At 42.6% G+C, this 114,894-nt stretch overlaps 3 protein-coding genes across 12 annotated transcripts; 1 reads left to right on the forward strand and 2 right to left on the reverse strand.

Moving 5' to 3' along the window:
• Positions 1-15,847: 15,847 nt before the first annotated feature.
• On the forward strand, positions 15,848-33,864 carry mapk10 (mitogen-activated protein kinase 10). 6 transcript variants are annotated; one of them, XM_053411078.1, is made up of 13 exons: positions 15,848-15,916; positions 17,489-17,658; positions 21,336-21,465; positions 21,844-21,902; positions 22,426-22,564; positions 23,282-23,447; positions 23,981-24,052; positions 27,010-27,192; positions 29,306-29,430; positions 30,041-30,067; positions 30,917-30,980; positions 31,412-31,489; positions 33,722-33,864. In XM_053411078.1, exons 1-13 carry the CDS (start codon positions 15,851-15,853, stop codon positions 33,862-33,864), a joined length of 1,422 nt encoding a protein of 473 aa, XP_053267053.1. In that variant the 5' UTR covers positions 15,848-15,850. The 6 variants fall into 6 exon arrangements, with proteins under 6 accessions (XP_053267053.1, XP_053267048.1, XP_053267049.1 ...); XM_053411073.1 differs by lacking the exon at positions 30,041-30,067 and having other exon boundaries at positions 15,851-15,916; XM_053411074.1 differs by lacking the exons at positions 23,981-24,052; positions 30,041-30,067 and adding an exon at positions 26,118-26,189 and having other exon boundaries at positions 15,851-15,916.
• A 6,096-nt stretch (positions 33,865-39,960) lies between these two features.
• arhgap24 (Rho GTPase activating protein 24) lies at positions 39,961-102,326 on the reverse strand. 5 transcript variants are annotated; one of them, XM_053411080.1, is made up of 11 exons: positions 101,756-102,326; positions 100,820-100,902; positions 92,823-93,047; positions 78,995-79,082; positions 50,605-50,727; positions 45,801-46,008; positions 44,235-44,367; positions 43,185-43,258; positions 42,983-43,104; positions 41,712-42,891; positions 39,961-41,089 (listed from the first exon to the last, which is right to left on the reverse strand). In XM_053411080.1, exons 2-11 carry the CDS (start codon positions 100,820-100,822, stop codon positions 40,819-40,821), a joined length of 2,427 nt encoding a protein of 808 aa, XP_053267055.1. In that variant the 5' UTR covers positions 100,823-100,902; positions 101,756-102,326; the 3' UTR covers positions 39,961-40,818. The 5 variants fall into 5 exon arrangements, with proteins under 5 accessions (XP_053267055.1, XP_053267056.1, XP_053267059.1 ...); XM_053411081.1 differs by lacking the exon at positions 100,820-100,902; XM_053411084.1 differs by lacking the exons at positions 78,995-79,082; positions 92,823-93,047; positions 100,820-100,902; positions 101,756-102,326 and adding an exon at positions 66,809-67,313.
• A 9,081-nt stretch (positions 102,327-111,407) lies between these two features.
• Positions 111,408-113,229, reverse strand: esm1 (endothelial cell-specific molecule 1). The gene is made up of 3 exons (XM_053411374.1): positions 112,624-113,229; positions 112,082-112,225; positions 111,408-111,916 (listed from the first exon to the last, which is right to left on the reverse strand). The coding sequence occupies exons 1-3, from the start codon at positions 112,931-112,933 to the stop codon at positions 111,822-111,824; spliced, it is 549 nt and encodes a 182-aa protein (XP_053267349.1). The 5' UTR covers positions 112,934-113,229; the 3' UTR covers positions 111,408-111,821.
• Positions 113,230-114,894: the final 1,665 nt, after the last annotated feature.

Raw genomic sequence — 114,894 nt, forward strand, 5'->3', positions numbered from 1 at the left:
CTCGTCTGAGCCCCAGAGGCCATTTGCAGTCAAGACTTGAAAGAGTTGATCTGCCTGTTCTGACGCTGTTAGAAATGTGGGGCGCCAGGTATTGTGAGGATGGAGGCATGTGGTTAGCTGACTGGTTAGTTTAGCCTTCGGGTCCAGCTGCAAAGAATTAAAAAACTTTGCTTGAGCTCCTTTCTTTGCAACGCCTTTGAAATTCGTTCTGCCAAAAAAAAACTCGCCACTTGTCAAGGAGCCCTCAGAAATGAGTGTGCACTTATGATAAAGCTCATGTGGGCAACTTCGGTGGGTGTCTATTTAAATCCTCAGGATTTTCTCAGGCCTTTGAGTGACCTGTGCTTTAAACATTCAAAATGGATCTTATTAATAAAAACTGGATAGAATCTGTGCATAGAGTCTTGTCCAAGCAGGCCCAGAGACGTCCTTCCACTCTGATGAATTCAATCTATATTTGTTGGGTGATATGGGTCATGTGTTGGATAGGTCTGATATCTGTGCATGTCAGGTACATCATCCATTTGAGCCTGTGCCTGCAAAGCAAAGAAGTATTGGAGAAAATAACAGAACAGGAACTGTCCCTTTCACATAATGGTTTCTTTATTACATCGATAGATAATATATTCATGTTACCAGTGATATAGGGGAGAGCGGGGTGATGTGGGACATCGGTTAATGTGAGACACCCCCTGTATCTAAGCAACAGAACACATTTGTGGTCATTTGACCATTATGTTTTCAAGCCCCTCCCATTCCCCCCTTGCCATGAAGGAGAAGTTGTTGCTGGGGCTGTGGAAAATATGTTTTTTCACAAAAATGCATGTCAAGTAAATTTTCTTGCTTTGAACTTAATCAACTGTTGTGTCAAAACAAATTGATTCAGCTAGAAAAACTTATATCATACATGTTGGTGAACTTCCAACATATAAAACCATGTGATTGATGCTAGCTAAAGATTAGCCTGAAATGCTAAGAGATGATGTTTTTTCTAAAATGGTGGCTGTGGGGTAAAGTGGGACAAATGCGGTGAAGCACAAGTTAAGTTTAGTCTTAAACATATTCTAGTGTTATATTACATTATATATGTTTTATTTTGAATGTCATTAACATTGTAGAAAAGCCATCATGCCAAGAAACTATACACCAGGAAGAAAACCTGGGGCCTAACACCCCTCGCAGAGATGGAGAGCGCAGCCGCTGAGGTCATGCAAGGAAAGAAGTCCTTAAGAAAACCTGGAAGGGATAGAAATATTGATAAGACAACCCTTAAAGGATTCATAAAGAAAAAAGAGAAAGGGAAAGTAAAATCAGTAGCCTGGGGTGCAGTAGCTGAGGTAAAGAGAATATTCACTGATGAGATGGAGGAGGAGCTTGCCAACAACTAGCTGACCAGTTCCATAGCCTTGCTCCAGTTAAGTGCCGTGAACTGGCATTTGAATACGCAGAGAAAAACAATATCCCTGTCCCTGCCAACTGGACAGAGAAACAATGAGGTTAGCTAGGGTGTGCAATAGATCACATGAATCATAATAATCATATATGTGCTTAATTGACCAATCCCCATGATTCTGTTACTAGTCCGATATTAGTTTTGGAATGTGTGTGGTTGTCAATCTAGCTGTCGGGATTTTTAACTATTACAACATGTGTTGTTATGGTAGTTTTAAGTGGAAAAAGTAAGTGGACCACTTTACCGCGTAGCTGGGGTAAAGTGGGACACATAACCACTTTTTTTAAAAACAATCATATTTTCACTGCCCTTTGTCCTGAAGACATTCTGATCATTTCCATTTCTAGAAAACATCCTGAATTAATGGGAAATCATTTTAGCTCACCCTAGAGGGGATAAAATGTAAAAAATGTCCCACATTACCCCACTCTCCCCTATTGGTATTTGTAACATTGCTATTTTGTTTTGAATAATTGTAAATAAAATTTCACTAAACACAGTCAATATCAGCTCAACACCAAACATCAGACAAAATATTGCAACTGTAGCTGGTTGAGTCAGGCAGGCCTGTGCAGCTGATACTTTTCTCAGGTGTTATATTTGTTTTTGCTATTTTATGATACTTGTTTCTGGTTCTGTAGTGTTGCTGTAGTAGCTTGTACTTCATAAATTATGAATAGCCTTGATTTCACCATCATATTCAAAGAAAGAGCAGAGATACTTTCAGTTCCTTTGTTATTATTCTCATTATTATTATTAATAAAGATAATAATATTATACTGTTTGCTGGTTGCATCAATACAGACTAACATATGTGTGGAATGAGCTTTAAGATCACAGGGTGGGTGGTGGTGGCAGGGAACAGGATGGAAACACACACACACACACACACCCACACACACACACACAGAGAGAGAGAGAGAGAGAAGCGAGAGAGGAGACGTTCCAAAACACCCCTCCCATCCGGAGAGAGCGTCACATGAGATCTCCACCCTCTTTCACCATCCTCCCTCCCTCCCTCCCTCTCTCTCTCTTTCTTTCTCTCTCTCTCTCTCCCTGCTTGACGTCAGACGTGCTCCTGTTGGGTTGCCATGGGAACATGATTCCCTGTACCCCCTCCTCCTCCGCCCTCTTCCCTCTCTCTCTCTCTCTCTCTCTCTCTCTCTCTTCTCTCTCTCCCTCTCTCTCTCCCTCTCTTCCATCTCTCCCTCCCTCCCTCCCTCCCTCCCTCCCTCTCTCCCTCTCTCTAAGCCTCCCTCTCTCTCTCTCTCTCTCTCTCTCTCTCTCTCTCTCTCTCTCTCTCTCTCTCTCTCTCTCTATTCCCTCCCTCTCTCTCTCTCTCTGCTCTGGTAGGTCCACGATGGTACAGCCAGCATCTTGCAGCACAATGGTTTCAAGGTGGTGATCTGTGGGAAGAGAGAGAGAGCAACAGAGAGCGTGATTCAGCATCAGCCAACCTGCGTCCACCTCTGCTCCTTTTTTCCTTAAGACACATCTTTTTTTATGTATTAATTCTCCATCTCTCTGATCGTCTGAATCAAGCCGTTGACACAGCTATGGTCGCCGCCGCAACACTGTCTCCCGTCGGGATGTTTTGAGAGAGACAAGGACCGTCACCGGACTGGGGATCGTCATCAGCTGGCACGGAATGGTAAGGGCCGGTTGCGGGGGTTTCGGTTGTGTGATGCGCGGGCGGTGGATGCGGCGCGATGCTCCGCGGACAACCAGCTGCTGCCCGGAGGAGGGTGGAGTGATGAATATTGATTGGTAGGGAAGGTTAATGAAGTCCAATGTAGTGATGGAGGAAAGGGACAGCCATGATTGGAATAAACAAATAAACAACTTAATAAATAAATATATAAATAAATAACAGTATCTTGATAGATGTTGTTTCTATAACTGTACTTAATGGCGCTATACTTTTGTCCGTCAGTGCTCTCCATCTCCACCCTATAGGCTTAAAAACATCCCACCGCTTATTTAGAATAACATCACGTAACAGGGTTGTCATGTGCAGGATGCTTCGCTTTGTTATTTTGCATCTGAGCACCTGATTATCTCTCATCCACCCGCTCCGACTGTGTGGTGGAGTGCTGCAAATGGATGATGCAGGAACGATGCTTCCTCTTCAAAACACAAGCCTTGCCCATGCAGGCTTGGTACTGTTAGGCCTCACATGCAGAGTTTGTCTCTCCTCCTCCTCCTCCTCCTCCTCCCCCCTCTCCCACAGAAGTCAGCTGCGCACCTTGTGCATTATGCAGACCGTCAGTGCTTCAACCAGGGACATGGCACCAGCCTCAGATCCATCACGTAAGAGCTGGGAGAGGTAGATGGCCCCATGATCCCAGACAAACAGTCGGAATTGATGCTGATTTATTGTATTGATGAGGAGTTCTGGTTGGTGGCTCTGATGCTGATGTGTACAGGGTATTAAGGGGAAGTTTAAGGGCCTGGTTATTAAAACTGAACTCAAAGCTGCATGCAGAGGGGGCGGGATGCTACAGTAGAATACATTCTGTTCTGGATTAAAAGGGATGAAGCTACAGAGGATGGTCATTTTCTCAAATCTGCTTTGATTTTCTGTTGTGGATTACTGGAAACACACTCCATTAGCCCAAAACCCACACTGCCCATTATAGTGATTGGGATGCATCACATCACCTCCAGTTTATGAGAAAAAACTGCTGGGGTTACTGTTGTGTTTATGCTTCTTTTCCCTTTCAGATTTTGCTTTCCCATGCACGTACCTAAGTGTGGGTGTGTGTGTGTGTGTGTGTGTGGTCCACGCCTGCAGTCCAGGACTAATTATTGGTGCTGTGGAGTTCGGTGAAGGTTTTTAAAAGGTGTCACAACAAACTCTCCACGTTCGGGACAGGAAAAGAGAAAACGCTTCAGCGCTGTGACCTTGGCTGCTGAATAATTCACGAGGCGGGCTTCCATGCTTGTGAAAGTGCTGCAGGGAACACGCTTAACAATTAAACAAAGCTTTTTATGGGTGTTTCTGCAGTGGGCGAAGAGAGTGACAGCTCTCTTTTAATAGGAGAATCAAAGGTTGCAGGATCCTCTTCATCCTCTTCTTCATCGGCAGCTTGTGACAAAAAAGAGCAACGTGTGTGAATCTTTCCTAAATATTTATGGTGAATTACACAAAAAAGAGGCTTCAGCATTATACAGTCGGTTTCAGTTGAGGTAGTACAGCCACTGCAGGTTTACAGACACACACACACACACGCACACACACACACACACACACACACACACACACACACACACACGCACACAGATAATCACTGATATTGATTGGGAAGGTAGCTGGTTTAAGCAACGGGAGCCCATCAATTGGAAAGAGCAACCACAGCAGGCTGATGTTGCGTCGCAGACTGGGATGGCTGCACTGTAATTCCATTTTGTTTTGCAGACTTTGGATCACCAGTACTCTAATCCTGTGTTATGTAATAAAGTACGGCAATGTAATAAACTGAGATAATGGTGGAATTACAGGCATGATTGATCAGCAAATTGGAACTGATGCTTATGTTTCACTATTGATTTATCTGCTGAATATATTTCCAAATTATTTGATTATTTGAGTCCATGGCGACAGATTTAAATGTATTGTTCTGTCCATCCAACAACCCAAAAGCCAAAAATATTTAATTTATGAGAAAATCTTAAAAGCCTCACAATTAAGAAACTATAGTCAATAATGACAATTGTTTTGCTTACTTATTAGAATAGTTGCAGATTAACACAGGGCTGTGCTTATGATTATTTTCATTATTGATTAATGCGCTGAGTCATTTCCCAATTATTGATTTTAAAAGTCTTTGGTGACAATCTTTAAATGCCTTGTTGCCAGATGAAGAATCTGAAATCATAGGGATTATTTTTTCTTATTTATTAGAATAGTTGCAGTTGAAAGTTTTAATGATTGATTAATTGACTGAATGTTTCAGGTGTAAAAGGATCATAAAGATATGGATTTATTTTTAAATTTGATATAAATTACATTTACCATTAAATTTCAATCAATCTAATTTTATTTGTCTATCCCATATTCACAGTAGGGGGATTTAATGCATTCTTGTGTTGTGAAGACAAATAAACAAGCCAGCATCTCAAACCATGTATGAATGAAGAATTAATTGCCACCAGATTTCAGGGGAGCCGAGTTTAAGGGAGCAAACGTTGGTGATTAAATACCAGTTCAGTGAAGCATGGTGTGAGGGTTTATGGAGGTTGAGAAGTTCATGAAAAGACCTTTTCCAAAAACCATCGCTGCTGATCATTTATCGCTGAAATATTCTCGTCTCTTTGTGGTGGTTTGTGGTTTGAATAATTATAAGGGAGGTCAATGACTTTGTTAGAAATGAAATGATCACTGAGGAACACTTTCTGTGACCTCGGCTGAGTATTACTCTTTACTGCGGTTTTAATAATCCATACTCCTTATGCCGTTACAGCAGCTCAAATATGATCCAGGAAATAGACAAATAATGTGGGTAAGAAAGAGGATTTATGTGATAAGTAAATGTATTTAAGGTTTAGGGTTAGATGATAAATGAAGTTATGCTGTTAGTTTGTTTATAGTAGAATAAGTGTCACTTTTGGGTGATGTGTTTGCAGGAGTGTGTTTCTCTGTATGTGATGTTTGGTTCACATTGCCAAAGAAACATTAATCCAAAGATGAAAGGTTTCACAGTATGTATGTTTCATCATAAACTGTTCAGTAAATATCAAAAGAGAAGCGAAAGCGTCTCAATCTCCCTCTGGTGCAGTATCTGGGATGTTTCAACTTCATTTCTGGATAGCGGGAGGAAGCGGAGACATATGCTCATTTTTATATACGGCCTTGGTTGTCTATCAACTTAACTTAACCAACTGGTAGCATTAAATTAGACGTAATTATTACTGGTCAACAATGAATGTTTTAATATATTCCCCTATTTTCTTATGAATAAAGTTTAATTGTTGCTGCATGAAAGTTTATCCACTCGCGCTACATCAAACACAGAGAGATGGGCCTGAAGAGTGAAAACACAGTTATATAATTGGAACAGCCTTCATTGGTTTTGCGTTGCAGATATCGCAGAATGTGAGACTCTTAATCTCCTCTAGATTTGGCGCCAATCTCCTCGCAGCACATCTGTAAAGAGAATTAAGAGCCACCAAAGGTCAGACACAACTGTGAGGCCATCAAGGGATTTTAAAGAGGGACATTTGTTCCAGACTAATGACATTACATAAAATCCTGCTGCATATCATCAAATCTCTTTATGCACTCTCATTAAAGACTTTAAATTAAATGCTGCGGAAGCTAAAGGCATGTGCCATGTTATCATGTAGGCAGATATTGAAAAAATTCAATAACAAATATACTTATCAGTATGCACATTTATTTGGGGTATATGGATGATACAAGCAAGTAGAAGATGTGATAAAAGTACAAGAAAATATAAAAGAGGAGTTTTGCAAGATGGGCAATGAAGTATCACACCCAAAGGCTTATATTATTATATTTTGAGAAAAATGATTATACACCAGTAATATCTCAGAAAACAATAATATATAAACAATATTTTGTATAAAACACATTTAGCAGAAGAATGCCTACATATTTTGCCTTGTGAAAGAAACATGGTTCGATCTGAATTGCTGCCTGTGTATTCTACATCCTTTGCCAGTGTGCCATGGGCAATAGTTATCGTTTATCTGGTGACCCCCCCCCCCCCCCCCCCCATACCTTCGCCGCAGTGTTTTATAAAACATGACTGTAATCTTGGCATTAGAAAAGCTCTTTGGTCTCGTCGGATTAAACTTTTTTTTATCATTTTAGGTGTTAGGAGTATCCAGGGGGTTGTTTTACACAAGGCACAGTAGTTTCACTAGCGCTCCCCTCTTGCCCTCTTCCTCCAAATGTGCTCCAGGTTCTGGGAGAAAGGCTGTAAATCACACCAATGTGCTCACGCACCTGCCAAAGCCGTGCATGCTGTTACCATGCAGCTGATCAGAAAGCTGCAGTGCCAGCAGATTCTCAGCTTACATGCCTCTGGTTTGGGTCAAGTGCATCAAGGGATGTTAGCGAGAGACGAGGATCTGTGTGTTTCAGCTCTACAGCAACCAACCGGATGTCAGTGATCATTTGGATTCTCACAACCTGTAGATGAGCCCAGCAGTCGGCATAGTGTTGTTGTTTTTTTCCCCTCTTGGCCGGGCCTGCAGTTTGAAGTGCTTCTCGTCCCCCTCCCCTGAGCCCAGGATGGGAGGCTGCTCTGCATTTGGCTCAGGCAGGCTGCACAGTGAAAAGGCAAGGCTGCGTACTGCAGGAGAGGCTGAGGCTGCTGAACCAAGCACTCACAATGGAGCTCCGAGGGAGGGGGAGGGGAGACGGCTGCAGCGGGGCTGGGAGCCGGAATGGAGGGAGTGAGGGAGGGAGGGAGGGAGGGACAAAAGGGAGAGCAGGGAAGAGGGAGACTGCAGGCTCTCGTTCAGTGTTGTGGGGTAGATGGAGGAACGGAGACGTTGTGTTGTTGTGTTATGTTGTGGCATGCAGTCATGACGCACGCTAAATGTGAGGCTGACAGAGGGAGGAAGAGAGATGAGAGGGGAGAAGGCAAAGTAGGAAACGACCAGGAAAACAACCAGACTGGTGTGTGTAGTAGACATCTGGACGGGCACATTGTGCTCAATCATTCCTCCTCCCTTGCTATGGCAGTCAACCTGCTGACATATAACATTTCCTATAGAACTCAACCTAAAGTATTTGATCCTCCACAGAAGAAGGATTACAGTAGCTCAGCAACTGTGGAGAGGTATTACGCTCAGGCAAACAAAAAACAGGTGAAAGACTTTATTTGGTTTTACATTTGGAGAATTTAGTCTTAATGTCAAGAATAAAGAAGAAATATTGAAAACAAAACCAAAGGATGGAAAATAATCCAACTAAGGGCTCTTTCCCACCTGCCTGGTTTGGTTTGGTTGTCTATTCAGTCTAGTTCAAACCAAAAGAACAGGTGTGAAAGGTGCCTCGGACCAATGGACTAAATTCAGTTTGACCAAAGGCTTGGTCTGGATCACACTGAACCATGGTGCTGTTCGTTTCCAGAGTGAAACACTTTGTTGGATAGTTCAGACTTTTGGATCAATTGCGGGAAGTTGAGACAGAATTCTACAGTAGAAGAAGAAGAAGAAGAAGAAGAAGAAGAAGCAGTTTGCAGGATTTCAGCGGTCTTCACCTCTAAAGACTTTGTTGGATAGACGCGGGCATTCATTCGGTTCATTTAAACTAATGTTGAGTACAATGCCTGAAGTTGCTGGTAGGAATAGCATATGATTTCTGACTGATTCATTAAAGTTATCCTTTCAAACAGAAAGACTATGTCATTGTGAACTAACAACACATCATCAAACTAACACCCGTCTACAAACCAATCTTGAAAATTCTAGTTTAATTCTCGATATTTTATTGTTTAGATGCAACATCAAGACTTTTCAGATTTAGTTGAACTTAATTCTCAACCTTTCAAATTTATTTTTCAAAAAGCAAAATGGACTTCTACTTCTTAGTTTTGTCTTATGCCTGGACCCAGTATTCTTCTGTAGAGGAATAGATGACAGTGACGTGTTTGGTTTAACTGCACTGTGCTCTAGGCTCATAAAATGCATATCAGTATTGTACTATTATATAACCATTATCAATTATTTCACTGCTTCCGTAACATTATTGCAACATGTTGACTTATTATTATATTTTCAAGTGAAACCAAATATTAACTTTTCCCTCTGACGTATTACATCACTGTGTCTTCTGGTAAAACCACTTTTGCGATCACACCCACTTCCAGCAGATCAGATATTGGCCTGACGTGTCACCTGGCGGCTCTTCCACTCGTAATGAAAAGGACTCTCTCAAGACACATGGGAAATATCCTGTCCTTTATTAATAGTGGGTCGTTTTTTAACCTCGACACGAGGAAAAGCCTGATGAATGAGATCACACTCATGTTGCTCTCCAGCTGAAAAAGCTCTCTGCTTGGCCCCTCAGCCTTTCACGGCAGATACTACAAATAGATTGCATAATAAACATCATCGTAGAATGACTGTTTGCTACATTTACCTGCACCAAATGTTTTCCCTTTTTCGACGTCACGGTGTTTCTGCCGTTCACACTCACAGAGTCAGGACTTTGTTAGGGAGCACCTGGCATACTAAAATATTTACGTGGGTGGTTTGCATTTTATTGAGGGTCTGTCGCTTCGGTTGTCGACAGGTACGTCCTGGGGGATCTTCGGTTATCAGGCACAGAGATGGTGGACAATGTCTGTCACAAGGGGGATTCTGGATGTACTTACTGACCCATGCTTTGTGTTAAACTGTGGGATTTGATATTTGGGTTTACATTTACAGACAAGTTCATGCTCAAAAAAGGTTCCTGGTGTAACCAATAGTCCTAGTTCAAGTACAATCGATTTTTTTTACCTCTGTGAGGAGGTTACGTTTTCATCGTCAATGTCGGCAGGATTACAAAAAACGACACAACTTATTTCCATTAAATTCTGTGGAGGGGTGGGGCATGACCCGAGAAGAAGTTTGGAGTGGGTCTGAATAAATAGGCAGATTTTTTTCCTCACTTCTTTTGACTTAAGGAGATAAGGTGCAGCCTTGGTGGATATTTTTTCACATGTCGGAGCCGAAGAACCACACTGTAAGATTCTCTGCTATTGTGCATTAGAGTGTGGAAACCCAATCCAAGCTCTTTGCGACCCGGATCAGGCCTGCTTGAAGCCAACACTTTGAAAGGATATTTGGGTCTGGTTGCGTTTGGCCTCCTTGGCTGGCCTATCTATTCGATCTTTTATGATGCACGTGCCTGTAATCGGGGAAAAACATTGGACCCGGTCCCAAAACTGAAATGCCTGTCGAGTTGTGGTCTGGCCGAGCTAATTCTCTGTTTTTTAACCCGAGCTGATGTCTGTTGTGCACGCTCCCACAGTATCTTCACTGTTACACTCCAAAGAAATTAATGTAGGTCAAGGAGGTCATTGTTTTCAAACGTGTCTGATTTTTTATTTAATTTAATCTGCTGGATTACACAAGAATGACCTAACTAAGGGAAGTGGATGAGCTGGTGAAGAATCCAGGTTTCTCAAGCATTAACAACCAATAACTCAATAATACATTTTTTTCAAGATATAATATCTTCATCATTATGTAAACAGACATTTGAATGTTGCATGAGTTTGTACAATTGGGTGCAGTTTACCAGACCCCCTCTGCCTTTTATTCTTTTATTATAGGAGTAAGACGGACGTGTGGGGCTGCTTGGCCTTAGTGGAGGTGTGCGCTCTACTGAGTGCCACTCAAATTATATTACCTGCTATGAAAGTTCAAAATTCTGCTGTGGAAAAGCACCGTCGCTGACACATGCACTTAAACTGAACGCAGGCATTATAAATGTTATAAGGAAAATGTCCTCCTGTAAAAAAAACATAAAAAGACCCCAAAGGTCGTCGGTGCCAGAGAACTATTACAACCCATTGTTACCTTTTATTGCTGGACGACCTCTAGCAGGAGCAGGGGGGGGGCCGGGGTTGATGGTTGGGTCTCGATCAAAACAGAGAACTTGAAAAATAAAATTGTTCTTCTCCTGTGTGAAACCAGTTATCAACATTTCTTCTATCCTCGATTAAAAAACACAATCCGTGATCATTTCCTAAACCTAACCAAGAAGGTTTTGTGACTGTTTGACGACCGAAATCTCATGTTTGTCATTTTTAACACAATTATGGATGTAATTGTGGTAATTGTGGTTTGGATATGTTGGCCGTAGCTGCTGTTGATCACAACAAATCTCCAGAATCTAAGTACAAGCATTTACTCATTTGAATAATAATTTTGGGGCCTCTTTGCTATAAATCCACAGTCACATCATATTCATTCCCTAGTTACGTGCAGCTATAGGCAGAGACATCTTTAACGTCAGCCTCTGAGCCCATGGTTTGCACCTCGGCTTCCAGGCGAGAGTAGAAAACTGGTAAAACAGGTGCAAGTGGTAGAACAACTAAAGTATTTTGGAGACTGAGTGCCAGGATAGAGAGTTCCTGCTGCATGATGGGAGCCTGGCTACCCAGTATGTAGAGTGATCATTGCTCTGCCTGAGGCGCTGTTGTGCTCATGGGGGTGGATGTAACAGAAAGCCCAGGATCCAGATAACAAGTACCAGCTAAAACTGCAGAACACAGACCCACACACCCACACACACACACACACCCACACACACACACACACACACACACACAGACACACACAGACACACGGACACACACAGACAGTTGCATAATTCAGCATCAGTATGGTCAGCACTGGACATTAATGGTCGGCTAATCAGAAATATGCATTAGCCCATTCTAGATAATTAAAACATCCTCTCAGTGTTTTCTTCTCTCTCCATTTCATTCTTGTAGTTTCTTTTGTTTTCTTAATTACATTTGTTCTATCAGCGCAAATGATCACTTCTTTTGTAATTGTGCTGCAGATTTGTGTCTGTGAATGTGTTTGTGCGCGTATGACAGAAAGGTGCTGAGACGCAGTGTTGTGCGCTTTCAGATTTCATCTAAAATCACTTAGTTTCACTTGTCAAATTTCACAGCTGATTCTGTTATCTTTCAATCTGGACCCTATGTTTATAAATGCGGGGGCGTAAGTGACACAAAATGTCCAAAAAAATTACGTCATTTTGGCAATAAAAGGCTCAAATTGTTATTCTGGTGTCTGGCAAAAATTGCACGTGTCTCGCTCAATGAGAAGTTTGCCTTATTTCAACAGTAATTATATGTTGCTGTGGTGTGGGCTTGATTGAACCGTGATTACTCGTCTCTAACTGGTCTGCCATGAAATTGTTTCTTCACAGGCTCTAAATTGTCCCTTAAACTGGTTTGAATTTGCGATCACTCTCTTTTAAATGCAAAATACAAACGTCAGCAGTCGATTCCAGAAGAGGGATATACTCTTAAATCCTCCTGAGCAGTTTTACAGAACCTATCGCCCGGTGCAAAGAGTCCAGAACCCCTGCAGGTCCTGCATAACAGCTGCCGCTTCCTAAACTCTGATGCAACAGCTTGAAATACTCCTGAGCAAAGCTTCACGAGCAGCAAACAGGAGGGAGAACTGTTTTCAATATCGTGGTTTATGTTCTTATCTAGCAAAAGTTGCGAAATATTAACTTCCCTAATTATCTTTCTTTCACCAGATCAAGCAGCACTGTTGTTAGTAAAGGTAAAGTCACACAGTGTCGGGATCAGTTCACCACAACTGTCCTGGCACAGTTTCTTTTCTAATGTATTTTCACTTTTGAGTTGGGATGGAAATTCTCAGTTTCCGAGTCCCAATCAAAGTGCTTCTGTAACTGAATCTCAGTGCAGAGATTCCATCTCTGTGAGATTTGCCTGCTTTTATTAAATAAAAAACTTTTTGCATAAACATTTGTCAGTACTAGAAGTAAGGTTTAAAAAATGTACTGTTTTAGTATTGGTATTCAGGCACTGTTGCACTGGCGTCAAAGGAAGTGGAGTCAGTTGATCAACAGTTTTAATGTGATGCTGTATTAAGAGCATTCACCACAGTCACTTTAGTTTGTATAGTTTATAACAGCTAAAGGATCCTCACCACTACACACTCACACTAACTTTGAGTCCACGATAGTTTGTATTGCAGAGCGAAGGACATGTTCACAGCAGGAATGTGGTTAGATCATGTCCATATCTGTTATATGTGGTTCCTTTACACTGTCTTTATCACTAATTAATATGGATTATGATTTATTGTGGTGGACAATAGCATCCAATGGGATTGAAAATCTCTATTATCCCATCCTGGCCCTACACTTCAAGCTTCCTGCTTTTTTTCTTTTGCTTGTCAGAATGATCTATGGGCGTTTTAAGGACTGGTGCTGAGTGTAGAGTCTCAGCTATAAGCGATACAGCATTTCAACCACGACAACTATCAGCACAATCTGGTCAGAGGGTTGAACAAACAAACACAGAATCGCTGTCGCAGAATTAGACTCGTCAGCCATATCTACTTTTTATTTATTTGTCATCATTTTTACTCTGTGAATTTGACCAAATATTGGTTTAAATCCATATTTAGGACTTCCCACATTTCTTATTTTGATGCTTATCTGTTGATCCTGCCGTGAAAAGGCTCATTCCATCAGAAAACATGGATCAGTTACAATTCAACAGGATATCCGTGCAGTAGTTTTGGTTGATTCTGCTGAGAACTATAGAGAAAAAACAGTTTTAACCACTGTTACCAAATGTAGCACTGAATGGAAGCTACTGCTCCCCCTCACAGCCTGGTATCAGATCCACGGAGGATCCAGGTGGTGTTTGAATTATTACAGCGTACATGCTGCTGCAAGACAAACATCTCGGCCTTTCGAGAGGTTTTAATATCTAATGTACACAGATGGCTAAAGATTAGAGCATCGCACACACGGCCAGCCAGAGGTGGTCCGCTCGATTCGGTGTTGACTTGTTGGATTAACCGCAAATATTCTGCAGGTTAATGTGGTGCCGGTGGTGTGAGTCATGGGACACATACAGAAACGACTATCCCTACAGGGAATACGGCTGATGCATAGATCACGTGTAGAAATCCCGTCTGAAAACACTGTCTCCTTGTTACCGTCCACTTTCCTGCTCATTTGATCTGATTCTTAATTCATCAGGCAGTCCTCCTCTCAGCCGTCCCTCTTTTTACTACTACAATGTTATGGTTCATGCAAACGCAGCCCACTCACAGTACGACTGTCCACCATCACTTTGTGCTGTCACTCTGCATGGGTCTAAAGTAAAAAGGTCGGGCCTAAAATAGGTCAATCCGGAAATCTTTTACCTTTGTGTCCTTCATCTCTTATTTAAAGCCGCCCTGCTTCCTTTGGGCATGGCAGGGACACTGAAGCTTTAACCGTGGCATCATTAAATCATTGCTGGAGCTAAAGGCTGGTGTCCAGGAAGTCCTACATGTTCACCCTGAGAGCACTCCACATCCTTCGTGTCAGGGACATCGTTACCACAGTCCCATTCAATCTGAGCCCCAAAAAAGAAAGAATAAGTCCTGCTATTTTAATGCCACGTGTTATTTTATTCAGAAGACATGATCATTAGCACATCGGGGGCTACAGTACCTGGAAAAGCACTGGAGTCAGAGGCACTGTGGGCGAGAGCTGCAGCTTGGCTTTCAGCTTGATGCGGGAAGCCTCTGTCGTTCTCTCCTTCTTCTTCCTCCCTCGCACAGTTTTGAACTGATCAACACAAAAAAAGCTCCAGAAAATGGGCAAATTGAAATTAAACTAAGTTAATCTATTTGCTGCTCCCTCACAGCGAAAGCAGTCATTTACCCAAAAATGGCTACACCGTTTTTTTATGCAAATGGCATCTCTAATGACACGGACTATTTGAAAGCTTGTTTTTATGTATGACAGCGGTAGTAAAATATAAGCTGTTAAAATTGAGTTAATTATCTCTGCAGTCCCGAAATAAACTCATATGTCCCTTGAAGGTCAGAGAGGTTAGGAATTCATTGTCAAAGTAATAAAGAGGGAGTGCAGTTTAGTGAAATGTTTATCATGTTGGTTTATTGCTGTTTAATTTTTATACGGATTTGTGCTGCTAAGATTGAATAATTCATAAATGTGCAAATTCAAAAACTCATATTTCTTTGATTACCATGAATAGACAATAAACACTTAAAAAGTAAATATACACTGGTTTAAAAGCTTGCAGGTTTTTAAAAGCTTGATTGAGATATATTGTCAGTAGCTGCAGACAGCGGCTGGTTAGCTTAGCATACGTTTGGACCCAGATTCACTTGCACCTCTAAAGCCCACAAGTTAATTAGATAAACTGTAACATGTAGGAATGTATAGAAAAGATGGACGACATAACCAAAAGTGTCTCGATTGGCACCTGGTCATAAACCACACCTCCTCCATGTAAGTGGACGGGACATGGACCAAATACAAATTTTAGGTAGTTCTTATCACACTGATTTGTGCTCAAGTGTTCCTTTTCCACTAAGTTTGGTTTTAATTAATTATTTGATGCTGTAAGAACAAACATTAACAGACAGACTTTATCAAAGAAGAAAAAAGTCCCAAGCTAAAAAAATATAAAAGTACTTGCATATACAATGGAGTATAAAGACAAGAGATGTTCATCTTGCACATTTTATATTTCACTCCTAATGATTTGTGTGGTCACTTCAGTTCCCATCACACACAATGAAAAAAGTTGCAGCTCATCTACTGTTACTTCCTGTTACTGAAGCCGACGCCACACACACACACACTCCCTCTCTGATTCCCACTCTCCTCTGTTTGTCTTCCAGGTATTTATGAGCAGACATTTCTTATATAACTGCAGCGAACCAATCCTGGATGTGAAGATAGCCTTTTGTCAGGTGTGTGTTCCTTACAGGTAAAAAAGGTACAGTATACATTCCCTTACGTTTCCCCTTCATTGCTCTGTATTCTGTGTTGTAATATACACTGTTGTGCACGCCTTATTTTAAACATCAGCAAAATGTGCTTAAGACAAAAAGGAACATAATCCTGTTAAATGTTTTATTGCAAAAAGATTTCCACTGGGGAGGAGACGCTGGGGTGTAAATATCTCAGACTATAGCAAAGCTACAAATATTTCAGTTAGACCTTGTTTTCCATATAGCTGTAGCTGAGATCCCTGCACAGGACAAAAAGGCAAAGTGTCTTCCTTTAATCGCCTGTCTCCTCTCGAGATGTGGCGGCGTAAGTCATTTCATAAACTCTGCAGTCTGCATCACAGGCCTGGGTGGGACGACTGTGTGTTTTGCTGCAGGCTAACGCTACAGGCTATTTCCACGTACCCAGAACTTATTAAGTCGCTTTGCAGGAGTTGTGTGTGCCAGACATGCACGTGGAGCTGGACATTTCACAGCCACTGCTGCTACCGCTGGCTGCACAGTAGAAGCAACTTCACTGCCATGCTGTACATATAACATATATTCAATTTGTGGGAGCCCGTGGCCTTCAGTCACACACAGTGATATTACTCTGTTTGTTCGGTCTGTGAGCTGTGTTGTAATCACCCAGTCTGTAATTAAGTGATATTTTTGTTGTGTCATCATTTGTGCCACTCCTCCCTTCTCTGCCCTTTAATGTATGAATATCTAGTTAAGAGAGTAAAGACCTTAGTGGCATGAATGACACTACATGGCTTTAAAATACTTAATATTTCTGCATGCAAAGAACTGTGTAAACTCAACAGCACTACTCGCATTTAAAGTGTGTCCAGTCAGTAGAGTGACACCTCCACCAAGGCCCCAGAGTTCACTTCTCAAACCACATTTAAATCAGCTAAATTTAAACTTTGTTTGTTTTTTGGTTATCCTGCCGAAAAACAAACAGATAAAGTAGAAAACGTGAAATCCTTGGTGGAGGTAAATAAGATAACATTTACTTTATGAATGTTACACTTAACCTGTTACAGATATGCACTCTGGAAAATTTGGTGTGGACATTTTCCTAACTTTTAGCTATGACGAAGGCAGCAGGAGATTATCCAGGTTAGACGCCTGTTTACAGCACACTGACACTGGCATCGGCCCTTATCCGCATCTTGACTGGTGTCTTCAACATATGTGGAACCTCATTTTTAAAGAAATTTAGATTTGTCTTTTTTCAGTTTTTTGTTTGTGGCTGTTTAGAAAAGTCATCAACCCTCTCACTCGCTCCGAATGTCCAGAGGTTCCCCTGATGTATTCCCATATGGGCTCACTCGAAAATGTTACGGATAATTTCCAGAGCGACTGTCTCGGACACTTACGATCTTACTTTACATTCCATTTGGAAGGTTTCAGGAAAATGTCCAGGCCTCAGCCACTTTATTTTAAGAGTTGTTGATGTTCTCACAGATGCTTTCTCACTTTTCCAGGTCAGCAAACACATAAATAACCCCCATCGTGTTTATTTCCTCTGTTGTTTGCCTTCTGCAGGGTTTTGGAAAACAAGTGGATGTGTCATATATTGCCAAGCATTACAACATGAGCAAAAGCAAAGTGGATAACCAGTTCTACAGTGTGGAAGTGGGAGACTCCACCTTCACAGTTTTAAAACGTTACCAGAATTTAAAGCCCATCGGCTCCGGGGCTCAGGGAATTGTCTGGTAAGTACTCCAACCCTGCATTTCCTTTATGTCCTGTTTAATATCATATTAGGCTATTTGAATTGTTTTTTTATGTTGTCTTTAATGCATGATTATCTCATTTAGCTGTTAGTCGTTTCTCTAATTGCTTGTAGTTTATTGCTGTGGGGGATAATTACTGGAGGTGAAACGCGGCTCGTTGTTTTTCAGCATGGAGCGAAGGAGTGTTAAATAGATTGACTTAATTACAGAAAACCATGTGACGTTTCCATGATTAATGCTGTTGATTCGGCAGTGGGGAAATCAAGTCTTCTGTTCTCTGGTGTGGTTTCATCATAACATTTGAGAGCACAGCGGGGAAGCCATGTGACTCATCTCCACAGAAACCGTGAGCTGAGCAAAGTGGCAAACGGATAGATCGGCTCAACATTGAAGATTGAAAAGGTTGTGGATGTAGAAACAATTCATTGGGCTTTAATCTTGTAAAGTTATACAAGTGCAGGTTCCCCCAGAAGGTCTTTTAAAAACCGCCAATCAATGTAAATCAATGGAATTATCTTTCAATCTTAGACGTGAGACTTGATTTATTATAAGTCATGTGTTAATGGGAATATAGGCATAATTAACATGCTTAGGTTCTAGCTGTATCACAAAGTCATTAAATAATAATATATTCGTTATACCAAAACTAAATAAGGAAAACGTCAGCACACGTTTGGAAATGAAAGATAAGTGTTGCTACTTCTGTATGAAAGATATATACATTTTTATTAATTTCCCTGGGGGACAATTATGTATTATAGCTCAAGAATAAACACAGGTAAAATAGAATCAAAATAGAATAAACATGAATAAAATAGACCTTTACAAGTATATATATATATATATATATATATATATATATATATTACAGTAGGAGCAGGACATCCCCAAGTGATGGGCTTGAGCTAGTGGTGTAAATCAATCTCAAAGGGTCATAGAAGTAAGTCACAAGTAGCGTATGTTAAAAAAACGTACAGGAAACAAAGATTAATAATAATAAAGAATGGATTACTATAGTGTCACTGTTTTCAGTATTCACACAAATAATTAAAAGTTATATCAAAGTATCAGTAGTACAGAGGCTGGAAGTAACTATCAAAAATGACATTAGTCCTTTCTGTGATACTGCTTGCTGTATATGTAAAGTGTCTGGCCTTTCATAATATTTGAATTGATTGGGTTGATATCCTCTCGGGCACGACGAGCTGATGACACATCTGTTGTTCAGGATGTGGACGTGTCGGCCATAGCGGCCCAACAGGATGGGGACTTAAGTGAATACTTAATCCCGATTGCAGGGAGTTGGTATTCGTTGTGATTCATCTCACGCCTGCCCTGTCAGAACGCAGTGGAACCGCTGCCAAGGCTCCTCTCGAAGGAATGTGTCCTCCACTCTTTGTCAAACAGATCTATAAGTTATATTCATGTTAATGCCGTGTCACTGGGGCGATATACGCTTCCCCGGAGACCCTCCCCGGGATGAGGCAAGTTAATTGCAAGTGTCTCTTATATAGTGTTTGAAGATTCACTGGCTCTCCCCGCCGCAGACCCCCCCCCCCCCCCTTCTGCCCTTCACTTGTCCCGTTTCGTTGTCCTTCCTTGGCGTCCCGTGCCCCCGGCGCTTCTCCCCTTCCGCGGCGAAGCGATTTTGTGCACGTGCAAAGGAGCTTGGGTGCTGCTGTAACTGCTAATGCTGGGGCCGTGCCCATTTGAAGGATACTGTCGAGATGGATAGCAGAGAGACGGTGCAGATCCAATTTAACCTGCACTGGTGTGTGTCGCTTGGCACAGCTGTCATCTGGTGTGTCACGTGGTCACGGTATTACCACAACCAGACCACATGAAAACTGGTATAATGTCTCTCTGACTATAGACATAAAGAAACAAATAACAAACAATATGGTGGAAAAAATTATTTATGATGATAGAACTATTATGATTAGTGACTTGCTTAAAATTCATGATCTGCAGCATAATTCCTGGATGACTAAATCCCATGTATTGAAACATGTATTAATTATACAACAAGCATACATGCAGGGTTTGATACAGAACAGTATCTATACCAATCTAAGCTCTGCTGTTCCTAAGCGATCAACCCTGCCTCTGTGAAGCCTGACAACATGGTAGCGAGGGGAAAACCTGCAACACTGCTGCAGCTGAATCTCTGCGTCGCCCACAGACGTCCCAATCTGTGCACAGCTCTGCCCTCTGACCCGCGCTCAGTCGGGATGAGCGTATACATGCATCTTAGGCGGGGATGAGGGCTTTAAGTAGTTTAGCTGGTCATGACATCATCTTTCACTCAGCTAGAGAAGTGATGACTGACTCAAATCCCCGTTGGATCAATGCTTTCCTGAAGGCCCCGCTGTTTCCATGGTCACACATCATCCCCGGCCTGCAGTCTCCACAGAGACACGACGAGCCGCTGCACATCCCACTCAGCCGTCCACGAACCCACGCACGGCAGCGTCTTGATTACGGTTGCAATGAGGCGGCACACAGATGCCCCCCGAAACTCGATTTGCGGGCACCGTGCATCTGGAGAATCTGTCAGAGAACGCACAGGCTGAGCTGAAGCTGAGAATGTGAAGCGCGTGGCACTTTTATTTTGCGGGTCTTTCTCGTCTGTGTACTGCTCTTTGTTGAAAAGCAACTCAAATCTACACAAAGAGCCCGAGTCCCAGAGGTTCTCAGGGGTTTCTGTCGAGCCAGCAGAGAACTCACTCTGCTGTAACGACCTCTACGATAGGTGGAGCCACTTTGTGGGAACAGAAAACATCAGCGTAAAACTTTTGTTTCACTGTATCGCACTTTTTTTGTTTATAACCGGGCAACTATTTGTGATTAAGGTTTGTGTTGTAGCATCGTTATCATCACTGTGATTAGCAGCAGGGTAATTAAAGTTCAGTTTTGGGAAATATGATGATTCGAATTCCTCGACCTCCCGTTATTCCAACTTTCTTCCACCATTATAAGTAATATTAAAGTTCCCATTTAAATACCCAAAAGTAGCCATTTTTGACATTTTGATGGTCACGTTTTAATCAAGACACTAAGGAGAAATACTACACTACCCACAATCCTCAGGTTTAACTAATGACGTCTCTATGTGGTGGAGCTGGCCGTTACCATGGAAATGCTGACCACAACTGTGAAAATCCCGTTGGCTAAAATCAGATCATTCAGTGTTTTGCGTTTACCACTAAATCGTGTTTTATTTGTCACGGTTCATCTCGTAGCTGGTCGTTCCAGGCTTAAAACTCTTTTAAGGATTTTCTGAAAATCTCAATGTAGAAAATGAACTGGAAATTTACCGGCAGAAACAGAGCGACTCTAAAAGTGGGCGCTCACTGATCCGCTCTATTCCTTTAAATGCACATCCCTTTTTTCCTCTTGACAGCCACAACGAAAAGAGCGTTACTCGTACGACCGAGGGAAACAAAGCGTTTTACGGATAAAATTGAGCTCAAAACAAAGTCATCTGTTCGCCGGTGATGTGAGAAATCATCTTCTTGTCTTTGTGACCAATGGCATTCACCGTGGATTGTCAGAGTGACAGGCAATCACACAGAGTGACTCATCCAGCCATGAATACCGGGGGAAGAATTGCTCAACTGTTCTGTGTGTTTTTCTTTTGTCCTCTTCTCCTGCAGTGCGGGTTACGACGCTGTTCTGGACAGAAATGTAGCCATCAAGAAGCTGAGCCGACCCTTCCAGAACCAGACCCACGCCAAGAGGGCATACCGGGAGTTGGTGCTCATGAAATGCGTCAATCACAAAAATGTAAGTCCCCCTGGAAGCAGGGAAGGAGGGGGATGCATCTATTGTTGGACAGAAAACCACTTTTTATCTGCAACCCAGCCGGCGTCTATTTCGGGTCCCTGATAAATCCCTGCGCTACAAAATGGAGATGAGCGACTGCAAATGTTGTGACTAAATTCCAGTGCCTCCAGAAATGGAGTCTGCGCCCTTTCCTTCCGTCTCCACACTTATCCCCTTCTCTTTTGTTCCAACTCACTTCCCCGCTTCTCTCCGTCTCTGGCTCAGCAGCGTCCTTCATCGAGGTCGTCACCAACTTCCACCCACAGTCCCTCGCTTTAACTCTCATCGCTTGCGAGCACTGTGTGTTGATCCTCTCCATCTTCTCCCCCTCTCTTGCAGATCATCAGTTTACTAAATGTCTCCACGCCACAGAAATCATTAGAGGACTTCCAGGATGTGTGAGTATGATCAACATTTCTTCGCATGATTGCGTTTGCAAGAAAAAGATCTGATCGCAAGACAGAGACAAAAAAAGGGAAATTATTTGGCATGATGTGATCATTACTCCTTCGCACCTGACATAACCGCTGGAGTGTGTTGAGTGAGAGTGACTGTACGTGTAATCTGAAGCTGCCTGAGATATCCTGTACCCAGACTGAATGATGAATGAGAGTGTGTTCACTTTCAGAACAAGCTATAGAGGGATTCATGCCCAAAAAAATTCTGGATTCTTCCTGTGGATTTTTGCGTAGATGCAATAAAATTACGTCGGTAAACTATAATCAAAAGCCAGGTTAAAGAGATAGGGTTTGTGGTGAAAGATGTCATCACTTCTTGCTGCACTCAGGACCTTAGGTACTTGTTCAGCTGGGAGCCTAAAATCAAAAAGCTGCCTTGCCAATCTTGTCTGTCAAACTAGCTTAGCACACAAATCACCACACAGCTCGCCAGTCACTCAACCTGCCGAACCCCTTTCCTCAGGTACCTTGCAATGGAGCTGATGGATGCCAACCTGTGCCAGGTGATACAGATGGAGCTTGACCATGAGCGAATGTCCTACCTGCTCTACCAGATGCTCTGTGGTATCAAACATCTGCACGCAGCTGGCATTATTCACAGGGTAAGAACCTCCGTTTTCCGTGTTTAACTCCAGATTGATCGGTCTGACACATGTGTGATACATGAATAAGAATCGCATTAAGGCAGGGGGAGGGCGCCCCTGGTGGTGCAGAGGACAACTGGCACCAGGTGGGTAGCCAGGGAAGTCCTGGACACGATGCATCAAAATTGACTGTAGAATGTGTTACAAGAAAAGAAATCCCTATTTACAGTTTCATGGAATCCCTATATTTATATATAGCTAACACACTATTTCATGACAGGATAGTCACAGTCTGCAGTTTGTTAATTTACTTCAGCATAAAGATCTTAATCTGGGGGAAACCGCTATCCTGACTCTTTCAAAAGGTACAGCAACAAATAGTTCCACACACAACACCCCAATAGAACCGAACTGTTGTATTGACAAATCAAATTACATACTGCACATCAATTAAGCCTGAGAGGAGCTGGAGAGTTTTATTACATTCAGTTAAAGTCAGGCGAATGGGGTCCCCTTGTTTGCAGTCCCTGTGCTATATGGACTGACTTCTGCTGATGTTTACATATTACTTATAGCCCAAAATCTATTTATCTAGACCATTGCTATCTTCCAGTTTCACCCTTTCAGTGTTGGTGAATATTAAAGTGACGTTACATACCTGTCATGTCTCTACTTCCTCAGACAATCGCAAAAATGACATGATAAACTTCATGTCCGTGTTTCTCATCTCTCCAGGATCTCAAACCAAGCAATATAGTGGTGAAGTCAGACTGCACTTTGAAGATCCTGGACTTCGGTCTGGCGAGGACCGCGGGCACGAGCTTCATGATGACCCCCTATGTGGTGACTAGATACTACAGAGCCCCAGAGGTTATCCTGGGCATGGGATACAAAGAGAATGGTGAGAGTCTGTACGAGCTTGCATGAAACAAATTCCCGGTCATAGAAACTAAACAGTGTTGTAATCTAGCTCTATCACTAAATTACTGCAGTTTATTAGAGCTCTACTTCCCTTAGACTGCACTCTCATATGGCAATGAACCAACATCTTGTAGTTGTACTTCTGAAGCAACTGCTTTGTCTTAATGGGACTTTTGCCTATTGCATTGATTATAAAATCTTAAAAACCATTCTGGTCAAGTCAAACTTTGCAAGGGCTCATTAGCCATATTTCTTCCCTTAATGGGAACCAGTCGACTCCAGGGGTTTGTATTTTTCAGCCACTGGTTGGATCTTCTCAGACTACTTTCGGTATTTTCTGCTTGTCCTCTACTTAAAGTCATATTGACGTTTATGTTACAGACTTCATTAATTATTTCCCTCTCACCAAATAACAGCTTCTTTCTAATCACTGGTTTCTCAGAGAGCTAGATGTGTCACTAACCTTCTCTTTCCTCTCTCTTTTCTTTTGCTCCCTCACCTCTGTGCGTGCAGTGGATATATGGTCGGTGGGGTGCATTATGGGAGAAATGGTTCGCCACAAAATCCTTTTCCCTGGCCGGGACTGTATCCTTGTTGACACAGAGCAACGTTAATAGATGGTAACACTATTTATTTTATAAAAAGTATTTTAAAGTCGTCTTTAAAGTTCCTGGGTACAGATTTAAGTAGTAACAGCTGGAAAGATGCAATGCCAAGTGCAACACGGTATTTGATGGTCACTTCCTGCCGGGCCCGGTGTTCCCTGTATGTTACTGAGGTGAACTAAACCACACTCACATCTGTCTGGCTTCATCACACATCTGTCTGTAACCGTTCCAACAGATCCCCTTTTAACACTTTCAATACGACTGGCAATAACATCATAAAAGAAGCATAATACATTTCCTCTCTCCTGTCTGTGTGTCTGAATCTAAAGCTTCCTTCAGTCTCACATTTTAACGAGATGAAGTCTCTCTCCCTCTCTCTGTCTGTGTGTCTGAATATTTTAGTGCGTTCTATTCGCGGTGTTTGTGCAGAGCTACCTGGTGTGTTCTCCTGCAGTGAGGGAGCTGCAGTCGCAACCCCCATGACGACTTTCTTTCAGTAGGACAAACAGGCCCCCACGCTGGGTTCGTGCACATTTCGTGCACACGTGAAGCACATCCTGTTATCCCAGGGTGTCCCCATGTGTGAGTCAGACACAGTTCTGAATCTCTCAATGAATAAATAACGAGTAGCTGGTCTATTCATGTTGAGCATCTGCATAGTCAAGCTCATTTGGCAAAGTGAGGAAAGCTCTCAAATGTTAGACACTAACATGCAACAGCAGGTTAGTGCTAAAACTATCATGATTGGGAAGTATCAAAACGAGGATAGACAGATAGACAGATAGATAGATAGATAGATAGATAGATAGATAGATAGATAGATAGAATATGATCCAATTCCTCATTAAAATGTGTAAAAACATCTACACCTATGTTATACATTTTGTAGACTTGTGAACTTGCTGTGATTGTTGTTTCCAACAATATTCCATCACAGAAACACCCAAAGATAATGCAACGTTTCATTTTTGCCCTTTAATTGCATCTTATCGGCTTCACTTGTGGCCATAACTTTTGGGGCAAACCATGTATGACAGAAAAAAAAGACTTCTGTCATACAGGTGGTAATCGAGACGCAGTGGCTTCACTTTTGGGCAGCAGTCAAGTCGTCCATCTTTATATCTGGTCTATGGTCACACCATTGCACTGGGTGACATGATCTTTTATTATGATGAACATTGGAACTGTAGTTGGTTTTGAGTCAGTCCCGCAAGCACCAACCTGCTGCCATAAATAGTCTCCATCTGGAATATATAGGCTGACGGTAGAATGTCAAGTTTCGGCTTCTCCGTGGGATTTGTTGACAGTAACAAAAATATGTCACGTCGGCAGCTCTATCCTTTCTCATAGTTTAGTAGCATCACACATGAGAAGGGAGAGACACAGCATCCTTGGGACTGCAGGTGCTTTTATCTAATGACCTCCACATCCCTGAACTAGCAGTCCCCCAAAGATTAACGCTCTGGAGGACCGTGAAACCCCTGCAATGAGCTCTGCCGCAATATCTCTGCTCCCGTCTCTGCTCTCACAATAACCTCCACCTCCTCCGCTCTTACTGTAGATCAATGACAAGCAGTCGCACACACACTTTTATTATCTGCTTATAGATCAGTTCTGGACTGGTACCCTGCCTTACTACTAATCTTAATTTACTTCATGGACTTTTTTCGACCGGAGATATCGACATGTCCGAAGTTCTCTGCACCTTCCCGGGGCGTCTGTAAACCCATGATAGAGAATAGCAGTGTTTCTACACAGGTCACCGCACAGCGAGCCTCAGGGTGACCGGGTGTTCGATGGCCATTTAGCACAGCGCTGTGTTAAATGAGTGTGTTGAGAATTTACAGGAAAATTGATTCTGGTAGTATTTTTGACTCGTTCGGCCTGTGACACAAAATTACAGCTTCAAATCTATAACCTAAATGTATATGTGAATGCAACAGGTATACAGGTAATCTTGGAGGTTGGTAGATGTAGGTAGAGCTAGTGTGTTCTTGCTCGTCCATATACATGTGTGGGTGTGTTCATGTGTGTGTCCCCAGTGGACATGTGGTCAGTGGGCTGCATCTTTGGAGAGGTGATAAGAGGGACAGTGCTGTTCCCTGGGACTGACCGTATCCTTCTGACCTCCCGCCGCTCCTTCACTAACCGCTGCACATGTAAACCTTCACGGAAACCTACTTTAGAGCTTGTTGTGCTCGGCTGCACGATGCTCGAACTCAAAACACCAACAACAGTCATGCCTTTTTGGCACTGGCACCGGTGAACCCAGCAACTTGCTAAAGAGCCATGAATAAGAGCCTTCGCGGATGAAAAAAAAAACACCCCAAGCACCGAGTGGAACGCGGCCAATGTGCAACGGAGACAAAAAGGAGGTGGAAGAGTGTGGCGTTCCAGCAAGATGAAGTAATGGGGATCTGCGGTGGGCCTGGCAGCCGACTACCTCAACTGGCACTCTGTGTGAGAACATGGGGAGGGAGGAGGGGTAGGAGGAGTAAGAGGAGATATTTGTCAATAGAGGAGGAGAAACAAAAGCCGACACACGAAGAGTGAACAGAAAACGTTAAATTCATTAAAAAAGATGGATCAGGAAAATGTATTACACACAGTTATTTTCTTTAGATATAAAAGTTTCAATGGTTAATTTGGAAAACTTTGGCCTTTTTCACATCAACTTTTCTTATCGTTCTAAAGAGCATGAGATCAACCACTTGTTGATACATTTAGTGATAACAGTCTATAAAACATTTTTTATTTGTTATTTTTTTCTGCCATCACAACGCCGAATATAATCAGGCCAAACTTCAATGAGGAAATGAAAAGATAATCCTGTTTTCTTTACTTGTCCTAAACACAAATAGTGTGTGTGTAGTATACAGGAGGATGCATATTCCATGTGTGTGTATTACCCTTAATCCTGACCCGCCACATCAGACATCGACCAGTGGAACAAAGTGATCGAGCAGCTGGGCACGCCCGCAGCAGAGTTCATGAAGAAGCTTCAGCCCACGGTGAGGAACTACGTGGAGAACCGGCCAAAGTACGCAGGCCTCACCTTCCCCAAGCTGTTCCCCGACTGCCTCTTCCCCGCCGACTCCGAGCACAACAAACTCAAAGGTGAGGAGCCGTGGTTCTCTACTGCAGGTGATGAGATCACAGTGACCGCATGGACTGTTTATATGTCCTTCATTTGACTGTTTATTTAAAATCTTCATCGAAATTGGTGGAGAAGCCAACAAAGACAGGAAGTGAAGGGAGAGAGACACGCAAGGAACAGAAAAGCTTCAAAGTAAAACATGAAATAAAGAATGGAATGTGCCAAAAAAGATTGTAAATCGTTATAAATCCCCCTAAAGACAACACGTGGAAAACAAAAAGGTAAAAGTTCATAAACACAACAAGTCCAACCAAGTAAATCATGACAGGTGATACAATAATACAGTTTATGCAACAGAAGATAACTTATTATAAATAAAGGTTTAATGTTACTGTACTGTGCTGACAGGTATGTTCTGCCTTTGGGCCTTCACGTTACACTGAAAAAAGTACTTTTGTTCAGGGAGCCTTTATGAGAACTCTATGTATTTCTTCCATCGCACGTTAAACGTGAAGACGTCTTTTCTCTCGTGCGTCTCGACTGAGGAGTGCAGTCTCTCCGCCTCGCATTCTAAGAAGGGGGGGAAAGTCTCTTCAATAAAATGAAGCAAAATATGCTTTTCATGTCGCCTCACTCTCACATCAAAGCTGCTGCCGGGTGAAATTCCTCATGAATCACTATTGTATTCCAGCAGCTACCTGCTGAAGTGACAGGGTTGGAGGAAACCCAGAGAAGAGAGAGAAGCGGAGAGAGTGTGAGGCCGGGGTGAAGCGCTGCCTTTGTTTTATGTCTTGTACCGTGACAGGCAGGATCCCAGTCTGACATCCTGTGGGCTTTGGTTATTTTTTGAACTGCAGGAGGAGGCAGACGATGTTGAGGAGGAAAACGGGGGGAGGAGAGTGAAAGAGGAGTCGCTTTACAGATTCACCATCCTTCTAATATTGATGTGTTGATTCTGAGGCAAAATGCAGCAGGTTTCACCAGGGCTCATCTTTCTTTATCCGCTCTTAATACAGTTTCTTCACTCCGCTGCTGCTGCTGCTGCAGAGATATTTATAGTGAAGGTCAGCGTGTGGGAGAGGGACGGTGTGTGTGGCTGGGGGGTTCTCGCTTTCGGATCAGTTCAAGAGGTCCTGCAGGGGATAGACACTGACCGACTGAACCACTGGTGATGCTGAGGGCTTATTGTCTTTGACTTTGAGAAGCCAAAGCCATAAAAAAGATGAAAAAAATAAATATATATAGAAATATGCCAGTTTGAAGTTTCATTTGAAGTTTGTGTGGCCAATAATGGTCATTCTGTACATACAACAAGTTGTAGATCGCAATTATTCATAATGCACAAAAGAGTTACAATAGAGATACTGTTTCCTATGTTTGTATTAATGCTACGACTTGGCAAAAGACCCTGATCCTAATTTCTTAGGGCTAATAATCCTGCAATATTATTTGTTTGTGTGTGAAGAGTTGTGTAACTTTATCTATATCATTGTGCGCGTAATCAGATTTGTAGATGTGTAAAATGCGTGCTGAGCTTTACAAATATTTTCAAATGGGTATTAAGAATCAATGGGTGCGTAATCAGATTTACATGTGCATGAGATTTGCAACAATTGCGAAGTCCGTCTGAGTTGAAAACTGATGACTCGTCTGTATTTCCAAATCTTGGAGCCAAAGATAATGTCGTCAGATGTCTTGTTTTTGTTCAACCAGTTGAAAGAAGCCTGAAAAACATTCAAGCAAACAAACAAACAAGACAAATGTATGTATGTTTCCCACAAAAGTAAATATTCATACAATAGACCAGCTATCAAAATCACAGTATATATTTATGTGTCTGTGCACACTTTAAATCGTACCCACACATAATCCACAATATCAAATAGTCAAAATAAAGCTCTGCCACGTGACTGGGTTGCAGTGAAGGCCTAGTTTCATTTGACAGGCTGCAGATGTTCATTATTCTCTTTTAATCCCTGCTCTCTCCATCTATCTCTCCTCCCTTCCTGCTTTATTATGTTTTAAATCCCCCTCCGGCACGTTAGCGTCATACAGAGGGAATAGTTTTTCTTTGCCTCAGAAAATCAACCAGATGTTGTCTTTTTTTCTTTCCTCTCCTTTTTCAAATCACAGCCAGCCAGGCCAGAGACCTGCTGTCTAAGATGTTGATCATCGACCCGGCTAAACGGATATCTGTGGACGAGGCCTTACAGCACCCCTACATCAACGTGTGGTACGACCCGGCTGAGGTGGAGGCGGTGAGTAGGCCTTTGGCAGGACTGTGCATTGTTTACATGAGATGTCGACATCATTTTTGTTGTCGACATCTCATTTAAATCTTCTCTCCCATTTATGATTTTTCTTCTTAAATCTTTTTTGGGAGCTTTTCCTCCTAGATTAAAGTTTTTTAAATACATATTTTTAACAGCTACGCCGTCAAAGAGTGACTCTAACATAAGAGAGGTGGTGTCTCTGTTGTATTCTGTGAACTTTTTCATCAGCGCCTCATTAGTATGAGGTGAAAGTGAGATTGGGAAATAAAAAAGCCAATCTCCAGCTGGATACAGTTGAACAGATACCACACTGTTGAGTGCATGAGCAGGTGATGAATTTATTTTAATTTTTTGAAAGCAAAGCCTTACTGGTTAGCCTTACTGGCCACATACACCTCTATTGTAGTGTTGAATCGTTTATGGAAAGTTTTTATGACTGTACCCATGTCTTGTGATGTGTAGTTGCTCGTACTGGTGACGGTTCCAATGAATGATATTGGTGTCAGAGTTGATGTGGTATGTATAATATGGCTGTGAATGAAACCCCGTTTTCTGCTGTTCTCCCCTTCTCTAATGTCACCTCATGCTGATGAAGGCCAGAGATCTCATCCAAATATCCATGGTAAATAACAACCGCCCAACATCGAGAAGCAAGGAAAGAAAAGAAAGAAAGAAAAATGACTCCTCTATCGGTCTTTTGTTTCTGAAGGCTGGAGAAAGCACTTATAGATCAAAATAAATTCATAATATGATATATATGATATGAATCAGGTTTAAGATATTAAGTTGAGCAGTGCCAACTCCTGGACGACACAAGTCTCACCTCTGTCCTGCTGTGGCTGCCGGACGCTGACCTGTAAATGTCATACGTATTTGTGAGGAAGAGGAGGAGGAGGAGGAGGAGGAGGAGAAGGAGGAGGATTATGTTTCCATATCTCTGTGAATAAGTGATAAGAGGAGGCTGTCTGAACACCAGACGACATTTTTCTGTCCCATTAGATGAAATGACAAACCTCTTGCTGTTCATGTTCTTACCTCAGTGTCTGTGTCCGGTATTCAACCCTGATTGTAAAGCTCTAAAACATTGTGATGTGTAATTTGCCTCGAGGACAAAACAATTGCATTGTTGAGAGTTTATTTTGAGTGAATATACTTCATGAAATGTTGAATTATGTTAATAGATATATTTCTTTTGTTCAGACATTTTTTTCATACCCATATTTTTTAGTGATTTATCACTAATTTCACCTAAAGCTGTATAATATTGAATCTTTTTTTTTAAATGGGTATTCTATCTGGAGATTCTCAGTGTTAACAGACACATTCATTTTATACTGAATTAATATTGTTGATGGGGTTGTTTAGCTAAACTGTCACTAAAATGCACTCTCTCTCTCTCTCTCTCTCTCTCTCTCTCTCTCTCTCTCGCTCTCTCTCTCTCTCTTTCTCTCTTTCTCTCCCTCCCCCTCAGCCTCCACCTGCGATCTATGACAAGCAGCTGGATGAAAGAGAACACTCCATTGATGAATGGAAAGGTGAGAATACTTATTTAAAACTATTAATAATATGATATATATATTGTAGTAGAAATGACCAAAAGTAAATAAAATAGTCTGGCAAAATGAGGAAATTCTGTATGTGAGCTGTATGTTCTGAGAATGTATCACAAAAACAACTTATAAGCCAATACTTATTTATATTTCATACTATTGTACTTTCATGTACGTATCCTTAATTGTATTTAAAAAAAGAAATCAAAATATATCAAATAAAATGAATATAATAATATAAATGACCAAAAGAAAGTAAAATACTTACATTAAAGTTATCCTCTGTGTACATTTACCTTAGGCCTTAAAGCCCCATTACAGCGTCACTGCAGCTTCTGTTGAAGGATATGAAGGATTGAATATAGTTTTGTGTACATGTTTCGTTGACCCTCTCTCGTTACTCTGCTCCCTGCTAGAACTCATCTACAAAGAGGTGATGAACTTTGAGGAGAGAACGAAGAATGGCGTAGTGAAGGGACAACCTTCACCTTCAGGTACTCTCAGTGCATAACCCTAATGACTCTGTAAGTGAATCTACTATAATCTCTCTGGAGTTTTCCCCCCTTTGTAAATAGAGTTACCCATTGTGCTGTTGACCATGTGTCCCCGTCTCTTGCATCTCAAGTTAAATGTCGTTGAGTTCAGTGGTGTCGTCCTGTGTATTCGTTAAAAGGAAACTCTCAGACAGCTAATTGATAATAACTGCTAATATCGTGTATATATGTTTGAAACATGTCATGGGTAAAGGTTCGGGTCCGATGGGATCCATCACAGGGAAGCTGCAGCTCATATTTACGCTTCTCTGCAAATGACCTCGAAGGAGATGCAGTTTTCATAGTTGGCCACCGAGAGGCAGTATGGAGGCACGTTGATTGTTGTTATTTCTTCATTAGAGCAGCAGCTTTTCTTCACTAAAGAAAAGACATTGGGTCAGTTTAGAAGATGAGAAACAAATATCATCCTGCACAGACAACAGCGCTACCTGCTGTTCATTAGAGGTGATGGCGGGATGTGCGAGAGACAAAATGAATGTGCTGACCTCACGCAGCTGACCTTTAAAACATCAACTTATACCAAGCAGCATTTCAACAACACACACACACACACACACACACACACACACACACACACACACACACACACACACACACACACACACACACACACACACCTTCCATCATTATTACACACAATAAGAGTTATAATCCCACATCATAGCTTTTGCTCGCTTTTTCTAAGATAACTATTAATTAAGTTATGATTTTAAACCTTAATTAATGTTTTTGTCTCAGTAATTTGTACTATGGTTGACGTGGAGGTCATTATTCTCCTCCTGCATGGCCATTTTAACAGATATTTATGATGTAACACTGTGAAGCTGACTTAAGACATTTGCGTTCTCACACATGGCCCGTCTGGATAATTTCAGGTTAACGTCGGCCACTAAACCTGAATTACTGTCGCTTTATTGTGGGTCAGCTGAAATGCCCACCAGCCTCCTTTAAGCCATTACAGCCCACAGGGAACAGACACAAACACTGCACGTGCCCTCTGTGCAAAGGATGGGACGGTCATTATGCTCATATTTTAAATACGCGTATATTCTCATACTTCTGGCTTTGCTCTTTCAACCCACAACTCCTGTGGAAAGCAGTCCCTCCATTTTTTGTCTTTTAATGTCTTGGTCGATTTATTGGGGAGAGCAGAATCCGCTCTCTAAGGATGTAATGAAAGTGTCGTCCAAACCCGCGGAGGATGAAGTGTGCGATTCCTTTTACACCTTCTGATCCTTCTTGTTTAAGACGGAGGTTAACAGCCTCGTCCGCTCGCCCACAGCTCGCAGGCTGAATTAATGAGAGCTCAAAAAAGTTCACAGCGGGACGTGTTGGCTGCTTCCATCTCGACTTTGAAACGAGATCGATATCGGTAAATTGGATTGGTGTATTAAAGAAGAAAGACTGTCCTCAGTAAAAAGATAAAAACCTACCTAGTGCTTTCCACTATGTCCAACCATCGCAGATCCTTTAATCCTTTAATAATACTTGAATGCTGAATACAAGTTCAAAATAAACTATAAGACGCTTTTTTAAATTATGCAAACAACCACACACTACGCTACAGCATAGATCGTAAAGATGGACGACCTGAGGGCTCCCCAAATGTGAAGCCGAAGCATCTTGATCCCCTCCTGGTGGCTGCAGTATAGCTTATAAACCCTGCCTACTCCATGTTAGTTGAAGGGGCATGAGCCAAACAAAACGTTAAAGCACACGTTAAACACATTTTCTCAAAGATGTTTTCTTTGTTGTTTTAGATAGTTCTACGTTCAACGATAAAACATAACGATTGACAGCTGACTCTGACACATGATTGGTCAAGAGCGTTTATCGTTTGTATCTGCAGTATATTGGCTTCATTTCAGAATAGTGGGAGGAGCTGGAGACGTGTCGTCCATCTTTACATACAGTCTTTGCTCTGGAGCTTTTCATGATCTTCCCTGTGGACCCCACTGGACCCAAGCCTTCATCGATGTCTCATATAGACTCACATGTGATTGTCTTGTCCCACAGCTGTTGAACAAACTCATTTATACTCAATGTATGTGATCACTCCTCTCACTATATCTACCCTCGGTGTGCACTCCCCTGGCTGCATGTCTGCTCCCGTCTTCGCCCGGGACTCTTTTACGTTTTAACCCCCTGCTGCTGTTGATTCCCTTAGCACAGGTGCAGCCGTGAACAGCAGCGAGAGCCTCCCTCCCTCCTCCTCCATCAACGACATCTCCTCCATGTCCACCGACCAGACCCTGGCCTCAGACACTGACAGCAGCTTGGAGACCTCCGCAGGACCCCTGGGGTGTTGCAGGTGACTAGCAGCCTGCCTGCGCAACCCCATGTTCTTCCGGAGGTGAAGAACCCAACGATCGAAATGGAAAAAAAAGAAATAGTAAAAAAAAAAGAGAAAAGATCAAAATTAATATATATTAAGAGCAAAAAAGTTATGGGATCTGAAATGATGAAATCTAAAAGCCTGTGCATTGTCATTCAAAAACAGCAGTGGTATTTAAACTGAAGTAAATGAGCTGAGGTGTATGTTAACGATTCTCTAGTTGCTTTGCTTATATTACCCAAATATCTTGTATATGGCATCCGCAACAACACGACCAAACGCTTGGACTGGCATCCTCAAAGTGCAAAGTGCATATTGGCTGGCTGCTGGTCTCCCAACTCCTCACAAATGCATTTATGCTCCAGTCATTGTGGCAAGGTGGGCTGCCCATTGTGCTCATCGCTACTGTACAATACAAACCCCATTCTCCTTTTACCCCCTCTTTCCCCCCCCCCCCCCCCCCCCCACCCGGCCCTTATGTAACGACACTGCTGTATTTCAACCCCCCAGCCCGACACAATCCCCGATGTAAGGTTGCCTGAATTTGCGTGTTTGTGTGTGGTTACACTGCAGGGATACGTAGTCACTCTCACCCAGAGCGACGCCACACCCCCTGTGATACTTGTAAATAATGTAATTCTGTACAGCTGAAGGGCACACAGAGTGGGACTGACGGCCAGTACACTGGGAGTTTCTGCTTGGTTTATATTTTAAACTTCATTTTCCACACTATAGCGCACCTTGCCACGTCGCCGCTTTCCACCTCAGTTGCACCCCCACCCCCCCCCCCCCCCGCCTATCGCTGTAGCTCTGCATGATTAGATTTAAAACAGTGCTAATCTCACTGTATGCTGAAAATGAGTCTGCATAGAGACTTTTGTTTATATATGCTGTAAAACTAACACAACTCCAAGACAAGTGGGGGGAGAATGTGTGTGTGTGTGTGTGTGTGAGTGCGTGTGTGTCACTGAGGCTACATCCACACTACTGTCTCTCCATAGGCCACTCTGTCGTTTTAGAGCTCCTAAAATGAAGAAGTTCGGAAAACGCTGCTTAAAACGCTGTTTGAGTTTGAAAACATGTTTTTAGTCTGGACGGATAGAAACAGAGATGTTTGGAAACAAAGATGCAACCTCTTGCTGATTGGGTCTTTGCGGTCACGACATAGCCTTTGCTGATTCGTCAGGCTCCTGTCACACGACCCCCTTCCAGAACCAAAACAACCGGCATCAGCCTCGGTGTAGAACCAGTGTACAACACAACACGATAATGAATTCCGAGCGGACGGGGATTTATTCTGATATGGAGCCTAAACACTTGTGTGGACAGTGATTGTTTTCGTTTGAAAGTGGCATTTTCAAATTAAAACATAGTCCTGTGGATGTAGCCTCAGACTTCAGCGAATGTCAGGCCTGCGTTTGGACTCAAAAGGGTCATCACCCTCCCAAACAACGGATTTGTGCGTAATGTCCCTTTCTTTTTATTATCCCTGGCAGCATATGATTGGCTCCTCCACCACTTCTGCATGTCATTGTGTACCAATAACCCCTCCTAGGCACACGAGGTCGGTCTATATTCCCCTTTGGCGCCCCCACTCGCGTATGATTTAACTCTTTGATACACCACACACTTTCAGAAGGAGAAACGAGTGACATGGTAGTTTGAAGGCGGCCGATGAGTGTTAACGTCGTAGCAATGACTTTAAATTTCAAGTCACGCCCCCAGAAAAAACACATGCTGTGTTTTTCATATATAAAGGGAACTGGACACAGGCACCCCCGTCCGCTATGTTTTATTTCTCAGCTGTGATATTGATTTATTGATTTATTTATTTATTGAAACAGATGGAACCTGAATATGGCAAGTGCCTTTTAGAATGAAGCATTGCAGGTGCAGGGAGTGTATTTTTTTTGGGGGGGTATATATTTTTCACTGCTTCTTCTTTTTCTGCCTTAAAACTTATTGTAATCGACAAAGCCACCAGATCTTTTTGTGCAGGAAAAAAAGAAAAACACTTTTCGTTGCCACTCGAATTTAGTGTGTGAGATTGCTTTCCTTATTGCTTCTGACAAATCCAGTGCTTACGCTAGTGTTTTTCACATCATGGAAGGTTTGCTGCTGTCTTACATTTTCCAATTCCAGTTCTGCAACTATTAACCAGTTCCCATAAAACAGGGAGACCATATTTTCTCAAACTGGGACACAAACGTGTACAGCCCACTAAGTCACATCTAACCTCTTGTAAAAAATCCATTTTATTTCCGAGAGTAGGTGTAGAGTGTGTTTGACTGAGTGGAATCGAAGGAGACAGTAACCGCACCTATCTATCTACTCTATTTATCTATCTCACGGGTCACAACAAGGCTTTGAGCTGCAATATACAATGGCTGCATTCGAGGAGTTGCTGAGCACTTGATTTGTCACATGTTTAATTTTGTGCATACCATATTTATTCTTCGTTTAATAGGAATAAGGGAAGATTTCGTCACTATTATCAATTACAAAGTCTTATTTTACGAGTAGTGAAATAACGTCTGTGATCTATGTTTGTATGAAGAGAAGAAACAAATTACTCTCGGCTTCATGCACAGTTCTCATCAAAGATTGGATCGCCTGTTTTGCAGTGGTATCACTTGACAATCAGGTAAAATGGGGTACAAAAAAATCAAGCGCACACCCTTAATAAAGTGCATTTCTCTGCCAAGGCCCTTTGAATCAAGAAGAACCAAATTGCACACACTAATATATATCAGTCCCATTAATATGCCTTTTTCTCATCAAGATCCCATGAATTATTGACTGGGAAAATGGTGAAAATGTTGGGGACAGTGAAATAAATTCCCGGATCCACCCCCTGATTCGGATCTGCAACAGAGTTCGTTGGGTTCTACCCTGACCGATATTGCAACCTCCCCGCAAAGCTCACAGACCCAACTTCAAACAGCTACTTTGTTAACACTCACTCTGCCAGTGGCTCGTGTGCAGTGAACCTCACACACGCACGCACAGACTCACACGCACCTCCACAGAGCGACGAGGGTAACTGAGGGCGGGCGTCTCCAGGATAAGGCTTCAGGCTCTAGCTTGGCTTTGTGGTCAGGGTCCCGGGCCAGGGCAATGTGTCAGAACAGGGTGCAGCTTTGAAATTCTTTGTGCTTTGAAAAAAAATATATATATGTCTCGATCAATTTCTCACAAAGGGGTCTTTAGTGTTTGAGTCCGCCCCCCCCCACCCCCTGCCCCCACAGACACTACATACTTCACAGGGCATTTTAAACCGTCCCGACGACACTCTCCTCTTCAGCATCCGTACATGTTCTGGTCAAACAAAAAGTGAAACATATAATGATTCTTTTTTTCTCTGAATGTGAACTTTCTTACTTTTTGTAAGACATCCCCTCAGAGGAGTCTGTGGTAATAAAAAAGGTGCTTTTGTGCCTGAAGCTGAAACGAGTCAGACACAGAAGCCGCCGGGTTGTCGAGCACTGAATGTAGAGATGAATACGTTTCACAATGACGCACATCGATGTGTACGTGTGAGCGTGTGTGTGTGTGTGTGATTTTAAATTAACCAGCATTCAACTCAAACAGTCTGGATTTTACAGAACTTTATTTTCTTTCGGACGTAAGATCATGACTTGTGTGCGATTGGCTAAAAGAATGTTGAGTCAGTCATGTGTTTGAAAAGTCCATGTATGTATTTAGGTTCAGTCACATTAACTTACAACTACACACGTGTCAGCTACAATAGCTGATCATCAATTCAGATCACAAGGTCTCACGTGGATTCAGGATCCAGTCATTTGTAACATGGCGATGAGCCGACTCGTCATTCAGACACAATGTTAGCGCTGGTGTGAAAAGTTAGGATGCACCCTGTACTCGGTACTCGTGCTCCCCAGCTCATTGGATTCCACCTCTTCTCTTTTCTTTCCGAGTCACATTGTAAATAACAACGATACAACAGGGCAATAAACACGTTATTGCACTCAAGACAGGGAGGCGAGCTACTGCGAAGGGTCGGGCGACGCAGAAAAGGTTTTAAATGTGGACGAAACCCCGCAGAGCTCATCTGAATCAGGGGATGTTGTTCTTCGAGGATTCCCTCTCTCTCTCTCTCTCTCGTTTCTTTTAAGCCGTGCTGTTTTAATGAACCATTCTCTTGACATCGTCAGGTTATTGAAATCCAAGAAAAAAAAGAAGTGTATCCGTTTCACGCTGATCTCAAAGCTTCAGGCTAAAGCGTTTCAAATAAAGTCAAAACAAACGCAGAAGAAAAAGAAAAAAATAATACTGAAAGCTGTACCTGTAAACACAACATTTTAAAGGAACTGTGTATGTAAAAATAGTATATGTATGTGATGGAAAATAAACATAAACTTTGATCTTAGAGAACAGAGTACTGTGTTTCTTTTACCTGGGCTTATATCCATTTATCCATCCATTTATCCATCCACTCATCTATCCACTCATCCATCCATACACCCATTTATCCGCGCATCGGAGACAGGGATGAAATGCAAACTCCACTCAGGACAACGCCTGGGAAAGCCTGGGATTCAAACCACTACATTCAGGCCTTCTTATCAATAGAAACCACTTGTCCAATGTGTCGCAGTGACAGAGCTACAGTCCCACCTGCAAAGTCTCTACTCCTGTATCAGACATACAATCTAATATCTGGCAGGGAAGCTTCAAGGCAATATCAGATTTATATATTTTTTAAGGTATTTCCAATGATTTATCTTATTGACTGTCACATTTCTCCAGGTCCTTTGACTTCTTATTGGATTGTCCAGTCATAGAAGATGTTATGGGACCTCATAAATTGAGCATACGTTTTTACAATATGAAAGATGTGTCAAAATAAAAGATTACTATCACACCTAATCCTATTTCATGTTTTCATTTTGTGATTTAAAAAAATTAATTGAGCAATTTTTTTGGGGTTTTGGGTCATTAGCCAGAGAACATCAAAAACTGATCTTGGGATGTGACGAGCAACTTAACAAAATAAGAGTCAAATATTAATTGAGTGAAGTCGTAACTGTGTGTATGTGGGGCGAGCAACATTCTTGCATTTCTCCCTGCATTAAATACAAAAAAATGTAAAGACAGACAGTAACAGGAAAATGCATCTTTATTCATATTAAATCATTTTTTTCAAAGTCCCCCTGTGTATCAAGTATCATGTCACGAAATCACTCCTCCCTCCCAGCCGTCCTCTCGCTCTCACTGCGTCCACGGCTCTTTTGTGTGGAATTCACAGAATGAGGTGACACTGTCGGCTTGGCTTAAGCCTATTATTTCCCAGTGAGGGCTGCAGAATGAGAAGAAGCACAGTCGCCCCCCCCCCCCCTTTCTCTCCCTCATTCAGTTGTTCAGGCACTTTTTCTTCTTCTACTGCTCTGTGTGCACATTCCAGATGTCCTGCAATGACCAGCAGCAGGCGTGCGCGCGCACACACACAGACACACACACATACAAACAACTCAGAGAAGCCCAGCCCTGGTCTGTGCTGAGATGGGACCTGTTCTGCACCAGTCAAATCCACGTTTGGTTCGAAGCTGAATAAATGCACTCCCAGGGACTTCATGAAAGACGCGGCCACTTCGGAGACACCGGCCCTCGTGCACGGTCATGCGAGAATTTCAAGCTGTAAATGTTGCCAGACTTGGTGCTGAACCCCCCCCCCCCCTTTTCACAGTCATGATACAAAAGCGCAACTGTGCTGTAGCTGCAGCTTGTTATTCTGAGCAGAGGTGAGGATGGGAAGTGTCCGGTGGGAGAAATGCTCAGAAGTCTACAGAGGAGTATTTCTAGCAGACTGTAAGCTGGTATTCACGTGAGCATCAACATCGACACCATCACTAACTGGGGAAAGCACATGCTGTCACCTGCATTTACGAATCCGCCACAGGCATTTTTTTATTTCAATCTTGGATTTACACCTACGCGCAGGTCGTCACCGTGCAAATGTATTTCTCTTACAAGTGACATCATTCTTCCGATCAGCATCAGTCCATTTAGAATACCTGCCACGTCCGGGTGAATACGCTTAAAACCACAGTACAGACTAACAATTAGTGTCTACACTTATAAAATATTTACAGTACAGGCTCGTTTTTTTTTTTGGTCATGGGGTAGAATAGAACACAACAGCACAGAAGCACAGGCACATGTACAGTATACCGTCCCATTGAAGTGATACAACATTCAGTACCAACTGGAGCGACACTAAACAAAACATGTAAGTGCAAGGAAAGAAATATAAAATATCACACATTGATAACTTTGCTTTAAATATCAGATAAACATTCACGCCGTACTTTTCATTTCTCTTTACATACATCTGCTGCTGTGGTTTGTCTGCATGGCTTCCCTCTATGTACACAAGCAGATACAGAGTTACACACGGAACTATAGGATGTTTCTTTCTTTTTTTTTTTTTTGGTTAGATTTTAAAAATGATTAAAGACAGGGAGGAGATTTGGCATCGTCGTCAAGTCTGTTTTATTTCCACCTTTTCGCTTTTTAAATGTTTATTCTTCCCCTTCTATCCGGCTCTAGGAGCTAATATAAAATAATGGTGGCACTGTAAATCCTCAGGTTTACAGTCCCTTTATTCCACCACCGGGTCAGATGAGCAGGTACCGCGACAGGTTCTGAGAGGGTTGGGCGAGTGTTTAAATAATGTTGTATTTACAATGTCCCCTCTGACATCACTCCAGGTGACGTCTACATTTCTACAGGTGACCTGCATCGGCCGCACACCAGCTATTACTTAAATTAAAACGTGCCGTTGACGAAACTTCCCACTTTTCCTTCTAGAACAAGCAGCCAAATCCTGTTTGGAGCCTGGGTAATGTTCACATCACATTATCGAGTCTTACACAGTCCTTTCAGCACCACGTCCCCCCCCCCCCGGCCTCCCTCACTGTATCCAGATGGCGTTGGTGCGATCTGGCCGGCGAGGGTCGGCGGCCGGGGCCGTGGCGGTGCCGGTCGCGGTGAGGTCGCTGAACGTGGAGAAGAACTGCTCCATCTCTTTCTGCAGCATCTGGTTTCGCCGCTCGGCGTCGTCCTTGGCGCGCTCGGCGTTGCGCAGCTTGATCTCGGCCATGGTGTACTTCTTCCTCTCCTGGTCCAGCTCCTCGTGGAGGTTCACCATCTCCGTCTCCAGCTCCAGGTTGCGCTGCTCCAAGCTGCGGGGGAGGTTGAGGTACAGGATTAGGAAAACTGACCCAAACAAGGAGGAAGGCTGCAATTTCGTTTAACCTTCAATACACTTAATGAATAACATGCTGCAGCTTGAGTAGGTGTTTTTTCAAATTCATCCAAGGCTAAAACTGTTTACCACAATACATCCAGATCTTTCACAGACATATCTTTATCAGCATTTATGTAAAAATGTATATTTTACAGAATGATGCAGAAAAGATGCATTCGAAATTACATTCAAAGTAAAATAATTTTAGGTTTACTTTATTTTCAATTCAAGTTCTATAAATATGGCTGTAGTTTTCTCTTTATTCCTGGTTATTCTTAATAAAGGTTATGGTTAAACTTGAAAAAAAAATCAAGGATCATTTATATTTTTTGTAAAACAAGAGTTTGATAACATCTTAGGAATCATTGCAAAATATACAAACAAAACCTGCATTTATATTTGCCTGTTTACATCTGTATCAGAAATTATTTACTGTCCAATATTGGTATTGCCCCAACAATCCATGTCAGTTGGGCTCTAATGCAAAGGGAAAATGCAATAAAGTGTCTGGGATTGTGATTGTGGTAACTTCACTTGTCCGTCCACATGGATCATACCTCTTTATCCTGGCCTCGTACTCGGTCTTCTGTTTGTGCATCTCCTGTTTGAGGCTGGCCACTAAGCTGTGCAGAGCGCTGTGGCTGCCGGCTCCGTTAGCAGCAGGGAAACCGTCACTGTTCTCACTGCTGCTGGTTCCTCGGCTGCTCCTCCCCGCTCCGTCTCCTCCTGGTTCCCTGTTGCTGCCTCGGCCCACCCCCCCTTCTCCTCCTCCGCCAGACTGAGGAGGCTCTGTATCCGGAGCTGGTCCGTCCAGGTCCTCGTAGTGACCTCCATAGAAGTCCTGCTCAGGACAGGTGGTGGTGGAGGAACGACAGGAGGTGGAGTTGTCGGGAAGAGAGATTTCACAGGAGGACGTGGACCAGGTGGCGCTGTCCACGCTCTGCTTGTCCTCGCAGCTGCTGTTGAGACACGTGTTGGTGATCTGGTTCTGCAGCTGCAGGTTCTGGTGGTTTAACTGGACATTGTCGTACGTGGACAGGCGATTCTGATTGGCGGTTTGTTCCCCGTTGGAGCCGTCGCGGGTTTTGTTGCTCGACCGTAACGTGACGCAGCCGTTCGGGGCCCAGAGGCCGTTGCGGCCGTGTAGGCTCCCTGTGACCACATCAGTGCCTGAAACGCCCATGCGCACAACTCCGTTCCCGACAGTGCTGCTCCCACCCGCCACGCCGCTGGTGCCCATTTTTGTGCCCGAGCCTTTGAGGGCCCCGCTGCGGCGCATCGGTAAACTCCCTCCTCCACCCAGAGTCTGGCTCTTCTCTTGATTGGGGTCCGAGGAGGGCGAGGAGCTGAAGGAGCCGTTTGTGACAATCCCGCTGCCTTTACTGTACGCCGGGTTCTTTTTAATAGTCAGTGGGGGGCTGCGGGTGATGTCGAAGCGTCCAGTGACACCGTTGCGAGGGCTTGACGGCCGCGGGGAGCCACTCTTTTCTACGTGCTGGCGGTGCGAAGGAGACGCGGGGGCTTCCCACACACACTGGCGGACCACCTGCGCGTTGTTGTTCACGGCGTTCTGAGACACCGTGGTGACGGTGGAGGTAGTTGTGGCGGCTTGTCGCCGCGGCAGCTCGACGTTGTTGTTGACCAGCTCGAGGGCCGTGGGGCTGTCCTCACTGTGAGGGAAGAGCACGTCCTGGCGGCCGATCAAAATGGCCATGAGCTGCTGGACCAGAACGGTACCTAGAAATGGAACCACACACAGTTCTTCTTTAAATCGTTTTACATGAGATCAGAAAACGTTTCAAACACACGACAGTCTGGAAAAACTCACCTTCCATAATGGCCACTGGATCCTCGATCTTTGGCCTCAAGATATTTGGCCCGAAGACCGTGGCCAAGTTCTGAACGCTCATTTTGTTCACTCCTGAATACGACTGCACTTCATCTAGAAACCTGTCGAACCGGAAAACACCTTCAATGTGACACCGAACACTAACGATCAATTCAGCCACTGTAAGAAAAAAAATCCATACCTGCAGATGTACTTGAGAAGGTTGAAGTTGACTTGAGGTAGACTTTCCACCAGGCGTCTCAACTCATTCATACCCTGCAGATGGTGACAGACACTTTCTTTAGGTTACAGATCAATATTTCACATCAATTCATCGTGGACAATATGAATATGAAATATAACAATCGCACCAAAAGGCCAAGGAGAAAGAAACATGTCTTGAGGAGTATACAAGTGCAAGATCAATGAAGACAGGACAGAAAAATATAGAAATAGAAGGATATTAACCAGTGTTTGATGAAGTGACTGCACATAAAACATGATGCAGGACATTTTCTTAACATGGATAAGTGAACCATGTTTTTCTCAGAGTTTCATCACACAGAACACAGGCGGTCGATCAAAAGATCAGTTATCTGTCGTTTAAAAACAATGAGTCAGAGGCAGGTGGTGCCCTGTTCTCCAGGGGGCGCTATATCAAAATGAATTAAAACTTGACCAAAAATCCAGCAAACAAGTGTTTAAGTGTTGTAACAGTGTGCTCCAAGAAATCCCAAGGCCTTCATTTGTATTTGTGGTTAAGTCATCAAATTGTGTAGTAAACGTGGACATGATGTCCGGCTGATCAGATCCAAGATTCCCCTTTTTTTCTAACCTCACGATTTTCGGCCACTAAACAGAAGTTTCTCCTTCTATATGTAAGTTACACTCTCTGCGACTCCAACCTCCAACTAAGCTCAAGCTCAACAGCTCAAGACTTTTATTCAGGCCCGACAGTAAAAATGTTCACTAGCCATTCTGCTCTCTGTGTTCCCTTTAAATGTTAAAGAGCTCAGATGTTGTTAAAGGTCAGGAAGCTCCAATCCACACTTGAGACATTAAATAACACACAAACATACACACAAAGGCACAAACTCACAAACTCAGGTGACAACAGTTTGAGACACATCACATTTTTTTACAGTGCTGACGTCTGTCGATATAAAAATCAAACTTCAACTTCATGTGTAAAAGTGTGTAAAAGCAAATTTCCTGGTCGATATAGGTATAAAATATAATTCCACTTTCTTACCATTTCATCATCCTTTCCGAGGAGCTTGCAGGATGCCAGGAAGTCATCGTACTTCTGGAAGGGGACGACGGGCTCCGGCAGCTCCCTGAGATAGAGCTTCAGCAGGGAGGCGACAGTGTGCACATCTGTGTCACTGTAGACGGAGAGCGACATAAAGGAGGGGGCGGGGAGAGGGTGATAATTCATTATGGCCGCATGGCGAGGAGGCGAACATAGATCACTGTGAAGCTTCCTGCCGGGAGAGTGCTGCAGGAAACGGACAGAATCAGAAGATGATGCAAATACCAGAAACAGGAAAGAGATAAACTAAGAACAGGAGGGAGACAGGTAAAGCACTTCTCTGTCATTCCCAGTGATGGATGGAGGACTGCGCTTTACACTACAGCTCTCAGTGCTGCCCCCTGTAGGTGGCAGATTAGAATCCAAGCAATGGAGGGTTTGATCCGGTCAGCGCATTTTATTTAAAGCCCTTACATCATGTTTTTAAACAGCAGGGTAAATGTATTGAATAACTTGTCTGCACAAGATCATTTACTAATTAACTCATATGCGTCTCACAACTCTAACAAAAACCATCAAGCTATATTTTTACCTTGGGATGTCGTCAAATTAAATTCTTGATGCTCTTAAAAGCTGTTAAAAACTATTTACCTGTGTGGTTTCCAAAGCATAATCCAATCATCCTCTCCTGCATATATATATAACCTTGTTCCCATCAGGTAATTATTGTGTGCAAACAAGTTAACATTGTGTGCACAAGTTATTATCTTGGTAAAACGGGTAAATCTGTACATTGTATTATGCAAAACTAGACAGATGAGAATGATAATTTCAGAAAGCGTTCTTTCCAATCGAAGTACAATGAGGAACAGGAGGGAACAAAAACATCCAATTAATTTCCCATGTTTTCAGCAAGCACAGCATCCAGGAACTTATTATTATTACTTTGATAATTGTGCGTAACATGGTCTCTCTCTCTCTCTTTTCCACCCACCTCTCCTCTCTCCACCATTTCTCTCCTCTCACCCCATCAGGCTGATGCAGACGCCTGCCCACACTGAGTTTGTTGCTTTGTGTATTTCTTGTTGTGGCAACTGTCTGTTGTCTCTATAATATTGTGCGTTCTCTACTATGAGAGATAATGTACGTTGTGATTTGCCGCTATACAGAAAAAAATGAATTGAAATATTTGATAGAACCTTTTCATATCATATAAGTGTATCACATCATATTAGGTTTGACAAATACATTAGATCCCTGGTCACAATGCTGTGCTGTACAGAAGAGGAGAATGTGATAATAACTGTAATAGACATTTAACCTCAGCACAGCTATTGGAGGTAAAGCGAGAATAAACAGTTGGAGTTGTTGGATACGTCAACACTCCGGGTGTAACGAGTGCAAGCGTCGGTTCTGAGAAGAGGGCTGTTAGATAATGATGCCCATTCATCCACTTCTGTTTCTTTGAAAACTTCTTTAACCCACAGTCAACATCTGATTATCAGCTACACATTAAAAACCCACTGAGGAAATCCAACCAGCCAGTAGGCCGACACGTCTCCTCACCAGTCAAACGAGGGCTTCTCTCCACAGTCGAAGGCGTCCTGCAGCTCTTTGACCAGGTTGGCCTGTCCAGGCATCCGGAACAGACCCTCCTCCTGAAGGCCCCACTGCCGGATGAAATCCACACACTGCTCCACCAGCATCGGGGCCAGCTTGGTCCCGAAGCGCCGCTCATACCGCACCGTCTCCTCCAACTTCTGACCGAAGATCCCTGAAACACAGGAGGGACGAGATTGATACACAACAGAGGAACAACAACAAGCGAATTTTTGTATTTACTCATAACGGCCCAGAATTGTTTAACAAAAGTTGTAAAGCAGCTTTTTATAATGTGAGAATAAGTTGTTGACAACGGGGTCAACTTCCCACAGACGATAAGAACAGGGTCTGCATTGTTCAATAGGGTTTTTTACCACAGACATAAGTATAGAATGTGGTTCTCTCAGCTGCACAATCCTGAAATAACACAAATCTGTTTAATATTCCGCACTCTTTAACTTTCACTCCCCAGCTTAAAGCAGTTCAAAGCAAGCAGTTAAAACGATTGAAAAAATGATTTACGATAAGGTCAGACAGACAGGCCAAGGCCAAATTTTTTTTAAATAAAGTACACCCACAAAGCTTTACTCCGATGATCAGAATCTCTAACTTCCTGCTGAGCACCTCTCGCCTTTTGTCTGAGGCAGTCGCCGTAGGAAAAACGCAGCAGCAGTCTGATGTGGACGCTACACAAGGGGGGGGATTAACGCAGCCTTCCTGAGAGATTTGGATCTGCATACTTTTCCGGTCTCTAGAGACAGACAGAGGCTACTGACACACACACACACACACACACACACACACACACACACACATGCACACACGTGGTACGACGAGGTACGGCTGAGTTCGACCGAGCTTACCCAGGATCCTCGTGCACTCTGCACGGCGCGCAGCAGCTTAACAACAACCGAACCCCCTGAAGTGAAAGTCGACATCCACAGCTAATCGACTGAGAGTGCATCAACACGTCTTCTTCACTTTGCGTGTGTGTCAGCCGCGGTCTCACTCACCCTTCTTGAGACCAAAGCAGCCGGCTATCTTCCGGAAGAAACGGCGGTTGATGGATTTGTGATAAGACAACACATCAGAGGTGCAGAGTTTAAAGTGCTTGCACAGCATTTTTCCCAAGAAGCCGCCTCTGTGTTTGGGAGAGATGCATCGGGTTTGACAGCGGGGTCAGTTAAAGCATCTTCAATTCCATCTCAGAGAAAAAAACAAAACATGAAAACAGGTCGCTTAGAAGTTTAACAGCAGAGTCTTGTGTTGTCTTCTCTCTCTCCTCCGGGTCGGTCACTTTGGAGGATTCTTTGTTCCCCCCCCCGCCCCCCTTCAGTTGATGCAGCAATCCCAAAAAAGACCAAACAGTCAACAGCCACACGAAGATATCTGAAGCTCTCAGATGGATCAGAGCAGAATGTAGAGAATGATGAATATCCCTCACATCGATGATGAAAACGGCAACATCAGAGAACAAGTGAGAAACAGAAGTGAGTGAGAAAGAGGACATCCCTCCAGACGCTCCCAGTCATGGGTCCAGGAATGTTTTCCCAGGTCACATGTGCGAACCAGCTTATGAACTGTGCATGTGTTTGTATGACGTGTTTTGCCGTTTCCTCACTGGACAAAAGGGGCTCGGACCACGACTGCAGGGGGATTTGGCAAAAGAGAGGAACCTTTCCTCTGAAGGAGCTCAGCAGGAACTGAGCAGGAACACACAAACACACACTCACGTCTACACTCAAACACACACACACACACACACACACATATGCAGAGGGAGAGATGTTCAGACACAACACAGGCTCTTTTTCTCCCTCTCCGGGATTCCTGATCCCCTTTCCTTGCCTGTGGTTCGATCATGTGCTTGGATGAATCTCCCTCAAATGTGTGATATGATGCTGATGTTAATGGCGTCCTTACATTACAACGCTGAATATCTCATGTAGGAATAATCATTTTGGCCCCAAAGAGAAAAACCTGCTTCTCAAATGCCCACAACACACTGCATCACGTTTGTATGGACTGGTACAGACTCTTGGTCGGTTTTGTAGCGAAACGACTCTTAATATCGACTTGTAAAAGCATCGGATCAGGATGTATTTGACAAAATATGATATAAGCAGTTAGCAGATGTTATTTGGAGTGAATTTAACAATTCCAGCGACCTCTGTCTCTGCATGTGACTCGCATACCTCAAGAATCACTGTTCACATTATTGGGTTTTTACCTGAAACATGAACTGTTAAAGGCTCAAAAAGAGCAGTGTCCGATTTGGGGCAATTCCGACCCACAATATGTTCAATATTAATACAATATATACAATTGAATAAACGTGTGACCAGCGCTCTGTAGCAGGAGCTGCTGGGACACAACACATGCTACTTTGTTGATCACTACCACAGCCCGTTCACTAAAACGACAAATGGTTCTCCAGTTCAGGGTTCTGTTGTTCTTCACGGAACTTTGAATAAACAGGTGAACAGCAGTTTGTGCAGTAGCTTCATTGTTCTGTAGACTTTACTCGCCATGTCTCAATTACTGCAGGTCACTTTTACAGTTTCAGACAGAAAGCTGCAACCAGCATCACCACAGGCCGAGCACACGGCAGGTTTTCCACACTAGTAACTCCTTATGTTAAATTGACCATGACACAGCTTTATTCCTTTAAAGCCTTGTATTTACAAGTGTATTATTTGCAGGGAGATCATTTTATCATAACATATTCATTGGCGACCGTAAGGAGTTGAGTGAATGACTCATTATCACTTTAACATCTTGATACAGACATAATTTGAAACGGGGAATTACTTCAACTTCACACATGTTTAACAAACCTGTACATACTACAGAACCTTCCTGCTTTTAAAGACTCATCAGTTCTGGTGCAGCAAGTCATAACCCAGGTCATGTTTGGCTTGGACAGGTCCTGTTCATATAGAAGGCGAGGAACTGTCATATTTTACTGTCAAGTACCTCAATTGGGGTGTTATACTTTTTTTCAACCAAATGTAAACTATACGCGAGGAGAAAAATTGACTGAAAATGTAAACTGTCAAATGGTTTGTGTCACAGACTGAAACAGACACAACACATGTCAGAAATATGGAGTGTGTGCAGGAGGAGGTTTCCTTAAAAAGAAATCACTCCAAACCAACACAAGAATGTGTCTCTGGTTGCTTGAACTGATATTTATATATATAAATGACTTTCAAGGCCACTGCCATCGTTGAATTTCACTGCACCACAAACATGAAATCAACAAAGCAGTCTGTAAATTCTCAACACTCAATTAGGTGTAACTGCAATACTCATCTCTATCTGTGCAATTGTGTTCACACTGTATATACATTTAATACGCTGTTTACCTTGTATATGTCGCTTCTATCCTGTCAGCTGTGAGATGCACAACCTACTAACTGCACCAAACTCAAAGGGAGCTCCACAGGGTTTTGATTTCAAGTTTAAAATCACCTTCTTAACTTTCTACATCGTACTAATCCCTCGGCAACAACACAGTTCAGAGATTCAGAGAAGATCAGCTCTTTGCTATAAACAAGCCGGTCATTACCATGAAACAGATCCCCCAGGATCCAGATGGAGAGGCCGCAGCTGCACATGTCTCTCTGGTCTGACTTCCCACTCTCTCTCTCGGCCCACAGCTCGTACCAGTCGGCCGGTGATTAATCCAGCATCATAGTAAACGTTCAGCGCCACATGACAGCAGGACCGTTAGCCGGCTCCAAGTGGTTCTGTGGGTCAAATGCCGGGGGCTTCGTTTTGGAAGCTCCCTCCCTGTCTGTCACTCTCTGAGCACAATCACACTTCGGGGCCACTGACCAGCCAATCAGGGCTCAGTTTGTCTCTGTTGCTACAGCAAATTGTGAAGCTGGAATATGAAGTGTGTGTGTGTGTGTGTGTGTGTGCACGCTCTTCGTGTACGTGTGTGCGAGGGGGACAGAGGAAGCGGTGGCTCGGCTCCAGCGTGGAGCCACCTTTCCCGTGGCATCTTTGACAAATGGCTCGTCCTTTTGAAGAGCAGTCAACTGCAATAGACGTCAAACTCCCGGCGCTGGAAACAAGAGGGGGCCGGCTTGGCCCCGTCCATTCACTGTGTCACCGGGAGCCGCCTGAACGGCCCGCCTGCGCACAAACGCCGCGCTTGTTGAGCCCTGCTCTCACACAATGTGGGCCAATATCTGCCAGCACAGTCAATAACAGGCCACAGCGGCGCAGCGGGACACCCGGTAATCAGCACAGTGATGCCACCAAAGTCAGGGACAACTTCATGAGAAGAATTTCCACATGGTGCAACTGTGAATCCACGTCATGGATTTAAAAAAACATTTCCTAATTAATATTCAGAAGCCAAAACAAAGATCCATCCAATTATCTATTTTGCTTATACTTTCGAGAATGTTTTGCTCTGAGCCCATTGGCCAGCTCACTGCAAGTCATTTTCTTTTTGAAAGGGCCTTTATCCTGTCGCGAGCACCGCTATTGTAAACTTTTAAAGACATCCGCATGAACACATAACCTGCTGTGCAAATCTCATAAACAAGCAAGTAGTGTATATAACTTCCACCAAGGCTAAATCACCATGTTAAAAACATTGCAAGTAGTGGGTTATGCACCAGGTCTCCACAAAATTTGGAAAAAAGGATCTGTAGATTTGGAGTAAACCTGCCGACACAGACAAACCCCCCCTCCCCTAAGCTGAGGTCATTAACAAGTTAAACACTGGCTGTGTGTGTAATGTAATACCGACCTCCACCAAAGGGCGCCCAGATGACCCTTCGGATTGTCTTCACCCAATCCTCCATGTCATTCTGGGTGCTGGCCATAAGAAGGTAGGTCTCATGGTTGGCTGTCATCCGCTCTCTGTCTGCCCCTGTGCACATGAGGGAGGGAGAAATAAGAGATGAATTAAACATCTGTACATTGCCGAGATCTCTCAAGTCAGAAACTCTCCTGGGACCAGAGAGAAAAGTCGAAGATTCTTCGCTCATCTGATTTTTTTCATACAGTTCAAACAGGATTTACAAGAAGTGAACAACTTTCAAAACACTTTGTGCAGACATGCTTTCCAGTGACGCTTGGAATGATTTGGGTCTATATTTATTTGATGTTTATCCATATGAGAAATGTTACTCCTTTCCAAAAGGTAATAACAGGATGTTTCTTAATTCTATGGAAAGTCTTCTATCGGTGTAAAAGTGCAAGTTGCATATTTGGACAATGGCTGGCTTGCAAATTATATGGTCACAAAATCATGCTTATGTGCACGTCTGAATCTCAGGTGTGAATGTAAAAAACACCTTCTATTATCAAACTGCACAATTATCATCCTGCACAGTAGAAACCGAACATCAGGGTGGAGTATAAGACTATATATGTCTCTATGTGACATGATTATTTGACTTGAACCTAACACCCACACACACACACACACACACACACACCATAATAAATCCAAAGAAAAGTCAATATGTATTCGTATGTCCATTAGGCTCTGCATCCTCATTAGACTCAGTACTCGGAAGTCATGTGACACAGGACAGATTTACGTGCAGGGTCTGAATCCGTTTCCCATAAGGAATCCACTCCAGCTCTATTAAGACGAAACATATAAACATTGACTGGTGGCATTTCTGAACCTGGTCGAAGAGATGAGCTATTAACAGACTGATGGTGTGTCGCACAGCGGCTGAATTATTCATGACTTTGACCACCAGGGATCCCGAGCCATTGATTTGTATGGGGATGAGATCTGCACGATGCATTGAAAATATTATTTATAGGCTCAAATAGAAAATAATAGGCAGGATCAGGGCTCAGGTCAATTGAGAAGGACGTGGAATTGACTCTCTCTGTTTTCTAATATAAACCAATAGACACTGGTTATTTTAATCTGAAGTGAAAGCTGCAAAAATGGGATGATTCCACAAACTCGTACATGCACACTATCATCTTTATCTCTTATTGTACAGCTAAGCTGCGTGGTTGTACTAATTGATTTTCACATTAATGTAACATTTGTAATTGTTTGTTCTCCTCCTCTACTCCTCAATCTGCCAGCAAATGATTACATTTTAATTATTATTGAGTGCCACCGATTTGCATGTTCAACTATGTGCAATATAATTGGAATAACCTTTATATTTAACTGTCATATATGTGAGTTAACACAAGGTCATCGGTACAATGAAAAGTGTTGGACCAGAGGAAAGGTCGGCTCAGCAGTAAAGTTATAAAAAATACCAAAAAAGTGAGGAAGAAGTTGTAAGATGACGGTTGTGTGTTTTTGGTGTGTGTGTGTGAGAGGTTGAGTGGTCGGTGTGACAGTGAGATTGATGTTTCCGGTCAGTCCTGATGAGATCTCATTAACAGGCAGCAGACGTGAGAGTTTGTCCCGTGCAGCTCTCAGTATGTTTGTGTTTATCCACTGTGAGCTCCTTTAGCAAACACAGACGATGTTAACTCCGGCACAACAAACACGACCACATGTTTCCATCTCACAGAGAAGACGTCGACTCAAGTTTCAGATGAGGTCATTTATAAGTGGAGATTGTAATTACACATATACAGCAACTGTCCATTTGCCTGAGTGGACGTTAATATTCTGATATCCATCTAAAGCAACACTCTGAAAAAGACACAGTCGTGTAAACAGCATTTTCTGACGACCTTAATCTGAATGAGATCACAAGCAACGATCAGATTGGGACATGTGGAGTAATCTGACTTTAGTCACACGATGTAGACATGTTAACATCTTAATCACAGAACGTGCTATTGGACTTTTCAAAGCATCATCATACGACCGACTGCTTGACGACACATGTCTTGAGTTTGAGTGTTAACAAGTGGCATGTTTATATGAATCATAATCAGACAATGCCCTTTAAAAAAGCATTTTGTAAGACAAATCAGGTCATTCCATAATTTGAATATTGCCGGCCATGTCAATTGAGTCAATGGCTGAGGAAGATCATCACTACTGGTACTCTGTGCTAAATTCAATATGTTCTTTTAATGTACATTCTCACTGCTTGAACACATTTAAGTAACTAAGGAAACAGCAGAACTCGAGATAATATGATTGATCAGTTTGACAGAAAATCTATTTCTGACATTTGTCAAGCAGAAATGCCATATTTTCTCAGATTCTAGATCTTTAAATGTGACTGCTATAGTTAGAACACTTATGGGTGCAGTAAAATTATAAAGAGTACTTTTTTGTAACTATGTTTAGATATTTCGTTGACTGTCAATAATAAATTGAGACATTATCAGCAGATTATTTGATAATTAAAACGATACGTTTTTCAAGCTTTGAAATTAAACTAATATTGTACATTATACATTATGGTGTAGTCTCTCTCTCTCCCTTTTAAGACTCATCAACAGAAACTGGTGCATTATCAGTATGTTGTCATTTGCGGTTCAGTTCAGTTCATAAATATTTGAAAGTGGAACATGTCACAGTTTACATAGTGTTGTACAGAGAGGTCTGCCTGGTTTCATCACAGCAACCATTCATTCATGCATTATCCATTAAATCCTCCATGTTGGGCCTGGAGCAACAGTGGTTTTTATTAATGCTTCTAAATCAAAACACATTAAAGAGTTGAAACTGTTTCACCAGCTGATGTGAGTGTGACATCCTTCATTATAACAACAGGCTGCCGCTCTCTGCTCCTGATCCAGTGATTAGCCAGACCCCGATGTGGACTCAGTAATCACCTCCTCACATGGAGGAGAGATCATCCACTGACTTCACACGCACATCTTTTACACTGCAACGCAAACCTGTGTGTTCAACGCTGCGTCGTCTCCGCTCATATTTACACGTGCGCCATGTGTCCAGTCACCACAACAACAACAACAACAACATGTAAACAAGAGGCAGATCCACAAACACCACGTCACTTGAGCTCCTCCACAAACAGCGGTGGAATGAAACGATGCACTAACCGGTGAACGCGTCGATCACTTGCGCTCGAACATGCGAGTGACTCTTCAGCCGGTGCGAAAACAACGTGGCTCCAACACAGTCCGAGCACTCATGAGGGAGATTCAGCCACAAGTCCTCCTCCCTGTGACTGACTCCACACATCGGCTGATTGAATAAAAGGTTTAACTCAGTGAGGGTATCGATGAGCCGCTGAGTCCACTGAGAGAGAGAGAGAGAGAGAGAGAGAGAGAGAGAGAGAGAGAGAGAGAGAGAGAGACCAGCAGGGGCGCCCAGAGCTTTTCCCGGGGCCCGCCCCCCTCAAACAGTAAAGGGGTTAGGGTCAGGTGAGCCCCTCCCTCATAGTAAATCGTGACTTTAAAGACTGTGAAGATACTGGCTTCTTGATCGCCCCCTGGTGGCTGGCTGCACAATAGGTCATAAGCTGTGCCTCCCCCATGTTGCTGGATGGGGATGGTTTCAGACTTAAAAGTCAAAGTATACAGGAAATAGTTTGACTGTTTTCTGAAATGTTACCAGGTTACCATGTCACAGCAGTGTCATTTGTACAGTGATGTATTAGGGTCTGTGTAAAAAAAAAACACTCTGTACTTTGTGCAACATTTCCAACATGTTTTAAAAAACCAGCCCAGAGAATAATCGGTTACAAACAAACAGCAATATAATAAGTTACAGTCGCTGTTTTCATCTGCCCCTGAGATGGGTCAGGTGACCGGGTGTCAGTGCAAAAACTACTGTCAATATCTCGTGACAAGACAAAATAAGCGTATTGACTCACTTGTATAGAGAAAAGGACATATTTCGATCAGATTTGGGGAAATGCTCGTCCCGTTTCCCATGGGCGACCAGGACGTTTTACTGGGAAGCTCGATTACACAGAATGTCAGAATGTCATATCACTGGATTCTGATCCCCAGATTCTCTGTGTCATCCACTGAAGTGGATCTGTCAGTGGGATTCCACGGTGACACCAATTAGTCACACTGACCTAGTTGGCATGCAACAGTTTTTCAGTCACGGCCATCCCCACCCTCAGCATTGTTCGTGTCGATTGTTATGGAAATTAATTGTGACTCCCCGGTGTCCCTGTGAGTGCTCTTGCCCAAATTTTTTAAATGATAACCTTTAACCCAGAGCCTCTGTTTGCATCACTTGCATGGACAGGCACCATTTCCTCTCGAAAACAACGGCCGTGAATCCGTTAAACAAGCATGCAACGGGATTATACAGCATGACACTGCCATTACAACACACTCCTGCTCCTCCTGCCATTTCCTGTTGATGCTCAGTTTTCTTCCACAGTGGCTGAGTTGGCCACTTGGTTTATAAAGACGGCGAGATGTCAAACATACTTAGCTCAAGGACAGCTTCCTGGACAAAACCTTCAAACCCCCAGAGAGACCTTGGAGAGAGCTGCTGCTAAGAATTCTCCATGACTGAGGAGAAATGCATTCTTGAAGCCTTCCCTCTCCTTTTTAAGTATTTTCATAGTATAAATATTAATGTTATGGCTGCAGACAGAATGCCCTTGGCTGTAATGGAACAAAAACAGGCTCAGTGGTGGGACAGACATCTAGATCCATTCATAGGTGCTGCAGACGGCTACACAAATGAATGAATAGTGTTCCATTTGCATTGTAATTCAAGGCGACATCCATACCACTGCATTTGAGTTACAATTGTTTTGAAAAAAATTATAATTTCTGTCCACATGAAACTGTATCAGGTTCAATCCCCGCTCACAATGGTGTACAGTGGGCATGCTGGACATAGGAAGTACTGCACTGCTCAAATAACAGCTTTTCTCCTACATTTGTTAGCAGTTGTATCATTGTAAAGACAATGCTTATAATTTAATACCCATGTTGCTTTCTACACTAGTAACCACTGCCAGGGGTTAACCTATCGGAGGGGGTCATGTGATAGGAGCCTGACAGATTTGCGATTTTTTTGTCATGACAGAAAAAAAAAAATCGTCAAGCGATTGGAGCATCTTGGTCATCATTTCTAAACATTTACATTCCTTCCCATCCAGACTAGAACGCAGCCCTGGTGTTCTCAACAAAAATAGGACAAGCAGTGTTTCCAAACAAAACTAAAGTTTTAGTGGATCTAAAACTCTGGACTGGTGCGTCCAGAGATTTCAAACGAAAGTGTAGTAGTATGGATGTAGCTTAATGCAGTAAAAACTTTTCATGCACAAGTGCCAACACCCAGCATTTCAGCAACGCCTCTGACTTCAGACAGAAAGGTTAATCAGTGATTTCCCAGTGGGGTTAAAACCACCATCAAGTAAATGGATTATCAGTTGAAACTAAAACCACATCTCTGGGAAGAATAAATATTAGCTTTTTAGACCCCCCCGACAAGAGCTTTCACAGCTGTCAAGATCTAGAAAGAAAGATAAAACATTCAGCTCAAATATCATCTTGTCACCTGTGGGTCAATTCTCCTTGTCTGCCCATTAAATGAAACGACTGCAGGCTATCTTTTGACAGATTCTTTACTTGCTGTGGTTAAGCTGCCTTCCAGTATTCCAGGTTCCCGGACTACTAACGCTGTGACTGGCACTGCGTCTCAAAGGAGCCCCTCAATCATCGCCTCTTAAATGAGACCAATCCTAGCAGGGGTTCAGTGGCGGAGACAGACGAGGAGCATCACTCATTGCGCGACTGTACCTGAGGAGACAACCGTGGCAGCTGTTGCAATTCCCCCCCCCCATTCTCCACGCTTGACCACACGGCCCCCGAAGTTTTACAAACTCAGTGCTGAACAATTGCCAGCTGCACGGAGGCATGCGGGCTGGGACTTCAGACGACAGCTTGAGTTAGAGAAGGAGCACCGAGCAGGATTCCTTATTCACAATCAGGTTCAGACTTCAAACAGAAGAAAGTTCAGAAAAGAGAAAAATCGACAAAGACTCTTTCACTTTTCAAATGTGTGGCTGTATGTCACTGACAATATTATCTACAAGCATGTATTAAAATGACAACATGGTTTACACAAGCTTTTGCCACTTACATACAGGAAATATTCGGCTCCAGCTGCATCATGTCCCAGAAATAACCACGAACAAGTGGTTAATACAGGTCAACAACGTCAATAAATTAACTATAATCATAATATTTTACAGTATGAAGCATATCATTAACACACCACTTGCGTATCCTTGAGGAAAACTACCAAATCACTGAAAACTCTCAGGGACAGCCCTCCCAATATTTAGAGCTCCCCTCTGTGTGTCATAATTACCATGCGAGTTGTGCAAACAGCTACAACTGTTCACTCCAGTTGTGGCCGTTGGCCTTAATAAGTGGCCGAACCCAGCTGCACACTAGTCTTTAACTAATGGCTGGAAACAGGTGGGAGACAACAAAGGATCCCACTGTGCTGTAATTGTTCAAATACCTGAAAGCCCCTGATACACTCCACTCGGAGCTGTGCCTCTGTGAGTACGTCCTGTAAAAACAACACTAAGTGCACACATGCACAGAGAGGTACTGAATGATTTAATTTAGTATTTAGTCGAAAATGTTTGTGTAATAGTATTAAATAATCGTAATAAAAGAAATAGTACCCCACTCTTCGTCTGTCTAATGAATAAAAGCAACAGCCAGGTGTATGTCCATATTAATACATTTTAAAATGACATGTTGGAGTCTAGACAAACATTTCAACTTTGAACCAGAAATAATCTGTGTCCATACAAACACACCTAAACACGTATGTCACCTTGTTGCCAACACTATAATGACATAATTCACCTAAGCTTGTTAGGCATCACTCACTCCTTTAAGGAGCTTGTAATAGCAGGGCCCACAGGGCTTGAATGTTGATATGCTGATGCCACCATTTTGTCAGTTGTTGTGTGTTCAATTGTTTATTAATAAGCAGCCAAAGAAGTGTGCAGCCAAAAGGAAAACGCTGACATCTTGTTCTTTTCAGCGACTACTACATTGGTGACCTCGAGTTCTTCTGGATGTTCCAGAGATGGAAATGATCATGTACACAGGTCACTGGCCCGATGGTCGAGTTGTGATTGATAAGACTCATTAGGAAGATAATGGGAGAGACTGTGTCAGCAACTGTCTCCATTTCTGCCTGTAAGGCTGAAACACAGACCGAAAGCTTTGAAAGAAAAGAAGGTCGACAGCCTTTAGAGAAGTCTGCATTTTAAGGGCTTAAAAGGGACGTGTACTTAAGATTTAACATCGAAAAAATCATGCTTATACGTGACGATGCAGCTTCAGCTTAGCACAAACACTCCACCTATGTTATCTGGATTTTTGTTCTTTAGGCCAGAGCCAGACTAGCCAGCTAAATGATCAACTAAGCCATCTGTCTCCTGGCTTTAGCCTTATAATTAACAACAACAGATATAAAAGTGATATTAACCTTCTTGTCTTGTAACTCTCAGCCAGAAAGAACATATTTTCCTAAACTTTGTCGTAAAGAATGTCCTGTTACCGTATGATATACATTGCCAATAAAAGACTGTGCACAACAGAAGCTTGAAGAAATCGTCTTGCCTTTACAACCTGTCTAGCAAGCGGCATGTGACAAAATATCATGTGTGGATTTAATTTGTGGGGGCCTGTAAAAGTTCAGTTCTACCAGACTTTGGTTGTGCAGCTTGCCAAGTGGAGGAAACAGCTGCTGCTGCCGACCCTGACAACAATGCAGACGCTGTGACTACCTTGGTTAGCTTTTAAATAACAACAAAAAAGGAAATTCTCCCAGAGTTTGTGCGTATGTAGGTTTGCACAATGGGAGATTAGATGACTCCATCAGTGTCAGTGCTCCCTCTTGCCGGCAAGAGTCTTCTTGTTTGCATGCAAGCAGGGGCAAGTTGAGATTCAATATTGTGCCTAATGATAGTCTTCTCAAAAGTCCTCACATCATAAATACCTCCAGAGGAACAGGAAGTCGCTCGCTGAACAAGACTACAGCGCAGAAGGGTTTGTTAGTTCATTCAGAATCATGAGGAGGATTAAAAGTTGAAGCAAAATGACCCATAATTCCTGCTTTTTCATCTTTGCAAATGATGCCCCCCCCCCGCATACGCAGTCATGTGTTGATTCATGAGTCATATAACTTCCAGATGATCTAACCCGTCTGCCAAGTGCAGCTGTTAAAACAGACCTCTGGAGAAATACATCTCTGTAGAGACACATTAGATATAAAGGTGTCAACCAGCGGTGGGAAAATAACAGTTATTATCTTTACCTTGATGTGAGGATATTGAATCAGATAGTCCATACTGTGGTATGCTATGAATGGATGGATGCACCACCTCCATGCCTCCTCCACACTCCTGTCAGTGGCAGTCCAGAAGAAGAGGCTTCCTGAGTAGGTTACAGAGTGCCGGGCTGCCTGGGTTAACTTGAGGACAGGGAGTTCCTCAGTGGAGGAGCCGCTCTGCCACTTTTTTGGCCTTACTCAGAATGAGTGAGTGAGCACAGCTGAGAGGGTGTGAAAGAGAAAGGGAAGGAGGGGAGGGAGGTGAGGTTTGAAGAGGGGGTTGGGGAGCGCGCACACATACACACATATTTCTCTCGAGCACTGTAGTGGGAAACAATGGGCAGATCTCTCTCAAGGCTTCGGTTTAGAGAGGCCACTGGTTTGACACAGGGCACGACCCCATAAGCAAACATGGAATCCCCCATTCACACTGCAGTGCTTTTTTAACACCTGCAACAAAATAATGATGTAATGACCCTGGCCATTGTGACTTTAGCATGTGAACTCAAATAAACCTTAACATAACAATACAGATGTATATAAACCAAACTTCTAGCCAAAGATGTATGTTTAACTCCCAATAAGGGAATTGCAACAAAAATGACTATTTAGTCAGACCTGCCTTAAATTCAGTGAACAACAGAAATCCTCTATAACGCCACTAGTTTTCTGCCAAAAGCTTTGAATTTTCAGAGGTTGGATTGAAGACTAGAACGACTAAATGGGTGTGATTGTATTTTTGTGATTTTCTATAATAAAAAGATTCAAAAGTTGGAATGATGTGGTTTGGTATCATGTGTTTAGTGTGGTCTGGTTTAGGGCCCCCCAGGTGACTTTTGCTGGCGCCTTCAAAGTCCCTTTCAAATGCTCCTGACTCCCGCCCACCATCAACAACAACAAAACAGAACAAATAAATAAAAAACACAAGGCAGCTGCAGCTGTTTATAATCTATACAAAACCTTTAAAGGGGACCAGTACCAATTTCACACTTAAAATGCTGTAACTTTGAAAAAAAGCTGTATGAAGCTTCATAGGGACCTGCACCAAATCCGATAAATCTGGGTTTTCATTTTCGATCTGCACAGGCCCCTAAACATTCCTGATGTATTTCATCGAGATCCATGAATTATTAGTTTGGTTGTAATCCGTTCAGTAGTTTTGGCAAAATCCTACTTACAAACAAACGCAAATGAAAACATAACCACCACAACCTCCTTCTTCCACCAAAAGCCTCATTACAACTTCTACACTTGTCATCCTCCACAAACAGCTGGTCCCTCTCTCTGCAGCTACTGTATATCTTCCCATGTATCTGTCACTGGAGTCCTGTTTCCTAACCCTGACCCCCCAGTGAGGTATTGATGGCTAAATGTCTTCCCGGTCCCTTCCTGTCAATAGACGTGATCCGGAGGCAGCCACCACAACATTAGCCTCCACCTGCGTCCCCAAAGACATAGGCTGGTAGAGAACACAGACTCCATAGAGTTCCTATGGCTATCCATTACCATCTGATGCTGCCTGAGTAACAAAGTGAATAGGAGTGGGGAGGTCAAAGGGGACAAGGATTGCTCGACTCTTTTGTCCGTCTACAGGTGCCCATAGGGAAGAAGGTAATCGTGGCACCAAAAAATGGAGAATAATGGTCACATCAGCTCGTCTCTGGTGCTGAAAGGCAAACACGATACCTCCATGACTTGGGTTCTGCAGCTATGAGGTTAGCGACAACAATGCTAGAGTTCAGCGTAGTGAGGCAGTGGTAATAAATCCTTAAGTCGTTACCATAAACCGTATATAAAGATCTACGACATGACGGCTCTCCCAAAGTAAAGCCAAGGCTGTAATAAAGGCCATACACCCATCCTCCACCATGTTAGTGAATGTGAAGTGGACCAAATTATAAAAGTCAAGGGAGGATATGTTTTCATCTTGGTTTGTTTGTTTGCTGACCTTAGCGGAGGAATCTACTCTACTGAGCGCCTCTAGTTTGAGGCTATAAAAACGTGGTGAAACGTTGTGATTGACAGCGGAGGCTGACTCGCGACTGTATCGGCAGGACTTCGATACTGCCGCTCCGTCCCCCAATCGCAGACTCCAATGCCATCGTAGCCACAAGGCAGCGGCGTTCATATTTTGGCTTCATTTCTGGATAGTGAGAAGAAGTGGAGATGCGCCATCCATCTTTTTACAGAGTCTAAGATTCTTTCAATATTTCCAAAGCGTCCCCTCGCCAAACTGTGATTCAGTCAAAACATATTCACTCCCTTGCACTCGCACAGGATGAAAGGAGGGAAGGTTTAATTTCACGGGTTGAGTATGACTGGGCCGAGTTGTCATGAGGACAGTCAGGGAAGGTCAGCGAGGGGGTGTCAAAGAGCCAAGTGTCTTCATTCAGATTTGAACTAAATAAAGAGTGATGTCTCAGTGTCCGGCCAAGGCTGCTGTTAATATATCATCATATAAGTGGAATTGATTTCAACTTTAGGGAAAGGGAACACGACTCAGACTTGACTTTACGTCCCAAGCGAGCAATTGAAAATAACCTGACATGATAATTAAGAATAAAAGAGGTGCAGCGGAGGGGAGCTGTGCAGCGTTCTCTGGTTGGACGGATCCTTTCAACGTTTTCTCTTTTGTTGCATGTTTTAGCTCTGCAGTCCAGGCATCTTCAAACAATCCATTCTTCCTCTTCTAATGTAACTGCAGTGTGATGAAAGGATACATGACTTTAATGATGATGGATGAGGCTGTACACCGTTTCTTCAGGCTTAAGGAGGTGTTCATACTCCACTGAAATGGAAACCAGTGGCGGCTCTTACACAGGAAATGTGCATTATATAACCTACAATACACAACTTTTGCTTTGGAAAATATAAGGAATGTAAATCAAATGTGAATTATAGGAAAAGTGCAAACACATTTCAAAAAACAAAAAACAGGACCATCCTTTAACTAAAACCTGCACTGAAAACTGTCAATATAAATCACGAATCACAGCCATTCTGCGAAGACTTGCAGTATAACATGAGATTAATTCCGTACACGTATATAGTATGCATGACAACACTTTGAGGTTTGCTCAAATACCGAAAAAACCTTACGAGTGGGCCGTTGAAACGACTGACAGCTTCAGTGACTTTTGACTGGGGGATTAATGTCCCATTAAAATGTTTGGAGCGTTGCGCGCGAGTGTTGAAGGGACAGCAGCTGCCAGCCCTCACCATATCTCAACACCGGGAGACTGGAGCATTACTTCCGAGCAGACTGATACTTTCAGAGGAAGTTTCTGAAAAGGTGCGAGACATTCGGATCCAAGAGGCTCTGCAGGGGAGATCTTTAAATTCAACTTGACTCCCGTTTTAAACGGCATCCACACATCACTGTCTGGTAATAATTGTGACCAGTTGCATACGTGCAGTGTGTCAGTGTGAAACATGCAGGCATCCCTACGGTTACGCAAGCATATCTCCCAATGACAGATCACCAGTTTGACCAGCGCATCACACACTCACGGCCGTGTCACTGTAAATCTATAAGGCCTGCATGCCATACATCTTCACTTGGAGTGCACTGTGCAGCCACAAGATCTTGCATGGTGTTTATCCGATGTTGAAAACGTGTTTCTTTTAGAATAGCAGATGTTGTTGGTGCTAGGCCACATATACACACAATGAAGATAATGATGCGACTGCAGGGAGGGTAATGTCTCAAGGACAAAAATGGGAGATTTAAGTAGACATTTGTGTAAATTTTCTGCAGTCTGCCTCCTTGTTACCAAGCAGGTAATGCTTTCATCAGTTTAGCTGTGTGCAGGATTACACTAAAACTAGTTGACCGATTTATTTAGAAGTTGGTCAAAGGTTATTGACCAAGAAAGAACCCATTCAATCTTGATACTGAACCGGACAGGGGAAAAGATCCAGGAAGTTGTTTCACTTTCTTTAACATTTTGATACCTTTTCATTTTTCAACATATTCACTGATTTCTTACAGAATAATTCATGGATCGCTAAGTGTGTGCTATTTGGTACAGCTTGTATTGAATTCAAGGAGACTGTTGGGCCTTGGGCGGTGGGATTGCAACTGTTTTTAATACTTTTATAAGGATCAAACTATTGCAACAGTTACGCAGGGAGGACAAGACATAGACAGCCTGGTACTTGGAGAGTGGGGCGAACTTCCCTTTATCCACACCAGAGAAGGAAACAAAGAGAGGACTTGACAAAGTGCCTGTTGCTCCTGCTCTCTAATACCTCCTAATATCACCTTTCAGCACTGATGAGGGCTTCAGGGCAGATGCACACCTGCACTCCCCAAAGCCAAAATTGGTAGCTTGTTTCAGTCTGGCCTTTGGGAGAAGCCCTTTGAACCTTTCAGGAAGGGTTGTAGAAACCTGACTTCTGCTTTATAGTGACTAATGGGAGCAGCGAAGGAGGAGGCAAGGCTGAAATTCAAGTTGGAATTCAGGCGAGTTAAGCTCTGAACATGCTTTTGGTTAAGAACAGGGAGAGGAAATTAAACACTGCTGGCAGGATACTGAGAAAAAGGGATGCTGTTCTCAAGAGTTTTACTCACCTGAAGTTATTTCATTATAAAATGAATTCATTCTTGTTACGTGTCATCCAAAGCATTAATCACCCTTTTTCTAATTTGCTAGATTGCTTCAGGAGATTGAAGGATCGAAGTGCCTGTCAGGGCCGAACATTATTGTGATAGAAAGTAAAGATAAATCTGACATTCAATCATCACCCTGCACAAGGCTTTACCACCACTTCGTATTTCCACTCAGTGATTGATGAGGCGGAATATGAATAACACCGTTTTTCTACTCTCACAGCAGAAGGATCGTGGGTTATTTCTGATGCCATTTATAATGCTTTCGCACATATCTGCATGAAATCAGCCTGAGAGGGCAGCTATAAAACCTCCTGTCGCTTCGTCGCCCAATTATATGAACAGCTAGAGGACAGCGACATAAGGCTTCGGCAAGGTAGGCGTGTTTTAAATTTTGACAATCGCAGCCGTCCTGTCCTGCATTTTAAGATTCCACGTCATTGTTTTCTCTGACAAATCTGACCAAAGCGCTGTGGGCCTGTGAGGGTTGCAGTGCACGGGGTGTAGGGTGGGGTGGGGGTTGTTGCAGGGAAGCTGGTTGAACGAAAAAAGATTGGTGGTGATCTGAGTGGAGAGACAGGACAGGGAAACGCTGACGATGAGTTTGGCTCTTTGTGTGTTCGAGTACGCAATGTTGGACATTTGCTGATGTCGTTCGATCGGTTCTCTGGATACAAACCAGTGCCATGAAGCTAAAATAACCCTGCAGACACTGGTCCTGCTATCCTGAGCTTCCACACGTGCATGTTCTCTTTTTGAAATCAGTGTACTGTTGCCCTGCGAGATGGATTTACAGAAGATCATTCTCTTTCATAACTATACATAAAATGTTGATGAAAGTCCTTGGGATGGGGTCTTTAGTACTGCTTAAACTTGTTATTATTCCCATTATATAATAAACTACTAATTAACAAAGATTATTTTCTCAATCAATCAATGAATCATGTCACAACATGACAGAATAAAAATGGTCAATTAAAGTTTCCCCTAGCAGGATTTTAAACGTGACACCTTCAGATTGGTCCAACTAAAAGTCCAAGGTACTCAGTATACTATAATGTAAGTAATGTAACATAACATAAGTCAAATAAGAATGACAATTATCAATGATAGTTTTTTATTAAGTTGACTAATTCAGTTGTCATTCAATCTTCAATTGGCTACTCAGTCATAACCCACTGTTCTCACAGGCAAGCAATAACAAAGATGTTGCACTGTTGACCTTTAACTCCAGTAAAAACATTTCTCAGTGTCAAAGTTGTTGCTTGTTCAGACGTATTTCCCATCATAAGCTTTTGCTGTTTTTTCTCCTCACGTCCAACATCACAGCCCAATCCTGCACCCAGTGGAAAGTGTCTACTCAGCTCAGAATCATGCAGTTCATTTTCCCACGCTGTTTAAATAGAAACTGCACCTGCCCCCATCTGAAAGCTGCCCTCATATTAGCAATCCGCTAAGGTTCAAGCGCTTTTAAAAGGAATGGTAGAGGTACATCTGATTTGTTTAGCATGTTACACACAAAACACACCCATGACAAACTTAGAGACCAGGAACAGTTATTTTGAACCATACTGAAACCATTAAACTGTGATTTGCACAGAAATCCATGTGCTTGGATTGTTAAAACAGAGCCCCAGAATACTGTATAATTTTGAGTCCTCTACCTGCTGTAGGTTCAGACTTTTGCATGAGAACATTTTTACCACCATTACAGGTAGGCTGGGGGCTATGAATTCCGGAGTCTGTTCTCTTATCTGCCCGAAGCAGCCAAGCAATGTGAAACTTGATCCAGCTACAAGAAAGCTTTTACAGAGCCCCATTTTTCTTTCTCTGGCACGACTGTTTTTAAAGCTACATATTTTTGTACAACTACACCTTGGCGGCAGTTAGACTACATGTAGTTTATAAACCGATTAACAGTTATTCAAATTATCTAATCCTTAACACATTATTACTCTGGTATTAGAATGATTCACAGAAGCAGAGACAGTCGGTCAAACAATACCAGTTTGTTACATTTCAGTAAAGTTCACAATCTTATTGGACAATCGGTCAAAGACATTTTCACCACATGTCAACAACTGCGACAAAATCTATTTGGCGTTGGAATACTTGAAAAGTGTTCAGGCTGATTATAGTCATGTTGCATGTTTGATACCTGAAATGAATCGGTCATTATGTTGTGTTGATAACAGCATCTTAATGATGTAAATAAAACTTTAGGCAGTACTGGCACTGTGAGGCTGTATCGCACTGCAGTGCTTTGAGCTAATTTCTAACGTTAGCATGCTAACATGCAGAGGTTTATAACAGTGTTTGCTAATGTGCTAACATTTGCTAATCATCAGAGTACAACTGAAGCTGATGAGAATGTCATTCGTTTTGACTTGATTGGTCTCAATCGCCAAAGCTATTAGCCTATAATTCATCATGAGTGAATGATTTGTATGCAGATCGATCCCACGAGCTCTATAAAACACCCTTAGTCAGTAGAATCAATCAGAACTAATCTTTTTGGGACAAATGTCTAAATAGAGTTTTATGACAACCAATCATGTTGCTGAGATATTTCCTCTGGGACCGAACTTGTGGATTGACCAACTTGCCATCCCAAGAGCAATGCAGCTAGAAGAGCAATCTGTAAAAGATTATTCATCCTGTCAATACAACACATCAGAGTTACTTCTTCGGAGAATATAAATAAAGGAATAGCTTCATTAAATAGTTTTGTCAGAAATCACAACTCAAGTATTCACGGACACTGAACATGTGTTTAGATATTGGAAGACTAACGCTGCGGAGGCTGCAGTAATGTCCCCGCGGGAAAATCAGGAATGCAACCATCATAAATTGCTCATCTGAGATCACAGCTGCGATAACCATAAGCTGTTAAATGTAACGTGTGGAATGCTCGTCTGCTTCCATAATGAATGAGTGGCATGCGGAGGACACCCTCACAGAGAAAAGAGAGTAATTCCAATTTGTGGGTAGCTTTGTGCCTTCAGTTTAAAACAAACTCTAAGTCCTTCCACAAATTCCTTCAGTCGTAAATGAAACTGTCAAAAGTCCAATAATAGCATCATCATCTAATGAAAGCACATGCAACTGTGTTAGTATCCGTTGCGGTTATGTAAAGACACAGACCTGGGTTGGAGTTGAGATCCATGGGGTGCAGAGGAAGACGTGCCCCCTTGACTGCTGAATGGTGAGGGAGCAAAAGCCACACTGTCGCTGCTGACCGCCGGCCCCGAGTGCCACTTCTTCATCTGTTCTTGTTCTGTGCCACAGACAAGTCTATCTCTTTCGGCCAAAACACACACCGCTGCACTTCCTAGCGTCCCAACTCTCCCCCTCCTTCCTTTGTCTCTCCTCCACCTCATATAACACTTTCGCTTAAAACTTCATTTTTTTCCCTTGAGTCAAAGTCAGGTCAACGTGACACGCCAGTCAGCGGCACTTATAGGCGAGGTCAGGCTAAGGCTAGCCTGTCTGCCTCTCAGCAAACCTTTCCTCTACATGTACTTCTGTCAAAGGAGCTGGAAGAGCGGAGAAAGCATATTTCTAAAGACACGCACGAACGAAGAGCGCGGCCGAACTGAAACTGAGTAGGACTGCAAGCCGAAGGCAAGATGATGATGTGTGTGTGTGTGTGTGTCTGAGGGAAGTAGCGTGAGGGGTGGGGTGGGAGACGGCATTGAAGCGGGGGGCGAAAGGGGAGGAGGGTGGTCTGGGGTATCGTAAATCAAGCACAGTGGGCACTCGGCCAAATGACTCATCCGCAGCGCTCTATAAATACAGCCGTGCAGGGTCGGAGAGGCTGCTGCTACCGTTGGCCAAGAAAGACACTGGGGTTTCTCCCTCATTGAGGAAGGTCTTCAATAACTCTCCTTATCGTTTTTTCAATCTCACTCCAGATTTATAGGCAAACCACACATCATTGGCTTCCATTAAAAAGGTCTGAGAGCCTGTTTGAACTTAACGTCAGAGGGTGATTCAATTTAAAACCAGCACTACCTGTTGGATTCTAATTCAGAGGGGGGGAAAGGCCTAGCGGGGAGACATCCAAATATTTATCCAGAGACAAATCAGTTTACATACCATTGGTCTGAACATTCAAGTCAAGTGTCCCCATGAGACAAACATACTGTGGTTGTCCAACTCCGCTGGGGGCCAACATGTGCCCTCGCTGAGACCTGGCCAACATGATACATGTTGGGGGGCAGGGGGTTAAAGTGGGAGGCTCATGGCCGAGACTGGTATGTGACATGTCACATACCGATCCCCTCAATAAGGCTGTTATGTATGCATGTGTGCTTCCTGTCCTGTCCCTCTTTACGTCCTGAGACTCTGCCGGTTCACAGGCCTCAGTGCATTTCCTCCTCCGGATCTTTAATGCTGCACACAGGAATAATGACACATGGTTGCCAGAGAGGAAGTCGGCCTGGAATTGCCTCACTAGAGCATGGATGACAATGAGGCAGATATTTCAAACATCATCTACCACATACAAAAGGTATGCAGCATATTGTTTGGGCATGCTTGATTCCCCAGCCTCCTGCTTTTTGTCACGTACCATCATGAATCTGGAATTGAATTGACACAACAGCAAAGTTATGGCCTGTTTGACTTCATTTTCAACAACCTAAGTGACATTTGTTGTCCTTCACAGCCCAGATACAAAACCATTTTCCACTACCAGCTGCTACTTTATCATCTTTTTATTTTATGACAGCTTTGTTTTGGAGCTAATGGAGGATACATTATTAAGTGACACACCTCTTCTCAACAACAGAGGCAGGCAACATTGCAAGTCCACTCATCCTACATGTTGTTCTCATGTTGCTGTTGCGGCTACCTTTTCCAATTTAGTACTAGATCAGTCATAGCTCTATGAAAAATGGGTTTTATCATCCATTATGCAGTTTGAGTGATTATGTCGTCTCCCACAGGCTTTGGTCCCGTCACTGAGATACACACTACTGCCCAAACACACAACTGTATTGTTGAAACATGAGAGAAATGCAAGAACTGTGACTGATCAGACTGATGTTGAACAAATACTTACGTCATACGAAGCTATCAATCATATTCATGTGCTTTTACAAAGTTGTAACCTCAAAACAAACATGGCTTAGCATAAATACTAGATGTAACCGAAATAGCCTGAAGGTAACACAAATCTACCTACCAGCATATCTTAAGCTGGCAAACTAACACATTATTTTCATGTTTGTTTCTCTCAGGGTCAAAGGAGAAATTTGATAGCACTCTAAAGTTAGCTGCCAACTATTCTAGCCAGCCAGGCTAGCTTAGCATAAATAAAGAGAAACAGTTTTGGTTTCACAGGGGCTATGGGCCAGAATATTTCTTGTCATGGACCATAGACTATATATAAAGATGGACGATGCGTCTCCACTTCTTCCCACGATCCAGAAATGAAGCCAAAATATCCCGGATACAGACGCTGCGATTTAACATATCTGGGGCCAGATTCTGCTCAATAGCAAAAGGATAGACTTAAGGGGTCAAGGCCCTGCTTATACACACGTTCAATAGTGAGTCTCAGCCGTCAATCATTTCCATAGCTTCAAAAAACTAAATAAAACATCACTCAACAGGTGGACATGCATCAGTGCGATGAGATCTACCTAAAATGCCGGAAGACATCTTATTAACATTTACTTTGACCCTTAGTTTCGCCCATGTTCCCTCCGCTAACATGGAGGAGGTTGGGTTTATAACCTGTACTGTAGCCAGCCACCAGAGGGCAATTCAAGACGCTTTGGCTTCACTTCTGGGCAGCCGTCATGTCATCCATCTTTATTTACAGTCTATGCTTCGAATCTACTGTGTGAGTGTTTGCTATGAATAACGTGTTTTCATCGCACATTATTAACAATAATGGTGACAACACTAAAACGCCAACATTTTCCATTTACTGCACATTCAACCTTTGACTAAATGCTTTCCAGACCCTCTGCCATAATGAGCAGTCTGTGAAAACCCCGCACAGAAGGGAGGCGTCCTTGAGAGTTCAATGCTCCCTCTAACAAGCCTCATCATTATGGGAACACTCTTCTCTGGGTGGATAGGGACCAGACGCCGTGCTAGAGGAAGATACTGATGGGAACCTGGTCGCTGAACTTTTTCCTAATCCACGAAGCACATTTGGTCAGGATTAGCAATCTCATAGTGTTTCAACAGTCAGTGAGGGGGTAAAAAAGTAATGCCTCTGCTTGGAGAGGCAACAGGAGTCTGCATTGTTACTTTTAAATCTGTTTGACAGTCAGCCAGAGTTCCCTTCCCAGCACCTTGTCAGAGGCTTTCAGCGGATGGGAGTTTGAGATGTCTGCGATCTGTGTGAGTGCCCAAAAATTCTCTGCTGCCAAAACAATGGAGATGCTCCTTAAATTCTGCGTGACATCGAAGTGTTTTTTCCACCATGGCGCTGATTGAACAGATTTCACACAGTTTTCATTCATGTCCAAAGCCATGAAATTGTCTCAGCAACCTCTGCTAAGCAAAGTTTTTTAGGCTCCAAAATGTTTCATCATTTTTCCCCTTGAATAAAAGGTGCATTCCACTGGGATTTATTTCTCAAACTGTTCCTCACATTTAACCACCGTGTCCTCCCTTCTCTTTCTGGGACACTGAATCATTTTTCAGGACTATGTCGACAACATTTTTAATAGTGCCCTGTTTTTACTTTCTGCTCCCCACCCAAGCTTCCACTTTGGCACCGAGGCAGCGGTGGGCTTACTGGCCTGCAAATAACTTTAAGAGTTAGGAGAACAAACTGGATCCTGATCTATGACCTCCTATTTTAAACTGGCAGCTCATTGGCAGCAGGATTTGAGGCTATTGCCACCAACTAGCTTTTGAGAGCAACTCTAATTGGTCCAATTCTTCTCTTTGTTGAGACACATAACTGGTCCCAGATCAGACAAGTGTTGACCTTAGTGACACCATATGATGATTGCCATTCTACAGCCAGGCCAGCAGCTCTGTGATGCACTTCCGCACAGAAGAGCTAACATGTGCTCTGACTGAAATCACTACATATGTTCCGCATTTAACGTCCCCCGTTTTATTTGGGTGTTCAAAATCTTTACAGTGCAATATAGTGATTTATATATATATATATATATATACTCAAAGAAAGTGTTGGACCAAGTTCAACTGTCAATCATGATGTTTCCCCCCTGTTTTCACAACATCCAATAACTAATTAACAAGAAACATACTTGGACATGCATTGGACGTTTGACCTATGCTCCAGCCAGCCACCAGGGGGCGATCAAGACACTTTGGCTTCACTTATGGGCAGCAGTCATGTCGTCCATCTTTACATACAGTCTATGGAGTCTCCATGTACCCTAAATTCTGCTAACATGTGTTCATTATACAGGGACCCGACAATGTTCTTATGCCAATGTCCCCCAGTTCATGAGAACTCTGTCATACCAGACATTGTGACTCTTCATAATTTCAGAGGTTGCGTCTCAGCAGTGAAGTTCACATGAACTGTCACTATCTCCAACACAAACATGATCCTCTGAGGGAGAATGTTACGAATGGAGCCAGTGGGTTTCTCTGAAAAATAAGATTTTCTATTGAGGACGTTGCATTCGAGTAGGAAACTGTTTGGAAGATAAAGATTAAAACTGTATGATGTAATCACCTAATTGATTATGAAAAAATTAGGTTGAATCAGTGTGGAATAGAAAGTGCCTTTGTCTTTTCTGAGGGACATAAATATCAGTCAACAAGCTGTATTTTTTGTTCTGGGTTATATGAAATCCAATATGCGATGCAGCCCAGAAATACTACATTTGAACACCACTTCATTCTGCCTTTATTGATATTCACTGTGTGTGTGTCCATGTGGGATGGCCCTTTGCCACTTTGTAATGGTGAGCACCAGGGGCCATAAATTCCGATATTAGGAGAACAACCACCAGAGATGTGAATCTGTATACCTCCATATGATGAATGTCAACAGCAGGAGGCCACAACTCCTCCAGGAGGCCGTACACAGTTATAACACACACTCCGGGGGAATTGACTCTATATTCTCATGCACACTAAGTATGTGCATAAAACATGTCCGCTAACAGGCACACAAACACTCCACACGTATGAAAAACGTACACAGACGAAGAGGAAATGCCAGAGAAGTTCAGTTATTGACCTTTCTGAAAATGTCACGTCGCAAAGTGAATTCTTGAGAGAAAAAGGACACGGAGATGTCTCACAGGCTCTGAGCAGATGGAGGAGCGGGCGACAACTCTTCTTTATATGCAGAACAGAATCCTGTCAGTCAAGCTTCTCTGGGCTTCATCGTTTCGCCAGAGCGACGTCCATAAAAATCAGATTCACTCTAAATGCATGACCTCATGCCGACGCTCGCATTGCTCCTGGATTTATGACGCATTGGAAGTTGTGTGGGCACTTCACATGCAGCTGCTAATTAAATCAGTATATTAAAGATGGGCTTTGAATATGTAGAGGTGCTTGATCATGTCACGTGTCAGATTCATTTAATGAAACAATGTGTATAGAATAGCATCTATTCATATCTATATAGCCTCGGCAGTGTGTGTGTGTGTGTATATAAATATGTATTTATAGGATATTTGACAGTATTTTTATAGTATTGTTTTGTATTATTATATGTATTATTATATTATATGTATTATATATGTGACCTATTTGTTTGATATTGATTATTTGTTTGATTATACACTTGATATGGCTGCACAATCATTAATCTTACACTATTTAAGCTTGTCTCTTCGTCCATTTTGTTTTTATATTGTCTCATGTTTCTTTCATATCTGTCCCTTGTACCTTTTATGTTCTAACTAAATCATCTTGAATTACCTATTGACAGGAGCCTTACAAATAAACTTGATTATATGACATGTTGAAAAGACCACAGACCGTAACACAGCCGAAACATGCACATTTAGAAAGACAGTAAAGCAGATGTTCGTGCCTCTTCCCCGTTTGTCTTGTAAATGGTCAGGGAGCTGCCCCGCTTGTATATTTGAATCGGAATTCTACATGACAGACTCACATGTGCACAACAGCGCTGCCAATTGGCTGACGCATAAACACGAGATAATAAAAAAACCAAGTGGTCGTCCAACCCTCTGATTAGATTATTTAAGTGAAATCATCATAAAGTTTAAACTGTACCAGGGGTCCCTTTACTTTCGCTTATAGTCACAATCCTGCACACACATATATAGTCAGCACCAGAGGTTGTCCTTGACTGATGTGACATTGGGGCCTATTTGAAAACCATCTCCACACATCCTGACACTGAAATGTCAGCACCGCAGATTAATACGCTCTCCATGACCCCACTGGGGCTTCCTTAACCTTAAAACCTTAACACTCTCATTCTGCCATATTTACTACCAAGCGGAATAATCTACCTGATTTGAGCTTTTTTAAATTTAAATAATTCATTCATCTATCAATCGTTCCATCATTAACTTAAGGCGCTTATAGTCTACATGCCAGCTTTGTCAGCTTCCACGTAACATATGACTTCGTGATGATGATTAGTTCAGTGGCCTGTGGTCTTAAACCTGCTCGTTTGTCTTCACCCTCCAATAGGCCTCAGCAGTATAAGACATTCAGTCATTGCTGTTTAATAAGACGTGTGACTATATGCTGCAGCTGTAGGTAGGATTAGCATGTTGCCCTGATGAAGCACATTCCTACCTGGACCATACAATGACCGTTTATATTAGATCTTCTCATTAACCTGAATAAGAACGACGAGAACATTTTCACATCTGCTGTGTGGGCGTGATTTACTCCCACACACACCTGCCTACTCATAATTACATAGTATTACCATAAATCAATCAAACTAGTCACATTGTGTGAATCAGACCTGCACCTTAGTGACATAGGACACCAGTAACTCAATGCAGAGGTCACTACAGGGTCACCCGTCATGCATACATGTCAGAACGTGACAGGAGCAAGATGGAGCATTAATCACAGATGAAATTAATCAAATAATTAAATCATGTGAGACATTTGCAGTTACACTTACTTGTAAATCTAATTTTTTTGTATCAAAACCAGAGCAAACGTTTAGCAAATAAATACTTTAAAATACTGCAAATACACATTTCTGCAAAATCATGTTGCTATGACTGATAAATGCCACTGTTTAACAGTCTTGTGAGAATGAAAACAAAATCCCTCAAATAAAGGCATTGCGCTCAAAATGTAGGTTACAATCAGTAAAATCATGAAAAATTCAATAAACAACAGTAGTCTTTTGCAACAATAAATAAAAAGGATTCGTCTTTTTCTGCTTAGTTACAAATTCAACTTAAACCTACTACTATCGAATATGAGTAATAATATTAGGATTATTTTTGCCCAGTAATTCCTCATCAAACCACACGATGGCACTGTCAGCTTGATTTAGATAAACGCTCTGAGGCTTTGCCACATTTGAACCTCAGCACAGAACCAAGTCAAGTCACTTTAACATTTCAGATGCTTTGATGCAGATTTACGTGAGACAGTAGCCACACAAACTCTTTGATACTCTTTTTCTCTTCAGCATGTTCATTAACTCAGGCTTTACTCTGTTAACAGCATCTGAGCTAAAGACCAGCGTCCACCTGCTCGTAGCAACATGGTCCCCCGCTCCTCTCATGAATGAAGGGATCGTAGCCCCTGGGAACGAGCAGAGAAATATTCCCATAATTCAGCAGCAGTGTCCTGCTGTGGCCTGACCAGTAATCATACCAGGACTGAGCCTGAGGGAGAGAGTGATAGAGAGACACACTGAACTCAGAGTCCTGTGTTTATTAGAGTAGTGAGTGAAGAGGAACGCACAGTCTCACTGTCAAAAAGCCCAGCAGGGAGTGTTTCCTGTGTTGATTCTTGTTTTATAGGAGCGGCCTGATTAAAAACAGTTGGCCCACGAGAATGACATTTAGCTACAGGTATTTACGGAGCTTTGACAGGTGAATAAATGAAGAGTCTGCGCAGTTTGGGGAAAATTTATAATTTGCCAAAGTCAGACTCTGCTTTCTCACTGCATTGAAGTCTGGAAATCCAGTTTCCAGGTGCTCAGAGCTCTGCTGCACCAGGCAGCCGAGTTCACATCATACCTGGCATTCTTTGAAGGATTCAGCAACATCAGACTAAACTGCACACTACTCCCGAGCGGAGATGTTCTGATGTGTGTTCCAGATATATGGACTGAGAGAGATCTGGTTTTTATTCTGTCAATGATCAGTTAGGACATTTTGACGATTTTGAAACGTTGGCGGGTTCGTCTATGACTGTCAGAACGTAATCCTCAGGTAATATCCCGGGCATATTATCTAAAAAATAAACTTCCAATGCCCAAAACATGACTTTTTGGACAGCTGTATTCATGCACTGTTTGTATTCCTTTCCTCCCCTTTAGCTCTGGCCCATGTGTGCTGGCACATGTTGTAACGTGTCAGTGTGATGGAAGACAACGTCACTGGTGCTTAAAGTCTTGTTGAGGGTGAGCAAAACAAAAGTCCTAGTATGTCTGTACCTGTGCGTCTCCGTCAGACGGTAGGAAACGTGACATAACCATGATTCCAGTCTAAATATTGTTGGCAATGTGGTGAGTCTGCCACGGAACCCCCCTCCCTCTCTTTGTCTTTCCGCAGATTTAACACAAACTATGCGTTCAAAGAAAAAACAAAACAAAGTCGAGGAAGCAAAAAAAGCACAGGAGGGTGCACAGAGCAGGTGAATAAAAGTTTTTTCCGAGGCGCACCATAACTTTCAGATTTTTTTCCCCCCTGAAGTTTAAAATACAGAGTTAATCTGACAGCAGCAGGTTCTGTCCACTGGTCTGAGAGCTGCCATCAAAACCTCCGGCGGTCACCGTGATTTTAGACCCGGCTCGAGTTCAGATCTCATCGCTGCCCTTTACAAGACAACGGACATCTCTGTACAACCCTTGACTTCCATCCCCTTTCCCTTGCAGTTCTCCAGCCCCCCCTCCCCCCCATCACTTCCCGCCTGTCCGTCCGACAGAGACTGTGTGTCCATGTGTTGTGTTCAAGCGGCTGGGACACATTTTTAGACCAGTGGAATATATGTGTTGTGTTTTCCTTTAATTTGCTCTCCCTGCTTCTTAGGCCTCTTTATATGCAGCCTCATAACAAGTCGTGTTCTTGTTTTCCATCAGTACGAGGGCGGAGTCCATGATGCAGAATACTTTAGTGGAACTGGTCGGCCGCTGCTGAATGCTTAAACTCTCTTGAGGACTTCTAATATGTCTTAACAACCTTCAATGGGTCTTATTGTTCCGCATTTCAATCCACATGTTTTCATCCGTGTGAACGACTTTTACAACATCTGAGACAAAAACCATAATGTACTCAGTTTTTGAAGAATAAAGTTTACGACACACTTTGGTCATTGGAGTGAAGTACAAGCATGTTTGTGCGGAGAAATTATGGATGTGAATAAACATTGGGTACAAGCTCGACACCGCACTGTCCTCAGAGGATCCATCAGTTTGACCCGTATTTTCTCTGGGATTGAATGAAGCATTTGTCGGCCACATTTGAAGGAGCCTCTGAAATGGAACGGACAACACCAAACATAGATAGTCGCCCAAAAGTTCACAGGGGCAGAATCACGACAAGTTGCTGCTATTGCAGGAGGGAAATTTTGGTATTTCACATTTCCTCTCATCTCTTTCCGAACTTCAGCAGAAGCTAATACAGCCTGGTCCGACAGGAAAAAAGGATTTTCAAATTGAAACGGTTTTGTCGTGGTAGAGACTGAAACGCACCAACAAGGAGCCTCATAAGTCAACAGAAAATAAAAAAAAATGTTTTTACACCTCATGTGTCCTCCAGGGGATAGAAATAAGCTTTTGTACAGTGTGCAACGACATAGGCATCACGTGCCTCTTTAAAAATAACTTATAGGCTACCACATCCTAGAATAACAATATATTTCAGAGTCAAACGTGGACTGGAACAGCTGCAAAGGGGGAAGTGAAAGTGAGACTGAAAGTGTGCACAGTGAGGCTTGTGATTACATTTTGTTCTCACTATATATTTCAAGTCGTACCACAAAGAATGAATTTAAGGGGCACAAGAGATCCCATTCTCAACAGTAACAGTTGTATCAATCTTAAGGTGGAAGCCTGGCTCCTCCCACTGCTGTGTGTCTACAATCCCCTGACTGCCACATATGTGCTGGTCATTCATTTCTCTAAATAATGTTGGGTCAGTGGGATTATGTGTCACCAATTCTTTGATTTATAAGTCATTGCTCTGTATTTTGGGTTATTTTGAGCCGAAACAGAGAAGTGAAATTGCCCATGAATGTGTTATGAAAAATCCCCTTTTCCCCCTCAATGTTTTGTTTAATGCAACAAGAAACATTTGCTTGCCTTTTGTTGAAAAACAGCTCAACTCAAGCAAATCATTACCAGAATGCAGAAGGGGACAACTTCGGCATCCATAGGGTCTAAAGGCCTCAGTATGCTTCTCCGAGTCCGTTTCGGAATGACGGACGGACGGATCGGACGGACCCTTTTTGATTTATAGTTCTACGAGCCTTTTTGTTGTGAAAACAATTCACCGCCAGAACAGTAGATGGCGAAACGGAAGTCGAGCTTAGACAAGCCTACCTCATGAGGTATATAGAAGAAGTCCACGCTGGTTTATTTACGTCCTCCCGGCTCCTCACACACAGTGAACGATGGTAACAGAAAAAGGATGTTGATGACGCGACAGTTTTTGCTGAATAAAGTGACACCCAGCGGGTCAAAATGCTTATGTTATCGTGTCTTAGCGCAGCGGTTCCCCGGTCTTGTTTCCAAACTGCGTTGCTAATTCAACAGCTGCAACAGCTTGAAGCTACACGGAGGCAGCTAGCTCCCCCCAGCTTCCACACACAGTCAGCACGGACACCCGATACTAACTACTACCAAGTGTTTGCTTCTAACCTGACGGTGTTTGAGAAACAGTGTCATGAGAGCCGTGGGATTAAAGTCAGCGGGTTTTTTGCGCTGTTCCCACCGCAGTTAGCATGGTGGCTAGCCCGCTACCCCCGTTATCAAAGTTCGTTATAACCGTATGTGACCGTACACACATGCTGTAAGTGCTCTAACCAGCCACCGTCAGCCGGACACACTTGTCACATTAATCATAGAGTCGTAGTTGTGATTTTGGTTTATTGTGATGTAGGGAATGGAACAGGAAGTTTCCATTCCGAAATGCTGGCGTTAGCGGACCAATCACAGCCAAGTGCTATCCGTGGGCTGTCCGTCATTTCGACGTGTAGTTAGAAAAATGAGCACGGCACGAAAAGCTCTCCGAGGAGCCTCGGAGAGGCACGGAGAGGGCGTTCCACGTTGGAGAGGGCGGTCCTATCTGTCCGTGTCCGTCAAAACGCAGAAGCATACATTGGCCTTCAGTACGTGAGAAATAAAGCAGTTATGCCATTTTGTTCCTCTGTACTCAAGCTGAAACTTCAAATACTTCAAATGCATTCTACTACATCAAAGACACAAACATATGGTAAAACTGGGCTTAATCTAATAGTTGTGTAATTTCTCCCACGACATTGATACATTCAGCTATTCATGTCCATCATGAACTCCCAGATAAACTCAAAGTCTAACAATTATTGACAAGCAGTGTCATAAGCCAAAACCAAAAACACAATCAAGAAGGATACATGTCACTTCTGGCCACATGACCTCATAATGTATACGATTTATGAAGTTTATTTTCCTTTTTACTGTAAAACATTAAAAAGTACTTGCACTATAATCTGCCAGTTTGTGGACAGTGTATTCCACTGGGAGCCACAAACGGCGTGAGCAAATATCTCGATGGTTTCCTCTGAGAGGAACTTGAGTGGACACACACCAGGGAAGCAATGAAAACAAACAAGTATGAATGGTCATTGCACACATCCGGGGTATTCTGCAGGGTTTTAGATGGATCCGCTGCTGCACTCTGCTACTGATACAAACTTATTTCCCCAGCTCATGTATAACATATTCTCAGCATTGCTTCACCTGAGAAAATACCCCTGTATTTCTTTGTGTCATACTTATCTCAGTCAATAAAAGTAAAATGTCACAAAAAACATATCTGTTTAATGATCTTTTGGGGGTTTTTCAGTCCATAATGAGATTTAAAAACATCTTTAAAAAGTTGGCAAACTAACAGAAAGCAGCCTACATACAACCTGTAGATGCTAAAACTGTTAAAGACTTTATTCAAATTTACTTGCTGTAAGAAAAAATAAATATAATTTATCGCCTCCTACCTGGAATGATCTCAAAAAGAAATTTCCCCCCTTCATCGCCACTGGTTGGATGCTCTGTGACTTTGTTTCCAGGTAAGAAAATGGCTCCCTGTGGAAAAAAACAAAAAACTGGTGAGAAGAGTAAAAATATTCTTGGAAGGAAAGTTTATGACATAGAGAATCAAAAATACAATATTTTCACTTCATATGAATGTCGTAAATTCAGTGGGTTCAAGTTTGTTTTACATCTAATAAAAAGGCATTTCTAAACTTTGGATTTCCATGGTTTTAAACTAAAACGGTACGAGATCTGAGACCACAGTCCTAATCAGGTTTACACAAACCATATGTGTAGTGTGCATATTACCGTTATTCAATGGACTTATTCACATTGGCTATGGGAGCTGTCACTATATTTTGCAGACAGCACATTCTCAGCGTTTCTCTAGAAGCGGCAGCCCTCCTGAGCTCAGCAGCAGTCAGCTGTCTGACATTATTGTTGGAGAAATATCCTCAGAACACTGACAGGTCTGTCGGAGGATTTTTTTTTGTCGTGTCACATGTATCAGCATCTCTGCCGGGACCGGGGAGGTGGCTGCACAGGAACGTGTCTGGATGATGGAGCTGAGTTGTTATGAAATGTGACAAAGTGGCCGCATTATAGAGGATCACCATCTCCCCAGCTCAGCTCTGCCCATAATGATACATCATCCGTGTGACACTGAAGGCCAGAGACTCTCTCCTCCCCTAAACAGCGGGAGCATCAGCATCTTTTCCCGGATTCAACCTTGCGGCGACCTTAGCTGCCGAGACGCAGCGTCTGTCAGAAATGCTGCGGGGCAGATTTGGGAGTCAAAAAGTCACGGAGCACCAGCGTCGCATCAACAGAGGCTGACTCACTCCATCTGCCATTGACTGGAGGAGGAACACCATCAACAAAGAGGATGCTGGATGTTAATGTGTTTTAATTTGCCTCTAACATCGGTGGACACGGGAGGTCAGAGTCAGAGTGTGTGTCTGCAGGAAGCTTAGAGTCTTTGTGCTTCTCATGACTGATAGCAACGGTAGCAGCTGCATTAACTGAAGTACTGCGCTTAGAAGATCTGTTTACATATATTTCGTGCTGATTATATTTGACCTATAAAACATGATTAGCTATGAAATGGTAAATTTGCCTTTTATTTGGGGTTTTTCCAGTCACATCCACCACTCAAGCGCTTTAAAGTATAATTAACACTCAACACATATTCTTACGGGGCTTTAGTACATAGCACTTTTTTTATATATCGCACAACATTGTAGGCATAACTTTCAGGGGTAATTTGGGGTAGAGTATCGAAACACCGACTTTCTAGTTAATGGACAGCCCTCTGTCTTCTGAGCCACAGCCACGCCCCCGAAATTGCTGCAAATTTAACATAATCGTTATAGTCTTTTCTTTGAATAGTTTAAGTATATTAAAAAACAAAGGTTAATGTGGTACTTTCACTTGAGTACATTTTTGTCCATTTATTTGTACTTTTACTTCAGTAGAATACACTTAGTTCTTCCATCTCTGGCTATTTGAAAATCGAAGAAGGCCATTATGCAATTTTGACATTTGATGTGCCAAACATCAGATTGATTGATGATGCAAGTAAGAAAAGCAGCGGCCGTGAGAGAGTTCACATTGTAAACACCACACACACTTTACCAAGTACGTTATGAAGTAGCCTACTGGCTTGTACTAAGTAATTACTGTGTAGGTTTCCATTCTTCAAACATAATACCTGACCTTCTCCTAATTAGAGCGACTATAAAATAAGGACTGCACCATAACATTTACCGTTTATGCAATCAAACAAAGGCTTTTCACTTGATTAACAACTCTGACCTTAATACTACAACTCAGCATCTGACAGTCATTAGGCCGGCCTCTATCTGGGTTAACGCTAATGAAGACAAGATGTGCGCCGGTGACAGCGTCGGCGTTAAGGACCCGCACACATGAACGGGATCTGAGGGCCAGTCGGCTTCCTTCCTGCTGAGAGACAGAGCTCTTTAATGAGCCATAACTGTGACAACCAGGAAGTGGAAACCCTACCTGAGGCCCGAGATGAAGTGCTTTAAAGGGGGTTGTAAAGATGGGACGTGCTCCACAGTTAGCGGGGGGGGGGGGAAATGAACTCGTTTGATGTGGTTGTCAGAAAGAGAATCTGTTTGGCTTCAGTATCTCGGGATTAAAACCACCTTTAAGAACCTTTTTTTCTTTTCTTCAGAGGACACAGTGAACTTTTTGTCATGCACAGAGAAACAGGAGATGACTGAAGTGAATTGTGTCTGGATGAGATACTTATACGTGTGCGTGTGTGTGTGTATGTCAAAGAAGAAAAGGCCTGTGTAGTCCCTCCATACTGTGAAACCACAACACCGTGGATATTCCTCTCCTCCATTCCTAAACCATAGCCACACTTTCCATATCGACATCCCCTGGTGGTCTGTTGTTTTCTGCAGACGAACCCAACCACAGACGGAGTAATATTTACCCAGCAGAGAGTACGGCGGCCTGGCCGAACCCGACAGGGGCAACAAAACCCAGCCTATTTCAGGGCGGTTAATGCATTTTTATATTGTTGTTAACTAGGATGAGGTCACTTTTGGAAACTGTGTAATGACACAAAAGCCAATTATCCTTTGTTCTACAAGAAAGTCTCACACACACACATGGACAGAAGAAGTCTGCATGAGGAAAGTGACAGCATGAGGCTTGTAAGCAGCAGCACAGCATGTCGGGGGGGCTGCGTCCAACAGTCTGCTCCAAATGAAATCCAATTTGTTGTTTTCTCAGACAACAAGCAAATACCACAACACTGACTGTGACTCCCGCTCTGTTGATTCAGTGGCCACTATACACGCTCGTCAAACCCTCCAGTAATTAAACCCAAAAGTGACCTTTATTTGGGATCATAAACCATATTTTACCTCTGTAAACATTCAACCTAGCTAGTGGGTAAATGCCTATGCAACTATTTATCGTTCTGTTTTGGTCTTCATTTATAACAAAATAGGTAAACTAGACTTTCTCATGATTGTAAGACGTGTACACCAACTACACCATGGCTCTCCAGTGTAGTTTTAATGAGTTTACACTATTAAAACAGAGTTTTGTCTTAACCATAAAGAACAAGGACTCAGGGGGAATAGCAGCATGGGGCCAGAAAGTTGCCGCAACTAAACAAGAAGTCTAGCTGTGTCTTCTCCAGACTTAAGAAGGATCATCGTCGTTCAAATAACATTCTTGTATATCCGTCTCTGTAGAAGATACGTTTTCCACCAACTTCACCTTCACAGTACAGAGGGTTAGAATAAGGCTAGTGTCTGGTGAAGCACCATAAAACATGCTTAGTCGGGATAAAGTTAGGTTCAAGTTCAGGTACAAACACATGTCAGACATCAGTGGAGAAACAGACTTCTGTTTTCCACAATTCATTCTATTATTTCACATAGACATTGTCTTTTGATCTATTATCTGTATAAAAAATAGTAGATATAGCTGCTTTAAGAAACCTTTGGAATTGTTCCCAGGGTTGAGATATCATCAAGTCTGAGGTTCAAGTTAAGACGTAACCTTGGTTTGCTGAATAACGATCTGCTTCGAAGAATCGGTGACGAAAACAGGGGCACATGTCAAGAAAATAAAATGCAGAGCAATATATCGTGGAGCAGAAATTGATTTCAGATTGGAAACATGAAAGGATCACACTCTGGTCGTTAAACCTGAAGTTAATGGTGTAATAGATCATGTAGGTGCTCATTAAGCCTGGGCTTGTTGATCAGAAGCCTTTTGACAATTCAATAATTACTGTTCAGCACCTTCAGTGACCTGACAGACACAGGAAGTGGAACTAGGCGGGGGGCGGAGATGTTAAGTTTATTTATCTGTGCTATATTAAATGTGTGACTACATTTGTGTGTTGAGCTTCTCTATTTGTGTCTGTACCTTCTATAAGCCCCGTCTGTTCAAGCATCAAACTGATGGTGATTCTGCTCTGATCGCTCCACTGAGTCCATCAATCTAATGAATGTCATCATTATCCCACAGCTATTAAAGAAAAGGTAGCTCATGTCCTCGACTCTGATGGGCTGAGCCACGTTCAACAGCCACACAGCTGCAACATTCAATAAAATATTAATGTGCCAGTCAACTTCAATAGACTGGAAATATGGAGGTCTTCCCCATTAATTTTTATTCGCTTGGATTTGTCTGAGCGTGAACGAAGTGAGAAATCGATATTGATACAGAGACGAATAAAATGAACAAGAGGGGGAATTAAAAAGTTTGGGAAATCTCTAAATAAGTGCCAGAGCCATTAAATGTTAATTGTGAAAAACTTGCTGAAAATAGTGAGAGGCAGACAGATACGACATTGAAGATTGTAACCCGGGAAAAAAGGGAATAGTCAAATCCAGTAATAAATATTAAAAACAACTAAACACTAATAATTGTGGTAAAAACTAAAAATGACAGAAACCAAATTTGAGAAATTGTGGAATCTGACCATGTTCAATCTGTTAAAATGGAGGCAATGGGATTCTCCGACCTTTGTTGCAACCAGCCACTTTTAAAAAATTGTTAAAGGTCTAGATGTATCACTACACGGCCTAAATACAATCACAAACTAGTCCCATCTAGCAAATGCTTCTAGCAACAAAATCTGGGACCAAAATGCTACAGCATGGAGGCAGACAACGAGGATGGGAATGGCTTCAAGTTTGTCTTTCTTTGACACGTTGAATCCATCAAGAACCACAAGAACCCCCCCCCCAAAAAAAAGTGAGAATGCCGACAGTGATTTGGGTGCAAGCAGCTGGAAAACACACAATGTCCTGTCACTGTAGGAATACCTGTCACTGCCACCGCTGCTGCTGCTGCCTGCTGCAAAAATAAAGAGCTTTTATCTCCCTCCAACAAGCACTTGAGTTACATGTATAAAGTTTCACACTGTCTCATCTGCCAAAACCAGAGGCAGTAAAGAAAAACACAGACGTCACATCAGCAGAGCCTTTTAGGAAAAACTTCAAAAAGCACAATGATGGATGAATGAATTATTTTCACTGTGGTCTGCTTCTCTTTTTACATGATATATAGATGCCAGTGCAATTACCCTAAAATCTAATAAATATCAAAGAATGGAAATTGACGTGTACTCGTGTCTTGGCATGTGGAGAAAGTAATACCTTAAGAAGGAAAATATAATATTTAAAGAATGTTAATGGCTGGGAGTTTCTACAACCTGTTCCTGACCTTGAGAGAAACGGTCACAAATTGAGGACCGGCCAAAAGGTCATCACTATCCCAAACTGGTCCTCACAAAGAGAGATGTACAAGATCACATACACACACACAGTCATGTCTCCATGTTTTTAGAGGACATTATGTTGACATTAATTTCCTGGAGACTTATTCAAACCTTAACCATAGCCTTGCCCCACCCTTAAACATGTTTTCACCTTAAAATATTATGATTCACATTATGGGGATTTGTTTTCTTCCCAATTATGTGACTGTGTAAACAGATTTGAATGTTTACTGGCAGGTAAAAACAACACAGGTGATCCAAAAACTGAAAGTCAGGTGAAACAGAACAGGAGCCACCAGAGGAGAGCTGAACTAAACAGAACCATGCGAGCACAGAGACTGAGTACACAGGTAGGAATGACTGAACTCAGGTTGGACACAGGAGCACAGGTGCAGCGAGAAAATCAGACAAAGATAGGAAGTATAGTAAGAGGTTTACACAATGATAGAAGTTTCAATGTAAAACAGGGAATAAAGCTCAACGTTAACTCAGCTGAATTCTCGGTTCCTGTGTATCTTCACTTTGTAAAAGTAGAGCACAGCTGCAGGAGACTGCTTAACAGACAGGAGCTATATTATTATAATAATTATTATTATTATGACATGAATCATCTTTTATTCCCCGTGTTCTTAAACTGCTTTATAAATTAACAAATGTTTTGGTATTATGTTCTCTGCCCTTGTTTATGATTAAAAAGATATGCATTACTTTATCTTTTTTATTGTTATTCTTTATCATTATCATTATTAAACAGTTGTTTTTGTTCATGATGATGAGCTCTGTAAGTTTCTATGCTTTTTAGGATTCACAGCTAAAAACTCTCTATGCTGTTGTTTGACAGATTGTAATAAATGAAACCTATTAGAGATTAGAAATACTGCATTGATGATACAAGTTTAGTCCATTAAGAATGAAATTATCCACAGTCACTATATTCATTTTTATTAAGCCGGAGAGAGAGAGAGAGATGAACAGATGAGCCCAGTGAGACGTCTCTCAGCAGACAGTCTGGAGTCTTACATGATAAACATCCCAGAGACTTAAAGATAACCGGCTGCCAAGAAAGAATGCACCCTACAATGTAGCTCTGATATACAGTGACGCTCCTGAAGTCAAGATAACATGACTTTTAGCTTGACTGTATCTTTAAACAGGGTTGGTAGGTTGTGTGGATGGAACCTGCTCCCAACATGACATTAAAGTGACGCTTTGAGCAACACGGGCTCCATAAAATAATGAAAGACATAAAGTGCAGTAAATTAAAGCCATAAAACATGAAACGTTGACGTCTCTGATGTGATCAGAGGTGAAAGGCAGGTACCCAGAAACACACATGAACGTATGAACACACAGACGTACATGTATGTTCAGTACATTTCATGACTGGCTGCAGCAGCATGAGCATTTTTTTTGTAATAATTTTGTATTATCGAAAGAGAGGAAATAATGAACAATTGATGAAAACCAGAGGTCTTCCTCGGGGAACGCTGACACCCAGAATTCAGTGTGGCCATTAATTTTCAAGACAGCTTGTCATGGAGCAGAGACTTGGTCAAGGGGAATATATGTGTGCTATTGATAGAGGAGCAGTTTTATTACGCTATTTTGTAAAGAACAGAGATTTACAGCTTTAATAAAAACTCATTCTCCACACTGTGCGCTGTTTGTATCAACAGAGATGGCATAGTACCATACACCAGTCCATATATCATTACCCTTTTACCCTTGAAATTAAAATGGCCAGTTATTGTTCATTGGATACGCAATCCTTCTGCAACAGAGATATCCCAAAAACATTTCAGATACAGAATATGGGCTCTCTGATCGTAGTGCATTAGTGTGATAAAGTTGTGTTGCAGTGAAACAGCTTAAATATTTGTATTCCTCCATAGCAAGGTCACATGCAGAGTTCCCTTCAAAATATCATTAGGTTCTCTTGATGGCTCATGGTCTCTTTTTATTTGTGTAAAATAAGTCTGTGTTTATATACATTGTGTCGCTCATGATTATTGAAGACCTTTACCTTAACCGCTTTGATCTATTAGTCACAGAATGAGCTTATTTGTATATCACAAAGGTTTAGAAATTTACGTTTGCATGTCTGACTTTGCGGAAACTTTTGAGTTGAGCGGTATCATGAAAAAATGTACACACAATCAACAAGAGTAAAGATCTTTTGTGTATTTCTGACACCTGATTTTCCTCTCAAACCACCTAGAGTTTATATGCCATACACTGATACTGGCGATGCACCTTTTTGTGTGACACGCCACTTCTATCGCTGACAGGAGCAGAAAAGCGCTGAGCTAGAATATAGTAACGTTAGGTGTTTCTGTTGGACTCCCCACCTTTGCTGCTGTTTATCCATAATCTGGCATAAAGCGGCTGAATGGATGGGAGTTCTCTAAATGAGACAATATGATTTGTAACTCGGTCACTTATTCCAGAAAGAAAAAGCAATAACAGTTTTTTGGGGGGCCTGTTTGGCCACTTGAGAGCAGTGGAAACGAGCAGTTAACGAAAAAACTTCTACATCCAGCTGACACAGAGCAACATTTACATTCATTTTTGGCGACCTGGTGATTTCGAGTCCAATATCCACTCTCCTTTTAGCTCCAGAGACCTTTTTATCTCTGTTCCTCTGTTCGCTGCCTATAGCTGACAAACACTGCTGACCATGCTAGTTTCTAACGGGCTGTCTGTAGTTCGGTACGGACCAATTTGCATTGAGTTGGAAATAACTGGAGCCCTGAAAACAGGAGAAGCAAAAACAGTAAAGGCTAAGTTATGCTCAGAGAAAGATACGCAGGCTTTACAGAAATGGATGGAGTCTTCTGTCCGTGTTTATTTCAGCTGTATTTGTGCACGTCTTCTGAAATCTTATAGATAAGGACAAAACGGGCAAAATGGAGCCTCTGGAAAGCGGAGGGGGGTGGGGGGGGGGGGATCGGGGGGGGGGGGGGATCCCTACAGTATTGTAGGGATCCATGGGATGAAGTAGTAGGGAGATTTCTTGTGTGCTGCACCTCTCGGTATGCGATTATTTACCAACTTTCTTCGACCACAGAGAACTTCCGGGTGTCATTAAAACAATCGCTTCTAACCCCTCCCGGTAACAAGGGCACCGGAATGTTAGTAATATCGTCTTTTCATACGTAAAGGGAGATGAGCCTAATATAAACAGGAACAGAACAGTACCACTGGAAATCATGGGGGTCAATGAAGTCAATAATTGAACGAACGAAGCTTCTGCTTTTGCCTCTTTCTTAAGAGGCACATTATCACAGTCCCCTTGACCGTCGCCATGTTTGTTGTGTCATTTCATATATTATGGCAGCATGAATGAGCCTTAAGGGTGTTGAATAAAAAACTAAAGCAATGAGCTAAAAGAGGCTGAAACGCTTCGTAGAGCTGCATGTTTGTCACTGGGAGCAACATCTTTCACAAGTAACCGTGTAATCCATAGTCATATCCACTCGTCTGTGGCACAACACAGGAGCTAATATACAGCCATTGAAAAGTGAAGTATTCTAAGTCAGACAGAGCCTCTGGGATTCCAGCTGAAACCACCACTGTGTGTGAAGAATTCCGATGTGACTCAGGTCTCCGTGCCGCTCCTGCACCGGCTGCTAACTCATTTCTGGTGAGGAAATTTGCTCTGTAACTCGTATAAAACTACTGCACCTGCACATACCTGGAATTCATAGCAGGGCCCAGTTACCACCTCAGGTATCAGGGGCAGATAGAAGAGCTCAGAAAACAGTTCTTGCAAGAACTTGTTGGGAGTCCAGCGAGAGAGAACTGGCTTTTCCCTCCATCGATTCAGAGCTTATCAAACATGCAGGAACCACATAGGGATCGAAGTGAACAGTCTCTGAGTTTAATGGGCGTATTATTGGACCACTGACAACCAGAAATGTCTTAATTTGTTCCTGCTCTTATGCATTGAGCCTGCTGAAAAAAAAGGTAATTGCTTAAATGTCATTCTTTAACCAGAGAAATAATGACATGAATAGGAGAAGATGGAGTAATGTAACATTTAATTTTGCACTTTAATTTGAAACTCAAGTTTGGTTCTGTATTCAGAATATGACACATAAAAACAATAAAGACTGTCATGAGAGAATAACGGGGCTCACACATGCAAAAGCACAATATAGTGCCTGTGATCACTTGATGCCGTAAAAGCCAGAAGTGGAACCGCCGTCTGTTTTCGTGAGCGAGCTGTGGAGGTCAGAAGAACGGGCACAATGTTAATGTTTCATGAATGCAGCACTGACACAGTCTCTCCGTGTGAATAATGAAAGAACATTTTATTTACTCCTGTTAAATGCCAAGGTCAAGCTGTTCCCAGCTCAGGCAGAGGAAACAGAGGGTTTCTAGAGCATTGTTGCACTGCTGAATTATTGATTTAATGTGATTTCTCATTATAGCAGCCAACCACTTTTGCTTCAGTTCATTTTGTCTGGCCCCCCTCATACTATGAATATTAATTAACCGGCTTTGTACGTCTTAGAATTCTAATATCCTCTTCAATTCCTACATTACAATAAAATAGAAATGCTTCGATGTGTTCATTGACAATTCTCCCATTCACTTGCTTCCCTGGCATATAGATCCAATGCTGAGGCGTTTAAATTACAATTGTAATTCCAAGTCCCTCACTGGATGAATTCTGTCTTTGTTTATGACTCTGCCACATGAAATCTGAGTGCATGTTATGGTGTGTGTGTGTGTGTATGTGTGTGTGTGTGTGTGAAGCACATGCATGCTTGCGTGCTAATACATCTCCACGGACGAGTGTGGGCAGGCAGATGGCATGTTGACGCTGAGCCCACACGTGCCAAACCCGACGCATGCTTTTCACTGACCCTTCACCCCCCTCTGACTGCCATTCTTCAGATTCCGCACGTTGCTCAGAGAGGTTTGGCCCGTCTGCACGGAACACAGCAGGGACACAGCACTGACAATACTGACAATGTACTGACAATAATCATACGCCCGCAGAATAACTCCATCAACCAACATCAGAAGTCCTCTGAGCAGCAGTATGTGAAAAAATCCCTCATATTATATCAGTTTAAACAATTTTATTCCTTTTTAAAGGGAATTTAAATGTTATAATCGGTTTTGCCGATCTGATCTGGCGTCTGCATTAACAGAAATTTATGTAGCAGAGACAAAAACAATTCATATCAGCATTTAATGATCTGCCACTAAGGTTAAAGCAGGTCAAATCAATAGTATATAAATATGCACTGACAGGTGTGTTTACGTGCTCCTCTGAAAGTCACAGCTCCCTAGTTGTGAAGAGGTTGTTCCGGCTTTAGTGGGTTCATGTGCTTTGAGGTTGCAATGTGGAAAAAAGCTGAACTCTGTAATCTCAATATTCTGTATTGATGTGTTAAGAGCTTGAATCCTCTTTCTAATGTCTGCATATTAACAAAGAGCAAAGAAAAAGCACATCAGGAATATAAAACATGTGCACGTTAATCATACAAAATGTCTAGAATGTAAATTGCAAGTGACAAACGTGTAAATTTACATTTAAAAGCAACTATTTAGAGTAAAATTTTGTTAATAGGGTTATGAGTGAGCACTTCAGCAACTCTGCAACTCATCTACCAAACCTTTTGCAGAACTTTACTCGAGGTGGCGTTCACATGAATCTTCCCAATCTGGAGCAAATTTTCGGATTCTTCTGACACCACCTGAATGCACTAGAACTATCAAACTGGGAAACATTTCTGACGCAGCCAAAAGTGTGACGTGTCTGAGTTCCGATGGCCCCTGCTCCCCTGGAGGAGGCAGCAATTAGGCTAATGTGACACAAGATAAATGGAGACTTCATCGGAAGTGAGAGTATTAATTAATCGCTGATCTAAATTTGGCTTCACACCTCTGCATCATGTGGTCCAGGACGGCTCAGGACAGGGAAGTTTAACTCCAATGTACAGCACACACACACACACACACACACACACACACACACACACACACACACACACACACTACGATTTATTGTGTGACTGAATATTATTGCCCTGATCTTGAACATCAGCGTTCAAGGCTTAGAACAATTTCAGACGAGGCTGCCTCTCCTCTCCTCTCCTTTGCCCTTCTTGCGTTCTCTCTCTCAGGGTGTTAGAAAACTCGGTACCATTGTTACCTTGTATACTGCCGGGTACTGTATCTTGTTTGGGTGTTTCTGTGCTGCTCCACTTCGGAGGTCATGAAGATTTAAGGGCTTTCAATGCACTTCCCTGTGACTGACCTACTTTAATTGAATTCCCCACTCTCTGCAAAAAGAAGTTGCAGGTTAAGGTATCTGAAATTTATGTCTGCTGTATTTCCGAAGAAGAGCAAAAGAATGGAAAGTTGCACATAAGGGCAGAGTGTTACTCAGGTACCTGAAGTTATACAGACATTGATATAGTATAGTATTTCTGGGCGTATAAATATAGATGAGAAGACATTTAAAAGCGAGACTAATTGTTTCTTGTCATATGATGAAGAATTACTCCACGTTGTATGCATCATTCCCTCAGGATGTTCACTGCACCGAGAACTGAAACGTAACTTTAAATATGGAGCTGCTCAGAAATAGCAACAAGGAAAAATCTCCTTTCTCTGACTCTGGCCGGCGGCCCAGATTCAGGTCTGCTGCTTCAACCTTCAGAGACTGCTGCTGCTGATGTGGCCTGGGCTTGGCGGCAGCTGAGCACGCTGGGAAGGCGGCCAGACAAAGTAAAAGTGTGGGTAGATGAGCAGCATGAAGATTTCAATTGTGCTCCAGTGTTTTCCCATGAAAAAAAAAGACAGGATATCGATGGGATGGAATAGATATTAGAAAAGGAGGTTGTTGATATTTGGGGATCATTCTTTTTTGTCAAATAACAGTCATATTATTGTGTGTAATCTTTCTGTCTGGTAGAAGCTATATAGAGGTTATCGATTAAGCATTATTCCCAAAATGTCAAACCCCTCCTTTAATATCCCCTGTCCTCTGTTTTTCAGCTGTCCTTGACTCACTGACACTTAATCCTACAGCAAACTGATCCCTGAACAGCCCTTAAACAGAAATAGCATTAATCAATGAGACCAGATTCTATTGCAGTCATCCGTCCGACTTCACCAGAAGAGACGAGTTTGTTAAAAACATACATCGGCTCATTGAACTGAACTTGTGGAATCAATCATGTGTCTTCCACATGTCTGTGGTGAGATTATGTGTGGCTGCTTCTTTGTTCCCTCCACACATGCTCAGGGAGAGACGCCACCTGGTTACAGTAACGTTAGCGACGCGGTCTTATTGCCAGAATTACTCATCGTCTCCTCTTATTCAACTGTAGCTTTTGTGCGTTGGCTTCAGGAGTTCACTTGAAAAAACGGCCCAAACAGCGACTCATCGGATTAAGAGTTGGGTCTGTGTCGTTGCCTCTGCTCAGTGGGATGATGGCAGCAAACTAACATAATGTGCACGAAATAATGTAATAACAGAAAGTGGAGCGAAGATGACAGACGACCCCTTTTGTTAGCAAAAGTATGATACAGCAATGTAGTTTTATATTCACAGAGGTAGATCATGAAAGTGAACTATAAGTATTGTAGAATGCTAATTAGTCTGCCATGTAAAGATCTACAGCACCTTTTGCCATCCTAACAAGTTTTATATTATTTTGAATAATTTGCAATTATCCCCATTTAAAGCTAATATTGATGTGATTCTTTGGGCACTAAATAGTTGTCATGTCCAGAACAAGGAGGGAATGTAGACGGGTTGGTTTCATTAATTGGCAATACTCAATATACTGTATATATATACTGTATATATATGTAACTTATAAACGTCACCACAAAAAAAAAAAAAAAATCTCAAGCAGAGACATGAATCCAGAAACCAAACGCAAAGTCAATAAACACAAGAGACGTCCAACAAAAGATCCACACAAAGAAATAAGTCAAAAGACCTTTCAATTGTTATTTAAATGAAACCAAATAGAAAGCCTAAAGGAGACAGCTCATGAAAAAGACTTAGCTTTTACAGATTTTGTATCTTTATTTCAAAGCTCAGTAAGGAGCTACTCCTGCAAGATTAATATAGTCGAGTAAACTTTACACCATTTATCTCCTTAGTTTAGTGGAGTAGAGCAAAGTAGCATAATGTGGAACAACTTAAGTAAACTAGGTAAGTAACGCATGACAAAATTGTGTTCACAGTTGAGTAAATGTTGAGTAAACGGGGAGTTGATTTCCCAGTGAGTACGTTTCCATCTGTTTGCTCACTTGAACAGCTCAGAAGAGATCAAATGGATTTTTTTGACTTAGCTGACAACTGTTGAAATCTGCTGTGAGTTTTCATTCCAAACTGAGTGATCAGCGCCAGTGATCGTGTGTGTGTGTGTGTGTGTGTGTGTGTGTGTGTGTGTGTGTGTGTGTGTGTGTGTGGTGCTATGATTTCAAGATAAGTCAGGATTAGACTTTCGGTGTGTGTGTGTTCACAGCCTTACCAGGACTTTGGTCTCCTCCTCGTCTTTGTAATAGTACAGCTGGTCCCCTCGCAGCACAAACCAGCGACTGTGCCAAGTCTTGACAAAGCCTCCTTGCTTCCTGAGCCACCCACACCTGATGACATGCGGCCACCCCTGCCTCTGAACGTCGGTGCCGGCCGGACCTCCGCTGTGCTGGGGACTGCTGTGGGACACACACTGGTCCTCCATTACAGCAGCTCTGACCTGCAGACGGACACAAGAGTTGGAATCTCTTTACAGAAACTGCAGGTTCCAAGAGGTCTTCTTGGAATATGAGGTAAACAAACACATACAGCAACATAGAGGATGCAGAATTCATACTTCCCACAGAACGGGCATTTAGAATAGAAATCCTTTAAAACTAGAATTACTGCCCAGTGGCTGCATGCCTTCACCAACCAGTGCAGTTTCAGTCTGCATGAAGAAACTGTCCAGCTTCACACAAGGTCACTGTGGCAGTTGGTGAAAATGTGAAGAACGTCCCTAAAGGCAGACTTGAGATGCAAGTTCAAGGGGCCAGAAACATGAACACCACAGCCTCTGACCTTTGACCCCCAAATCAAATCACTTAATCTGTGCTTGACTTCTCTTGAGGCGTAACACGTTCACAAGGCAAAAAGGAAAACTTGTGAGATTCCCTGAGTGTTCCTGAAATATCAAACTCCAAAGAACTTGACGTCTCAGTGACCTTGACCTTCGACCACCAAAGTTTGAATCCAGTCATCCTTCAGTCCATCGTTTTTCCCAAATTTGAAGTTGATAGGACAGGGAGGAACGTATAACCTGAAGTCATAAAGCTCTGGCTTCGGGCTGTCACCAGTGCAGAGGCATAATAATACCAGTGAATATTAAGTCCAAACATTATTCAAGAATTTAACCAACAGAGGAATCAGCTTAACATCAACATGTCAAATTCTCTCAGCTCATTTTAAATGATTTTTGTTTTTTCATAACACTACAGTCTTCTGATTATTCTGATTGACTGGAACATTAGTCCTGACAACACACTTTGCTCTTGAGTGTTTCAATGATCATTCTTAAATTTCTAGCAGAATTCAAGGTGAGCTTAAGGGATGTGTTTGGGGTTATTGTTCTTTATTTCGTTTTTATGGTTTCGAGATGTGAACTCTTCAACACAACTTGCCATCCACACTGCAGTTTGTCTTTCGAGGAGTGTTATGAAATTCGGGTCAGACAGATTTGAGTGTTGCAAAGGAGACTTTGACAGTAGGGAAAATGTGGGAGGAGGAATTCACGAGCCAGATAACAAGACCACAGACTAAACCTCGAACGTCTTTTTCTCTTTTTTCTTTTGTTTCGCCCTCCCACACATGTTGCCTCCCCAAAACCCCACCCCCCTGCTTCCTCAAACGCACCATAACACACATCAACACATTCACCGCTACACTATGCGTGCAATAAACCAGCTTGCACATATGGTTTAAGCCGCTGCATCATCCATGGACACACGCTTCTCCTCAGTGAGTGCTGCTGTTGGCTTTGAGCACGGCCTTGTTATCAGTGGCTCAGGCCGAGCTTGGCTTGGTGCACGTCCAAACACCCCCACAGGTCCAGATGAGGTGCAGATGAGGACCAGATGCAGTCCAGCGGTGAGGCAGGCGATGGCGCAGCAAGTGCAGCAGGGACTGTTACGGTGATTTCAAAATGTTGCCACACACGCACACAATCCAATGAGTGTGTCCTGTATGCATGTGCATGCAGAAACATGCTTGATCCTCTGCATTCCTCTCAGAAAGAAGGGATTTTCTCTGCACAGTGATAGCCATAATCTCCCTACTTAATCTTTGCTTCACCTTCAAAACTAAAGAAAAGAAAGTGTGCAATGCTTATCGTCAACAGTGGAATCTTTTATCATTACTATCATCATTATTTAGGAAAGTCTTTATATTGGCTCATATAACGCTCTTAAATACTCTTTTTAGCTTGAGCAATGTATATTTTCACATATGGACACACAAACACACACACACACGCGCACACACACACACACACACTCTCTCTCTCTCTCACACACACACACACACACACACACACACACACACATAAAGTGTAATTCACAGTCTAGGGTTGGTGCACACATTGTTTTGATGGAGTCACCTCCTTTGTTGCCAATCTGGTGCCACAGCCCTTTTCCAATTGCATGCCTCCTGCACTGGGGACTGTAGTTAACTGCAGTGCAGGGACCCGGCCTTGTGCTGCCACAAAGTGAAATAGTAAATAACTCTGGTGTTTCTTAATGTGAATTTCTCTGAGGTGGCTGCAGAGTAGAAACACTACTTAAATTTGACATCACACTGTGTTCTAGTCAAGAGGTAATAAATTGCTACACAGGGACAGAAGGCGTAATCATTACTAAGTTATAAATTTCCAGGGAGTAGGAATACAATTTATTTTGAAGAGTTAGTGGTCCTCTGTCTTATTCAGTAACACTATGATGAATCGTGGCCATGAAGAAATGATTCATCTTCATTTTAGTGTTCCTGATGAAAAACAATATGTTGGTTTCAGCTAATATATACAGTGAATCAGCATTAGGTTATGAGTTCTACTGCGAGTCTGCATGGAAGTTAGCATACTGAGAAACAGATTTTAATTTAACTCAAAACCGGTGTTTTGTAAGGTTTGTTACAACAAACAAAAAGATTTGTGCAGCTTCAACATGAACTTTATTCGTGTGAGCAGTGACGGGACCCAATCAAACTGGCAAACATAAAACCAGTTGTCCCATGAGCCTTTCCACTCATACCGTCCAATCAGAGAGACTGGTGCATTGATCCCGACAATGCTAAATCCTACAGATATATATCATTCTTTGATTATTAATTATTCATCTTAATTTAGAAAAAAATATGTTTTTTATATTTACTAAAACATATTTACCATATATAGATTACTTAATGCCCATAGTCTCATGAAAAAAAACGAATATCTGTTTGTCAAACCATTTCCACTAGTCGTATCGATTCCAAGTTTTTAAGTAGGTAGGATATTGTTTAGCTTTGTAGACTCAGCTTCCTAAACCATTTCATCATTTCACACTACTGAAGTACAGAGTTAACCCACATGGATTTTCAGCTGCAGTTGCATCTAAAGCTGCTGACTTTTCGATTTGCTGGATCATTTTCTCATTGACTCACCCCTCTGACTTTTTCAGTTTGGTAACTATCCCAGGCTTCTTGTTAGAGTGGCACATGATAATAAATCCTAACAGTGGAGGGGCTACAGGGGCTAATTTTGGGCACACCGGCAGAGCAACTGCACTGGTTTAGTTCCCTTAAGGTTAAAACAACAACCTAACAAGGACTTAAAGGCGAAGACAGCTGACCTATTTTCAAACCTAGTTGTCAAATTAGCCGTTGTTTTTGCACACACTTCTCCCTGAAGGTCCCAGATGTGGCTGTTTGCACATTTACGAAGCGACTGCAAAGACTCCAGACACATAACTACCCGACTGTTTTGTCCGTTCAGCACATTAAAAAGCTGTGTTCCTTACACCTGCAGGTGCAACACACACTGTGCAGGTACTACATGTGCATCTGGTTGCGTAGCAGGCGTTGTCTCTCTCCCCTGAGCCTCAGTTTCCAAAATAAGCAGTGAAGCTGGATGCGTAATCGTAATGTAATTCAACAACCTTGACAAAGACATTAGAAAAGTCGCACTGAAAACAAAGAAATAGGATATGTACTTTTTTCAAGGCCGCCTGAAATATGAAAACTTTTATATATAGAGGGCCAGTTTTGATCAATCTCTGGGTCGGTCGTGCCATTGAATCTGATCTCTGGTGGCAGTATGACGGAGTGGAGGATTTAATTTCCAGTTAATGCAGCAAATTTACACATGACCATCTGATTATGTGTGGTAACACAGATCTGTTTCAACTGTTGAGTAACACTGACTGAAGTGTTCAAGGAAACCCCGGAATTTTTCTCACAGCACGTCTCAGAACTTTCACCATAGTGAGACATCTGTGGGAAGAGACACTCCGACCTTCACTCTAAACAACAACAGCTCAGTACACAGCACACATTCACACAAACACAGGGTCTGCTCACTCTAAAGGACAACACGAGTCAGCCCCCTAAGGTTTTGCGGCATGCACTATAATTTCCGAGAAGGATGCAACATATCTGCGGCCGTGTGGCAGTCACAAAAAAGAATGAGCTCAAACCCCACATCTAAAAGTGAAAAGAAAAGAAGGCTACAAATATGTCACGCTGCAATTAGTCTATTTCTCTTTTTTGGACACTTAAGTATATGTGTCCTTTGTCTGCCTACATACTCATGCAGATGCTATGTTTACCGTGACAGAACCATTTGATGTAAACCGGGCCCTGCATTTTGTGTGGTTCCATTGGGACAATGCACAGTTGAGGATAATTCTCCGTATGTAGATTTAAATAAAGCGAGAGCTACTGTTTTTAGCAACTGAATTCAGAGCCGCCACATGGTGACTACATCCTGGGGACCATTGTGTCAACACACTGATGAAATAAGGATACCAAGAACTAGAATGGAAGGTTGCAGAGGTCTCTGAAATGTGATACTGAGGTCCCCCTTGAGGACCCGTCTCACAGCATCGAGGTTGTCTGTACACACAAGGACTGTTTGCTCCCCATATGGGAAAGTAGTGAGGCTGACAGCACACAAAAGCATGACCTCTCTGAATTGAGCCTGTTGGGAGGGAAGGGGATGAGGCCTGCACTTCACCGTCTGGCTCATCCTTTTTGGACAGTAAAATGGCGCTCGGGGAGACTTGAGGGGGTAAAAATACAACACTCAGAAAATTGATACGTTTGAGCTGCACAGAGAAGAGGAAATTCCCCAAGATTACACAGAGTGTTGCTTATAACCTGCTGAAAATGTTGGTGTCGGGCAGCGACAGTGGCAGAAAATCGTCTGTGACCACAGGAAGTGGTCGGTCCAAACAACCGCGAGGGAGCAGCTCAGCAAACTGAACTCCAACAGACTTCGGTCGACTGCCTTTCCCATGCTGTGGTTGCTATGAAGGGTCACAGGCCGATGGTAAACATAAACCTGTTAAGTGCATTTTGTCCAACATCATGTGATGTGAGTTTACAGTTTTCACAAAAGATAGTTTAGTATGTTCCTAACATCGAGTTACTGTTGCTACACCTAATCAAAAATTTTGTCTTGAATGGCTTAAACATCATTCTACAATTTCCTGCCTCACATTCTGAGTGCTGTCACCATCTGTGTCTCTTCAGTCCTCAGCTGCGGCTTTTCTCTGCGCTGGCCCTAGTAATGATCCCCCCATGCCAACTATCTATCTATATATCTGTCTATCATTCCATCTGTCTGTCTCTCTATCTGACTCACTTGCAAGTCAGCATGTTTCACAGTTAATTGAATCCACTCGACAATGACTAAAGCTCGTTCTCTGTTTCAGCCATCTCTCAAAGGCTAATTCATTCAAAGCCAATAGTTTAAATTTGTCATCGTCCATTTTCACTTTCACTATATATAACCCATGATTCTCATTAGTAGGTGTATATGCTCAAACCTCCCCTAGCACCCAGCTCACAGCAAAAACAAAACATGCAACAGAGGAAACATGAACTCCACATTACCAGTCTGTGCTGTCAACCCTTTAAATATCCCTGAGCAACCTCTCCCCTCCGAGTCTGAACAGTGGGGCCTCCGTGACCCACATGTGTTAAAGACAAATATAACCCAACGCTACCAAAGCTGCTACCTCGAGAGCCGCATGTTTCTGTTGAGAGTCCTGCCGAAAAGTCAGAGAGGTGAGAGGAGGGCATGCTCCTCGCTGTGCTAATCGCTGGGGAGGATGTGAAAGAGGAAGGTTTTCAAAGTGGTCACAGATGGAGGTACTCACGCCTCGTGCACACACACACACACACACACACACACACACACATTTCTGTACTTCTATCGTTGGCATAATACATCACCTAACCCTTACCCTATTTAAAACCTATAACCCGATCTTGGGTCTTTGCATTGTGGACAGCCTAATTAAAACTGTATACCTAATTAACCATCCTTAACCATTCATGCCGAGCCCTAACTTTAACCTAACCACAATTCACATCATAGCCGTAACTTTAACTAGAACCTCAGAAAAGACGTTTTGTCTGATTAGGACCAGGCTGTGGTCCCCATGAGGTCAATGGGTCTTGACAAGGTCAGTCTTTGTACTGGAAAAGGTCCTTAAGAGGTAACAAAAGCTTGAACATACACACACACACACACACACGTACACATGTATACAGACACACACACACACACACACAGCATCTGAGAAGCAAACCTTTATTGTGGGGTAGATCTATGATCAGTCACTACCCACAGCCCACTGTGAGTCACAGCGGTGGATGGATGGCAGCAGGAACAGAGGAGGGGAGGTGAGGGCGGACAGTGAAAAGTATCACAAACCCGGAAGGATTAGTTCAGGGCGATAAATTTTCCCTTTTGCTGAAAAGCCTAATAAACTCTCGGGCTTTCCTGTATGAATCAATGTGATGAGTCAGGGTCTTATTTCGTCTACGCACGGATTTAGACGCCATATGTGGCCCCCACCACGGTCTACGATCCAGCCCTTTGGTGTGATACACTTGTAACCCCTTCACCCGCTTTGCAACCCCTCCCTCTCTATTTTCCTCCATAGCATGTGTCACAGTATGTCTGCGAGCCGAGCCTCAGAGATGAGGGTGAAGACTTCACAGCGGCCTCTGACTCATTCTAAGTGTCGACTGTTACTACAGAATGGCCGACCCTGTGGATGTGGCTTTTGTTAACGCAGACACGTGAAGAGACGAGGATATTTTTCTTTCACAAAGTAAGACGCACAAGGTCAAACAGTGAGAGGCTGAACTGAAAATCACACCTGGGATCCCCCCCCCCCCCCGGATATATTACTCGCAGTGGCGGTTTGTGGAAAGATGACTCTGCATTTCAACCTTCATAAATGTCACCTTGCTATAGATTTACTCAGTGATCTCAACCTGGATTAAGTTAATTTAACTGATGTAGAATGGGTACTTTGACATTTTTACCCCACTTAATTCACTTTTGGCACAAAGTTAGATGAGAAGATACTGTCTTAATGTCTGCCAGCAGCTGAGCTGAGTAAAAAAAGGGAGGCAAATCAATGTATTTTTTGAGGGGGTAATGGCTGTTATCACCCATTTATTTCATTGATCCAGCTGATGGAGGCCAGTAGGTGCAGAAGGGCCTCTCTATCTATCTGTCCCACAGAAGTGGGCTACGACAACCACTGGTAGGTTCGGGAATTGTATTTCTATGAGCCAAAACTTGTTGGAGCCCAATCTGCTGACATGACTGCCACCATCGGATAAAACAACTACAAAAAAGACCATGGTGCTTACAGTGCTTTTTGGCAAGGCTGCAAGGTCTTTTGCAGGCTACTTTGTGAACAGGTCGGAAAGTTGCCTGATGAATGGAGATTTCCCTTAAATCTATCTGAACTCCAGTTTTGCTGCAGTGTCGCCCGTCAGCGTCTCCATCCCTCTCTCTGTCTCAATAAACAGATGTCACAGTCAGACCTGGGAACAGTCGAGTGCAGCAGCTGACACGGGGAACCTGATCCCTGGGCTTTCCAGCAGCATAGCTCATGCACTGCAGCCATTCCTGGCACCCGGGGTCCATCATATCGCTCCCTCCTTTTACCTCAGCTCCTATGCTCTGTTCTCCTCACTATCTTCGTTTTCCATTGACACACTTGTCCTCTCCTCACCCTCCTTTCATTATTTTTCCCTCCCATTTCCTGCTTCCTCTCCACAGTATTGGTGTGTTGTGCATGTGGAGTCATCCTCACACATGCAGCACACACAGCACATTAATCCAGACGTAATCGAGTTTCTCCTCTGCTTGTTTAGCCGACAGCCAGACAGGGTGGAAAGAGGGTTGGGGGGGGGGGGGGGGGGTGTTTTGGATGGCACATGCACAGGTCTCACCATCTGTATGTCCTGCACCAGAATTAGAAAGTCCTTGGAAAAACGCTGGTCAGGCAGAGCTGCTGGATTTTTAACTGTGTCACCTGAAAAGTCCAGCAAACAGATGAGGCATTGCTACTGTTGCCCAACAGTAAATCAGTGTTTCAGTTACACACCAACAATGTTGCTAACTAGCCTTGGATAAAGATGACAGAGTCCCAGCTCCTATATAAATGTGCGTGTGCTTCTATCCCCCTATGGTGCCCAATCTCTTCTCACATGTCAATATGACACTTTGTGCCGGTGACACGGCTGGATGAGCTCTGTCACTGGTTCAACACTGGGAAAATAGACCACATCGATGAACCATTAACCTATAGCCACCACATCCTTTAGTCGCAGAGGTCACTAGCAGCACTGATTGTATCTCAGCATAGGTCAGTGAGTAAAATTCACTTACTGACCTCCTCTGTATGTGTTATGGTTTCAAATGAAATCCACGTAAAATAACAAATAGCCTTTAAAAGATCTTGGAGCGGCCACCGAAGCACAACATGTGAAAGGTATTGCTATTCGATATAGACAATGTGATGTTAGTACTGCAATTTATATTTGACTACAGCATCTTCACATTCTTCTCTTTTGTATACTACATTAATACACCTCTCCCTTTTGTTGATGTACTCTGCTAAATGCGGCATCTATCACACTTCTGTCGGTCCCGGGAGAGGGATCCCTCACTTGTGGCTCCCTCTGAGGTTTCGACATTGTGTTCCCCGTTATAGTTTTTTTTTGTGGTAGTTATTCTTTACTCTTGTTTAAGGTTAAAGGCAGAGGATGTCACACCTTGTTAAGCACTATGAGGCAAAACAATCATACAGCACTCAGGTGAAACAACACACCCGAGGCAAATCTGCACAATGCAACAGTACATGGTCAAACAGCAAACTCACTCACCTTTCAATCAGCCTTGTTGAATCCCTCCGCAGGGATGTGTGTGGTGATGCTCGACCCGTTTATCCAATCCAGTGACAGGTAATCTATCAACAGCAGCAGAAATCCTGGGCTGAGACAGGTTGAGGTTGTACTTCAGCTCCTCTCCTGCTGCTGCGGCTGCTGCTGCCGACTCTCAGTGACGAGCAGAGTGGATCTGAGGGAGCTGAAAACTTTTTCCCCTGACTGCTCACACCATCTGTAGGCTGAGAAAAGAGTCCCCCGCTGTGGAGCGTTTGGCTGTCGTGGTCAGCCCAGTCACACATGGGGCACCATTATACAGTGGGAGTCCACCCAAACACGCACATGTGCACACACACTCTCCCAATGCTGAAGCCTTATGCAGCACTTACTCCTCCAGTCATCGTCGCTGGTGAGACGCTCACACTCAGTGAGACGAGTGTGTGTGTGTGTGTGTGTATGTGTGTAAGTTGGTTACAGAGTAGAAAAGGAGGAGGAGGAGGGATAGGGGAGGGAGGAGGAAAGTGTGTATGTGTGCATGTGTGTGTTTGTGAGAGAGCGAGAGAGAGAGAAAGAGAGAGAGAGCCTGTTTGAGGAAGTATTAAGATGAGAGGTCTAGCTGAGCAGTGCTCCAGTGGTGCAGCAAACTTTCTCTTGCGTTTCCGGTTCTAACACAAGGACCTGGAACTTTTTTGTAATATTTTTTATTCACACTGTGTTCCACTCTTCTGAAAGGTTTTAGAAGCCAAGAAAAAAATACAGTGAAACGGTGCCGTGGTACATAATGTGGAAATCCTGAATCTTTCCATACAGGATCTGTGAGTAATCCAGCATGCAAACACAGGAGGCTGCGTGCCCCAGTTCTAAGGCGTCCTCAATGTGACATGTACAAATGAGTGTGTGCATGCAGCCTGACAAACATTTATTCAGTGACTCTATCCTCACTTTGGTGCAAACCCAGCTGTATACACACTGGTGGAAAGTGCATCTTGTTTACTTGGGAGTGATCTAACCTTTCCATAGTCTCACACTGGCTCCTTAAGAAGACGTTTCATGTTTTTATTTAATACAATTCCTAATGAAAAATGATACGATGGAGGTTGAATCATGACTAAAGCCTTTATACTGTCGCTGTAGGTGTCAGCCATGTACAGAACATTCCTGAGCTCAGTCATGCAAACATTAAGCTCCTTGCCTTCTTCTCACAACCTGCTTAATTGCCAGACCCGGGCTACTGATTTATGACCAGGAAAATAACTTGAAATGAGAGAGATTCCTCAGCATGATTGTCATCTGGGTTATAAAAGCCAAATATCGGTAGTTATATGCGATATAATGTGCACTGGAAAGCAGTTTATATATATAAGTAAAGACTAGAAGAAGTACGGTGCGTTTATTTATTAATGTTGCTTGTAATGTTCCATGTAACAGTGATCTGCATCTAAATCTGTCTCATTAAATACAGCAAACATAGTTCAACCTTGGCGAAAACCAAAAGTGTGTGAAGAATCAGATGACCATGATAGATAACATCACTGACACAAGACAGATACAAAAGCTTCCGCAGAACTGAGATGTGTCCCCAGCCACTTCCTCTGAGCCGGGGAAATCAGCTGTGCACTAATAAGGAGTTGAATTCCAATCTACGAGGGAGGCGGCGGTTGTGTCAACAATAATTACTTCCTCAGAATCAAATCAGCGGGGTGAAAAGGAGTTAGTTACAACCTCAGATTTCCGTGAATGGGGCTGAATCTGACCTGTGTGTTGTGGTGCCACTGGGGAGCAGGTTGGTGGCAGAGGACATGTCCTGGTGCTGAATGTGGAGGAGGTGATGTCAACAAATATGAAACTGGCTGGGTTATTGAGATGTTGGATGGTTGTGTATATATGGGGCCAGTCCAAGCACATTATTTATTGATTTGTGAGATCGGCATCGGAGGCTGGAGTCGATGACAAACGCTGTCATTAAAGACTTTCTCTTAGCAAACGATCAATGGAAGATTCGGTGGTCGTACATGAATCAGTCCAAATCACCCAAATGCCATTTGTCTGAATACAGAGGCAACAATCACATGTTTCTAGAAAACCTGTCGCCATTATTTTCCTCCCACATTTTATTCGCTTGTGCAGGACTGCAGGACACGAGTCATCGGGATCTGACATGACATTGCACTGATCGCCCCTTTTTTGTCATCTGGACCAATGGTTTCCAACCTTTTTGACTTGAAACAAGGCCTTGGTTTCCATATGTGTTGTGAGCATTTCAACCAGAGTCATTTTCCCTTATCATGCTATTACATGTGTGTCCTGTTCAGCCTTCATTAGACCCTAAATTGAACGTATTGAAAAGTTACTAGATATTTGTTGAATTGGTTGTTCTTTTGTTCCTACCATAGACTTTAAATAAAGATAGATGACACGTCTCCACTTCTTCCCACTATCCTTACATAACCTACGTTTGACCAATCACGAGTCAGTCTAACCTGTCAATCATGATGTTTCACCCCTTTTTAAGAGTACTAAATAACAAATGAAAGAAAGGGAGATGTTTCGTGAAGGAGCCACATGAGATGAACAGTGTTAGCTAAGAGCCATCTGTCCGCAGCCGTCCTTCAGCATGTTTTTATTATATCTGTAGGACATGGAATGCTGCACATGAAACACCGTGACCTTGTGACGCAAGAAACGGCCATCTGTAAACAAACTGGAGCTGCATCTACTCCCATGAGACACTGCAGGGGGGGGGGGGGGGTCTGTCTGATAGGAGATAACTCATGCGATTAGAATGGATGATTCTTCACAGAGGAAGCCTCTGGGAATTGAAATATTCTCAATGGGTCTGCTGTTCTCATGGCCTTTGAGTCAGGGCATTTGGACAGTTGGGGACTTCGGGACAGATCATGAAATCCTCTGGAATCCCAGATAGAAAAAAAACCCTCTTCTAGTGGACAGAGATGACACTACGCCTCAGGCACTATGACTAAATGATGTTGCGGCTTGAGTCACTGCTGTTCAGATATGTATCATTCACTTTGGACCTCTTACTGCGCTGTACATTTGATCAGAGGTGAATGTTTGATAGTTGTAGTTTGCTGCATAGCATTGGGAGCGACTCTGTGAATAACTGCAGTAGCAATACTGTAAGAAGCAGAGACGTGCATTAGACTTCCACTTCAGTGTTATATTGAAGGCTTTCGGAAGAGTAAAAAGGAAAGTGGAAACGGCTGTGTGTGTAAACAGATGTGAAGCGAGGGAGGGCAGTCCCATCATACAGGAGAAAAATGAACTGAAGAGGCCATTTAGATTCAAAAGGACACTAATCGTGCTTTCTTATTTAAAGTGGTGGGAAAAAGGCATTAAAATTCAACTGGATTCACAAACAGTAGTCATAGACAAAGTTAGCAACTCGCTGGTGAAGTGACATTTAGCAGCCAATACATGTAGAAATGTCAAATATTTCTGGCTCTTCTTTTGATAGATACAGGATAATGGAGCTTAAATTCATTAAGCAAATACAAAGTTGACTTAAAATGAATCCTAAGCTGGTTTCAGACATCCACCAAACCCCAGAGATCCTCCGGACAATCACCTGAAGGGCTGCATGTGTGAAGGCAAATGTCAGAGTGACAACCACAAGCTGTTCCGCAGACGTTCTCCTGCCAGACTTAAAAGTCTGCAGAAACTCTGGATGAGCTGATGTGAGAACTCAACAGAAGATCCTCCGCGGGACTCACTTCCAGCGAGTCGGGGAGACAACGCTTCTAACACACGACTGAAGATGAAAACAATGAAGTGATGTCATACACTGGAGACACTGACAATGATGCCAATAGAGTTTTTGAGCTTTTTAGCTTAGCTGATGTGCTGTACATAAAACCATGTGATCTCTGCAGCAGAATTAAAGCGTTACATCCTGAATCTACCTGCTGCAATATCCCTCATTTGATCAATCCAGAGATTTCTGTGTCGTTGTGAATGAGTCTGAGTGGAGAATCTCCTGCTGCACTCTGATTTGTGTGAAAGGAAACCTCTGGAGTATGTCCGGACAGAATCTGACGGACATTCTCCAGATTTCACGTCTGAAAAGGGCTCTACTGTTGATTTGTATCTGTTGGATGAGTCTATAGGCATGAAATGTATTCATACAACTTAATTGTCCGTGTTTGCAGCATGTTTCTGCTGCCCCCATATGGCCAGTAGAATATCCAAAAAGATGATTGTGGTATAAAACACCATCAAAACTGGGGGCACCCTGATGGCGTGCTGCTCATAAACAATTTCTATTTTTGATTCTCCAACGAAACCATAAAATGCAAAACCATTGATGAGGCAGTTGATGTATAGAGTCTGTGAGACATATAGCACTGTGTTATGGTCAGGTTCACCCGGCCGGAACCCAGACAGAAACATACCAGAGGAAGGTTGCATTTCTTCTTTTAACTTGCTGAAAGTTGCTTCTAAAGGTCAACTCAAACTCACATCCCTCAGACATTTGTCCTTCCTCTTGTCTGTTTCAATCTGTAAGAATCTAATTAACCTCCATAAGCTGGAAACATTTCTTTACATATATATTTTAACATTCATCATCCTTTATTTTAACTCTTTAACTGTTTATTTTGTTCTTACATATTAATATTCCATCTGATAAACTTGATCCTTTCTTTAGAGACAACAGTGAGAGCTTCCCTCTACACCAGCAGTCATTTCTCGTTTTTTTCCTTAATGCAACATTGCACCCTGGTGGTGACTTTTGGAACTTTTAAGACGAGGAACTCTATCAAGCTTGTTTACACCTATTTATCTTCATCTTTATAAATATGCACACTCCATCTCATCGATGCGATATTTAAAAAATATATATCACACTCTGATACTGTGGAGTGCACATATGACACACATCAAGTTCAGTGACTAACACATGCACACAACCCACACACACTCCCCCAGGGGCTGCAACAACAAAAAAAAAAAATGACAATTAAGATCTTTGAATCTTGAATCAACTTGTATTACGCCGCACTGTGACAGAAGGCGGTCATTTATGTTGGTTGAATTCTATATAATTCTTATCAGATTTATTACAAATAGACTTAAACCCAAATGAAAAGAACCAAAGTGAAATCTTATATTGGAGTTTTCAGCCAGAGCCGCAGGACAAACTGAAATTGAAAATAAATACAAACATGATACAATACCACCAATAAGCCACCAGAGGTCTATGTGTCATACCAAAGTAAGGCACTCAGAACAACTCCATGGCCCCACTGTGTATTATTTACGAGTCCTCTTTCTCTGTTGTTGTGTTTCATAATCATGTGATCAACACATACCGATCCCTTTCTTAGGAACACATGCATATTCAGGAAATCATGCAATCCACCAATCAGGTGTAAGCAGTGAATTGTATGCAGTCATGCAGATACAGGTTAGGATGGTGTGTTCAGATTAAAAATCAGAACAGGGGAAATGTGAAATGTGATCTCAGTGACGCATTATGAGGGAATCTAGATTTCTGCTGAGGCACGCTGGTGGTAGGGTCAGCGAAAGCAACACGGATTCAACCTGCCTTTTGTCAACAGTCCAGGTTAGTGGTGGTGATGGCAGTGTGATGGTGCAGGGAAGGATTTTCTAGCACAATCACCACATCAACATCTGATCATTGCTGGTGTCAACGTGCAACTGGTTTAATGAACATGAATTCAATTAACTTCAACTGCCTCTATAGTCACCAGATCTGAATTCAACAGGACACACGTGGTAGGAGAGGATATTGGAGGCGTGAATGAGAAACTGCAGAAATCAACTTCTTGAATCATGGCACACGGACAAGAAACTCACATTTAGTTCAAATAGTATTTATCCATTCACGTACACATTCAGCGCTTCTATGCTTTAGGTTATTCTATACACACAGTACAACCACGGCTACAGGGGGTGGGGATCGAACCTAACTGAGGCTGTGAGGAAGTTCTCCATCAGTATTAGTATATTGTTCTGAGTTCAAGTGAGTCTGTGAGTGTGTGAGTCTTTTATACACCAACCAATAATGACAATCATGTAAAAGGAAACCACACTTTAGAAACTTAGAAGTAGTTCCATGAATAGACTGAAAGTCAAATGTTAGATTTATTTATTGAGCTTATAAAATTATTATAAAGATACCACAACTAACAAAAGCTACACAAGCCCGTGGGGTCGTCCATTGTTACCTCCGCTTATGAGGTTATGTTTTCATTGCCTTTGTTTGTTTGTTTTTGTGTCAGTTAGCAGAATGACACAGAAACTACTGGACGGATGTGGAATGGGTCAGAGGAGGGGGGGGGGGGGGGGGGGGGTGGATGTTGGAATACATTTTTATTCCGGGAATAACTAATTAATCTTGATGAAAATATCAGGCATATTTAATGGACTGGTATTTAGAAGTGTGTAATGTGGTTTGGCTTGATTGAATTTGAGTGGACTTTTGGGCCTTGACGGATGTATGAGCTCAACGTCTTGCCAAATCCTTCTGTTATGTCACATTGTCAAGAAAAAGACAATCCGTCCTGGGGGGGGGGGTCATGTCACTGAGGTCAAGGCTGCGGCCGCTTGTTTCACTCGTGCCAGTTTACTGGAAAATCTCTCTGAGAATCACAACAAAGACAGAGTAGGGATGAAGACATCGCTGAATTAATTAATCAGACTGGATTCTGCCTCTTGCTACTGTTCACAAGCCTCTGCTATCACTGTAATCAATCAGCTCACTTAATTCCCCCCGTCCCCAGTGTTTATGTGTCGCCTCGTCCTTCTGCAGATAAACAACCTGTTGGGGCGGTTTCCAAACTGTGAATACCAGAGCATCTATTTGCAGTAAATCAGTGTTATTTACTACTCCGTTCACGCACCTTTGTTTCGGCAGTGACGTGCTCGGGGAGTCAGATAAAGGGTATTTCTCACCAACGCTTTCCTGTTGTTGTCCAGGGTCCTTTGTTTGGTTGCGAGGCCTCGGCCTGTCGGTTCTCAGGGGAATGAGAGGAACGCTGGAGCACTCGGAACACTCCTGGCCTCGTACGCAGACCGCTCCCATACCTGTCCTGCTCTGTGTGCGTGCGTCCGTGCAGAGGGTCACTTTGTCCCTGGATTGAGGAGATACACACACGTCACATATACCTGCAGTGAATTCAGGTCTGTGAAGACCACAAAATACATTTTGCTATACATTTATTTTCATTATTGCTTTGATGATCATTGAAATCTGAATTATTCCAACAATATCACAAAATAAGAAAAGAGCTTGACCTTGATCCTGCAGAAAGGTGTTGTCTGTCACGTTTTCTTTGATTCCTACTTTTTAAAATGAGAAAATAACCTGAAAGTATAGTGTAGACTATATCTATAGAATAGCTTTTTGTCATTTGTATTAATACGATTATTCAGTACGTTTATTAGGATTTTCAGTGACAATGTGTTCGTGTGAACGACTGTTTTGGTGTTTCATTTAATTAACAATCAAACACATTGGACAGGAAGTTTCCTCTTCTAACTCCCGACGGGAGGATAAGGCTCCTTGCCGTTGTGTGTCCCTTTACAAATTCCAAGGTTTCGGAGTGTCACTTGAGAAAAAAAAAACCTTGCTTTGAAATTCCTGTGCAGGACAGACACAACAACAACAGGAAGAAGGGCCATTTTCACAGGTGTCAGGAAGCACAGGAAATAAACAAGCTGGACACTGGAAAACATTTTCTGTACCAGTAAGAGTCAGAGGTGAGGCTCATAAGAGTTATTTTTAACTGGGGCAGGATTATTGTGGAGTTTTTGTCCAAGATGTGTGATAGATATATTCTTTCATCTCCATTGGATGTTCTGCGCTTTAATACTGCCTGATGACCTATTGTATTGGAAAAGAGAGAAAATCCATTTGCCTGAAATCAATGGTTACTTACTATGTTTTATTATAAATGCCACATGGTGTTATTTAACCCCTTGATTTATATATTTAGTGTGATACATTATGATTTGCCATTGAACGCACGTAAATTCAAATGAAACCTTTTTCTATCATTGAAAGACAAATTGTTTGAGGAATTCTGTAAAACTTCTGGTAAGGCTGTCAGGTTTTTTTTTGACTTTTTTATTGAATAGCATTTTGTCTGTTGTCTGTTCTCTCAGGAAACATGATTCACTTCTATTCTACTGTATGAGCTGAAATTGAAAATTTACAAGACATCCTTGATTTTTTTTTACTTCCAGGAAGGAAATCCTATTATGTCAAGAAAGACCCTGAGCATTGTGTTCAAATTTTATCATTTCTATTTATTACTTTTTCCCATGTTGCCTGAGATCCTCATCTATTTCAATCCAGTTTAATAGTCACAACAAAGTTCATAAAATAGCTGCAAAGACGGATAAGCTTCTCCAAATTCTCTCAGATCAGTCATATTGTCTTTTGTAAAACCTGTACACCCACTGTTTACCCTTCAGTTCTTAATCTATTCTATTTTTTTTTTTGACTGATATGTTTTCTGCATGGGAACATAAAATACTTTTCCATTTCAGGAGGCTGAGAAAGTTCTGCGTTCCACGACTTAAGAGTCAAGGATGCCTGACAAGGACGATCTGGGAAACAAGAATTCCTTTCGCTTAAAAAACACAGTCTTCTATCCAGACATCGTGGCATTTTTACCATTATTCATCCTCTCGTAATAAATAAATGTCATCCCAAGAAAATAAATGGCTCATAAAAATTCGTGCCACAATCTCTGGTTCTACTGGGTTTCTAAATGGGTCGGATGTCTCTGCTTCTCTACATGCAGTGTCAAGTGCTGCATAGAGTGCAAAACGAGTTTAAAATTTTGCATGTCCTTTAAATTCTTTTGGAGAACAGGATCGTGGACTGAAAAAAGACTCCAGTCGGGTTGATGTGCAAAGGGAGAGATTGTATTCCATCATAGCTAAAAGGCACCGCAACCTCCACTTTCTAAATTCCCTCCCCTGTAAGGAATTCATGTGCTCTATTAATATTGGTCGGTCCGCTCTAAATTTATCCTGAGCATCAGTAAAATATTCAAATTAAACATAACAAACAAAAAAGTCCTCTACAGTTTGGCTTTGTCAGGTAACCCTTCACCTAAATAATAAAATCCCTGAGTGTACCGAGTGGCGATCTTGTATCTTGGCATCATGCTATTGTTTACAATAATATGACAGTAACCTGAAGTGTGCAGCCAAGACAACACTTGAGATGCTCAATATTTAACTTACCCCAGAATTGAACTCTGCGGAGAAAACTGAAAGTTCTATTTTGGAGGTTCATAACTTCCAAACTGTCCAAAGTCCGAAGGTTCAACAATGCACTCAAATAAACAGAACAAATTTAACCTTCTGCTTAAATATCTGTTTGCTTAATGTACTTCTAATACTCTATACTAATCATTTGATAATTCTTTGTGTTCTCAAACAGTGATTGCGTATAATGTGTTTTTGATTTTACTGCACTTTTATTTGTTTAGTTACATAGAGAAGTTTGAGTCATGGTGTCATTACATTAATAATGTATATTAGTTATTTAGGTGAAATTAACTGTTGCTAGTGTCATAAAACCAAATGATGCAGTTGATGCATATGATGCTAATGACATAAATAGACGAACTTTGCACAGAAAATCAAATGACAACAGTCAGTTATAACTTTGGTTTAATTGTAAGAGCATTCTTTACAATGGCTGGCATATTATATATGTTCCCACGTCATTTTATTCATATATACAATGGAAATTAAGTGTCATTGTGGAAAACGTTAAAATATGTCTATATCCAGTTTGAAAATGCATGTGATGCGAGAGGGAGCTGGATAATTACAGTTTCAGTTAATTTCTAACAGATGAATAAGAGAAGAAAAGAGACAGAGGCTTGGAAGACAATAACACATGCTGCATATTTCATTCGAAAAAAGGTGACGTGAACCAAACAACACTTCCAAATGCTGTAAAAAATTCTGTTTATCATTGAACATATAATAAAATATATCTTTCAGATCATTTATAAGTTAATGCTACATTTACACTGAACAGATTCAGTCTTGTCGGCACTGGTCAGCGAGGGTTGAGCCTCTTCGGGGCAGCGGACCTGTCCGTGTGTTGGTCTCTGCTCTGGGCAGCGCCGACCTCTCCTGAGCCGAACTCTGCCCCTGACAACACGAGAAAGAAGAATATTTACACCAGTGCCATGTCACATGACTTTATTCAACCCTTTCGGTGACCCATGCAACACACCCAGCCTTGACTAATAACACAAACCATTGGAAAGACAGTGTGAGTTATCTTTATTTAAAGAAGACTTGGTAGTTTCTTACCTGCGTCTGGGTCCGTGTTGAGCTTGCTGGCGATTTTGGCGAAGAATTTGAGGGTGAGACAAGCTCCTGTCTCCCTGTCACAAATGCCTCCCTTGCAGTTGCATGCCTTGCGGCACTCGACCCCATAGGTTCCATACACACAGTCTGTCAAAGCCAAGAAATGTCACATTACTGATCATTTTGGAACAAAGGGAGACAATTAGTGTACCTGAATGCCTCAGACACAGGCCCCACTTCTTAGTTAGTTTGTGACTCATACTCAGAGTCAGTGATGAACTGATCAGGGATCAGCAGGAGCTTTGATATCTCAGTGATTTAATATACAGATTATAGAGATATAATCACCAAGTCAAATAAGCACATATGTGGAGCTGCTGGAGTCTGCACCTGTGCACGTCCATCGTTTTTATGACAAAAAACAGCCCACAGCCTTTAAGACTGAAGGCATGATGGGATTCTGGTGCAGCAGAGCATCACTCCATTCCGAACGCATCATGCAGAAACAGCAGTAACATGTAACAGGCTGTTTAATGTGACTGTACCTCTGCAGATCCCATATTCGTCTCCATAATCGTCCTCATCCTTGTAGAACTCGCAGAATAATCCCGGTCCGCACTTCACCCCGTGCATCCCCGACACGGTGCGGTAGCAGTGCTCCCCTCTGCCGGCCGTGCAGACCTGGCAGCAGCCGCAGTCGTCCAGGACGGTCCGTGCGCACCGCTGCGTCCCGCCGCACCGCTCCACGCTGCATCTGTCCGGGCAGTTCACCGCGTACTTGACGCCGGCACCCCACGTCGCCCCGGCGTCGCGCACCAGAAGTGAGGAGAGCACCGCGATGAGGAGCAGGGACATCACTGGATGCAGCAGGAGGGAGAGAGGAGCTTGAGTCAGGCTGCGGGCTGGAGAGGAGCCGGAGAGGAGAGGATCGCCTCTGGCTGACTGGAGTGGAGTGACCCGCGGTGCATCAGGTTGCGCGGTTATCAGGGATGAACAACTTTGTTGTTTTGCACATGGTTCGCCCTCGTCAGTTTCCTCATTCCGGTGTTGTCGTCCCCACTCTGCCACTCAGCCCCCTTTTAGAGATCCGGCTTGGGAAGTGGGATTGACTGTGCAGCGCCATCCAGGACCTGGAATCCTGTGTGACCTGATGTCACAAGTTATCTTTGGTTTGTTTGTGGAGGGAGTGATGGAGGAGCCCCCACGCAAGACCCCCCACACGTTTGTGGGACGTGAGCCAGGTTCAGGCCAAACATGTTTCCAGTCACAACATCCTCTGATAGGAAGTATAGGCTACTGACATTATTTCACCCTGAAGAAGATTACGTTTTATCAGTTCTAAAATGTGGGGAATTTCATCTTAAAATACAACGCTATATTTAATAAAAAGCTTCCATTCAAACCATCTGGTTAATACGCAAAAGAAGAATTTATGGATAAGTGTAGAAGAAGACACCAAAGAAATTGCCTGTTTCTTTTAGTGCTTTTCTTTTGACAAATTTGACAAAAAAATTCTTTTTTTTTAAATCATGTTCTGTTACAAAAAAAGGAACTGATTCGAAACATAATATGATATATTGTCAACACCGGTTTAAACCAAATGTTTTAAAGTTTGCAGCCTGACTTTAATTGTTCATAATGTTCTTTACAATGTTGTAACGTAACATCATTAGTGCATCATAAGATAACACAAACACCAAAATTACAAATGTGAAGGGATTTTCCAGCAATTTCTCATTGCAGGTAAATAAAGCAAGGCAACAGAGGCTACAACATCTCGCTATTTATTGTGGGTCAAGGTCCAAACATCTTCTGAATCAACATCATTAAGGTTATTTTCAAAACTTCATCCACAGCTTCAAGCGATATTATGCATCAGCTTTCATGTACAGGCTGAGCTGAACATATTCATCATTTACTTGCTTATGTTATGATATTGGTTTGAGGGGGGGCGAGAGCTCAAATTTAGATTTGGGCCGCAGAAGTGTTTTGTCTGTCCTGTCTTCATGCACAGGCTGCAAGAAACCATAAAACACACACACACACACACACACACACACACACACACACACACACACACACACACACACACACAGACACACACACAAACACAGGTTTAGGCTGCTTCCCTTATTAGGACATCACATTCACTTCCATTCATTGTGGAACCGAAACCTTATCCCTAACCTTAACTTGACCACACTTCACATTTGAACTCCAACCTTGACCAGGAGCTCAGAAATGAGGTTTTGCATCATTTGGATCAGACTTTGGTCCCAATGAGATCTACTGGTCCTGTCAAGGTCAGTGATTATGCTGCAGGTCCTAAAGGTCCTGAAGAGGTAACACACACACACACACACACACACACACACACACACACACACACACACACACACACACACACACGCACACACACGGACACACATACATACACACTCAGTTTCAGGAAGGGAGAAGAAAAATGATGATGATGATCATATGATGATGATTATAATGATGATGAGGAGGAGGAGGAGGAAGATGATAATGATGATGGTGATGAGGAGGATGATGATCATTTCTGTTTTTATTCTTTCTACCTTTCTACCTCAATATTTTTTATTTCATTCTATTGTATTGTATTTTAATGTATTCAAATATACCGGCTATCTATCTATCTATCTATCTATCTACGGATGAGGATGATAATGATGATAAACATGATTCTAACAATGATGAGGAGGAGGAGGATGATAAGATCATAATGATGAGGATGAAGAGGATGATAATCATGATGATGATGATGATGAGGAGGATGATGATAATGATGATAA

This window comes from Pleuronectes platessa, chromosome 19, assembly GCF_947347685.1.
Source record: "Pleuronectes platessa chromosome 19, fPlePla1.1, whole genome shotgun sequence".
NCBI lineage: Eukaryota > Metazoa > Chordata > Actinopteri > Pleuronectiformes > Pleuronectidae > Pleuronectes > Pleuronectes platessa.

What these genes read in the sequence shown, in the direction of transcription:
- arhgap24 (XM_053411080.1), bottom strand. An exon ending in AGGAGGAGACCAAAGTCCTG is followed by an intron (nt 79,083 to 92,822) that starts GTAAGGCTGTGA and finishes TTTTTTCCACAG; the next exon opens with GGAGCCATTTTCTTACCTGG. An exon ending in CTGGGCGCCCTTTGGTGGAG is followed by an intron (nt 46,009 to 50,604) that starts GTCGGTATTACA and finishes CCTGTGTTTCAG; the next exon opens with GGATCTTCGGTCAGAAGTTG.
- mapk10 (XM_053411078.1), top strand. Translation starts at nt 15,851, where the DNA reads ATGAGCAGACATTTCTTATATAACTGCAGCGAACCAATCCTGGATGTG. An exon ending in AATGCGTCAATCACAAAAAT is followed by an intron (nt 21,466 to 21,843) that starts GTAAGTCCCCCT and finishes CCTCTCTTGCAG; the next exon opens with ATCATCAGTTTACTAAATGT. An exon ending in ACCCGGCTGAGGTGGAGGCG is followed by an intron (nt 29,431 to 30,040) that starts GTGAGTAGGCCT and finishes ATGCTGATGAAG; the next exon opens with GCCAGAGATCTCATCCAAAT.
- esm1 (XM_053411374.1), bottom strand. Translation starts at nt 112,933, where the DNA reads ATGTCCCTGCTCCTCATCGCGGTGCTCTCCTCACTTCTGGTGCGCGAC. An exon ending in CGAATATGGGATCTGCAGAG is followed by an intron (nt 112,226 to 112,623) that starts GTACAGTCACAT and finishes TGGCTTTGACAG; the next exon opens with ACTGTGTGTATGGAACCTAT. An exon ending in CAACACGGACCCAGACGCAG is followed by an intron (nt 111,917 to 112,081) that starts GTAAGAAACTAC and finishes TCGTGTTGTCAG; the next exon opens with GGGCAGAGTTCGGCTCAGGA.